This window comes from Megascapheus bottae, chromosome 2, assembly GCF_031878675.1.
Source record: "Megascapheus bottae isolate mThoBot1 chromosome 2, mThoBot2.hap1, whole genome shotgun sequence".
Taxonomy (NCBI): domain Eukaryota; kingdom Metazoa; phylum Chordata; class Mammalia; order Rodentia; family Geomyidae; genus Megascapheus; species Megascapheus bottae.
The window spans coordinates 54,850,410-54,994,588 of record NC_143510.1 but is presented as its reverse complement, the minus strand read 5'-3'; the positions used below and the strand labels follow the sequence as shown (position 1 = coordinate 54,994,588).

At 40.0% G+C, this 144,179-nt stretch overlaps 1 protein-coding gene and 1 pseudogene across 1 annotated transcript; both read left to right on the top strand.

The window, feature by feature from the left end:
* The first annotated feature begins 52,329 nt into the window (after positions 1-52,329).
* Lrig3 (leucine rich repeats and immunoglobulin like domains 3) lies at positions 52,330-102,161 on the top strand. Its single transcript, XM_090327803.1, has 19 exons — positions 52,330-52,577; positions 58,223-58,294; positions 58,447-58,521; positions 80,609-80,740; positions 81,478-81,621; positions 82,526-82,669; positions 83,033-83,176; positions 83,991-84,134; positions 85,040-85,120; positions 85,966-86,037; positions 87,384-87,455; positions 87,967-88,130; positions 91,840-92,160; positions 93,702-93,983; positions 94,598-95,050; positions 96,241-96,399; positions 99,010-99,153; positions 99,253-99,528; positions 101,597-102,161. Exons 1-19 carry the CDS (start codon positions 52,330-52,332, stop codon positions 101,839-101,841), a joined length of 3,372 nt encoding a protein of 1,123 aa, XP_090183929.1. The 3' UTR covers positions 101,842-102,161.
* Positions 102,162-129,069: 26,908 nt separating this feature from the next.
* The window catches only part of LOC150067130 (actin, cytoplasmic 2 pseudogene), a 51,659-nt pseudogene continuing 36,549 nt past the window's right edge, over positions 129,070-144,179 (top strand).

Here is a 144,179-nt window from a genome sequence, read left to right as displayed (position 1 = left end):
ATTCTGGAATTCATCCCCAGCATTGAAAAAAGTGCATTCATTAATATCACTGTGTATTCTGTGATTTAAAAGCTCTGGGTAGGGGGCCGGGAGTTTTGCCTAGTGGTTAAAGTGCTTGCTTGACCCGGGTTCGATTCCTTGGTACCACATACATAGAAAAAAGCCGGAAGTGGTGCTGAGGCTCAAGTGGTAGAGCTCTAGCCTTGAGAAAGTCCAAGGACAGTGCTCAGGCCCTGAGCTCAAGCCCAGGAGTGGCAAAACCAAACAAACAAACAAACAAAAAACACTGGGTATATGACTGCTACCACAAGTAAAAATTTTCATTCAGGTGACATACATCAGTAAAATTTGAAATTATTCTATGATGTATAACATAACATATAGATATGCCATTATATTTAATGTTAATAAATCAAAACTCCCTCTGACTTTCATGAGATTGTTTTGAGAATGGAAACCACGTTATACCAATCTATGCCTTCCTTCTTTGGAATACTAGTTTTATAATTCTGCATAGTACATGAAATATCTCCATCATTCATCCTGAATATTTCATACCTCGACATTTAAGTGATTAAATTCACATTTCTATGAATTTTATAGATGGTTCCCACCACAATTTCTTTACAGTGTGAGTATTTTCATCACACACACAAAGAAAGGTAACACTTTTGAAATATTTATGCTACTTGATTGAATATTTTATTGTGAGAAGTGATCTCATTAGAACTTGGAGCACATTTCTTTCCTGTAAAGTTCTCCTCCCACATCTGTAGTACATTTCAGGAAAGATCCCCATGTTCAAATTATTAACCGCACCCTTAGCCACAGATGGGAGATAAACTATTTTTCCAGATCTCTCTTAGAGAAATAGACTTGCCTAACTGCTCTTTTTTTACTACCAAATAAGCCATCTATTTAAATAAACACATGTGTCTAGAGACATGACCCAAAGACCAAGATGACCTGGTCAGGGTAGACTTACAGAAGTACACATTCCTCAATAGCAAATGCCACTAGACATGATCTGGCAAAGCACTTATCTCCCTGGGACACACAGGAAAGATATTTTTAGGAAATAAAATATCAAAAGGGAAGAGGTGGGACAAAAAATGTAATATGTCTTTGAAGTTTGGGCCCCCAAACAAGCCAAAACCTTTATCACCACACATGAAGTAGAGAGTGTAGACCACTAACTCTCAGATGCCTCAGTGTAAAACATGGGTAAAATCCACTGCATGTTCAATATCTCAGTCTCTCTGCTGCAGAACCTCAAGACAGACCGTCAGGAGAACTTAAAAATTAGAAACTATCCATGCAATCCTCAGATTGTAGGTGCCATTCGAGTGTCCGAATTCCTTGCATTACTCTATACTCTATGCATCCAATGCAGTCCTTTCCTAAGAAGGCTTTGGACTGAGATTGAATCAGAATTGTCATGTGCCATTCCTTAGCGCACTGTCCTTCTGAGCCTTATTGTGAAGAACTTCCTTTAAAACCTGAAGCTTGAAAAAGTTTGCCTCTCCTGAGCAATAGGCATGCCTTCTCTGATCTCAACAGATAAATTAAACAACCAAACAAGACTTTCTTTTTTCTTCAGAGCCAAATCTGAGGCTAAACAGCAGTAACCATTTGGGTTCTGATCCCCAACAGATATCGTGTCTTTCTTCCCTGTACTTGACTTTCTGCTTCTGCTTGTATTGCTCTTCATCTCTACTTATTATTTCTTTTTTGACCACTTTTTACAATATGTGCTTCCATTGTAAAAAAAATTTTTTTCAAGTCCTTCATGGATTGAGTTGGTGAATAAGTAAGATATTCAGTAAGAGCCAAATGCTCACAACTGTATCTTTAGCTATTCACGAGCCTGAAATCTGAGGATCACAGTTCAAAGCCAAATGGGGCAGGAAAATCCATGAGACTATTATCCCCGATTAGCTGCTAAAAGAAAACCAAGAAAGTAGAGCTGTGGCTCAAAGTGGTCAAGTACTAGCCTTGAGCAAAAGAACTCAAGCACAGAGCCCAAGCCCTCAGTTCAAGCCTCTCGATGAACAAAAAGAAAAGATAGTAAGGAAGTACTTATGATTTATCTCTCAGTCTCCTATAAATTTTCTTATTCTCTACCCTTTCCTAAGGCCTCCACTCCTTAGAAAATATCACGCCTATCTAGATCTCATGCCTGAAAATCTAAGAAGTCTCTGTAATTCTCTTCAACTTCTTTTGCATACAACTCCTTTGAAACTTCTGTAGGGTCTTCCTTTGAACAATATTTCTGCTTTAAATATTTTTTCCTCCCTGTATTTCTGTCATCTCTTTCCTAAGGGACAATATGCCCTCTACTTTCACTGCAAGACTTCCTTGACAGATTACCAGTATCCCATTATCCTATCAGAAATAATCTGTGTGTGTGTGTGTGTGTGTGTGTGTGTGTGTGTGTGTGTGTGTGTGTGTGTGTGAGTGTGTACTAGTATTGGGGCATGAACTCAGGGGTTTCAGCTTTCACTTGACTTTTTCACTCAAGGCTGATGCTCTACAACTTGGGCAACACCTCCATTTCTGATTTCTTTTGCTAGTTAATTGAAAATGATAGACTCACAGACTTTCTGGCCAGGTTGGCTTAGAACTATGATCCTTAGATCTCAGCCTCCTAAGTAACCAAGATTATAAGCATGAACCACCAGCACCTGGCGCTAATTACATTTAATGTGATCATCTTTCAAAATACAAAGCAGATACATCTCTCTGCTGTTTGACAACCTTTTATGGTGTTCCACTGCACTTTAAATAAATGCAAAGCCTCTTTCTATAGTCAGTTAGGTATAGGTTGAATATTATTTATCTGAATCGCTAGGAAATATTTACACATTTATTTGAGCTATCTCAGGGTTAACTCCTAAGGATAAACATTTATGTTTCATACATACCTTGCATACAGAGCCTGCAAAGTATGGCATGCAATATGTTTAATGGGCCACTGTTTCAGCTATGACCTGTCACATACATGAAATTTCTACCAGTGGAAATTTTTGAGCATTCAGAATCTTAGTGTCTTCTCCCTATGATTCATGAATCATAGGAATCTATGATACTCAGGCTGTGCTGAGCATTCCCTCTCAAATTAAATTAGTATTGATATATGATATTTCATAGCTAAAGAAAAATATACACGCACATTCGTAAAAGTGGCTTAATATGAACTTTCCAGGGAGAAAAAAACAGCCATCAGGAAAAAATTCATGGAAAGGGACAATGAACTATTCAAGAATGAATAGTTTTTCTAGCGTGAAAGAAATGATAGTGTTATTTTTGATAATGATAACATTTGTGACTATCCATTGAGGGCTGTCTATGTTTCACTTGCTGTTCTGTTTTGTAAGAGTTAGCTCACAACTGTAATAACAACAGATGAAATGACTATTACTGTCAGCTTTATTTTGTGGGTAAGGTAATTGAGGAGGAGAGTTAAGTAACTTTTCTATGGATACATAACTACGTAGCAATAGAAAACAAATATTTATTATTCCTGTAATTACTTGTACATGGGGGCATTTCTTGCTAAAAGGTGAACAATGTATTCTGATCAATTCATCTCCTTCTAATATTTTCTCTTGTTCTGCTTGCCCTTCCTAAAACTATTTCACACCTGAAGCTAAGCAACATTGACCGCATTCATGCATTTTCACAACTAGGTTATTTGAGGCTAAGGAATATAATTCTAGAGCCCATCCTCCTAAGTCATGCTTTTTCTTTAGAATACATACTGCATTTCATTAATCCCATATCTAATTAATGCTCTTTCCCCCCCCCCACACACACACACAAACATTTTTAAAGAAGACATAAAATAATCTTATTTTTGATTCCGATCTATACCACCACCCTCCAAAGTAGATGGCCCCTCAAATATTGATTGCCCATGTGCTGACAGAACAAGAGGTGCAAATTCTTTACTTTGTCCTCTGTCATGAATCATAATCACAAAAGGCTTTCATGCCACAATCAATTAGATGTGGAGTAAGATGTCCATCCCTGCAAATCACCTGCTACTTCATCTATCAATGTCATCAAAAAGCACTGGTGACCTGAAAAAGAAGCACGTTTGGGGAAAAAAAATAGGAAAATTCCAAATATTACCAATAGTTAAGTTTGAGTACCCCTCCTGACTATGACTACTAAGGCAATGTAAGAAACAAGAGAAAGGTTAAAAACAAACTATGAGTTTGGGGACGAGTGTGGAAGTAAATGCTCTAACAATCAAGAGATAAAACTAATCTTTCAGTTGGTTATAATTTATATGATTTTTTTTTTGCCAGTCCTGGGCTTGAGCTCAGGGCCTGAGCACTGTCCTTGGACTTTCTCAAGGCTAGAGCTCTACCACTTGAGCCTCAGCACCACTTCCGGCTTTTTTTTTTTCTATATGTGGTACCGAGGAATCGAACCTGGGTCTTCATGCATGCTAGGCAAGCACTTTAACCACTAGGCCAAACTCCTGGCCCTTTATATGATATTTTTAACAAAAGGTACTCTTATTTTTCTTCCAAGAAGTTATCAAAAAATGAATGAGGAAAACAGGAGTAGCATTAACTATACTTTCTAACTACTGTGGAACACACCTGGAATATAACCCAGATTTCTTAGTACAAATAATTTTAAGCCTACTCTAAATGCCATTATCTATGCTGGTTTAAATTAAAATATTGTGTAATTGTAAACCCCACAAAGGACTTGGTCCCTCCCAGTTTCCAGCTATTCCATTTCCATGCAAAATACATCCTATTTCTAATTGCCATGGACAACTGGAAGTGTTTTACTAAGAGCAAAACCAAAATGTTAAGGGAAGAGCTAGAGGTATGGCTCAGCCATAGAGTGCCTTCCTAGCAAATGTAAAGCCCTGGGTCTAAACCACAATAAGGCTAACTGTTGAGAACATAGTGACCACATTACTGAAAGCCCAGGCAAGGTACTTGTTTAGAAATCTTCTTCAAGGTCATATGGGATACAATAGCAGAACTCCTTTCACCTCCATATTCCTTGGAATTCATTTCCCAGTGCCACCTGCCCTCCCACTCCAGTTCAGGCTCAGCGAGTCTGACCCATCTCAGAGGAGGTCAGTCTATGGCATCATCTCTGAGGAGTTACAAGTTCCAACAGGCCCAATGTAGCTGGGTAACAGAAGGCCTAGGAACAAAACCAAACGCAGACCAATGCTAGCTTCCTTTCACACTAGGTTTGTGCCTATTCTCTTTTCCTGGGCTGCTGTGACACCTGCCTATTTATGAGTGTGTGTCTGTATGTCTGTGTGTGTGAGAGAGCTCTGTGGCTGGAACTCAGGGCCTTATACATTTACATGGCTTTATCATTCAAGACTGGTGCTCTACCACATAAGTCACACTTCCACCCAGTTGTTTTTCATTGTTGTTTTGTTTCTGTGTGTGTGTGTGTGTGTGTGTGTGTGTGTGTGTGTGTATGTGTGTGTTATTTTGTTTGCCTATTAAGTAGCGTTAATACTGTAAGACTTGTCTGCCAGTCCAGGCTGGCTTCAAACCATGATCCTCATGTGTCAGCATCATGAAAATCTAGGATGACAAGCATGAACTGTCGGCACCCAGCAAATAACACTTTTTAAAATCAAAAGGACATATTTTGTATGCTAGGTTCTGGTCTTGGGGGAATGGGATACTGTAGAAGTATCTAGGGTGGAAACTTTCTTTAGACAGAAGGAACTTGTGTAGATAAATATTCTCATTTAGTTCCTTTAAAATTCTAGTGAGCTGGGAGTGGGGGCTCACGCCTGTAATCCTAGCTACTCAGGAGGCTGAGACCTGAGGGTCAAGGTTCAAAGCTAGGCCCCGGCACAAAAGGACCTTATCTCCAGTTAACCTCTACAAAACAGGAAGTGGGGCTTGGCTCAAGGGTAGGACCGTATCCTTGAGCTGAAAAGCTCGGTGACAACACCCAGGCCCAGAAGTAGAGCTGTAGCCTTGAGCTGAAGAGCTCAGGGACAAAACCCAGGCCCAGAGTTCAAGCCCCATGACTGCCTCGCCCCCACACACAAAATCTAGTGAAAAATATCAGGGAGGACATTTTTGAGTTCTGGTTAGCTGAAAGAACAGATATGGAGATGTCCAAAAACTTTATTACATTTTCTAAGTAGAGTTTTTAAAACCCTGCGTAGAGAAGACAAATAAGGAAATGGAATGGTGGCTGAGCTTCTGAAGAACTTTGCTAGTGGCCTGAGCTTCTCCCTCACACAGGCAGTTGTCATCAATCCATTATCTTCTCTTTTGCCAAGGGAAGCAAATTTGGTATGAAAATGTCCTTGATTGTTGGTAAACGGCTGCCAGCTAACCACCAAGCATACCTGCCTTTCACTCAAGCACACTTGTTGAATGAAAAGTATTTCTTTTTTTTTTTTTTTTTTTTTTTTTTTTGCCAGTCCTGGGCTTGGGCTCAGGGCCTGAGCACTGTCCTTGGACTTTCTCAAGGCTTAGCACTCTACCACTTGAGCCTCAGCACCACTTCCAGCTTTTTTCTATGTATGTGGTACCGAGGAATCAAACCAGGTCTTCATGCATGCTAGACAAGCACTCTACCACTAGGCCAAACTCCCGGCCCATGAAAAGTATTTCTATAAATGCTATTAAAACTAAACACACGATGTCCTCAGGTATGTTTAGAAGCCATGGAAGCACTGTGTAGTCATATATTGACCACTGTTAAGTTTTACTTCTGAGGAAACAACGCTTATAGAAATCATGTGGAAGAATCTGTATTAGTAAACTAGTACTACTTTTCAGTACTAGTATTGTATTCTACTTATATGGGCCTTAGGATACAACTGTGCATATGAGTACGTTTGGAAATGGCCACATAGCCTCTGCGTGAATTCACTCAATGCCCAGTCTTCAAAGGAAAGCCCTAGAACAGAACTGATTTGGGGGACTCCATTCCCCCATCATTTATTGGGTAGGCCCTTAGTGTCTTGAATGTCTGGGGGCAGACTGAGATCACACAGTGAATAAATTGAAAAGCACGGTGGTACAATGAATGGAAACATTCTGCTCATAAGGAAGTTCCAAGCCTCAGCTCTGTATGTACTCTCTGTGCTGCTCTGAGAATCCCTTTAGTCTTCAAGTCAGCCACTCAGTTGGCCAGAATGTTCAGTGAAACCTGCATCCCAGGCACGTCCGTAGACCTACCTATATCCTCTTGCCTCAGAAAATGTCTGCCTTTTCCTTTCCCTCTCAGGGGAAGTCTCCCCTCTTCCTTTGATAGTAACATCAGATTTCTACAAGTCCTACTCTATTCTCAAGGTCTCCCTGTATCAAACATCTCCCCAAGTAATCCTCATGCCCTCTCTCCTGGTCCCTGAGGCAGGACCAGAATACTACAAGACACGTTCCACTGCTGTAGCCAGAGCAAAAAGAGGAGGCCCCTGAGAAAAGCTTGGCTGTAAAATGTTTGAGACTGGCAGATTGTGTTTAGGATTTAGTATTTTATCAGACTCACATTTAGAATGACTGAGAGGCTTAAAGCAGAGTTTCATATTTAAAGGGAAAAATGCCCACTGGGACACGGAGAAGCATACAGGGAGACTTCTGATGCGGTGTAATTGAAAGATACTGAAACCCTGGATTGGGAGTACAAGGTGAATATTTACTAATGGAGGGCACAGCAATTGGGTGGACTTAAGTCTTGGACTGGAAACTGATTATACAGAAAGCAGAAGGAGAGGAGAAGGAAAGAATCAATGGCATATTCAGTAGACAAGAGCACAGGTTCACATTTGCCATATAATAAACCTTTGGTACTGTTAGTTATTGTTTTTATGTTGCTTTCCTCACAACCCCATGTGTTTAGAATTTACTCTGATTTCTGTGACTCTAGAATGCTGAAAAGAACTTTTTGTTAATTTTTCTCCAGAAACTCTTAGATGAGTTGTCTCACTGAATTGGCTGTAGTTTTACAAAAATCATTTTGCAAACTCAGGAATTCCTGGGCAAGAAGAAATCAAAATCACAGGTTGCTACCAAATGTCATACAAGTTTTATGAACACTAATTTTAAAAATTAATGGACTTGGCTTAATATTGTGTTTTAACAGATATTTAATTAAACATTTATCGTGGTTGTTGTAGGGTTTTCTTCTTTGGATTTTAGAGCATTGGCATTTGTTTTTGGCACTCAAGTATTTGCAAAGAGCCTTTTCAAAGGTACTAGACTCAAACTGCCTGTCATGTCTAATTAATACATTCTATCTGAAATGAAAGAACAAAGTGAAGCCTGGTTGTAAGATATCAGATATGCAATAAAGAGATACTTGGATGAAAATAGCATGATCTGGCAGATTTTTTTCTCCGTATTTAGTAGTTTGTTCCTACGCAGTCTCATCGTGCTTTAGTAAACACTATTTATCCTCTTCATCTTATGTATGTGTAAATAAGAGCTTATATATTAGGCATTTGGGGCCTGGCTGTTTAGGAATAGAAAACTGATGTATGTTAATGATCATCCCATGAAAGTATTAAGTTTACAAAAAGTCAGCTCATGTTGCTTTCTTAACATAGCAGCGTTGACCTTGTAAGCATGTGAAGAATCCTGTAGTTGTGAAACATGAAGAATCACATAGTTGAGAAAAGGCAAAGACTCACCTAGGATCATACAGCAGCCATAATCAGCATCAAGGACATCACTTCGAGAAATATTCTGAAGTGTTGTGAGAGGTGCTGGTGGGCCAGTGATGGCGAAAGGCTCTCCACAGACTGGGGACTGGTCTCTTCTCAACTTGGGTGACATTCAGAGTGGTCATGTTCTGGTCTCATGTGTAAAAGGAAAACCTTCAGAACTCACTGAGAAGAACTTAAGCTCCTGGGGAATTCATTATATACCGCAAATTCTACTCAAAGAAACTTGAATGCTGATAAGAATTTGTTAGGATATAAGATGGTAGGAAAAATGTTCCCATTTTCTCATCTTTCCCAGGGAAAATCATTATAACTAACAGGAAAAGAAAAGAACTTTTTAAGTGGTTCACTTGATGATGAACAATGAAAGAGAAAGATGGCCCATGATTTGTATCAACAATTACTTGTCCCTTCCCTGGATAATTCTCAGCTGATATTGACACTGGGAAACATCACAAGAAAAAATGGATTCTTTATTCTCTATAGGGTGATAGTGGTTATACTGCAGTATTAGAAATGGAAATATCTCCAGTAGGATTATATAAATTTCAACTATCAGACCAGGGTGGCTCATATATATAATCCTAGCTATTTGAGAGGCAGAGATTGAGTGGACTGTGATTAGAAGCCAGCATATGCAAAAATTTTAACCAGACCTCATTTCAACAAATTAGGTGGTCAGGGTGGCATGTTCCTGTGATTCCAGCCACATGGGAGTATGTATGCAGAAAGATTGTGCCACAGAGGCCTGCCTGGGCAAAAACGTGCAGCATAATCTAAAAGATAATCACCTCAATATAAAAGGGCTGAAACCACAGCTCAAGTGGCAGAGCAAAAGCAAAAAACCCCGAGGTCAAATACCAGGAAGTTTCAATTGCTAGAATTATTTCTTTTTATTGAATACTTACTATGAACAAACTAAGATCATTTTATCATCGTAACAAGAACATACCCCTCCCCCCAAAAAACCTAAATACTGTATCACTCAAGCAGTATATTCAAAGTTACAGAAATACTAGTCTTGGGCAGGGAGTTTGGCCTAGTGGTAGAGTGCTTGCCTAGCATGCACGAAGGGCCAGGTTTGATTCCTTGGTACCACATACATAGAAAAAAGCCGGAAGTGCTGCTGAGGCTCAAATGGTAGAGCTCTAGCCTTGAGAAAGTCCCAGAACAGTGCTCAGACCCTGAGCTAAAGCCCAGGACTGGCAAAAAAAAAAAAAAAGAAATACTAGTCTTGAGTCCCCTGCCTGGAAGACAAAATGGTTAGCCTTTACCAGCTATACAAAAAAGATATCTCAGCTACAAGTTAGTGGAGGCATTTCTGAAATCATTCTTGCAGCTAGCAATCTTCTGAAGATCAAGAAGAATCTGAGGGGCTAGGAGCATAGCCCAGTGGTAGAGCGCTTGCCTAACATGCACAAAACCCTGGGTTTGATTCCTCGGTACCACATACTCAGAAACATCCAGAAGTGGTGCTGTGGCTCAAGAACAGAGTGCTAGCCTTGAGTAAAAAGTGTCCAATAACAGTACCCAGGCACTGAGTTCAAGCCCCTGGGCTGGCAAAAAGAGGAAAGAAAGAAAGAAAGAAAGAAAGAAAGAAAGAAAGAAAGAAAGAAAGAAAGAAAGAAAGAAAGAAAGAAAGAAAGAAAGAAGGAAGGAAGGAAGGAAGGAAGGAAGGAAGGAAGAAAAAGAAAGAAAAAGAAAGAAAGAAAAATAGGGAAATAATCTGAGAAAAGGTAGAAGTCTGGAGATCACAAATGTCCTGGTAGTCTTCAAAGAAGATACATTTTTTCCATATATTTTATTGTAATTAATGGAAGGGTTACATTATATTCACCAGATAGATGGTGCATTACTTAACAAATATTGATACCCTTTCTCATGTCTTGGTCCCCATTTCCCTCCCCCCACCCCGCCCCTCATCTTGTTTTCCCCCTTCCCTATCCGATGTCAAATAGCCAAATAAACTTATATACAATATAGCATTTCACTTTGTGAAATACTGTAACAATATAAGATAACCAAAGGACAGCAAAAGAGATGAGAGATAACACAGTACATTAAGGACAGTAATCACTCATTACATGGCTTTTGTTTCTATATCCTGGAGGTCCTTTCATTTAGCATCATACTACATGGTCTTATGTATCTAGGTTTTGTTCTATTGTAAATCTCTGCTAGGACAGCCCAAGGTTTCTACTGATTATGACAAATGAGGGAAATCATTGAGCCTATGTTCCTTTGAGTCTGGCTAACTTCACTTAATATGATTTTTTCTAAGTCTTTAATACTTTGTAGGGGCTGCAGGCATAGTGTAGTAGTAGAGTACTTGCCTTCCATACATGAGGCCCTGGGTTCAATTCCTCAGTACCACCTAAACAAAAGCTGGAAATGGCACTGTGGCTGAAGTGTAGAGTGTTAGCCTTGAGCAAAAAGAACCTTAGGGACAGTGCCCAAGCCCTGAGTTCAAGCCCCAGGACTGGCAAAAAAAAAATCCTTTGTGGTTTAAATTTCAAAGCACCTCATTTTATTAAGACACTACTACCCACCTAGGCTAGGCAGAGTTGTAGGTGCTGGGAATGCCTTTGTGAAGGAAAAAGACAGAAAGAACTCTATTTGATTCGGGCAGGGGGAATGGGAAGGAACAGATAGTATGCTAAAGGATGGTGTGGGCAGACATGGTGCTATGGGGAAATACAGAGGAAGGGGAGGAATTAGAGAGGAACAGGCTTGCCAAGCAGCTGCTCTTCAAAAGGCCTGTGTCAGCTCCACCATGCAGCATTATCATCTTTGGCAGTAATTTATTCTCACTTATTATGTTATTATTTTTATACCTTTATTGCAAGTTTTAATTTGAAATCAATTATCTCCTTTTACTATGCATCCTTAACTCAGGGGTACAGTATTCCTTTGTGTGTTACTAAGTATGTTCAAGCATAATAGGTGCTAGGTATGTGCTTGTCAAATGTCTCTTCCATGCGTGCATGCACTCGCATGCTCACACAGACACAATTGTGCCCACTCTTCACATACTAAGCTATGTCCGATAGCTTGTATAACCATGTACAAGAGAGATTAATAAATCTTTCCTGGGTCGTATGTTTTAAATGAATAGTATTCTTTAAATATATTCATATCAATGAATTCAGAGAAAATTCGAGTCTCTTAAATTGCATCATGACTTGAACAATTTTTATTTATTCAGTAAATAAGTTTTGAGCTCTAAGCAGTAGGGGAGAGGCCTCTCTTGTATATTGGAGAACATTTCTGGAGATTTTTATAAACTGTAGCCTGCAAAATAGCCATGTGCATATGATCATATAAAATGATGTTTATCAAAATGAACTCCAAAATGCAGAAACAAGAGGTGTATTATTGTGCTGTTTGCAGTTCTCTTCTCCCTCCTTTTGTTGCTGTATTTGATTCCTAGACCTTTTGTCTTGTATGCAAGCTTATCTGATTTGAGGATGGGAAAGGGAAGCACAGAAACAGTGGGAAAAATGGTGAACTAATTCAGCAGTAATACTCACTAGACACTACTTTGGAAATGAACAATACAATGTAGCGGGAGGGGAGTCCTGAGAGGAAAACTGGAAGAAAATGGGGAAGGGGGTGACACTGTTCCAAAAGAAATGTACTCATTACTTGACTTGTGAAACTGTAACCCCTCTGTACATGACCTGTACAATTAAGATTTAAAAATAAATAAATAAATAACCTGTAGCCAGTTTATATAATCTATCATGATGTAAGGATATGCAAGCTTATGGCATTTATTCTATTCCAGAAGCAGCCCTAATAATTAACCACAGGCAAGATCATGCACCAGAATATAGACAAGGGAGCCTTGTCACAGCACTACTTCCATGTCGAAAGGAGCCTTGGTGAATGTGGTTTAAATGTGTTTCTAAGATGAATAGTGCCAACCAAGGAGAGGTTTACAAATTTACCAAGCATTCACGGTTGGGGTCAGCATCAGTTATTTATCTTTCGGTCTGACTTAATCTCCCATCATCTCATCTTTCCCACTTCAAAAATAGTACAGAAGTTGGTTAGAAAAAAATTAAGCAACAATAAAGATAGCTGGCCACTAGTGGCTCGTGCCTATAATCCTGTACTCATTAAGAGGATGAGATCTGAGGACTGTGGTTCAAGCCAGTTAAGAAAGTCCAAGAGAATGTATCTTCAATTACCTACCAAGAAAACCAGAAGTGGAGTTGTGGCTCAAGTGGTAGAGCTGAGCTAAATGAAAGCTCCGTTATAGTACCTAGGCTCTGATTAAAGCCCCAGTACCAACACAAAATACTTACAATAACAATAATAATAAATAAACATGATGTCAAAGCCATGCACAGAAGAAACCAATAACATCACCACCAACAAAAAACCTTAGAATTAAAAAGAGGATGAGAGAATGTGCTTCATGTTCATTTATTTCCTGAAAAACCTTAGAGGAAACATCATCTCCTGGCTAATTGAACACAGAAAGGCAAAATATATTTGGGCTAACTATTTAGAGGGCTGAGATCTGAGAATTAACATTCAAAGCCAGAGCAGGCAGATAAACATGACATTCACTTCCAATTAACCAGCAATAAAATAATAACAATAATAATAATAATAATAATAATAATAATAATAAAGCCAGAAGTGAAGATATGACTCAAAGTGGTAGAATTCTAGCCTTCCTCTCTCTGTGTCTCTTTCTCTCTCTCTCTCTTTCACACACACACACAGAAATGCAAAGAATGCACTTCACTGTTTTAGTTTGTGTACTGACAACAATTTTAACTAAGGACCATTGCAAAAAATAGTTCCATATTTTCAAAGATCAAAAACAAATTCCATTGCATCTTCCCTCTCTCCTTCTCCTCTGTTCTTCCAACTTTCATTGTTGTTTCTCTAAGTCTGAAAAACAATCAGACTGCCCTGGGCCTTGTTCATTTCAGTAATGGCCTTTCTATATTTTCCTTTGTTTTTTGTAAGTAAGAGAAAACATGTGACTAAGTTGTGTTTCCTTCATGGTATAGCCAAATGACTACTGCCACAGTTCAGGGACACCACCAGAATTAAAGCTCACCAGGGACTGCCAACATCCCTGAAATACCAATACAGTAAACTAGCAGGCTTCAAAGGAATTCCTAAATCACACCAATACAGTTTTATTACCCATAAAGTAGAAAACCCACACAGAAGAGACGCTGTCCTGGCTTTGCCATTTATTGGCCAGGTGGAACTGGTTAAGAATGTGAGAATCTGTGGTCTCCATAATGGCAGGCTTCTTGTGTTCAACACAAGAAAAAGTTTCATGTAACCCAACAAGAGCAGGGCATCCATCCTCAACAAATGCAGATTCACAGCTATGTATACACAGAACCGAGCTAGACAGCCTGGCTCAGAATAAATAATATTAACAGGTAAGTGTCAAAGACAGGAAAAAATTATTTTCAGAAACCATGAAGTGTAGCAGATTAGGAGCTCTTCATGAATGGCTATAAAGATGACTTCATGTGAATTCAGCAAAGACTATGTTAAGATGGCTAGCTCATAACTAAGCTGGTCTGGTTTCATTTGATGTCTCCCTGAGGAAGAGGCCTTAGTGGTAATCTGTGCAGGAGATGTTTCTCTTCCGTAGGCTGCTTTACTACATGTTTAAGGAGGAAAGGACATTCCTAAAGAACAGCATGCTAAACAAGTTTCTCCAGGGAGAGTAGCATTTTATCTCTAATCCTCATTTAGAGGAAAATACTTTCCTTGCAAATACCTCTGTTTATAATCCTAAAGTAGAGGAATCCAAAAAGATATAGATGACGAGGGTTCATAATAAGAATATTCTCTTCTTTGCAAAAAGACATTGATCTGCCGTTATTTGAATGTGTTCCTCTTACATTTTTACAGTTTTACCCTAAAATTAATCTACCTTTAAATGTCAATGAGTACCTATTGTAAAAATCAAGAAGCAATGTGGGAAGATTATGCCAAAAATCGACAGCTTTATCAAAGCAACAATGATGACAATTTTTAAAATTAATTTAAGAGAAAACATCACAATAAAACTCTGAAAGAACTTGGCAGTTTTTCATGAAATAGTAAAGAAATTAATAAAGAAGACAATTTGGGCCTATAGAATTAGGCAAAAGTTTGCTTTTAATTAAAGCATTCATCCTATATCAAATTAAGAACTCTTGCCAAGAAATTTTGCAACATACAATTTTCAAAACTACTAATCTCAAATGCTATTCCAATTGAAACATTAGAACTTACTTCATTAATTAGAAATTATTATTGAAACGTATTTTCCCAACATATATGAAATATAATTTAGTAAGTAAAAGCAGTTATTAAGAATGATGTTGGGCCAGGAGGTTAGCCTAGTAGTGGAGTGCTTGCCTAGCATGCATGAAGAACCGGATTTGATCCTTGGTATCACATACATAGAAAAATTTGTAAGTGGTGCTGTGGCTCAAGTAGTAGAGCTCTAGCCTTGAGAACGCTCAAGGACAGTACTCAGGCCCTTAGTTCAAGCCCCAGGACTGGCAGAAAAAAAAAGAGTAGTGTTAAAAAAAATCGCACTAAAATATTTAAAGAAAAATATGAGTACATCATATGTGTAGGCAAATTATACAATTTTATAAATCATATAAGTTAAAAGTAAATAAAAGAAAGCAAGTAAAAATTAGAAAATAATTACATTTTTACAGTGTATATAATTTTTCTTTTGTTTCAAAGCAGAATAAAAATGTAATTGTATCCAAGTCTATGTAAATTATTCTTCCATAGTACATTTCATAATCCCTTAGAGTATAGTAATTATTTGCAATTCTGGTATCAAAGAATATCAAAAGCTAGCGGGGCATGGTGGCTCATGCCTCTAAAACTCCTAGCTACCCAGAAGGTTGAGTCCATGGAACACAGTATAAAACCAGCCTAGGCATGAAAGTTTATGAGACTCCAATTAACCACCAAAAAGCCAAAAATAAAAGTGTGCATCTAGTAGTGGAACAGCTCCCACCTTAGGAGAAAAAAAGCCAAGCAAGAGTGTGAGGTCCTGAGTTCAATTCTCAGTCCTGGCATTATGAAGCTAGTAAGCAAAGCAGAATGCTTAGAGCATTTTACTCCATTTAGAGTTGAATTTCCAAACATCCAAATACTGTTCCATTTGAAGACAGCTTAATGATCATTTTCAACTTGAAAGACTAGGTTTTCCTGGAATGAGGTGTCCTTGTATTATTGCTTTACGATCGTCATATACAGAATGAAGTGTGAAGCCATTCAACAGCTGTCTGCTCACACACATGCTCTGGTCCTGAGAAAACACACCACCCACCCCAGTGTGGTGGTGAATCTGCTCTGGACTAAAGGTGTCAAGATAGGGAGAAGGATCACATAGTAAAGAGCTGTAACATACCTACACTTGAGAATGGTGTTGGAGTGAGAAAAACTTGAAAAGGATTCACTATTACATAGACTTCTACCTCAGTAAACATTTTCATTCTGATCTGTATTTTAAATAATATTCTATCGTGAATATCTTGATGTCATATGGGACATCTCAGTGGAGTACATTCTCAGCACCCTCAAAGCCTGTGGTCAGTCCCCAGCACCCCAAAAATAATCTCTCAGAGATATGCGATAATGTGTATTTATCTGAGAAACCCAAACAAATTCGTAAACCATCTCAGATACCCGGAGGGGGCAGGGAGGGGGGTGCCATGAGCCAGGACAATGAAATAGGAAGCAAAGACTTTCCTGGGTAAACAGAATTATGTTTGCTGAGTCAAAGTCTAAAATGATCTCAAGGCCAAACATGGGCAAGAACAAAGAGAGACACGCAACTAGGAGGTTGGAAGAACATTCAGCAAGTTCTAATGCCTACTGCTATGTCTCCAGTGAGGACACTGCTCCTTCCTGCTTGCCTGCCAATGAACCATGATCTTTTGAAGGTCTATGGTTAGCAAGGCCCTGACAGCCACCAGCTTTCATATGTGTGTTGTAGATCCACAACGCATTTCCAAACCACCTTGCCATGTATTCTCAATGGAGGAAGGAGCTCAGCAGCAAAAAGCTCTCCCTCCATCCAATGGCTGGAGACAATTTACCTTCATTGTGTGAGCTTCAGTTTATTCCTTTCAAGGTGATCTTACAAATTCCAAATGCTATCATTTTTTTTCTCTGCTGCTGGAAAACGTGCAAAGCTTCTCCAAATTATGTATTTTTCTACCCTATATATTCCATCATTGCCCCATTATATTGTCTCGAATGTCTTGGACATTATCATGTATTCCCTTGTCACAATATTGATGATCATGTATCATTAACATTCATATTATACTTCATTTCCACTTGCCACTGCTAGATTCAGTGCTAGAGCACAAATTTCTAGCAGATGGTAAAGTACTCAGAATTAGTTATTGACTGAATAAGTGAGACAAATATATCAGTCTGCGCTACTAATGCTCGGTTCTGTCATGTGGAAGTTATATTTTGGAAGGGAAATATTTGTCCTGAAAATTAAAGAGCAATACTTTGAAGATGACTTTTCCACAAGTATATGTAGCATAAATAACATATCCTATTCTGTGTAAGCATATTCATACACCGGGACTGGTAGGGCTTTTGCCATTGGAACATATATAGGAAACCAGAAGCTTTCCCCTGCTGCTATCATGGTCGTGAACTTGGCATCATAATGTAACCTTGATGAGGTATTACATGGACAATGAAACTGCTGCGATTTCCACAAATTGCCCCTGGTGGTATAAGTTCACCTCAGTGAGGTTTCAACACTAGTAAGAAAACTTTAAAAAAAAGAAAGAAAGAAACTAAGTATAGCAGCACAAACACCCTCATCTAGAACATTCTTTAGAATAGTTCAAAAATCGCAAACGCTGAATTGAGGCAGATGCAAATGGCTACATTTGGTCAGCTTTGTAGTTTGGCTTTCCTGTTCCTACTCACAATTAAAACCTGAATTTATTTTTATTTGCCTTCTCATTCACATCTCCTCTTTTTATAAATCAATTTCCTTATAGTGCCTGTAGCCAGGCACTATAATCTTCAACTTCCCAGAGCAATCTGAGCTCTCCTGATTGGTACAAACTACATCTAGTAAACTGCCTTCTCTTGACCTTTCACTTCTTCCTGCTGTCTGAACTGGCATTACTTACAAATGAAGCAAGGCTGCATGCACTTGGATGTTAGGATGGCAGGGACTCACTCAGGAGCAGAACTGGGTATCTGTGCTTTCCTGTCAGAAAGACCAAAAGAAAATCTGGGGACCCTATAGTTAAAATGTAGTTTTTTTCTTAGAAAAGGAGAAAAATGCTGTTTTAGTAAATGTATTTCAGTTTAGAAAATTAACTCACAGGCACCTACAGGTACAGAAAATGAAGTTCAGGGTTTTTTTTAAATAAAACCTATTTTTTTAAGAACTCAAGACATCAATTAAACAAACTTTGAAAAAGTCACTAATTTGTGTAAATCATTGCACTGAGTACTGTGGAGTGAATGTAAAATAAATTAAACATAGTTAATGCTCTTTTGAAGATTAGAGTCCAATAGTGAGGACAAATGAAGCCATTAAAATATTAAACTCTACTAAACAAAATTATCTTTTATATAGAGCACTATTGTACACTGCTGCACACACATGCACACACACACACAGTGCATGCATGAGTACAATGGGTAAAATTGTAATTATTATAAAGTCATTGAAGTACACAGATTATTATTAAACAAGGAGGTTAAGACATGTGTCAAAGCCACAAACAAGTAAACTAATCAGTGGCAGGATAGCTAGGCTTTGAAGTTCAATCTCAATGTCAAAGTTCAGGCTCTTCCCTCATAATTTCCAGTCATTAGCCAAACACAAGGGGAATGAAGAAAAAGACAAGTCAGACAAGAGCAAGTGACTATCAACGTAACTATGAGGGAGTAATTGATGTTTATAATAAAGTAAAACAAAAGAAAATCTTATAAGAGGAAAGAGAGAGGCTATTCTTTCTTCTGCATTTCAGCTTACCCTCAGCATAGCTCTTCCTCCTGATTTAAAAATAAAATGTTAGCCAGGCGCTGGTGGCTCATGGCTATAATCCTAGCTACTCAGGAGGCTCAACTCTGGGAATCACTAATTCAAAGCCAGCCAGGGAAGGAAAGTCTGTGAGACTGTTATTTCCAATAAACTACTCAAAAACCCAAAAGTGGTGCTGTGGCTCAAGTGGTAGAGTGCTCACCTTGAGCAAAAAGAAGCTCAGGGACAACACATAAACCCAGAGCTCAAGCAAAAAGAAAAAGAATGCAACACCAATCAGACATCACATTTTTTATTTACATGTGATCCACTTCTGGAATTAATGTTGCATCCTACTGATATCTTTGTCTAACCTCACACTATTTTCATAACTATTGACTTAATCCTCTGTGTTTTGGTGTACAGTAGGCTACTTCTTTTATTCTATACCAAAAAAAAACATGTTTCTTCTTGGATATTTTCTTTTATATCTGATGGGCTTGTCGATTTGAATAAAAGTGATTTGTAATTGTCATGGGAATAGAATCCAAGGGCATTGAGAGAAAAGTTTGTGCAGAAACGAAAAAATAAGAAGCAATACAGAATTTCCAGCAATCCAGCTGAAGACATGCTATGTGCACACAACACCTGAGATGGCAAATAGTGAATATCATGTGGTCAGAGTCAAGAGGAAAGGCTGGGTCAACCCCGCCCAGGGTAGGCTTGGCCAATACTCATATTTTAACCATACTTGACTATTTGCTGGCTCACATTTAAACCTAAAATATCATCATTAGAATAAAAGCACCAGGAAAATACATTACAGATGTGCTTTCAAATATATTCACTGGGTAGAATTGTGTTCTGGGTTAAAAAAATCCATCTTAAAAAGACTAAACATAGATCTCCCCTACCACCCAGCAATTCCACTACTTGGCATTTACTCAATTGTCCAGAAACAAGAACATACTAAATCCACTAGCACAACAATGTTCATTGCAGCACTGTTTACCATATTGAAGATATGGAACCAACCCAGGTGCCCCTCAGTAGACGACTGGATCAACAAGATATGGTATTTATACACAATGGAATTCTATGCTGCCACCAGAAAGAACGACATCGCCCCATTTGTAAGGAAATGGAAAGACTTGGAAAAAATCATATTAAATGAAGTAAACCAGACTCAAAGGAACATAGGCTCAATGGTTTCCCTCATTTGTAATAATTAGACAAACTTTGGACTCTCCTAGAAGAGGATTACAATAGATCAAAACCTAGATACATAAGGCCATATAGGATGAAGCTAAATGAAAGAACCTCCAGGATATGGAAACGAGACTTTATATTGTATGACTGTTATTCTCAATGTACTATATTATGCCTCTTCTCTTTTGTTGTCCCTTGTTTATTTTCATATTGTTACAGTACCTTACCTTATTATCTGGTATCTTGTATATTCCTTTATTTGTTTAATTGAAATAGGAAAAGGAAGGGGGGAAACAAGATGAGGGGAGGGAGGGAAATGGGAATAAAAACATAAGAAGGGGTATCAATGTGTGTGAAGTAATACACCTTCTGTCTGGTGAATATAACTGTAACCCTTCTATTAATTACAATGAAAAAAATTTTAAAAATGAAATCCATCCTAAGTAGGATGTGTCAAGTGAATAAGTGAGTATTGTCCCAGAATAGAGAATGAACCAAGACATATGGGTTATAGAAATGCTATTGGTTGTAGAATTGGGAAACTCAATATGGAATGTTCACAAAGAAATATTATCCTGAGTAACAAAGATCTTTGTTTCCTGTTTTGTTGTTGTCAATATCGGAGTCTGAACTCAGGGCCTGTCTAGCACTTACTCAGCATTCTTGTTCAGGGCTGGTGCTCTACCATCTGTACCATTCTCCCAGCTCAGGCTTTTTGCTGTTTATTTCAGAGATGGAATTGAGCAAGCTTTTCTTGCTCAGACTGTCATGGAACTCTGATCCTCCAGATCTCAGCCTCCTGAGTAGCTAATGATTTTTTAAGGCTAAGACCAAGGAATAGAGGAAGGACAGATTTTTTTTTAGAATAATTGAAGTATTCCAGTATTTTTGTTTGTTTTTCTTACTTCCTTCACCCCTCAGGAGAAAATGACTTTCTTCTCATCTAGGTCCGTCTTCTCCTTCCTCCAGCTGCTGCTTGTTCTGAAAACCCGGAGCTGAATAGCAGTTAAAATAATCATAAAGCATTTTATTCAGGACTATTCCTCTATTGCAACAGAGGAAAAGATAACTTGGTGTAAACTATCTTCAAGTCCAATGTGGCAGAGACAAGGTGAAGGGAGAGGAGGGGTTATAGCCAAGAGGAAAGATAAGAAATGCCAGAAGGAAGGGAGTGTCTAACTGAACCCCATTAACGGGAGCTTTTCTGTTTGAGATAGCATCTTGCCTTGTAGTGCAGGCTGACCCCAAGCTCAACACCCTCCTGCTACAGCCTCTCAAGTAGGACATTACAGATAGGCACCTATAGAACTCTTGTGGGAAAACAGACCAAGATCATCAGACAGACCTGAGGATGGTGGATGGGGAGGCACCAGGCTTGGTGATCCGATTTGGAGGCTGGGGGATCCTCATTAATCCAACTTTTGAGGACTCTTGTGACAAGGGATGCAGAGGTGAACTTGGAAAAGCTGCCTCTGAATGTGGAACTAAAGACCAGTCAGTCAAAGACTTCCTTCACGTCTCCCCGTTGCAGTAGACCCTTGGCTCCAGCTGTGCGCCAGGCTCCAAGTCTATGGTCAAGTCAGTGAATGAAATGGGCCCAGAGTGGAGGATTCCTTATCACTGCTGCTACCTCTTTTTTTTTTTTTTTTTGGTTGTGGGCTTGAACTCTGGCCTTCAGCTTAATGTTACCGCCCTACCCCTTGAGCCACTTGCAGTTTTCTGGTGGTTAACTGGAGATAACACTCTCGCGTTCTTTAGTGCCCGGGCTGGCTTTGAACCTTGATCCTCAGATCTCATCCTCCAGAGTAGCTAGGATGAGCCACCGCGCCGGACTTCGCAGCTGCTGTCTCTTGAGGACCATTGTACCTCATCTCTGATCAGTGTGAAATCTTGAGGACCTCAGACGCAGTCTAAGTCAGGGACGCTGGTGAGCCTTTTCTGTAATCAAAATGAAGCCCAAAAGCAGGGTGGCCCTAATAGGAAGGTTTGAGAAGGAGTATTATCAAGAGGAAAAGTAAAGAGGCAGAAACATAAGACAGACATTGCCCTGCCTAATGGAGGACATCTGGTATCTTGCCCTAATGCAAGCAGTACATTAGACAAGTCCAAAGTACAGCGGGCTGCTGGCCAAGCAAACGTTGCCATAGGAGGCTTAACCGTGGAATTTCCTGTATTTGTATTACAATTAGAATTCATTTTCAGAGTTTAGTCTTCTCATTCTTCCTGAAAAGAGCTGGAGAGGGGGCACAGAGCAAAAGGGGGGAAAGGAAAGGAGAAGGAGGAGGGTAAAGAAAATGGGGGGGGGGGATGTCCAAAAGATGTCAAATGCTCCTGTCATGAAGGTGGAGGATGGGTAAAGGCAAGGTGATGGATTCTGTCACTGAACCTATGTTAATGTCTACCTATGTGTGTATTAAAACACCACATCCTGTAACTTAAATATATCCAATAAAATCTATTTTAAATAATTTGCAGTGCTGCCACTTAAATGGTGGATCACTCTCGCCCAAAATGAGGAAAGGAAAATCCTTAGCCTAAGGGAATGGTATTTTTAAATAGACATTTAAGAAATACTAACCTGACAAAGCCCTATTTGCAGTTTGCTTCTAGCAAACACAGCACAAAACAGAAGACCACAGTCAAAGATTTTTTATCTCATGCCAGAATTGTGGTTCTCCCTGCTCTCCACTATGCACATAACAAGTAAGGATAGACTAAGAGCCCAAAACTGAGAAGAGATCTGTTCCAGAAGAGAGAAAGACAGACAGACAGTCAGACAGACAGACAGACAGAGACTGAGCAAGACAGAAATAGAAAAGCAGAGATGGAAGTCCCACTGCAAAGACAGGAACAAAGTCCTAATTCTCTCTGTTTTTCTTCCAAGTTATAAGAAGCTGAACTGGGTAAGCTCTCCAGGCTATCTCCATTCAAAAATTAAGTAACAATACATTCACTCTTCACTGTGGTTTCTTTCTGCTTTATATTGCGGGACAGTTCATGTACAGTTTCTAATTTCATTCAGTGGAGTCCTTCACCTATGTAATTTGGGATGAATAATTACACAATTCATAAGCATCCAGTTTTGTAAAATGAACAGTGGGTTTAAGCTTTATCAAAAAGGATTTAGAAGTCGATTTTAATCTACTTTCCTACAGAAGTTATTCTTAGCAACATTCAGCCATAAAAAAGTGTAGGGTATGTCTGAAATTGCAGATCTAGTCTTGACTGACCGAGGGAAGCAGGCATTTTTCTGTCTGCTCCTGGCTCTGTGGTTTTGAATTGTCACATGTAACGAGTGTAATCAGTGCAGTGGAGTTGCCTGGCACTGGCTCCTGGGAGCTGCCCCTACACATTTGACCCCATTTCATGTGCAGGAACCACAGAAGCTTGAAATTAGCCATGGTGGAAGTATTTACACCAGAAACCTGGACAGACCTTACACATAGCAGAGTTTTAGCCCTCTAACAATTAGTCCTTAAACAATTCATGTTTAGGGCTTGCTGCTAAACATCAAACAATAGAGTATAAAGTAGTACGATGGCTACATCCACAGTGAGCTAGGTTTCAGAAGGATTATTGAAAAGCATATGATTCCATTTTTACTTTTAATCAAGCAATCCATGTAGTTATTTGAATATCATTTATAATAAACCATTAAAAAGGAGCTAGACCATTGCAGATATATAAAGCTCAGTGCTCTGTGAGTCTTAAAGAAGATTTAGCTGTAAATGAGACTGATTTCATTGAACCCGTAGTGATGTGTGCTTGCTGATGACACTTCTGGCTCATCAAAAAGCTCCCTTTATCCCTTGGTATTTGGAAGAAGGTACCTTTGCCTCAAGGGTTTGCTAGAAGGCACAGAAAGAAGAAGTTTGTAGAATGGAGTTTGAAGTTTGATTGGGTAAGGCATTCTTTCTTCGACTGGCAAGGAAAGTAGAATGAACTAGATCCTAGCAAGCAGATACTGCTTTTGTTCAAAACTAAACAATAGCTATTTCTTTAATGATCAGGGCAAATCTGTCAACAGGCCTCCCAAAAAGAACTGTGCACTTGGAAAACCACAAATCATATACTTGAGCCTGTTTCTATTAAGAAATTCTTTCCCAGACATTATGTCACTTGATTTTTCTTTTAATGCAGTTTATGAATAGGTCTGCCACTACAGGAAATGTGTTGATTATGCTTATCACGATGAAACTTTTTTTCAATATTTTATAACCTTCATGCTAATAAGACATCTTAGAACATCTTGGGCAGATAGACAATTTAATCATCTAATTGCATAACATTCATCTATGACATCAGTTTCTATTACAAATGTTACCAGATTCCACAACTCAGCCATTCTCTCTGCTGGAACTGAAGCAGTGATTTTTATCCAAATAAGAAATAAATAAGACAAAAGTTGGCAATTTTCAGAGAAATAATTAAATACAACATAAGACTTAAATACATCAAAAGTTTCCCTTTAAAACAGGAGAAAAAGCCCAATATTTTCTCCATTGTCAAGGGAATTATCAAAAGAATGTATTTACAAATAGTAAATTAGTCATATGGAATCAATGATTTGACTCGATGGAGTTTCAAAAAGTAAAATGAAAGAACTATAAAATTTAGAAAACAGAGTCTTAGAAATCATGATTGGTTTGCTAGTGTAACAAATAAAGAAGACAAAGAATGATATTAAATGACTTGAGGCTGAAACTCAGGAAAGAAAAGAGTCATCCTGCTCTCTAGAAGAATTTCTTATGACATCTTGGGTTCCCAAGATAGGTGGAGAGCACTCCAATGCAGCATTTACAGAATAATTGTGGCGCTTCCATTGCTCCAGAGATACTTGGCCACATTTCCAATGAACTCACTTGTCAGATGTCATCTTTTTCACCATTTATATATGACAGCAAAGCACTTTTACAATGTGACCAGTACACTGAAATCCAGAATTGGCTCTTCTAGTCTAACCTGCTTACATTAGATTTTGCCCATGAAAAGCGTTATAGTTCTAGAGATACCTCTTGATTCCAGTGGTAAGTCAATATGATTATGATTCACAGTTACAGAAATTAAAGCCAACATTAAGATTACTTAATATATCCAAACCACAATCATAGAGTCAGGTCATTACTTTCTTTCAGATTAGATTGCTTTCCAGTTAATTGCACATCAATTTAATTTTTAGTAACAGAGAAAAACCACACGAGCACCCAATGACTTCCATTCCCTACCACAAACACTCGCTCAAGGCCTCTTCAGTAATTACATAAGGAGATTCCATACTGAGGGAAGTTCTCAGCATTGTAGTGATATCACAGTCCGAATGTAGTTTCCATCAGAAAAGCCCGAGTACTCAATAAGATGAGCATCATTCTTTGAGGAAGTTGGTTACCTCAAAATTCTGACCTCTACCATATCTATGCACATGTCAGATGTGACTCCTGTTCACGATGTTCACTTGTTAGCTTTGAGAGTGGAACGATGTCTTGAAGATCTCACCATGTGCAGGAATCCCTGCAGCACTGCAGAGTCATCATCCGTGGCCATTCACTTCAATAAAGGTGTTCATTTTCAATGACAGAATGCACATCCCTTTTGGTCAAAAATCTATCAAATGCCCCTCCGGAATGCAACCAGGAGGAGGATATAACACCTCCACCGTGTGTCCCCAACATTCAGACAATGTGTCACAGACCAAAAGAAGAGCATGTCACAAAATGCTTGGCAAATTCATTTTCTTTTAAGAAGGTGAGGCTGGAAGAATAAGCAATAGTAGAATGCTTGCCTAGCATGGGTGAAGTCCTGGGTTTGTTCCTCACATCATCAAAAGGAAACAGAAGAGAAAGGAAAGAGGAGACAGAAGAAGAGGAGGAAGAAACAAGAAAGGAAGCAAGCAAAAGTCAGAGGGAAAAAGACTGACTGACCAACAGACAGACATAAAAATGGCCAACAGGTTTATGGTCTAAAAAGTATAAAGGGGGCCGGGAGTTTGGCCTAGTGGTTAAAGTGCTTGCCTAGCATGCATGAAGACCCAGGTTCGATTCCTCGGTACCACATACATAGAAAAAAGCCGGAAGTGGTGCTGAGGCTCAAGTGGTAGAGCTCTAGCCTTGAGAAAATCGAAGGACAGTGCTCAAGCCCTGAACTCAAGCCCAGGACTGGCAAAAAAAAAATAAAATAATAAATAAATAAATAAATAAAATAAAAATAAAAAGTATAAAGGTTTAACTCTCCAATTAAATAGCATAGACTGTCTAGTTGGATCAAAAAGCAAGATCCATTGATCTGCTGTTTTCAAGAGACACAGCTTGCCCAAAAAAACAAACATTTTTGAAAGTGAGAGGTTGAAATAAAAGTTATCAAGCTAACGGCCCCCATAAACATGCTGTAGTTGCCATCCTCATATCAGATGAAACAGACTTCAAATTAAAATTAGTGAGAAGAGACAAAGAAGGTTATTACATACTAATAAAGGGATCTCTCCTCCAGGAGGACATAACCATCCTAAATATCTACACACCTAATCCCGGAGCTCCAAACTTCATCAAGCAAACCTTACTTTCACTAAAACGGCACATAGATCAAAACACAATGATTGTTGGTGACTTTAACACAACAATCTCACCCATGGACAGATAAACCAGGCAAAAACTCAACAGAGAAACCTTAGAATTGAACAACTGTACAGACCAACTAGATCTAACAGACATCTGCAGATTATTCCACCCAGCAACAACACAATATACGTTTTTATCAGCAACACATGGAACATTTTCTAAAATAGACTACATTTTAGGGCATAAAACAAACCTGGGCAGATAAATAAACACCCAAATAAACAAAATCACAGATGAGAATGGTAATATCACAACAGAAATTACCAAGATCCAGAGCATCATGAGGGAATACTTCTGAAAACCTAGATACATAAGGCCATATAGGATGATGCTAAATGAAAGGACCTCCAGGATATAGAAACAAAAGCCATATAATGAGTAATTGTTGTCCTGTATTATCTCTCATCTCTTTTGCTGTCTCTTGGTTTTCTCATATTGTTATAGTATTTCACCTGGTTATTTGATATATTGGATATAGGCGTATTTGGTTATTTGAAATTGGTTAGGGAAGAGGAGAAAACAAGATGAGGGGTGGGGCTGGGAGGAGCAAACTGGGGACCAAGACATGAGAAAGGGTATCAATGTTTGTGAATTAATGTGCCTTCTATCTGGTGGATATAATGTAACCCTTCTATTAATTACAATAAAAAATATATGGGAAAAAAGTGTAAAGTTTATAAAATCTAGAGAAAGTGTCACAGATTCCAGGAGATAATGACTATAAGCAAATGTATTATCTTTGACTAAATACTGGAACAGAATGAATATCGGTCTCCTGATATTCATATGATGAAATCTCATGCACAATGCAAGAGTGTTCGGTGGAGGGCCTTTTACGAGATAATAAGTCCCTGAGGATACTTTCCTCCTGAACTGTGTTTGTGCCTTTCTGAAGCAAGTTTGAGGGACTCCCTTTGGCCCTTGCATGCTATGAGACATAGAGAAGATACTTTCTGTGGACCTTGCCACACACTGAACCTACCCAGGCCTGGAATCGGACTTCCCAGCCTGCCAAATTGTCACCAATACACTTGGGTTCTTTATAAATTATCTACTGTAAGGCACTTTGTTGGAGCAACAACACTGAACAAATTGAGACAGTCGAAATTCTAGGCAAATCCCAAAGTTCGTTTCTTCCTTTTGATACATATGCTGTGGTGACCTCGAAATTCCCATATTTATGACCACTGCTATTTTGGAACTGAATTTGATTTTGTACCCTTCTATTTTTGTGTCACAAAGCAGTCTGTAAGAATTGCGAATGAAAACAACATTTCATGGTTTTCCTTTCTTCATTTTCATAATGATGCGATGGTGACATAAAATGCTTGTACCTGAGGGTACATTACATAAGATGTTAACATTAGAGACAGCCTGGCTTAGGATTTATAGAAACTCTGTTGGCTTTGCAGCTCTCTTAAGGTTAAAGGTATTTTAAAAATAAAGTTTGGTATAAAGATACAAATATATAACCTCCACTTTAAGGACAATAAATTGACTAAGACACAAGTGTTGAAGAGTAACATGTACTTTTTCTTATGATTTTTACTGGTTGACCCTTTGGGGTTATTACTGGTGGTGCTAGGGATCACACTCAGGGATTTGCACACATTAGGCAAGGGTTTCATCATGGAGCTACAGCCCCTGCCTGAATTTTTCACCTTGTCTGTCCCTTTCCTTCTTGGTGCCTGAATCAGCATCTTTGTGGAAAGGCTTGCATAAACTTGCATAAACTCTTGCTTGCAATTCTGTTTCTGAGGCTCACAAACCTTGACTACTCGGTTCACAGTTTCTTGGGTACAGCACGTCACGGTAGGTGACACAATGTCCAGGCATGAGAACGATTCATCACCTACTGAATTTCTTTGAAAGCAGCCGAAACTAACGTAGCCAGTGCCCATGCAGGCACTTTAACAGCAGCCCACAACCCTGGCTGAGCATCAAAATCAATTGAAGAGCTTTGGAGACATAAATCCCCAACCCCATAGAAATTTTTTTAATATATAAATCTCCCTAGGGGATTCAGATGTGCCGCCAACTTTGGGAGACCACAGTTGCTCGGTATTTACAGACTCACCAAGGGAGAGTTCTTTCTACAGTGTTCTTTGAAAGTCAAGAATTTAAACCTTAGCCTCTGAATAAAGAACCAATAGATCCTTTATAATAGGTAACATTATACATGGTTTTACCTCAGGGAGCATTGGAAAGGGGGCATTTGAATGTGATTTAAGAGAAAGGTAGGACTGCAGAAACTTAATCTGCTAGACAATCCTAAATGCGTGTCTATATTTATATATTTTACTGCAATCAGTTTTTTTGAGTCCCCAGCTTTCTTTTTGCAGCTTTTGAGAGCCAAGGATATGCCCTTTTTTTAGCTTGAGTTTGCTCATTTGATTACTTAGCTATCATTTTTATTTTACCTTATTTTATTTTTTATTGGTTGTGGGGCTTGAACTCAGGGCGTAGGCACTATCTTTGAGCTTTTTTGTTTTTGTTTTTGTTTTTGTTCAAAGCTAGCACTATTCTACTTAGAGCCACAGTGGCACTTCTTGTTAATTGGATATAAGAGTCTCATGGACTTTACTGCCTGGGCTGACTTCAAACCACAATCCTCAGATCTCAGCCTCCTGAAAAGCTAGGATTAACAGACATACAGGCATTAGCCACCAGTGCCTGGCTTTTTTTTTTCTTTTCCCAGAAAACAGTCATGACAAATTTAGATACAAGTAAGAAAAACCTCTTCAGGGTAAAAGGTAGCACAAACAAATAAAGGTGACAAGAAATAACAAGAAGATATTGGATAGGGATTCAGTTCAATGATTCAGATGATTTACATTTTCAGCCAGGAGGCAGGCCCTGTGGATTAATGAAGACCATGCATTTATTATATGCATATGAGACTCTTGGACTCTTGGAGCTCTAGAAACTAGAGAACACAGTAGAAACTATAAGAAAGCCTACCAGAAGGTGAGAAGACAGTGTAATGGTGTTAAAATTGGAGTTTGATAGCCCTAAGCAGGAGGCCAGTGACAGCAACTCCTTACTACAAGAAGCAGAACCCACTCAGCTTTGCTACAACCACCACGGTTGCTTAGATCCATTCCCACTACCAGTACCGCCTTCTGCTTTGAGAATGGGGACATTTGTGGAGGTCTTCACTTGCTTTTATTTTGTAACGTATCTTGAAATCCTCTTATTTATGATCACTGCTACATGGGAACAGAATTTCATTTTGAATCCTTCTATTTTTGTGTCACAAAGAAGCCTGTGAGAACTGAGAAAGCAAACAACACTTCACGTTGTGCTTTTGAAGAGTCTGTGTGTGTTTTGCAATCTTTGGCCTAATTTGTCTCCTAGCTGTGTTCCTCCTGCAACTACTGCTCTGAGAACGCAGCTTAGTCACAGTCAATGGGCACAGAGCTATGGATTCACTCCAGGAGTTTCATCTAAAGATGAGGCAGTGGCCTACTGAAGGAGCAAAGGTCAGACGTGTGTTAAAGAATTGCTTTGCTGTGGCTTAGCCTACTGAATTTTCTCAACACCTTATAAAAGCCTCCAACGTTACGGGTCCTCCCATTAACCCACTTTGGAAGAAGATTCCAAACTTGGGCATAAATGTATTTGATTTCAAGCAAAATCATATGTTCAAGCTATGTCATCATGCTGAAGCAGTAATTTTATTTCTAGAAATCGATCCCAAGAAAATGATCAGATATGCTACCACTGAGGTAAAACTTGTGTTCATCAGAGTATTATTAGAATATCACAAACCCTGCAAGGAATCTAAACGCCTGCTATAAAGGGGCTAGGTATCTATAATGGGCTTACATCTATAGGCTACAACCCAGTAAGGAAAAAAAAACAGGAGCATTTAGCGGGGCAAAGTAGCTCACAACTGTAATCTTAGCTACTCAGGAGGCTGAGATCTGAGGACCAAGCCCAGGCATAAAGGACCTGAGATTCTTTTTTTTTTTTTTGGCTAGTCCTGGGCCTTGAACTCAGGGCCTGAGCACTGTCCTTGGGCTTTCTCAAGGCTAGAGCTCTACCACTTGAGCCTCAGCACTATTTCTGACTTTTTCTATGTATATGTGGTACCGAGGAATTGAACCAGGGCTTTCGTGCATGCTAAGCAAGTATTCTACCACTAAGCCAAACTCCCGGCCCCAGGACCTGAGATTCTTATCTCCAATTAACCATTACAAAAGTACAGGTAGAGCTGTGGCTCCAGGGTTAGGGCAGTAGCCTTGAGCTGAAGAGCTCAAGGACAGGGTTCAAGCTCCCTAACAACAACAACAAAAAGAACCATTTAAATTGTGCTTATTTTAAAAGTTCTTCATGTAGGAAATTCTTAGATGTTTGTAAATGGACCGCTATACTTTTTCTAAAATATGATTTAAAGTCTGATTTAAATATTAATCTGCATATATATGAGGCAGTAGAAGGTACCTAAAATTTACATTGAAATAATGTCCCACTTAAACCTTTCTGTGTCTTAGTCATCTAGAATTTAAGAAGAGCAATGCTACCTCCTCTACAATATGTTCTGTTGAGAATCAGATGAAGACATTTATATAAGGCACAAACAGTAGTAATTCATAGTTCTCCATAACTATTAGTTACTATTATAATTGTTGTTGTTTTATTGTTAGTATTATATCATTAATATTTTGGTTATCATTTCTATTGTCAACATGGATGTTCTTTACAATCTAGGAAGAGAGGCTGGAGGCATGGCTCAAGTAGAAGAATGTTTGCCAATGAAGCATAAAGTCCTGAGTTCAATTTCCAGTACCACCAAAAGAAAATAAAATTTTTTAATAAAAAAAAGGAACAAAAACTCAAATGTCTACAATGCTTACTTCTAGGTAGTGAGTTCAATATATGAATGATAGTTTCTAGCTATTACTTTTCTGTTGTATTTATGTAAATTTGAGTCTAGATGCATGCATGGCTTTTTTTTCAAGGAAGTAAAAATACAAATCACCCAATGCAGACATAAAATAAATACCTCTGTGACAATTTCAAGCCTTAAAATGTCAGTGCATGCACATTGTAGTGATGCCCACAACAAGTAAGTGTCACATGTCACACACCAAACTTCTAACACAGTGGTGCTACTTCTAAGTGATTGACTTCAGCTTCTTAGAACAAGAAGGATTTCCCTAACCGCTGAGCTATAATTTAAGCCTGCTCCTGAACACATAATTGTTAAGGTCAGAGGAACCCATTCCTATTTGATACACTTCATTTATATCTACTCTTTGAAGGAATCGACATATAACATAGTCAAGCCATGAGTAATGGCTTATTTCTTTGCTGTTATGGTTGGGCTCTGTGACGATCATTCACAAAATATCATTGAATTGAAAGACAAAATGAAAAAGACCCAAGGTGTTAAGGAGAACTTGCAATTCTGAGGCAAAATCTCAACAGCCTGTGCTGAATCAGTAGGATAATTAACATGGAAGAGAATTGGGAAAGTCTCATGGGAGTTAGACACCAACAGAGACATATCTCAATTTGTTTTACAAACTGCCACCCTCACGATTGTAAATACAACTTGATAAGACCTTTGTGCTTTCCAAATCTGATTTATTTGTCCCCTCTCTTTCCAACTACCTCACACTCTGAAGGGCTCCAATTTCTACCCTGGGAATCTCATGTCATGTTTAATTCAATTGACATATACACAACTTCTTCTTCTAAGGAAAGCTTCAAGGCTCAGTTTCAAAAGAATCTTTTCATTCATGTGTTTTATATTTAAATCTATAAAACTTCAACTACTCAACTTCTGGGACAAATAATCTACCAGTTCTAAGATAGTTTTGTCATGAAGTTGATTTTGATTCTTTATTACTTCAGCATTATTTAGGACATGGTATATTGTAGCATGTGAATGTTCAGGCTGGAGAAGTCCTTCGAACTAAATTCTCTTGACAAAGGAGATAATTGCAAAATAAACCAGTTATATTGGTTTGCAAGATCACAGATGAGGCAGGCGGAAACAGTAGTTCATTTATTTGGTAGCCAGAGCCTATCACATTTATAGGCAGGAGAACTTTCGAACAAACCCATATTAGATTATCCAGTCAGGAGAGGATGACTCTTTTGTCTGAGAGCAGAACAACAAACTGTCTGTATACCTTAAAAAGAAAAGAAAACTTTAAAACAGTGGGCACTGTTCAGCCACATGCTTGCTGTCCATTGACTGCCATTATGCCATGTCATGCTTGAGTCTGCCGTGCGAGAAGCATAGTTCCCTTCCGTTGTGCTTAGCCAATCCTATGACTGACCCTAAATTTGTTTCTTCAATCCTCTGGTCCATTTTCTTCATTAGAAAAAAAAATCAAAAGAAAGGAAGGAAGGAAGGAAAAAAGAAACAAGCAAGGAAGGAAGGAAGGAAGGAAGGAAGGAAGGAAGGAAGGAAGGAAGAAAGAAAGAAAGATTATACGGACAATCTGTGCAAAATAAGCAATATATGCTTTCAAATGACAATGAAATTAACTTTTTTGCTTTATTGTTGCCTTATGAATTAAGAAAATACAAAAAAAAAAAATCTGGGTATCAGTGGCTCAGGCCTATAATCCCTAGCTATGCAGAAAGCTGAGATCTGAGGATCACAGTTCAAAATCAGCCAGGGCAGAAAAGTCTGTGGGATTCTTATCTCCAACTAATCACCAAAAAGCCAGAAGTGGAGCTGTAGCTCAAGTGGCACAGCACCAACCTTGAGTGGAAAAGCTAAGGGAACAGTAAGCCCTCAGTTGAAGCTCAAGTACTGGTATACACACACACACACACATCTAAGTCACCTCTTCTACCACAAAACTAAACAGATAACCCCACTAAATGAATTTCTACTCTACTCTGAATATTTTGAGGTGATTTCAAATAGAAGCTTCATGGAATATTCATTTTAGAAGTCTGATGACAAAAGAAGCTCTCCAATGCCAAAGGACTGAGAGAAAGTAGACTAATTTCAAAGTCAAAAGAACAGACAATCTAAAGTCCAAGGCCTGATTAGATAAGTCCTTCCTCAGATAACTCCAATAGCTAGCTCAAGGGTGAAGAGGAGTAAGAACTTATTAATTTGAAAATTGCTAATTAGTTTTCTGGAACAATGCCAAACTAGTGGAAAAAAAAATAAAAACATCCAGAATGTGCTTACAGAGAAAGAGAAAGGGAAAGAACTATTGCTTTAATCTACAGTTGCCAGACCCTTCAATGTAATCATCTCAGAGCAATAGTGCTTGAGAAGCCCTTGCTTGTATGACTCCCCGCTCCCTAGTATGTTGGTGGGACCTATTTGGCTATTACCTCTGCTGAAGGTCCTTCCAACCATCTTTCACTGTTGGCTCCTTTTCTACATCTGAATAATAGGTCACACATCTCTTTCCCACCCTAAAGAACTTTGCACCTTTTGTCGTTCTCAGTGTTCCTAACAGAAAGTCCACATGTGTCCTTGTCACTCTCAAAGAACCTTTCATTCCTTACCAGCCCATTGCCATTCGGCTTTTAGTCCTACATATCTCCTTTCCAAAGTACTTATGGCTTTTTCTCAGGTCTTGTCTAGGGTGTCATCAGAGAAGTTGATGGTGATTGATCTATTCATCCTGGACTGTGACACCCCCCTGCATGTTTATTTGTTTTATGTTGTTATGTTGTTGTTTCCTCCCCCTCACACACAGTTCTTTACTGCTTGCTTTTACTTATAAACTTTAATCAGATCTACCTATAGACTGCCTGTTTCTTTCTAGATATAGGCACATGAGACTCAGAATCTAGACTCACGAATTTCCCTAAATATGTTTGTCTTCTTGATCCCATGAATCAATCTTGTAATCCCATCATCATCTCTGCTCCTCATCTAGAAATTATCCTCCTCTCTACCAGTACAGAATCATAACAACTCCACTGACTTTTAGGATAAGGTACATCCCAGCAAACCCATTCAGAGGTTGACTCTTGTCTATATGACACTCAAGAACTGGAAGGAAGGAAGGAAGGAAGGAAGGAAGGAAGGAAGGAAGGAAGGAAGGAAGGAAGGAAGGAAGGAAGGGAGAAAAGAGAAAAAAGCACCTATGTGGCACTTTAATCGTGAGTGTTAAATAAGAGGCAATAAGAAATTGACTCATTATTACAAGATTGCTCTTTTTTTTAATTCCTAAGAAAATGGACTTCTGCTTCTCTATGACTATAGTTTCTGTTGCCACTTATTTTCTTCCAGTTTTAAAGCAAGTCATAAAAATATTATCATGAGATTTTTCTAGTGAATGAATTCTTACTTGCCATGTATATACATGGTGTTTTCTTCTCATTATGTATTGATTGACATATAAATAAATACCTATCCAGGAAGAAGAAGGGAATGAAAAGTTATAATTAAAAAAAAAAGACGGAGCTACTCTTCCCACAAAGAAAAAAAAACAAAAACCTGGAAAAAACTACCTATACCCTTAGAAACACCTAACTTTTCGTGCTTTATAAAACAGCAAATCACTAACAACTATAGCACATGTTAATTTGGGGATTCATGATTTACTATTAAAAGATTACAATTATAGCATTTTAGTTGATCACCTGCTTGATAAGTTGGAGAAAATAACAAGAGCTTTCTCAAGCTTTTACACAGAAGCAAACTTTCCATTTTCTAGCCGGCAGTTTGGCCTAGTGGTAGAGTGCTTGCCTAGCATGCACGAAGACCCAGGTTCGATTCCTTGGTATCCATACATATTAAAAAACTGGAAGTGGTGCTGAAGCTCAAGTGGTAGAGCTCTAGCCTTGAGAAAGTGCAAGGACAGTGCTCAGGCCCTGAGCTCAAGCCCAGGACTGGCAAAAAAAAAAAAAAGTTTCCATCTTATTTCCTTAAATTTCCTTTTAAAATATTTCTGAAGTTAATTTCTTATAGTAGCACTCTACAGCCCCAAGCTATAAGCCATCTAATTCCAAAGTCAAGTAAAATTGAAATAGTAGCACCATAAAATATAATTAATAATTTAAAGGCAATATCTCAAGTCTCACCTTGAAGACTATAATATGTGATTTTCTTCTAAGGCAATGCATATTTTTTTTTTTTGGGCCCCTTTCTCTTTCCGGCCCCGCTCGCTCCGGCCCTGCTCGCTCCGGCCCGGCTAGGCCCTCTTTCTAGCTCAGGCCCCGCTCGCTCCGGCCCGCTGGCCCAGCTTGCTTCCGCCCGGCTCGCTCCAGCTTGCTCTTGGCCCCGCTCGCTCCGGCCCAGCCCCGCTCGCTCCGGCCCGGGTCGCTCCCGCACGCTCCTGGCCCCGCTCGCTCCGGCCCGGCCAGCTTTCGCTTGCTCCTGGCTCTGCTCGCTCCGGCCCCTTCTCGCTCTGGCCCCGCTCGCTCCGGCCTCGCTGGCTCTGGCTCGGCTCGCTCCCGCACGCTCCGCACGCTCCGACCCCGCTCGCTCCGGCCACCACTCGGTTGGGCTCTGTTCACTTCAGCTCAGCTCGCTTCTTTCCCTCTCTGTTGCCGTCGCAGTCTTGTCTCTGCCACTTTTCCGGTTTTTTGGTTGTGTCTCGTCTCTGCCACTTCCGGCTTGGTTGTGTATGTGGGATACCGAGGAATCGAACCCGGGTCTTTGTGTATGCTAGTCAAGCACTTTAACCGCTAGGCCAAACTCCCGGGCCCTCAATGCATATTTTTTAAATCCTAAAAAGTCCTCATTCATACAGGTAAGATATGACTTTATCGTTCTTACTAGGGAATAGGGGGAAAAACGTTTTGACCCATTGAAGGTTGAATGTACTCCACAAAAGGTAATCCAGGAAATCTAACTATTCTCAACTCAATCTGAGCTTGGAGCTGCCAAGGCAGTTGATTTTAAATTATTCACTCCAAACAGAGACACATTTCCTTCTTTTATAAGGGCTTTCAATTTCTTTCTACTGGTTCACTATTTTCTTTTTGTTCCAAGTTTCCCACAAGAAAAAAGAAGCCCAGGAGTTAACATTAAGATACACATAGATTCTCCTCCTCTCTATATTGCATATAGCTACTTGTAAGGGGTATGAGTTCAATTATTATTTTTTCTAAAGATACGTCCCAAATCATGGAAGTAGGGGTTTTTAAAGATCATAATTAACGTTACTGAGTGACTTGGCCAAAAGTAGTAAAGTGGGAAAGAAATCTATAGAAGCATAAGCCAAACAATCAAATAAACTAATAGATCCAACGTATTATTCATTCCTTTGAAGTAACAAGAGAGACAGCAATATCAGCAAAGTAAAACAGGAAGGTCTACAATTCTAAGATATGTCAAAACATTACAAATGGATCAAGGGAATATTCAAGTTGGGGGAGGGAACAAGCAAAACAAAACAGCTTAAATCAGGCTTCAGTAGCTCACAATCTGTAACACCACTTATTCACGAACTGTTATTTTATATACAGATATATATTTTTTTAAATGCTGCTCAACTTGCCTTGGGAATTTCTCCCACATAATTTTGTTTTGTTTCTTCTAATTGTGTCTGTTTAAGTAAACATACACAGAGTGTAAAGCTTTGGATTCTGCAAAACTGAGATGAGCCTATTTTCAATGAAATGCACAGATTCCCTGAGCCCAGAGAATTGGGCTGTGAAATACAAGATATTCCACTTTTTAGTCTCTTTATTTTGTTAAGGCAAAGAAATGGAGAATTAGTAAAACAATACAAATAAAAATCAATTCAAAAGTGTTTTACAGGGAGGCAAGACACATTTTAGAAAATCAGAAAATATCGATAAAGCTGGAAGGGAAGGGGAGGAGGAATCTTCAAAACACAATCAAGCTCTCTCTGCTCATTGATTGGTGTCCATCTTGGATAGTTGTATGTTTTTAAATCACTTTTTTTTCATAGTTATTGAAATTAAGCATAAGGAGGTCAATACACATATGTGATGTTGAAGATTTGGGACAATAAAATCATACTATGAAATAATACTTAAGATTTCCTTAGAAGGTTAGAATAAACTGAAGAAAAAAATTGTCACTGAGGAGGAAGAAGTAGGGAGAGACAAAGGGAAAGGAAGGGGGGAGGAGGAGAAACAGAAGAAAGAAAAGGAGGAGGAGAAACACTGGCAGAGGAAGCTCAAAGTCCAGGCCTAACAAAAGCAAACTAAAAGATATGAGGTGTGTCTCAAGTGGTAGAGTGATTTCCTAACAAGGGCAAGGCCTTAAGTCCAATCTCCAGTACCACCAGGAAGGAGGAGAAGGAGGAAGAAGAAGAGGAAGAGGAGGAGGTAGAGGAGGAGGAGAATTGTAGTTTTGTATATGTTCAGCACTTTGCCTTGAGTAAATATGTGTCGAAAATAAAAGCCAAAATAAGTCACGCTGTTGGAAGGCAAATCTTCGTTCCCACCATTATTAATGTAAGGCATTGTTCTAAGTTATTACTCAAGTACAGCTTAAAGTCATTGAGCCTTAGGCTCTTTAATGCTATCATAAATCTCAGCTGTGTGAAAAAAAAAAAGAAATCTGCCTACTTCTGCAACATCTTGACAAGTCCTTGGAAGGTGAGTGAGTTATCAAAGGTCTGTTCATTTACATGTCATCAAATTAAGTTGTGGCCATGGTTTCACTGAATTAACCAGTTGTTTAAGTATTGCATAAATCTAGCCTTAGCTGTAAAATTAAGAACTGGCAGCATTTCTGCTGAAGACTGCCAAGTCTGGAACTATGAAGTGTTGTCCCATCCCACAAACTTTCCACTTGTAGCTGTCAAAGATCTTTTCTTTTCTTTTTTTTTTTCCTTAATTAAACCAAAATAACTTGATGTCTGAGCCACTTCCTGGTAGTAAAGTATGTGTCTTTGGAAGCTGTTCTGTGTCATTCAGACCTAGAGTTCTTGGGACTTCTGTATCGTTTAGTAGGGCAAGCACAAGGCAACACAGTAGGACCTGCAAGGAAAAAGTATGCAGATCACTGAGTTCTTGAGCTAGACTTACTGTGGGAGGAAATGTGCCCATTCTGGATTGTGGCTGTCTGTCATAATTTTATAAGCTGTCAGGCCAACTTGGCTTCTAGGCTCTGTAGACAATGCCCAGCATCCCAGCAGATTTCATTGTCTTAGGTCTAAACATTCACGCTCATCTCATCTGCCCTGTTTTAACAGCCTAGTTCTCTGTGTCTGTGTCTGGAAATGCCCACATAGCACTTGTGGGGTCTGGGGGGTTGGGGGTTTGCTAATACTGAGACATGAACACAAAGCCTGGGTGCGACATCTTAGTTTCTCCCTCTCGAGACTGATTCTCTACTACTTGAGCCACAACTCCACTTTTGGCTTTTTGCTGATTAATCAGAGGTAAGAGTCACTGATTTCCCTGGCCTGACTGTCTTCAAACCTTGTGCCTCACCATGTCAGCCTCTTTTTTTTTTTTTTTTTTTGCCAGTCCTGGGCTTGAGCTCAGGGCCTGAGCACTGTCCTTGGACTTTCTCAAGGCTAGAGCTCTACCACTTGAGCCTCAGCACCACTTCCAGCTTTTTTCTATGTATGTGGTACTGAGGAATCGAACCCGGGTCTTCATGCATGCTAGGCAAGCACTTTAACCACTAGGCCAAACTCTCGGCCGATGTCAGCCTCTTGAACAACTAGATTATAGACATGAGCCATCTGAGCCTAGTCAGCACACTACTTTGTAGATTTGATATTCAGCTTCCTGTTCATTTTCTCAAAGTTTCTTCCCTCCTTTTGTGTTTATTTCAAAACACATGAAGGAACACATAGCTCTGAAGCCTGGAGAACGTGCCAAGCTAAAGGCATTTGTTTGAGAAATGATGGTGACAATTAAGTTAGAAATAATTTGCCCATTCTGAAAGTTTCTATAGCAGGGAATACATAACCAAGGCTTTGTCCACTCTTACTCTCTAGCCTGTGGATAACCATTTTACCTACAGGCTGAGAGCCATTTTAACTTGTATTGCCAAGGGCCATTTGCATTTTTATAACATTATTCACAGCCATACAAAATTATCAATGGCCTCAGGCAGCCAATGAGAAGCATCTGAGACCATTATAAATCTGCTCTATCATGTATGAGACAAATGGATGTGATGGCTGTTCTCCACTTCTGTCAGCCTCAGTCCAGGAGTCTGTTGGAATAGTTCTATCAAACACCCTTCCTGATAAACAGGACCCAGACAGATGTAGTCTTGGGCAAAGACTACAATGTGAGTTATTAGTCACATCACATCGGATGTTTGAGAAGCGGTCCAGAATCCAAGACAGGATTTCACTTTACACCAAATACAGCTGCTTGGCTTTAGGTGCCAATTGTTAATGCTTTCCCTGGGAAGCATTTCTCTCTTCAGTGAAAATTCAGTGGTGACTCATGGAGACCCCACAAGCAGAGAACTGTGCTCTGTGGGGGGGAACACCTGTGGAGAGAGAGGCCACCACAGTGTTTCTCCCCCCCCCCCCCCACGGAGCAGCTCTGCTGGGCCCCCTGCCAAACCCCCCACCAGGCCAGCTCTGACCGGGTTACTCCAAAGCTAATGATTCACTTTAATCCAACCAAAATAAGGCCAGGCAATCTTAAAGCTTTGAAGGAAAAAAATCCAGTCTTACCCTGACCCAGGCTACTTTTCTTCAAATATTTTAGACTCAAACACACCACGAGCTTATACTCTCATCTCAAACCAGATAATCACTCCTATGTTGTCCGATCACATTTTCAGTTAATTTGCAGACTTGTCTGTCTTTCTATTATCTACCAATCATCTTTCTTCACCTATCATCTATTAATTGTTTGTCATTTATCATCTACTTATCTATCATCTACAATCGACGTCACCTGATGTATAATGAGTTTAATATATACATATATATCAAGTTAATTTCTGCTTCTTAACTAGGAAATACATAAAATACTGACCTCGCAGGGGACTACCTTTTGCATCTATTTTCTATATTATTAGAAGAGGGCTAGGGATTTGCCTGAGTGAGATTAAGACAGGGCTCCTGGCAGAATCATGCCAGTCTTTAGGAAACACATTGGGCACAGATGTGCGGCAATAGCCCTTGCTGAAAATCACAGCACTGCATATTCCACGTCAATGACCTCATTGTTATAGTCTAACTCAAACTCACATATGGGAAGCACTTGTCTGCAATTGAAACTTCCCCCCAACTGATTCCCTGGGGAGTGCAGAAAGAGTAACATAAAACAAAGACACAGTTTGGTGTCTGTGGTTCACACTGTAATACTGGCTACTCAGGAGGATGAGATCTGAGGATTATAGTTCCAAGCCAACCTGAGCAAAAAAAGTCCATGAGACTCTTATCTACAATTAACCACCAAAAGCTGGAAATGGAGCTGTGGCCCATATACTGGGACACTAGCCTTGAGCATGAAAGCTCAGAGATAATGCCTAAGACTTGAGTTCAAGTCCTAGGACTGGCACCAAAATAACTCACAATTGCTTGGTGTCATCCACAATCCTCATTTTTCTCACTTTCTAAAATATCTTGGATAATAATATGTTATATTTCCCTCCTGGAGCAGATGATATTTTAAGGTATTTTTAAGATATATATATATATGTGTGTGTGTGTGTGTGTGTGTGTGTGTGTGTGTGTGTGTATGTATATATATATATATATATATTATTTTTTTTTTGCCAGTCCTGGGCTTGAGCTCAGGGCCTGAGCACTGTCCTTGGACTTTCACAAGGCTAGAGATCTACCACTTGATCTTTAGCACCACATCCGGCTTTTTTCTATGTATGTGGTACTGAGGAATCGAACCCAGGTCTTCGTGCATACTAGGCAAGCACTCTACCACTAGGCCAAACTCCCGGCTCTTAAGATATTTTTAGAGATTAATAACTCATCTTTCCATGAGACCAAAATACATTCTTTAGCTTTTCAATTATACCAGGTTTTGTTCTGTACATACTTTCCCTTTTCTTTTTGAATATTTTTATCATCTTTAAGGAGTTATCATTCACTGAATCAGCTGGTGAATATAATGCATCTTGATCAATGCGGTGACACAGATCAAGATACATTGTGTACAAAACTGCTTTGCTTGTTAAATGGGAAAAAGAAAAATTGATATGTAACCTAAAATTAAGTAAGGGAAGGGGTGGGTTGGGAGGAATGGGAGATCATTTTGAAAGGGGCAGTGTTGATCAAGCGTTGTAAGCAATTTCTGTTAGCTATGCTCGTGGTGGTGTACTCTGTAATCCCGTCACTCGGGAGGTACAGGCAAGAGGATCTGGAATTCAAGACCAATTTGGGCTACATATGGAAACCCTGAACAACCAAATTAACCAAAAAAGTCTTTCAGATATGTGACAGGGAGAGACAGTGGCTAAACATTAAGCCATGTCTTCTGAGAATCGGAAGAAATTATAATGAGAAAACTGTGAAAGCAAGCAAATTATTTTAAAATATTCTGTTCTCACTCTCATAGAGGCAGATGGAAAATGGAAACAGATGGGAAATGCCCATTAAATCTACCCTTCTGCTGTTTTATCTCCTGTTCTGACTCTTTCTTTCTTTCTTTCTTTCTTTCTTTCTTTCTTTCTTTCTTTCTTTCTTTCTTAATATATCTATTTATTTGTATCCATATTGATCTTGATCTCAGGAACTGGACACTGTCCTTTAGCTTTTTCTGCTCAGTGCCGGTACTCCACTACTTGAGCAAAAGTTCTACTACTGGCTTTTTGCTGGTTAGTTGGAGGTAAGAGTGTCACAGATTTTTCAGCTCAGGTTGGCTTCAGACTTCCATCCTCACATCTCAGCCTCCTGATTAACTAGGATTACAGGCACCTGCTTGACTTTTTCAAGATAATCTGAATGCTGCTGTATATTCTTTGGGCTAAAATTAGTTTTCTGCTTATTGTGCAGGAAAAAAATAAAGCCCAAATGCCTTTCCCGTTAGTACAAACTAGATCGTTCTTGACGTCCTTTGTTCAAGCGGGAAGTTATAAAAAAAAGAAAATCTGTTCCTGCCCAGGGGAGCAGAAATGAGGACTAGGCAGGCCCCCTCTCTCTGTGAAGCACACACAAAGTGGGGGAGTGGGGAAGGAGGAGTCCCAACCAGAGAGACAGCATTTCCCCGTTCACTGCTCTAGATATTCTGTGCAGATTCACAGAACTTTGTGTGGGGGATGTGAGGACTCAACACAGAGCCCCACTGATAAGTAATGCTGAGTTTGTTCTATATGGGGTTTGGGGAGTAGGCAGGACCAAAGGCCCACCTTGTGGAGTCCAGACTGCTGAAGAACACACAAACACAGAACACCCATATGTGCGCGCACGCGCGCGTGCACACACACACACACACACACACACACAATTTTGTTACTGATGTATACACAGGAATTTCCTCACCTCCAGATTTTTCCAGCATCTATTTCTGTGCTTTTCTTTCGGCTAGTCCTATGGACCACTAACTAGTCTGCTTTAGTGGGATGCTTGATGTGTCCATGTTGGCTGACTGTCAGAATTTTAGACTGCACAGCATTCGGTTCTTGCTAGTTACTTACCCCATATCTATGACCTCATTCCATGGAAGGTATTCTTGTTCACTTAAACATGTGGACAACATATTTCCTAAATTTCTACACTGGTCTCACAGGCTGCCACGCTCAGTCAAGATAGAATCGATGAATGTGTGTTACATATTCTTTGAGGGTGTTGAGTGGTTTTCAAAAATTTAGGCTAGCACCTTTTAGGTTCTCAGACTTTGGAGAGTTAAAATTCAGTCTCCACCTCCAGTCCCTGCCCCCCCTTCCAAACCCACACTGGAGAAAGAGACAATGAATTCCTCCATGTCATGTCTGATGCCCAAGTCACACTGCCCATGCAGCCAGCATTTTACTGGTTAATTGGAGAAATGTCTTTTGAATGTTACACCCTAGGCTGGCTTTGAACCTTGATATTCAGAATCTGACTCTTCTGAGTAGCAAGGATTACAGGCTTGAGCCCCCAGTACCTTTATTCTGTGCCTTCTAAGCTTTAGAGGAATCACGTTTTTGTATAAAGGTTTGTAACAAAGCATGATGAAAGATGAAAGATATTTCAAAGCTTCTCTGACTAAACCTCCCTTAATTCTCCTAAATATTGGAGTTTTAAGGAGCTTTCTTTCACCCTGTGCAAGATGCATCTGAAAGATGTAATTCTAGTTACCAAATATGGTTTGCCTTAGGATACTGAAGCTATTTGTAATAGCAGCAAACAGGCTACGTTTGAATGATTTTGTAAAAGCTGATATTAAAAAAATAGTGCCCCAGGAAAACCTTTTAAAAAGAGCTTTTGTGGCTATAATCAGTTTATTCAAAGTATGCATGATTAGGCTTCCTCCATTCTCTTGGTGGATCCTAAGAAGTCAAGGATGATTGCTAACAAGAGAGAACATCACTTGTCACCTTGAGATATGAACCACATACTCTCCTTAACAATGTAAGAAAGACCCAAACCTCAGGCAAATGGTATACAGTGTATTTCAGTGTTTGCAACCCAGCCTCTATGAATAAGCACAAACTTCAGGAAACGCTCATCTACTGTCAATGCTTTGAATCCACTTGAACATTAGGTAGAACTAATTACTCATGGTGCCATTCCTTTCACTAGGAGATATACATACTTTGGTGGAATTTTGTATTTAAGGTGTGCCTGGTATATTAGAAGCATTGATATTAAGACTGGGGTACCTACCACCCAGTGGGAAAGGATGTGCTTAGCCCTGAGTTCAACCCAACACAAAAATCTCCCTAAACAAACCAGTTCCAGAACTAATTACTCCAATGAGCTTCACTTTCAATAATATATTTTTTAAATATCTGGAAGCTACAATATACTTTTATATGAGTTACCTTTGTGTACAGATTCAAATCATAGATGAGAAGGTTGTTTGCTGGTTTTTTTGTTGTTGTTCTGTAATACTGTTTTTTGGTACTGGATACTGGGATTTGAACTCAGAGACATATACCTGAAGAGAAAGAGAGAGAAAGAGAGAGAGGAGAAGGAGGAGAAGGATGGAAGAGAAGGGAAGGGAAGGGAAGGGAAGGAATTTCATTTTGGCTTATGAATATTGAGTATTAGATTTTATTCAGGAACTATTTGCATTACCCTTACTATGTCAAAAGCAAAATTTCAGAACCAAGCACAGGATGGATAACGTGTAATCCTTAGCCTTTTAGGAAGCTGAGATCTAGAACATTCAGGTTCCAGGCCAGTATAGGCAAAAAAAGTCTGTGAGAAAGCACGGCTCACATGATAGAATACCAGCAGAGAAAAGCTAATCAAGTCGAAGGCCTTGCATTCAAACTCCTGCACTGGAAAAAAAAATGAAAAAGGAAAAAAGAAAAAAAAAGTTCAAAACCAAAACTGTCACACCAGTTACTCTCTATTTGAAAATATTTGTGCCAAATGATATTGTGAGCACTGTGGTTTGGTGACCTTCCTATTTAGGACTGGAAGCAGAATATTTCATGCAGGGACTTGATTCTGAGACTATTCACAACAAAGTCACCTTAATAATTTGACAGGCCTGAGTAAACATAAAATGTGCAAGAGGACAAGCCTGTAAATAACAGCAATAAATAACTCAGTTCTAAGTGCTTTCATGGTTTGGGAATGCAAATTAGTTCATAGAATAGCATATAGACCAACTGTTCATCTAAGAGGTGAGAGATAAACCTTGGGCAGCTCCCAAGAGGGACGTAAGTATTTTTAGTAAACTTGCTTAATCGTTGTTTTTGACCTGCTGGCATAAACCATAACAAACTCAGCTGTGTGTAACTACCTCAGATGATATAATAAAATACTCAAAAACAATCTAGATAAAGCTGGGTACTGGTGGCTCATGCCTATTATGCTAGTTACTCAGGAGGCTGAGAACTGAGAATCACAGATTGCAGCTCAAAGCCAGCCAAGGCAGGAAAGTCCAAAAGACTCTTATTTCCAATAAACTACCCAGAAAATGCCAGATAGTGTAGTATGCCATCAAAAGCGAACACTTATATTTAGGGTCAAATGAAGGTGATAGCATCGCTTTTCTTTTCCATTGTAAATAAATATAACTTAATAAACAAGAATTTGCTGGGTCCCAGCATCTTCGATGGTTACTCAGCCCATCAGGAAGTGGCATTGTTTAACTTACCAGATCTCCCTGAACAACAAAAAAGAAGAGCCATTCAGAAGATGAGGGATTAAATACAAGACTCCCTGTGAGACTCTCTAGGTAAAACTTTTGCTGTGCAGTTATGGGTTGTGGACCCATTTTCCACATGAGGAAAGCAGAGGGAAGAATTGTTAAATGAACCAGTATTTACAGTCCTTTGCCTTCTGATCACCTTGTTTCTTCTGGAGCCTGTGTGACTGACAAGAGTGGGTGATTTGACCAGGGTTGCGATTTCAGTCAGTCCTAAGATGGAGAAGTGAAAGTACTGGAAGGCCTTCACACACAGGAGAGACTAGAACTCAATTAATGGATCCATCAGTTGCTAGGGAAAGACCTTAGACACTGAGCACAGCCTGCTGGGGGATTTCACAACCTCCCCCAGCCTCATCCTCATATTCTAGCAGGTTCTGGCTACTGAGCTCTCTGAAAGATATCCAGCTTTGTCCATGGTATGAATTTTCCTTGAAGCATACGTCACTCTTACTCCTTCCTCAAGTGACCCTCTAGGAGTGAAAATTATGCATATACATTATATGTGTACGTATATAATTTACGTCTAAATGAATAAAATGATGTGTGTGTGTGTGTGTGTGTGTGTGTGTGTGTGTGTGTGTGTGTGTGTATACAGGCATGAGGGCTTGAATTCAGGACTTGGGTACTCATTGTCCCTTAGCTTTTACGCATAAAGCTGTTGCTTACCATTTGAGCCACATAGCTCCTCTTCCTAATTTTGGCTGGTTAATTGGAGATAAGACTCTCAGGGACTTTTCTTCTCTGCCTGGCTTCAAATTGTGATCCTCAAATCTCAGCTGCCTGGGTAGCTAGGATTACAGGTATGAATCACCAGTCAGTTGATAACTACTTTTTCAAATAACATCACACATATAACATGACTTGAAAGAAGCAGATGGGCAGCTGGTTTTGGTTTTCTAAATGTTTTCTAAGGTGTTGCACGTTGGTAGCAGGCATTCTGCAATGGAAGCTTGTGTTCTTGTTCTGGCCTCCTGGAACTTGGTGCTCTGTGTGTTTTCTGTGTGCAGGGAAAGGGGTTATCTGCACCTTTGAAAATACCCTCAGGAATGGGAAAAGATCCACTTAGGTTTCCGCAGAGCAGGGACCTTTGCTTGTAGGGGCTTTCCTTCCTCCTTTACCTTATCTGGTTCCTCTTTTCACAGTTCACGGGGCCATTCATTGTGATGATAAAGCAAGGTCTGAGTAGTGGAGCTTTCATTCCCCTCCTTCCGTGTTAAAACTGACAGCTTAGCGCCTCTATTACTTTTTATCTGTGAGTCATTGGCTTTGCCAGCACTCAAGATAAGAAAGTCTCACACTTGCCAGAAACAGTTTAAAAAAAAAAAAAAAAACGAGAAAACTGAAAAGAGCCCTGTGGCTAGCTAGCTTCCACCAGCCAAAGGACAGGGGGTAGTAGGACACTATTTTAAATCTGGATGGGGTTTGTTCTGGTCTTGGCCCTTCAAGAGGAATAATTTACAGATGAGAGCAAGCTGGTCAAATGATTTGGGTCATTTTCAATGGAAAGCCAGTTTACATTGACCAAGTTAGCCAGGTAATCTCTAAAGAGTTGAAAAAAAGAATCTCTATGTTTGTCTGTATTGAAATTAAATGGTAAAATAATCCCCCTCAAAAATGAATGTGACTACCTCCCACTAAATCTTAATTCATGAGGCATTAGCCACAGAAATTGGCTTCAACCCTGTCCGCCGTACTGTGTGTGAGCCTGCTCACCTATGAGTGTGCATGTGCAAATGTATCTGTGTATGTTATCATGTGAGTGCATGTACACGTGTCTATGTGCATGAGTGTGTGCACTTGTGCAATCTGTGTAAACCTGTTTGTGTGTATATGCATGTGTGCATGTGGGGGCACACACATTGTAAAATAACATTGTCAGGATTGGTGGCACATTAAGTCTGTTATTTCTGGGTCACAGTCATTTATTGGTAAAAATTTAGACAATGAAATGGGATTTTATATTCATTTTTTTCAATTCGTGCTGTGCTGTAGCAGAATACCTGACAGCAAATTATTTATTGAGACCAGAGATGTATCTTTTATAATTCTAGCGGCTGGGAAGCCATAGGCATCATAGCTAACAAAGGCAGACTTACACCTTTGCAATAAAAATAAAAAATCAATTAAGCATTTCACTTCTCTTCCTCCACAGGCTGTCTCCCTTGGCACTCAGCTTTCATTTTTATTTCCTATGTACTACAAACGAATGGATGTAAGGCTAGAGGGGACTTCAGGAAAACAGTCTTCTGTCATGGTTAAGTAGATGGAAGCACACCCCACTGCAACTTCTCTCTGTCCTTTAGTTCATGAAGGTTTAGATTGCCTGTGAAAATGTTGCCTGGATTTTTTTGCCAGTCCTGGGCTTGGGCTCAGGGCCTGGGCACTGTCCTTGGGTTTTCTCAAGGCTAACACTCTACCTGGCTTTTTTCTATGTATGTAGTACCAAGGAATCGAACCCAGGTCTTCATGCACGCTAGGCAAGCACTCTACCATTAGACCAAACTCCCGGCCCCTGTTGCCTAGATTTTTATGTAGAAGGTCCCTCTTTGTGCTGAATGCAGGGTTAAAGACATCTCTTTTGTGTGTATGCATGTGTGTGTGTGTGTGTGTGTGTGTGTGTGTGTGTGTACATGCGTGTGCCAATACTGGGACTTAAACTCATGGCCTTGAGCTCTTTGTTCAAAGTGAGTGCTCTACCACTTGTCCCACACCTCCACTTCCAGCTTTTTGCTGGTTAACTAGAGATAAGAACTTAAAGACTTTCTTGCCCAGGCTGGCTTCCAACAATCCTCAGAGCTCAACCTCCCAAGTACTTAGGACTACAAGTGTGAGTTACAGGTACCTGGTGCCCAGGGCCATCAGAGAATAGAGGAAACCCAGGAAGCTGGCAATTGGAAGTCAGATAGATATTTTTATTATACTCCCAACTGACTGATGGAGAAACTGGACCCAGTGCATACTGGTTTCACTGGAAGAACATTAGAATGATAATTAGGCAGGGATTAAGGAAGTCTTTGCTGAAGGAAGAGTAGATGCTAAGGGGAACACTCACATCCAGCAGGCAGAAGAGGGACAGAGAGATCAGAATAGCAAAGGGCCAACCAGTAAGAGAGAGCAACTAGAAGAGATCCCAGAAGAGAACCACAAATAGTTCCAAGGGTAAAACAGTGAGGATGAAGTAGAATGAGCTGAAGGGATAAGTAGAGGCCCAAAACACAAAAAAAGTAAAGCTGTATAGATCACTCTAACAAATGTGAACTTTACTCCCGAGACAATGGCAAATTGGGAAAGGAATTAGGTAGCTGACTCATGGGCTCAGGTTTGGCCTGTATGGATCTCACTTGAATGCTTTGTGGAGGAAGCGTTGGAATGCTAGATAGAAACCCAAGCAAGAGCCCACTGGGTGTAGATGTGCACATCTAAGAAGATAGAGGGAAAGAAGCATGAAGGCATTACTTAGCTCCTGCAGGACTTGCTAACTGCAGGTGGAAGAGGTGGTGAGACCCCAGTCTTGGCAAGATTGAGTCTGTGTTGACAGAAGAAGACAACCATGGAAAGAGATATTACTCTTTTAGACTAGGCATTCAAGAGGAGAAAGAGCTAACTTAATTCTACACACATTCAAATATTCAATCTGAGATGATCTATGGCTGAGTGTGTGTGTGTGTGTGTGTGTGTGTGTGTGTGTGTGTGTGTGTGTGCTATTTAGGAGAAATATAAATGTACATAAATGTAAATTTAATTTGTGGAAAAAGGTGAAGTAATAAAAGGTGACTGGAGAAAAGGAAAAGAGATTGTGAGATGATTATGGTGATTACTATTACTATTATTGTCAGTTGTGGGGCTTGAACTCTGGGCCTGGGTGCTGTCCCTGAGATCTTCAGCTTTAAACTAGCACTCTACCACTTGAGCCACAGTGCCACTTCCAGTTTTCTGGTGGTTAATTGAAGATAAGAGTCTCATGGACTTTCTGCCTGGGCTGGCTTTGAACTATGATCCTCAGATCTCAGCCTCCTGAGTAGCTAGGATTACAGGTGTGAGCTGTCAGCAGCCGGTTTGTGAGATTATTTTATTGTTATTTTTGAAAGAACTGGAGATGGTTTGAACTCAGGACCTTTCTCTCTCTCTTGCAGGCTATTTACCATTTGATCCACACACCCAACACTTTCTTTTTACATTGGTTGTTTTCAAGGTGGAGGCTCACTTTATGCCACAGCCTCACTGGGCTGTGACCCTTTCTCTGTTGCTGGGGGTGGCAAAAGGACATCGCCGCATTTGATCATTGTGCTTTCCCAGGAACCTGAGAGAATAGATGTGAACCATGTATGCCCAGGCTGGCCTGCAATCAAAAGATCCCAATCTTTAGCTCCTAAGTATCTAGGATTACAGGCTTGAGTCATCATGCCCAGGCTAAATTTCGTGTTATTTCTGTCCTGTGGGATGATATACTTCAGAAGTAAGCCACCATCCTCATGTCACTATTCTCACACATAATGCTATGTACAACAAATAGCATCTCTCTCTCTCTCTCTCTCTCTCTCTCTCTCTCTCTCTCTCTCTCTCTCTCTCTCTCTCTCTCTCTCTCTCTCTCTCTCTCTTTGCCAGTCCTGGGCTTGAGCTCAGGGCCTGAGCACTGTCCTTGGACTTTCTCAAGGCTAGAGCTCTACCACTTGAGCCTCAGCACCACTTCCAGCTTTTTTCTATGTATGTGGTACCAAGGAATTGAACCCAGGTCTTCGTGCATGCTAGGCAAGCACTCTACCACTTGGCCAAACTCCTGGCCCCACATCTTTCTTCTTTAGCACTCTACCACTAGGCCAAACTCCTGGCCCCACATCTTTCTTCTTTAAAACTCCAAGGTACTAAGCTTGGTTGGCCTTATGAAACAGATGGGTGATCCTGAGCTGGAAAATTCTTAGTATGACCAGTAAATGTTTTCCACCCCTAAGCAGACAAAATCTTGCTTTGAAACTGAAACACCCTATCCATCAATATCTCTCATATCTACCTCATGGAAAAAAACCAATCATAGTGGGTTGGTGTGATAGGCAGTAGAAAAGAGGATGGACTATCTTATCTAAAGCAGGGTGTGCGCACTTCAAAGTGAGTTCTTTTCCTTTCTCAGTGACTGGCTATATTTTACCAGTAATTTGCTACAGTGGAAATCAGGGGGTGTTAAGAGTTGGGGTTAAAGTCTCAACTCCACAAACTATCACACTCCTTAATGGTCATAGAAGGCCTAGGCAGACAATGCTTGGGTAGACAGCATCTAATACACAATCCATATATGAAGATGCTTCAAATAAGCTTCTCACTCTGGTCCTCGCCTCCTCCAAACAAGTTACAACTCCCCCCCCCCCATACACACCCCAGGGTCTATTACTTTGTCTTGAAAAGGAGTTAGGTAGATAATCTCTGGGTTCTCCCTCAGTTTCAGTGTCCTGTGACTCCAATCACACGTGGTACCCCACCAGACAGAAGTCAGTAGGCAGTCCTGACGGCTGAACCCAACCTCACTCCCTAAAGACAGGCAAGAACTTCTAGTTTCCATTAAGATTTGTCATCACTAGGGTACACATCTCAAGTTTTCCCTCCAAGGTCCTCGTGCATTTTACTGTGATTGCTTTTGAATGATTGCTGGCTGTTTCCTGGAATCTTAGTAGAAGACCATTTGCCATCAATTTCCCCCTTCCACCCCCGCCCGCTGTACAGGTAGGCTGTTCTCACACCATTTCCAAAGCCCTGATTGATTTCTGGACATTCTTATTTTTATGGTGGGTGCTGATTTGTAAGGGAGAGAGGGGAAAACCAAGAAACATCAAGTTTAGAATAACTTTCCATAGAAATCGTCGTTTCCTGTGCGGACAGTTAAGATAAGGAAATACATTGCTGCCACTTGGGATTGAAAGGTTTCCTGATAACAGAACTAATTTTACATTACTCCCATAACATTCCCTCCCTGCTCCCCTCAAATATCCCCAAGTTTTGAGCTTAAGCCTTCACTACTAAGCTCACTCCCTTCTGCCCTTCAACTCCAACTGATATACGGTTTCCAGGACGCAGTGGAGACTTCTGGCTAGAGAGGCTGGAAAATGTGAACTCTGAATTTCCTACAATCTCAGCTCCCACTTTCTCCCGTGCGCCCGCCAGGGGAAGGGAGGGGGGAGAAGAAGGGGGACTCCAGCCTTGTTATTGTCACGTGGTCGCGGAGTAGCTTAGGGGGAGCCTGGCTGGCCAATAGGCGCGCGCCCTCCCCGCCCTCTCCACCCGCGGCGCCCCGCCCCGCCCTCCTGCCCCTCCCCGCCTCGCTGTTCCACCGCGCGCGGACTTTGCGCACAGCCCCCGGGACCCAGGCGGAAAAAGTTTCTTTGCTGGCAAGCTTTCGGGACGTTGTTCAGGCTGCAGCTCGGCCGCCTAGGGCCGTTCTTTTGGGTTGCGTTTTTTGCTGTTCGAGGGGGAAGGCTATGAAAAGGTTTCGTTGCTGAGACTTAAAGAGGACTTTTACCCGAGAGTTCGTGAGAGGAGCACGCGGCCGGAGTCCGGGCGTCCACCATCGGCAGGAAAGTTTGTGCCCAGCCCCAGTGCGCGCGGGTGGAGGAGCTCCGGGCAGAGAGAGAGAGACAGAGACAGAGGGAGAGGCCGCCGGGACCGCGATGCGCGCGCCGAGGCTCCGTGCGCCCGCAGCGGCGCTCGGGCTGCTGCTATGCGCCGTGCTGGGGCGCGCGGGCCCGGCCGCTGGCAGCCGCCGTGGCGGCCGCGGTGTCCCCGATCCGCTCTCGGGAGGGACGTCCTCCGCGCGCCCCTGCCCAGCTCCCTGCCGCTGCCTCGGGGATCTGCTGGACTGCAGTCGCCAGCGCCTCACGCACCTTCCGGAGCCTCTCCCAGCCTGGATCTCTCGGCTGTAAGTAATGCTGGCAGGGGGTCTCTTAGGATTTGGAGGTGGGGGCCCGGATTCGGGGGAATCTGAGTCGGCGAGGGCCTGTTGGCTGTGGGCGCGCCGTGCAGCGCCTTCTTCCTTGGTCCAGGCCGCAATCCGCTCCCTGTGGGAGTGGAAAAGGACTGTGTGTTGGGTGTGTGTGTGGTGGGAGGGAGGGCAGAGCCTTCTTCCTGCCTCGTTGCTCAGGTGGGCGCTGGGCACGCCTCACCTGGCTGCGGAGGGACGGAAGGAGGGGGACACCGGGCCATTGCGAAAGGTCCGGCTCCTTGGCGCGCTGCAGAGGCCCGGCGGCACCGCTGGGAACCTGCGGGAGACTCCGACTTTCCCGTGTCTCCCTGGAATTCAAGCCGGGGAGGGACCCTGACTTCGTTGACCCGGCTCTCCGACCGTGAGTCCCAGTCCGGACTTGCACGCTCGCCTCGCACGTGCGAAGCCCCCCCCCCCCATCTCCCCCACGTAGCCCTTTACTTTTCTGCTAGAGGATTTTTTTTTTCCTTTTAAACACTAACCCCCTCCCCACCTCCTACCCGAGGAGGTTATTGGTGCAGTTTAGCTTCTCTGCTATGGAAGGGGCCCCGTGAGGCTCCATGGCTGTTACGCAACGTTTTTGATTTTTATTTAATCCGTGAAGTCTGATAGCAAACGCCCGCCGTGGTCACGGAAGAAACGAGGGAGAAAAAGGTCCCTGGTTTGGAAACGGCGCGTCTTTATCACATGTCACCCACTTCTCTTTTTGGTCTCTCCCAACCCTTAACTTTAGTGATAATGGGAGGAAAGCAGTAAGACACAAACCAAACAGCAGAAGATACTTCTATGGTGTTTTTTGTTTCCCTAAAAGAGTTACAACTTTGAAGAACTCAAACTTCACTCCACACTTGTGGATTTGGGCCTAGCGGAATTGCAGAGGGAATCCTCAATTCTTAAAACAATCGCAGTGGGCAGACTCGAATGTGAAAGTTCACAATAAGTGGCTGAAGCTTTGGTCAGATAGATCAATCCGTCCATTGTGTTTTTCGGTCACTCTGCTGATCTCAGCCCATTTATAGGTGAATTGTTAGAATTGGTCATCCATAGCCTGTTGTATGCGCTGCTAAGAAGCTAGGTTAATAAAGGAGCAGCATAGAGGAGAAATGTCTGGCATTTATTGCTGAGCGTGGCTCCTCTTCTTGAGTAGTTTTCTTTATTATTACTATTATTATTATTACAAGTGAAGAAGGAGATAAGGGCTTTAAAACCTAAAGCAGGAAGAGTTTCAATTAGTTGTGGCTAATTCCATTCAATTACCTCTTGTGGGGGTCCTGCTGTTGCTTTCATGAGACTTTGAATGGCTCTATTGTTAACATCTGGAACTGAACATTTGAATGACTGGAGGTGGACACCTAGGAATAATAGACGGATGGGAAAGAAAAAGGAGACCAGGGCATCCCCAGAGTGGGTTTAGAAAGGCTTAGATGATTCACCTAATCTAACTTCATTCAATAGTTTCTCAATGACAGGGGGGCCGTTGGAATCCTGCCAGTGTGCAGTATGTATATATATATATATATATATATATATATATATATATATATATATATATATATATATATATATTCAGTTTAGCTGTCTGAAAAAGAAAATAACCCTGCTGCTCTTGATTAGAAGTTGAGTTAAGCCCAAAAGGATTCGATACCTATTTAAACATTGTCTTAAAAAGTAGCTGACCTAATTAGGATTTTGTTTTGCAGATAATTTGGTGGCACACTAAAAACAAATTACAGTTTATTTGGTTAGCACAGTCTTTAATTACATTTCCGCCAGCAGTAAATTGTCTCAATACAAGTCCACATTCCTTAAATGTATGTGAAAATAAGTTCCACTTGTATAAATAGGCACTCTGTCTGCTGTCAGAAACCCTGCTGGGATCACTCTGAGCTCAGCCTCGTCATTCTGCTGCTATTTGGTGACTGACTTCTAACCCTTTTTGTAGGTGTCACCAAGCCATGTGGCCTAACTTCTTTAATGTAAATGTTTCTTTTGTTTAGGACTGTGGCTCTGAGAGGTCTCTTCTCTGTCTTTGAAAGGTGGGGAAAAATAATGTGAGATTGAGTTTTATGTTTTGATATTTGGTATATTGGAACAGGGATGGAGAGACTTCAAGAAGCTGCTATTCAATTTTACAGAATTAGAAAAAAATTAAAGCTGATCAAAGAAACAGAAGTAGAAACATGCATTTTGTCCTCCCCTGTTTCTTACTTTTCCTTATGGAAGAGAAAGAAGAAACAGTTGTCTTGGAATCTGGTATGTGAAGTCAGAATTCAAAATTGTGAAAGCACAGGTTTTCATTTTTCATTCAGTGTGTGCGCGCGCGTGTGTGTGTGTTTTCCCACTGTTAACTCAGTTGTGACTTATTGCAATAGTAGTAGCCTCATCCGTGCAGAGTTGAATCGTGTGAGCTATAAAGCAGCACTACTGTACTCATTTCTTTCAGAATGCCACATCTAATACTTTAAGGCAAGTGGTTACAATAGCAACTTTTGAACCTTGGTTTTGGATCTTGTGCTTACAGAACTCTGACCCTCAAAAGTAGTAGTTGTTAGACTATTTTAGCCCAAAGAGAGAAAAGCTTAATGGCCAATGAGAGCCTGGAGTATTATGAGGTTCTCTCTGGAATCTCGTAATTATTTATCTTATCACATAGCACTGGATGAGCTCTCAACAGGGCTTAGGCGCGAGTATAAGCAGTAGTGTGTGCTGGTGTTGACTTTAGTATTGGCCTGTTATAAATCTTCTGACTTGGACTAGAATTGGGGGTGGTTTGGAGGGTGTATTAGTCCTTATGGTTTTCACAGCTGTTTTCCTGTATTTTCCAGACGAAGACTCGAACATAGCAGGCTGATTTATGAGTCACTTTGGATCAGTGTATTAAAACAGCGCCAGCCTGGCTTTTTTTGTTGTTGTTGTTCAACTTGCTTTCTAGATTTCTGCTGAATTAGCAGTTCCCCAAGCCCCAGTAGGACTGATTAAGAAGTTGTGCTGTATTTGCATTTTACAATTTGACTTGGAAGTCAGTTTTCCAAATGCTTGAAAAAAAAAAAGGATAGTTGGAATCAAATGCTTTCAAAGAATGGTTTTTATATACTTTCATTGTATTGATAGGAATGCAGGAAGAGAGGCTTTCCTTCATTATGGAGAGCTGTCTTCCAGATTCAGCTTTACACTTCTTTCTCACACACCATAACAACTTTAAAATAATTTTTTGGTGGGGAGATGTCCATTCATGGAATTCTTTAAAAAATGTGAAGAAACTGTGCACCCTGTTGAATGTTTTCTATTTAAGAACACATAGGCATTATATGTCTTGAATATCTCTTTAACGATGTAGCCATACATAAATACACGTAAGGAAGATTTAGGAAAATGTGACATCCTGTACCTGGAAAGTAATTATTTCTGAATTATAAATTATATTAAAATCTAAATTTAGCTACATTACAAGTTTCATGGCTTTAAGTATTTAGCAGTAAAAGTCACTGGAGGGTGATTTTTTTTTTCTTTTCTCCCACATACAATACGGTTTTTACTAATACACTATTTTATTAGTGAAATAGTTCAAGTTGCCAGTCCTGTTTCTGAATCAGGCCTGAGTGCTCCCTGCTTATGCTCCTGTCTCTCAAGAGCGTTTCTTCTTTTAATGGTCTTTTGCTAGAGGATTTCATTTTATCACGATGCCCCAGAGTAAAACACGGAATCCCATCTTCTCACAGGATTGCCCCGTGAAATGTGAAATAATCCCCACAGTGGAGTTAAGAGTGTGTGTGTGTGTGTGTGTGTGTGTGTGTGTGTGTGTGTGTGTTTTAATATAAAGGAAAAATCACCAGTAATATGTGTAAATACCAGATTGGTTTCCCTTTGCTTTGGAAAGTAGGATCAGTGAGGGAGGCAGGTACAATGTACCGGAGTCAACTGGGTCCAGACGAAGGTCTGTGTGGCTTTCAGCTACACTTCCCTGCCAACAACTCTTATTCTTGGTCATTTCTGAAGCCACATAGGAAATCTGGGAGTGTGTGGGGGTGCTCAAGGCTCACAGGTTTGTTGGAATCCTAGCTAACGTGAGTTGTTGGGCTCACAGTTTCCTTGATGAACTCCAGATGGATTTGAGCGGACGGTGAGGGGAAAGTGTCTGGCTCCAGCCGACATGGTAAGCATGCACCACGGTGCTTGTAATTGCAAGACTTTTATAGTTTCAAGACTGTGCCAGATTTTTTTTTCTTAATGTTATAACTCTACCAGAACAAATCTACTTGTGTGTTACTGTCTGGTAGGTCTTTTTAAGCAAACATATTTCAAATAAAACCATTGTAGATTTAAAAATCGTTTTTTTAGCATAAAGGTAAAATACAGAAATCCAGGTGTATTCCTGAAATGCAAACTCAAGAAAGACTCAAAGGATGTACTCGTTCACTAAAAAAGAAACAACTTCACCCCTCCTCGTGTACACTTCTGTCTGTGTTTGTTGGGTGTGTGGGAAAAGACAGCTTGTGCATGGGACAGAATTCATGCTTTGCCTCATCACTTTTCGTTATCTAAAACTTAGGTTATTTTCAAGCCTTCATTTTTAACACTGAAAGAATCACATTAAGAAGGGTTTAAGCCAATGTTTAAGGAGCTTTAAGCCAGTGTTGTTCATTAGCCTGGTTTCTTGTAGTGCCTTGGCTTTTCTGTTTTCTAACACTATCTGAAGACACATACACATGTGTGAAGCAATACGAACAAATGTATGTGCCATATTTTTTTAATCTAATGCTGAGGTAATTTCCTCACCTGGAGTATTGTATGGATTAGGAGTTTGTTCTTTTTATTAGTATTGGTGTCCTTTGGGGGTTGTTACTACATTAGATTGAGTCTTTGGGTAATTGGCTCATTTATGGTAGTAACTAAAATCTGTTCATAGGGGTCTGGACAGTCTGAGTAGCCTTGTTAGGTGGATGGTGTGGTTTAAATTATTTGTCAAGTTACTACATGTGGAAATTTGGGGAGTCAAAACAAAGGGTTTAGGTTGGCGTGTCTCCTTTTGAACATGCACACACACACACACACACACACACACACAGACTTTGAAACACACCTGTGTGCACACACAAACACACACACAATACCTTAAGCGTGGTGAGTTATTTCTGTTCTTTTTAACTGCAGTAGGACATTGAGGCTGACTTTTGTGATTAAAGAATCCTTTCTGTAGAGACTGTCATTTCAGTGACCTGCCTAATTAGCCATGTTTCATGAGCCATGATGTCATCGTATCAAGTTGAGAGCAGGGAGATGAGAGGGTAAAGCCAAGCTAGCCGTTCACAAAAGACCTGTTCACCATGTGCCAAAAACCATCTCTTAAAATGTTTGTGGGTTAAAGTATTTCAATCTGCCAGCCTGTTAAACTAATTTTGTCCTCTGAGTTTAGAGTTTGGCATTTTGGTTTCCATCTGGTTTGTGGACAGAATAGACCAATTATTTCCTCGGTTGTCATTCGTGTAGATTGAGATATTTCATTAGCCCATTGGCTTTTACATATTATGAGGCGCTATTAGTGTGTAGGAGCTACTTATCATTTTCTTCTTCTTTCCTTTCAGGGACCTAAGTCACAACAGATTATCTTTCATTACAGCAAGTTCCATGAACCACCTGCAAAGCCTTCGAGAAGTGTAAGTCTCACTTAACCATTTTTATTCACTGTATGAATATTTAAAGCATTGCACTTGGGAGATGACTTCGAATAATAATTTATAAAGTTCTCATCTCTGTGAGTGACAGATTACCTAATTAGCATCTTTTTGTTTTGTGTTTGCATTTGTAGGAAACTGAACAACAATGAATTAGAAGCCATTCCGGATCTGGGGCCAGTCTCAACAAATATTACATTTCTTTCCTTGTAAGTAAATATCAGCAGCATTTCCTGGGTATATATTTAAGAGCCTAAACTAGAAGGTATTCCACTTGCAGCAACTTAAAGATCTAATAAGCAAACTTTGAACATGTCCTCAAGAGTCTGATTTAAAGGGGATTTTTGAATTGGTTCACTGGTTTTCCAGCCTAAACTGCCATTCTTAAAACTTCAAATGTGTGTATATATACCATGTTTTGTTTCTCCTATGCTAGGGATGGGCAGGTGCTTTTCCATTGAACTGCATCCCCAGTCCCCAGGCTTCCTAAAAACAATACACTTAATTCACTTTGCTTCCATAACTGAAACTCCTCTCCAAGATTTCATCAAGCCTCTTTCACCCCATAGAGATGTCTATGGGATTATATTCTGTAGATCAAGCCTTTAATCCTGGTATTGCCTCATGAATTTATTGAGAACTTCATAATAATAATGTAGCTTCTTTTATTTTTCTTTTTTAGTGACAGTACTAGGACTAGAACGCCAGACCTATTTGATCCCCTTAACTTTCTCTGCTCAGAGCTAGTGTTCTACCATTGCACTACAACTCTACTTTAAGCTTTTTAGTGATTAATTGGAGATAAGAATCTCAGACTTTATTGCCCAAGCTAGTTTCAAACTGGGATCCTCAGAGCTCAGCCTCCTGAGCAGCTAGGATTACAGCCATGAGCTACCTGGGCCATGTGTATCACTTTATTTTTCGGAGGACAGACACCTATGGTGGAAATCAGACTCCCAAACCCATAATTTAGAGTATCAATTTGGAGAGCTAAAATTAAATCTGAAAGGCAGAAAAACCACTGCATGCTATTTTGCAAATAGGAATTTTCAAACGCAATTAAAATCACGTTAAATATTTTTAGGGTGGATTCCAGGCAACAATTTTGGCTTTGCAGCATTGAAAGATAGCATTTAAAATGCTTCTGGCTTAATTTCTCGAATTAAGCAATTTCCCCATCTTAAATAATTTTTTTTAAAAGTTAAATCTCTGAAGTTGAAAACACATTCCTCCCATAAACAACTTAAGACAAAGAACCACCATTGTAAAGGTGTTGTTGGAAGGGTTGAAATTATACAGTAAATTTCAGGAGAGCTTTTCAATTAATTAAAGTGATCACTACCCAATTGCTCACATCTGGTGATTTATAGAGGTTTGTTTTTACTGAGGGCCCAGGTCAGCCAAGTCACAGTGCAGCCTCCCTGTCTGCTTTCTTCTGTTTTAATAAGAACCAAGTGACATTTGATCCTGATGTGGTTTCTTCTCCCTACCCCCTCATCCCACCCCACTCCCCCCAAACAGAAAAAAAAAAGATCAGAAGCAGGAATGAAATTTTGTATGTGACATATAAACACTGAACTTAAAAAATACTTTATACTCAAATTGATACCTGTTCTAGATGGGGAGCACTGACTTGGGTAGTTTATAATATCCTAGATAGTTCTTGATTGACCAAAGGAGCCTTTGAGAGCCTTTTGTTCTGCTGTCCTTTTGCGGTGTTTTGACGTATCTGTCAGCGTGCTCAAGACTCTCAAGAGTCCTGGCATAAGTGATGGCTGAGGGGTCCACAAAGACTCTCAAGAGTCCCGGCATAAGTGATGGCTGAGGGGTCCACAAAGACTCTCAAGAGTCCTGGCATAAGTGATGGCTGAGGGGTCCACAACCAGGGGGTCTTGTAGTTTGGGTGGGGAAGGGGAAATGCCGACTCTTTGGCTTGGTGTCGGGTTACCAGCATGAGAGCCAGTGATGCAGTTAGGACAGTCTATTGGAAACAGAATAACAGAATATGAAGAATAAGAAAATAGTAATGATGGTGTCCTGTAAAGTTGTCACTTGCCACCAGAAAGTGAGGATGACCAGAACCCTTATAGTTGGATTCCCTTCAGATGTTGAGCCCTTCTGTGTAGTTGTCTGTATGTGGGATTTGCCTTAGGGCATGCTGTGTGTCAAAGTTAGCCTCAGGAAGGCTCCTTTCTTCTTCTGTATGGCGTGACTGCCTTGTCAGCTTGTGTGATGGCACATTTGGCTAGGCCTAGATTTCCTAGCTTGGTGCTGAGCCATGGATAGGATGTGTGTGCAATATAAAGTGGGGAATTATTTCCCTACCTGTGAAATACCTTGTCACCTTCATTTCTTTTTGTGTTTCCATCTGGAAAAGTTTGGTTTTCCCCATGTAGGCGAAATATCTTGTCACCTTCATTTCTCTTTATGTTCCATCTGGAAAAGTTTGGCTTTTCCCATGTAGGCACTTTTGAGTATTACATGTCTTCGTGATTTCTAGAGCCCTAGGTTTCTGCTTCTGCAGAGTATTCTATATTTCTGTGCATATTGAGGCTTGTGAGAATAGCCAGAGCTGAAGATGAACATTTGCATGGATTTCTGAAATTTTAATTCTTTTAGAGTCTGTTGAACTACATGGCATGATTCAGATTAAAAACTTGAAGTATGATTAAATCTCATATTTTCCAAATAGTTCTCAGGACTGTTTGATCTCTGTATTCTCAAGTTTAAAAACAATTGTTTTTGTTTACATTTTGTGGAGGCAGTTATTTTTCTGGGTTATTGACACAGGTTGAGTAATTTGAAAACTTACATAAAGGAAAAGGAAGGCTTAAAAGAAGAAGTAAATTAGCCAGAGGGTTATTTTCTTTTTCTTTCTTTCTTTTTTTTTTTTAATTCTAAGGATTAAACAAAGAGCCTCTTGCTTGTTTGGCAAGTGTCCTTCCACTCATGCTAGGCCCTCAGCACTTTTCTGTTGCACTTATTTTTTCCAGTAGGATTTTGAGTGTTGCCCAGGTTCAGCTTTAGACCTCAACCCTTCTACCTATCCTCTCTCATGTATCTGGGATTATAGACAGGACATCGTGTCGGAATTATTTGTTGAGATGAAGTCACACCAGCTTTTTGCCTGAGCTGATCCTCCTGTTATCTGCCTGCTAAGTAGCTGAGATTAATAGACATGTGGCACTGTATACAGCCTTAGTTGAAGGCTAATGCATAACAGTTAATTTCTGGGCTTTGCCCTGGATTTGCTTTGGGGTTTGGGGGTTCCCAAATGGAGCACTCAGGTACAGAAAAGATGCTACAAGATCTTCCTTTTTTTAAACTGGGTGTAAGCCACAGCAGCTAACACTGGGTTAAATGGTACCCCATGTTTAGAGACAAACAAAGTTAAGAATTTGTTCTAAAGCCTGGGAAAATACCAGATAAGCATGTTGCATACCCCTGGAAATATCAATATTAGCAAAGCTCACCTCTCACATTTTATGTGATTTTTTGCCAGTTCTGGGGCTTAAACTGAAGGCCGAGGCACTGTCTTTGAATTTTTTCAAGACTAGCACTCTACCACTTGAGCCACAGCACTACTGCTGGCTTTTTCTATGTACATGGTACTGAGGAATCAAACCTAGGGTGTCATGTATGCTAGGCAAGCACTCTACCACTAGGCCATGCTCTTGGCCGTTATGGGTCTTTTAGAATGCGAAAGACCCGAAGAGCCCACTTTTCAGTTGAACAGAAGAATCCAGAAATCACAGGTGGCTTCAGTGTGTATCATTGTATAATTTTCTCTCACAATTTCAAAGCTGAAACAGCATGATTTTTTTTTCAACAGCATGATTTTTTTTTGGTAGTCTTCGGGGCACTGTCCCTGAGCTTCTTTTGCTCAAGGCTATGACTTTATCACTTGAGTCATAGTGTCACTTCGGGCTTTTTCTGTTGATGTGATGTTGAGGAATCAAACCCAGGACTTCACCCATGCGAGGCAAGAACTCTACTAGTAGACCATATTCCCAATGCATAGCATGGAATTTTTTTTAGAGAAAGAAATGGAAAGATCTTTGGAGTGGACATATCTTATTTATGTGCAAGTTTAATCTGGATTATATTTATATTATTTAGAGCAGGATTTTCTAAAGCATCTGTCACTTTTAAAACCTGTGACCTGCACGAGGGACATTTGAGTCTTTAACCAATGTGATGTGTGTCTGGGGCTAAGGGGTCATCTATAAGCCTGTTTTACTTACCTTGTCTTCTAGGCCTACCTTGCCTTGTGTATCCAACTGTCAGTACATTTAGGAAATACTTTAGTTTGTACTTTTCTCTTCTCCTATGTTTGAAGCCTCTGTGGCTGACTCTTCATTCCAACAGCCCATCATGGAGTTGTATAGTATATAGTTAGTGCTTAATTAATGTATGATTTAAGGAATATTTATGGTTAAACACATGCACATAGCTCCCCTCATATGTACTTAGTCTCAACTCGGGGCTAAGTATTTGCACTGTTTACAGTGGAAATAGTGTAATTGGTAAAATGATAATGAATCATATCAACAGCAATAATACTAATTCAAAGAACATGGAAAAGAGCAAGAGGTAACTTAAGTAGCTCAAGGTTTCAGCATTCTGCTCAGGGTCTTCTCCCTCAAGTTAGGCCTTTGTGGAAATATCTTTACAGACTCACTCAGAGGTATACTGCATTAATCTCCTAGGTGCTTCTTAATCCAATCAGATTGACAACCAAGATTAATCATCAGTGACTTTTAATATTTTGTTTTGAAACTCTCACAGGTACAGGATGTGTTGTTTTGTTTTTGAGCCCATATATTAGATTTATTTTTTTTCTTTTTACATCATATTTCAAATGTCATGTTTAACAGACAAGTATTCAAGAAGGGATTCTCTATATAAAATCACTAGCACATAGAGTTTAGGACATAATTACAATTAAGCTGAGGGTTTGTATGTCATAGGTAAATATCAATCTATATAGTATAACATTATGTCTATAGAGTATATAGAGAATGTTAGGTTTTTAATGGCACCTGTGAAATTCCAGTGGAGGAGTCTTTTCTTCTTGAGCTGTCAACAGTCTCTTCAGCAGTCTAGTACACACCCAAGTACGTAGTAGGTATTTATGAAGAATCTAAGTGAATAAGAACTGAAGGCCCATGTGCAAAAGGAAGAACCCTGAGCTAACAAGAACACACAGACTTTTGTCTCTTCTTGTCTCATATTAATGGCCACTTTGGCCTTAGGCAGTCTTAATGAACTCTTCTCTGTTTATCTGTATAAACAATCAGTGATGTCTGCCCATCTATCTCCTATGCTTCCGGCAAAGGATGAAATGTCACTGTGAACATGAAAGAGGTAGGTAGAGTGGGAGCAGTTACAGCTGCTGCAGTTATAGTGAGTTGGGCTTAGCAGGCAACTAAGAAGGCTGCAGACAGTGGGCCAAAATAGATTTTTGAGCATAGAGGTCACAGGGAAAGGTGAAATTTAGAAACTATGCAGGCTGCCAGAGATGAGGGATGGAGTAAAATAACAGACAATCTTCTTTCTGCTTTCTTCAAATGGTTTCTTTTTTAAATTTTAATGTTATTTTATTTTGCCAGTCCTGAGCCTTGAACTCAGGGCCTAGACACTGTCCTTGGGCTTTCTCAAGGTTAGAGCTCTACCACTTGCACCACAGCACCATTTCTGGGTTTTTTGTTCTCTGTATGTGGTGCCGAGGAATCGAAGGCTGGTCTTCATACTCGCTAGGCAAGCACTCTACCACTAGGCTAAACTCCTGGCGCTTAAATGATTTCTTAAAAGAGTATACAATTACAAGGGATATCCAACCATTTGTAGCCTAAACGCTTGTGTATTTAGAATCTAGCAATAGTATATGTTATGTGCCGTCCATGTATTAAGTGCTAGAGAGCAAATCCAAGTAGAACTATAGGACTTGTCCTCAGTTCTGGAGACAGGAAGATAGATGAGCTAGGCATAGAAGTGATGCCCAGGATGGTGGAGGTATCCCAGGCAAAGGTATCCAGCACCCAAGTTTTAGGCGGTAGAAGCAGGAGTGTAAAGGAGAGTCTAGAGATGAAAGGAGAATGGGGTACTTGTGTAGATTTGTTGTTGTTGTTTTGGTTTTGGTCAGTTTGTGGGGCTTGAACTCAGAGCCTGAGCAGCATTCTTGAGCTTTCTTGCTCAAAAACTAGTGTTCTACCACTTGGAGCCACAGCACCATTTTCAGTTACCTGGTGGTTAGTGGGAGATGAGTCTCATGGACTTTGGTGCCTGGGCTGGCTTTGAATCGTGATCCTCAGATCTCAGCCTCCTGATTAGCTAGGATTGCAAGCACAAGCCACCGGCACCAGGCACATAGGGGTACATTTATCTCTTGAAGTTATGGCCATACTTAGATAGTTCGTAGTTTTGGAAGAATCGTGGAAGTCTGCTGTCCTTGTTTTAAGCAAGAGAATGAAGTGACACAGCATAGAATCTCTCTCTCTCTCTCTCTTCTTCCCTCTCTCCCTCCCTTCCTCCCTCCCTTCTTCCCTCCCTCCCTCCCTCCCTCCCTCCCTCCCTCCCTCCTTCCCTCTCTCCCTCCCCCTTATCTCTCTCTAGTCAGCCATGAAAATTTTCACTTTCAGAATCAAGTGGCACAATGTGGCTTTAGAGAAATACCAATTACTGACTCACCAAGCACTTGTCATCTCGAGATTCCTGGAGTTAGTTGTTCTGAACTCTTGATCTCTGTGGTGTGTTAGGGTTTTTCCCAAAACGGGGAAGGAAATCTGCCATGGGATGGAAGTCATACAAGCACTGCCTTCTGGGTGGGGTGGAGTTGAATGGGTAATGAAATATCAGATTGCTATATAGACCACTTTCCCTTAGCTTATGATATCTTGGCTTATGAGTCTCCAATATTTCTCCTTTATGATGGCTGGGAAGCATACCTTTCTTTTGATTCTGTTTTCCACTTTCAATGCGTTATAAAACATTACACCAGGCAGTCAGCACTTTGTGTTAGGTGATTTTGCCATTAGATAAGCTGATGTAAGTGTTCTGAGCACGTTTAAGGTAAGCTAGGCTAATCTGTGGTGTTTGGCAGGCTAGCTTTATTAGTAAATGCATTTTTACTTTGTAATATTTTCAGTTTATGATGTGTTTGCTGAAGTGTCAAAGAGAATCTCCTGTTTCTATACTGGACCCCAAACCAGGCAAAGTGGGCATTTTATTCATAAGTTTTTTTTTTTTTTTTTTTTGCCAGTCCTGGGCTTGAGCTCAGGGCCTGAGCACTGTCCTTGGACTTTCTCAAGGCTAGAGTTCTACCACTTGAGCCTCAGCACCACTTCCGGCTTTTTTCTATGTATGTGGTACTGAGGAATCGAACCCGGGTCTTCATGCATGCTAGGCAAGCACTTTAACCACTAGGCCAAACTCCTGGTCCCTATTCATAAGTTTTATCCATCTCATTCCAGAAATTAGACTTAGAAAGTCAGTTTGGGAGACACTGATTTAAGAAACTGCTACTTGGTTGTGAGGCAGGAATTGTGTTAAATCATTAAACAAACTCAACGTGCACCTTTAGAAAGAATATGATTATTTTGATATCTTTGCAGCTCAGAGATAAGGTTGCACGTGGGGAAGGCAAGCATTAGAACATCTTCAAGACATGATACATCCTGAGTAACTTTGTCACTTCGGGGGCACAACCCAAAGGCTTAGTTTAACAGAACACCCTTGCAAGTCAGTACTTGAAGTCATGAGTTTGTCATATGAAATGAGCAAGTTGGAAATCCACTTTAGCAAACCAAATTGCACCTTAGATTTCTAAAGAGAAAGCATATACCATATCTAGCCATACACACATCTGGCTGTAGCAGAGGAGGTGGGGTTGGACCATCCTCAGTGCAAAACTCACCTCCACAGTGCATGGGTCTTGGCACAGGTGAGCAGTGTAGTCTTGGCTAGCACATGTCAGCCACAGACTATTATGCGTAAGGGAAATAAGCTTATGAACTTCAAGTCTCAACAACATAAACACATAAACATTTTAATAGGCAGCTTCCTATTATGGCTCATGCCTTAATCCTAGCCACATGGTTCGAAGCCAGCTAAGAAGAAAAGTCCCCGTGAGACTCTTCTCTGCAAATAGGCACTCAGAAACTAGGAAGTAGCACTGTGGCTCAAGTGGTATAGAATTAGCTTTGAAGAGGCTCAGGGATAATGCCCAGGCCCTGAGTTCAAGCTCTACAACCAACAAAAAAATATTTTTTTAAAAAAAGTTCTTAATAGTTTCATTGAATTTTTAAGTATTTGTATATGACTTTTGCCCAAGAGTTTACTCTATGCAGAGCTGTATTTGTAACACTTTACATTTAATAATAAAAGCAGTCCATCTCCAGAATATAAACCTAAGATTTTCAATTCTCAGTTTAGAGTGACTATATTGGAAACAGCTATTTGTGATTGTTCCTGTGCCTCTTTTAGAGTCTTCAGTGTTTCCTCGAGGCCCATAGGTCAGAAGCAAAATCTTTTTAATGACTCAATGGTGGGCATCTTCTCCTCCCATTGGACTTTCTCTGGAAGCATTCCTTAGCTCAGGGATGGGCCATGTGACCCTCATCCCAGAAATCTGCATATGCTGTTCCCTGATCCACAGAATTGATTCTTGGGCCTGGGAGTTTGGCCTAGTGGTAAAGTAGCATGTATGAAAACTGGGGTTCGATTCCTCAGTGCTATATATATAGAAAAAGCTAGAAAGGGATGCTGTGGCTCATGTGGCAGAGTGTTAACCTTGAGGAAAGCCCAAGGACATCGCTCAGGCCCTGAGTTCAAGCCCCAGGACTGGCAAAAAAAAAAAAAAAAAGAATTGATACTTGCTCCAAATCAGACTTAGGTGTTGCTTTCCCATTCTTAATCTCTTTTATTTTAATAATCATTATTATCATGTAAACAATCATAGTTTAATTATGTATATGTGATTATTCGATGTCTGTTTCCCCTGCTATAAAGTTTAGAAAAGCTGAGATCATGTCTGGTTTTGTGCCTGCTGGAACTCTGACAATGTAGCACATTGTCCAACACATTGTAGCTAGATGGATAAAGAAATGAATGAGTGGATGGATGGATGGCTGACTTAGTCTTACTTAACATAGCAAGCTACCTTTCTGCCTCTTCATATGCAAAAAATTTCACTTCACTCATAAAAGTTGAGCTTTTCCAAGGTGACAACAATTTTAACAGGGAGAATACAGGTCTCTCTCAAGGGACGCCTGGTCCCTTGAACTTGAAATTCTATGACAGCTTGTCACAAGAACATTATCAGCATTTATACAGAACCTACATTCCCTTCCTCAGGTTAGTAATAAGCATTTTTGAAGTATTGCTTTGAAGTATCAGGTACAACTCCTACCAGAATACTTCTATGGCGAGTAAGGTTTGTTCTGCCAAGAAAGACAAAACGAAGTTACAGCCAGTAGCTTTTCATAATTGGGGCAGCAAGATTCAACATGCCTCTCAATTCCAGTCTAGTTACTTTTCCTTCTCCTCCTTACTTTAGTTTCTTCACTGGCTGCCACAGGGCATAAGGTTGAGGGCTCGCTCCTGTTTAGGGGTAGACTAAAACAATGAAGCCGAGTTCTAACCAATAGCATGCTTTCATTCTTTGCTTGGAAGTTATTGGTGTGCTAAATTCAAAACATGAAAGGAAAGGCAATTATAAATATAAACACCTCCTTCAGAGCACTGAACATCATCTTCCTTGCTGTCTCACTTCTTTGTACAGTTGTAGCTACCAGATAGAGAAGTCTCTAAAATAAAGGCAAGACAAGTGGGTTAGGTCATATTCATGTTGTATGTTAACATATGGGAGAGGAAAACACATATGATTAAAAAATAACACGTGATCTGTCAGTTTTTGCCGGGCATGAACAACTTTAGATTATTTTTTTTGCAACAAGACAAATATATTATGGAGTGGAGTCAAATTGGTACTTTATAATTCAATAACTGTGGGTGTGATTTCATGTCAGGGTTAGTTTAAGATAGAAGAACGTGTTCTCCAATGGCCAAAGAGTGTTTATAGCTGTGGAAGTGTTCTCTTCATTGTGTACATATCTGTCTTACAGGTCCATGTAAGTATCTAAGAAAGTGAGAGGAAGTAGAAATGGTTTTTGTATGTTATGTAATTGTTGTAAACCATTTTTTTTTGTTGTTAGTTTTGAGTATCTTTGTCCAATTCTAATAAGCTGAAATTCGAAGAGATATGTCTGACCTTTCTCCCCTTTAGCACTTCTAGGGTCACAAAGCTCCTTTTGGGGAACTAGGACTCTCCAGAGTTCTAATTGCTATAACCTCTGGCTTTGTCTTCCTGTAGCTTTTCCCTGGTGTCCCATATCTGAGATGGGGAGACAATTTGTCTTTCTGGCATCACATTACTTATAAATATTAAAATGCTAGGTTTAGCCAGGTGCTGGTGGTTCACACCTATAACCCTAGCTACTCAGGAGGTTGAGATCTGAGGATACGATTCCAGGCCAGCCCTGGAAGGAAAGTCTATGAGATACTTATCGTCAGTAATCTATCCCCCTAAAAGAAAAAGGAAAAACAGCCACAAATGGAGATGTGGCTCAAAGTGGTAGAATACTAGCTAGCCTTGAGCAAAAGAAGCTCAGTGACAATGCCCAGGCTCTGAGTTCAAGCCCCAGAACCAGCACAAAGATGATAGATAGATAGATAGATAGATAGATAGATAGATAGATAGAATGACAAGTTAGCTCCCAGCTTACTATCCTCTTGGCTCAAATTTTTCTTTTTTTCATTTTATTTTTTATTATTGAAGTAATGTATAGAGGTCACATTCGCCAGAGAGTAGGTGCATTACTTCTCACATGTTGATACCCCTTCTTATGTTTTTGTTTCCATTTCCTTCCCCCCACCCCTTCCCAATTGTCTTGTTTTCCCCTCTGCCCTTTCCTATTTCAAATAAATGTATATACAATATAGCAGGTAACAAAGTCAGATACTTGGCTCAAATTTTCATGCTTATTTCTTGCATGGCCTGGGATTTTGACCTGTCCTGTCCAGCAGTACTTTCTGCGGTGAAATAGACCTCTGTAGAATTCAATGTCAATCTCCGAATCATGTCATAGGTGTGAACACACCTGTATGTGTGACCATCACCACCACATTTTCTGTGTCTTGTTCACAAAGATGAAATCAAGAAATACAGTATCTTTGCTTTTTCCATGATTCATAAAACCATTGCAGCCAAGTCATTTTAGCCTATTGTGTTCATACAGAAGAACGAGGCAGTATTTTCTGGTTTATATTATCATTATAAGTGAAAATGCTTCCTATGGGGTAAAAAAAAACCCATACATATGAATCAAAGTGGATTGATTTTTTTTTCAGTAAGAAACAAGTAAGAGTAGATTTTTTTTTTAAACTGTATCTTTTTGTCTTTTCTTTTTTGGCACTGGTGATTGAACCCAGGATGTTGTACTTGCTAGGCAAGCGCTTTGCCACTGAGCTACATCCCAGCCCAAGTAGATTTTTTTTTTGGAAAGAAGATTTCCTTATTTGGGTTTTTAAAGAACATTTGATTAAATTGCCACTGAAGACCTCCTACTGAGTACATTCATTTCATTCTGTTCCTTCTTAACACCTTTAAAAAGAAAGTAAATAATTTTTTAAGTATATTGTACCAGTAACAAAGGGAAAGTAAAGCACACAGAGAGGGTACAGCCCAAATGGAAGATGCTGTAATTTTTTTTTCAAGTATTAGAGTAGGTAGTTGACTCAAAAGAGAGAATTTGGGTTGGGTGCCAGCGACTCACTCCTGTACTCCTAGCTACTCAGGAGGCTGAGATCTAAGGATCAGGGTGTAAAGCTAGCTTGGGCAGGAAAGTCTGTGAGACTCATTATCTCCAAATAACTACAAAAAGGCTGCAAGTAAAGCTGTGGCTTGAATGGTAGAGTGCTGGCATTGAGCAGAAAAAGTCCCAGGCCTTGAGTGCCCAGGCCTTGAGTTCAAGTCTTAGAATCAGTGCACATAAACACAAACAAAAGACGCGGAGAGAGACAGATAAAGAGATGGAGAGAGAAAGAAAGAAAATGGTATTGACTGAAAAGAAAATCCAAGCATGTGTGTGCACTTGTGTGTGCTGTGTGTGTGTGTGTGTGCGCATGCGCGCGCAAACCATCAGAGCGTCTCAGGAATTCAAAACCTCTAACAGCAGGAGTACAGAGTTGGACTGAAAACAGGGGATTAGTTCAAATTCTTTCAAAAGAAGAAATCTGACCTCCACATTCCTCCCCTCAAACCTCGTGACAGCCTTTCTCCTAAGATGAAGTCTGTGCATGTGTACTGGAGCCAAAGAACCAAAAAGCCTCTGGAATTGGTCGGATTGAGGACATTTTAGGGGAAATGAAATCCAGATCCCAGAGAGGACAACCCCCCCCCCCAGCCCGGCTCCCCAATCTTGTGTACACACACACTTATTCCCTGCTAGACTTCTCACATAACTGCCATTCTTACACCCCCTGACAGGACACAAATTTTGAGAGGGAAGACCCAGAGAAACAGACACCCCATCCTAAAGCAAGTCCTTTCTTAGCCCCGCCACCAAACAAGTACATGCCATATGTGGTCCTCACAGGGAGATGTTCTGTTTGTTTCTGTGTTGGGCAAAGGTTATCACTCTTAGCCTAGGCTGGCCTGGAACTTTCGATCTCCCTGCCTCAGGCTTGATAATGTTGGGTTTACAAGTATTCACAACCCTGCCTGGCTCTCCAGTAAACTGTCTTAGTGTGCTTTTCTTTCCTTTTGTCTTGTTTGTTTGTATTTGAGAGGGAAAGAGAGGAGAGAACACAGAAAAGGTGGAACAAAAGATAAACAAATACTACAATGGTATTCATTAGATAGACACTATGTGGAAAATGACTTGCGATTTATGGGTGGTGAAGGGAGGAAGAAACAGAGAGGGAGCGAGGGAAAGGGTGACAGGGCTCACAAAGAATTGTCCTCTGTATATCAACTTTACACTAACCATAAAAAAATGTAGAACAATACAGGCCAATCTCTGAGAGAGGCTGCAGTTTTTATATGTGGTTCAGTTATATGACGCCCTGTAGCATCTTGTTCTCTAGGGGGTTTGTTATCCAGATCTAGAATCCCAATGCAGTAAGTGTTAGGTGTGCAAGGGATCCCTCCAATCTATTTCCTGTTCAATCTCCCTCCATGTATGGGTGAGAAAGTGTGGGTCCACAAAATGTAATAGATGAAGACCTAGGGTCAATAATAGGACAAAATCTTCTCTGGGCAACTTCAGTTGGAATTGATTTATGGGTGGGATCTTCCCTTTTTGCAAGTTGTTTCATGTAAAGAACCTCAGTTTATAGTTTTCCTTTTTCTTCCTGACAGCTCTATGGGGCACACTGTTTTCTGATGTATAAATAACATTGTTCAGGTCTTTCTGGGTCCATCTCAAACTGTTCTTGGTTTTAGAGCTAGTTGAGACTGCCTAGTTGTCTTGAACTCATTCATTTAATCCTATGTTCTGGGAAAGCAAAGATGAATTAATTAGAGGTTCTCTCAGTGGTTTCACAAGGAAATCACAGGTGAGTGGTGGTTCTCATGAGTGTGGTCCGACCTGGAAAAATGTCTCTGGAAGGCTTCTGCCTCACCAGGGGGAGAAAAATGAAAAAAAAAAACCTTACATTTTGTTACATCCAGGCAGAGTTAGTTCTTATTGTACAGAAGCTAAGTTATCTCAGTATAAGCTCTCTTCTCGAAGTCTTTATCATCCTGATGTCTTCCAGAGTTTACTTTTAAATTGTTTATGCAGAAGACTACATTGGATTTCTACTTGGGGATCAAAGAAAGGTTGTTTTGTATGTAGTATGAATACGCTTTTCACGCACATTTCTTTATTTTTTTCTTTCTCATTTTTAGCATGTGTTACAACTGGCATTTGAATAGGACCCTGATTATTCTAGGACTTCTGAATTAAAATACCCATGTTATAGCCATCTTTATTCCGTTTGAGCTCCAAAAGATAATTATATTTCATGTTTATGTGGCTTTTAGCTGAAAGGAACTGAGGCTCTTCACTTCTAACACCTTGGCTCATCGGTTGCTTAGTATCATTAGGTTGTTAATCAAGACTCTGTCTCCTCTAGAAATTTCCACAGTGGTTCCAGTCTTTGATGCCCCAGCCCTAGTAGACTAGTCTAAACATGTGTGTTCTTTTAATGAAATTTCCTAATTATCTTTTTAGCAAGGAGATGAGCAGAGGCTGTTTATTTTTATCTGTATGTGAGGAGTTCTCCATTTGCCAAATATCTGTTAAAAGAAGCCTGATCTAATGGGGTCATTTTCAAAGGAAACTTAGGACAATATTTTTGGGAGGAGAGGATGATATGGTAGTAAGTTTGCACAATGCAATATTTTTTCTTTCTTTCTTTCTTTCTTTCTTTCTTTCTTTCTTTCTTTCTTTCTTTCTTTCTTTCTTGTGTGTGGTGTATGTATGTATGTATGTACACACACATAATGGTACTGGGTTTGAACTTGTATCCTGGATGCTGCCCTTTTATTTTTTTTGCTACTTCTGACACCCTGCCATTTAAACCATACCTCCACTTCTGGCTTTTTGGTGGTTAATTAGAGATGAAACTGTTGGACTTTCTTGCCCAGGCTGATTTCAAACTGGGATCCTCAGCTCTCAGCCTCTTGAGTAGCTAGGATTATAGGTATGAGCCACTGGTGCCAGTTGTAATGTTTCTGTAATAACTTGTAATTTCTTTATCAGTGGTGCTCAGCTAATTGCTTGTAAGATGTTTGTGTGTGGCAGGGGATATAAATTTGTTTAGTATTTCGCATAATGGGTTTGTAGAGTAACCAAAAACTCAGCAATTGTTGGTTGAAATTGGACCTAAGGGATATGATTAGAATGATTCTAACAAGATAGGGCACTGCAAACATATAAAAGATGGTTACGGCCAGATACCTGTGGCTCATGCATGTCATCCTAGATAGTCAGTAGACTGGAATTGAAGATTCTAGGTCAGAGCCAGCCTGGGAAAAAAAAAAAATCAGTGAGACTCTTATCTCTTAATTAGGCACCAAAAAGCCAGAAATACAGCTGTGGCTCAAATTGTAAAGCACTAGTGTTAGGTGATAAAGCTCCTCCGAAAAAAAAATTAAAAATTCAAAAATTAAATTTCAGTGTATGTAGCACCTCCTAAAGGAAAAATGTATCCTGCACATAGCTTCCTTGAATAGTCAAGTCTGCACATCTTTTTACCAAAGCAAGACTTTGCGCTTACCTGTTATCATGTGCAATACTTAAGATTTTGATGAATAGGTCTTGCTTATCAAGAATCAGGGGTCTGCTGGGCACCAGTGGCTCAGTGTAATACTCACTAACGCAGAAGGTTGAGATATGAGGATCACAGTTCAAAGCCCAGCCTGGGCAGGGAAGTCCAAAAGACTTATCTCCAATTACCAATCTGAAAATTGAAAGTGGAGCTGTGGCTCAAACTGATAGAGTGCTAACCTTGAGCCAAAAAAAAAAAAAAAAGGGGGCCGGGAGTTTGGCCTAGTGGTTAAAGTGCTTGCCTAGCATGCACGAAGACCCGGGTTCAATTCCTTGCTACCACATACATAGAAAAAAGCCGGAAGTGGTGCTGAGGCTCAAGTGGTAGAGCTCTAGCCTTGAGAAAGTCCAAGGACAGTGCTCAGGCCCTGAGCTCAAGCCCAGGACTGGCAAAAAAAAAAAAAAAAAGCTCAGAAACAGCATCTAGGCCCTGAGTTCAAGACCCATGACTGGAAAAAAATACAGAACCAAGAACCTGACTGGCTCAGAAGTTTTAATTTTAATGCGATCAAAGAAAATAAACAGAAAGCCTCTGATATTCTGGATCCCCCACTAACAAAGAATATTCCAATCTGGTTCTCTTTTTGACAGTATGTGAGGGTTTTTTGAACTTGAGATTTCTGGAGGCCCCCAGATCTCCAGATCATCCTCGTATTAAGCGGTCCTAGCCCTGACCCCATCAGTCACATTTGACTCTCGTTGATGTAGTGTTTACATGGAGAGCAGAACAAACAAGCACATGACCGATTCCTGACAAGGATGCGTTTACCCATTTGTTTCCTAGTGATTACAGTCTCTTAGAAAGCTTGTGTTGAACTGCTCTGAGAGAGAGGAAACACAGTGCACACCCCAGGCTTTAGGAGGGGTCCCCTACCCAAAACACAAATCACAAAGGAAATGAACAGCACTCATAGGAAGTTATTTCTGGAAAGTCAAACTTGTCCAAGAGGCCAGTGCTTCAGAAACCTGACTTGTGTGCAGTAGAGGAGAAAAGCTCAGGGCGACATCAGGAAGCCACACGGCAAGTCATGCCATTGGTGCCACTGTTCTATCTTGTCTGACATCAGACCAGTAGATTCCCACATGGCACATCTACTTGGTACATCTGGTTTTGCCTGCTCTTCACCCTCTCTTCTGAGACACTGCTGTTGGAATAGTATTTTTTATTGTACCCATAAGAAGTGTCATTCCACCATTCAAAACCCTCAGGTCCCTCTCTACAGTTAACTCAAAATAAAATCCAATGCCTAGCATGGTTTCCTGACCCCGTGTAACCTTCTCTCACTCCCAAGCATCATTCTTTGCCTATCTCTACCAGTGTGTGATACATACATACATTATATATATGTGTGTGTGTGTGTGTGTGTATTTATATATATACACTTGCCCTTAAGGTATTTCTGAATTCCCTAGAAGGGAATTCACTCACTTACCAGAATGTTAACCATGCCTTTGCTTCTGCTTAGCACCCTGCACCCTTTTCTCCCTTGCAAGCAGACTCCTGAAATCTTACTGTAGCCCTTCCTTCCTGTGGGGGAAGGGAGTTCGCTGACTTCTTTATTTTTCCCACTCCCCCCCATGTACCTGTCCTTTCTTTACCCTCTGTTTTCTCTTTCTTCCTTCTCAGGGAACTTGCCATCCTTTGGCCTCTCCCACTCGCCTGCTCTTCTCTCTACTAGACTGCAGGTAAGGTCAAGGATATGTCTATCTTCTTCATGGCTAGATTTCCCTGTAGCACCCTCAGAGCAAGCATCCTTAGACCCCCCCCCCCCAAAATGGTAATCCAAGCTTGCCTCTCACTTTGAAAAGATATTTGGCAAAGTCAGCTAGCTGGTGAAATTGACAAAAAAATGAAGCCATTATGGTTGGATTTATAGAGCCAAGGCTAAAATATCTAGGACTCTAAAATACCTAGCCTCTTGGAAGGCTGAACCAACCATTCACATTCCCCACCAACCAGGCCCCCAGGTCTGTTTGTCCGCAAGTGACTAATTATATTTTGCCTCGGTAGTGATTTGACCATGGAACTCCCTGTACTATCAACAAACAGAGAAGGCCAAACTATTCCTTGTAACTATAGCTAGATTTTCATGAGGGCTAGACACCTCCCAATGCTTGCATTGCATCGTGATTTCTCAACAATGGAAAAATGACATTTCTGTATAACTGAAATTACACAAGGTGTCGGCATGGCTTTTGCTGGTATAGTTGTTGTGGCTCATGTTGTTGTTACACATTCCCTCCCTTCCCCCGAATGATTAATTAGCTGCAGTGCTTTTTAATGTGTCAATCCATTTGGGAGCCTTTATCCATATTTGTAAGAAAAGGAAAGCTGCGACTGAATTGGGCCTCTGTCTTCTAGAACTTACTGTTTGTGACACACTGGATAAAATATATTTATTCTGAGAGTTTCACCTGATAGAAGAGCTTTTAAAGTCTAGTTTTTCTGTAATTGCCTCCTGTTTTGGGCCCCTCTTTCATGATATAAAGTAGATTTGATTTGATTTATTTCTTTTAAAAAACATTTTAAACTGGTACCTATCAGGTGGTTATTTGCCAGTTGGCCTGAGAGTTCCTAAGAAAGAGGCATTTGGATTTAATTCAGCTCTATTCGGACAGATTTAAGTTTGTTTATTTATTTATTTATTCAGTTTTGCGATACAGGAGCTATTATTCTGCTGGTTGTAAGGGATATTTTGTGCTGAGAGGCAAAGCTGACAAAGACTGCACTGTGCATGCCTTGTGTATAAGTGAGTGCTTTCACACAGCAATTTAGGAGGTGTGTAGTTCAGGAAATTGCTGGGTTTTGGCTGGAGCATACTTTCACTGCAGGGAAAATTTTATTCGTCACAGAGTAATTGGCAGCTTTAATACCTTGTTCATAATTACCTTATAAACAAATGCACATATAAACCAAAGATGACAAGGTGGGTTATCTCACTTGTAGCCCTAGAGGACCAATGTGACACACCTGTGTATCTCCTCCCCCCCTGCCCCATGCCCCCTCCCTCTTTGTTCCATTTATTATAAAATATATTGCTCACTGGAGTATTTTTGTTGTTGTTGTTGTTGTTAAATACTATATAAGTATAGCTATCCTGGCTTGCCTCAGACAATTGGGGACCAAAACCAGATGGAGAGTTTGGAGGGCGCTGTGGTAGGACAGGGCAGGGGCTGGAAATGCAGGCCCTTGGACACTTGTGGGTTTTCGCCGCTGTTCGTGGGAGGATATCCTGGTAATGCAAACATTGGCTTATGTATTTAAAAGAAAAATTTTGCCCCTGCAAGCGTGGTTTTGTTGAACCCACAAACCCTGACCCTAAGGCCTTGTGGCTTTGCTCTTGGATTGAATTCATCATCTCCAGGACTTAGAAATTGACTAATTGTCTTCCCTGTATCCTCTGAGCCTCACAGCTAGATCAAGGAACTGGTACGCTGGCAAATCCAGATGTGGGCAATGGCCGCCATCAAAGGTCATGGCTGACTTGATTCTAAACAAAATCTGCATGGTTTTATGGGAATCTGAGGGCGGTGATAACTTGGGATTTACTCACAGGACTGTGGTGCTAACTTTACGATTATGCAATATATGCATCTTAAGATGCATATTGTCTGTGCTTGTCACCGCCTTTTGGATTACTTTTGAAAAGGGGGCAGGGTTAGATGCTCAGACTGGGATCTCAAAGATCAGAAAAAGATAATCGTTGTACATTCCTCAAAAGTAATATACTGTGGGGATTTTTTAAAATAATAATCTTGAGAAGTATTGTTGAAATATACAATGAACTCCCTCATTCTTACCCTTTACTATTCATGCTCATAGACAAAACGGCACCAAGACTTTTGCTTATATTCAGGAAATCAACTTTGTAACTCTGGTGGGTAAGGATCCCCCAGAAGTCCTTTGGAACTGTCTTCTTCCTACCCTCCCCGCACCTACCCCCTAGAGTACTCTAATTTCTTCCTTAAGTACTGTCATGATAGTGATTTGTTGAGCTATGATGGATTTGCATCCTGAAATCAGAAGATCAACTTTCTATTGGGGGAGGGCTGAGAAGTAGCAGACTTTTCAGGACTTTTTCCAGCAAATTTTTACATATCTACTAAGAACATAGTTGCCAAAATACTGTTGCTTCTCTATTTTACATGCCATAAACCTTCAGGGATTACACTGGAATCAACTTGGACTTATTCTAGGAGGCGTTGTAGAAGAGATGGGACATAATATATGAAAAACTTTGGATTCCTAATCTTTAGCTTATCTATCACATCTAATCTAGAAAAATTACTTTGGCATAACCTATAAAAAGTGTTTAGCACAGGGCCTGGTGCCTAATTTGTAATGAGCATTATTAGATTGCATACCCATTCCAACACAGAGAGGTAAAACCATACCCCCCACTTTGAAGAAGCATGCATTATGGCACAGAAGACCAATAATGTCCATGTTATGAAAGAAAGCCATTGTAGAATTTTGTCAAAGTATACCCAACACTGGAACTTTCTGAGAGGTAGAGGGGAGACCTGTGCCTTCCAGAAATGCAAAAAGCACTTCATATCTGCACATTTGCCCACAGTGAGACCAAAACAGGATGCTCAGGAGAAGAACGCTAAGGTACAATGCCTATGTATACCTGGTCATATAAAACAGCACTTATCGAAATGGAGACAAGAGGTTTCTTTCTTGTTTTTGTTTTCTTTTCTTTTGGTCTTGTTTGTTCATTTACCTGGCTTTGGGAGGGGAAGGGGGCACAGAAATAGAGGGACAAAGGATAAACAAATGCAGCAGTGCTAATCACGGTATAGACAATTAACTAAACAACTTATAGGTGGAGAAACAGGGAGAGTGAGGAAAGGGGTGACACTGTTCAAAAGGAAATGAACTCTTTACCTGACTTATGTAACAGTAATCCCTCTGTACATCACTTTTATAATAAATAAATAAATAAATAAATTTTTCAAAAGAGGATTTGTAAACTCAAAGCACTAAAAGAAATCTAACTAGCTATTGGGGAGCGAGAGGGTGCGGGGAAAGGAAATATTTTCCAAGAGAAATACAATCATAAAATATATCTAATATTTTTGGGTAAATAAAAGACCATAGACTATAGAAACAGCAGTGTGTGCCTTGTAGAGAAGGTAAGAGTTCTGCTTAGAATATGCAGATTGTTCCTTCTCGGGAAGAGAAAACCTCACTATGATTTATAAATAGACTGTTATCTTCCTAGATTTTCTGCTTAGACAAGTTATTTTTCCGTGATTCTACAGCCTCATGGCTTTCCTCTTGGATTGAATCCAAGACCTAGAAATGGGCTAATTATTGCCCTCATATTCCCCAATCCCCCAGCCCCATACCTCACAGTTAGACCAAGGAGTTAATACACTGAGGAATCCACACAGAGACAGTGACCAGAGTCAGAGGTCATGGCTGACTTGATGCAATGTAAGTCTGTATGACCCAGCTATCAGATTTAAATGACAATTGAGATGGCTTGTATATCAGTTTAATTACTATTTTCTAACACATTGGTCAATGAATGCTAAATTTTTCCTTAGAGCTGTTATGTTGATATCCTTTTAATTGCTTTGAAGCCCTGCTTAGTGGCTCATGCCTTTAGTTCTAGCCTCTCAGAAGACTGTGGTTCTAGGCCAGACTCAGTGACAAAAGGTTTGTGAGACCATCTCAACCAATAAAAAAAATCTCTGTGTTAATGGTGGATGCCTGTCATTTCAGCTACAGTGAAAATCGCAAAACAGGAACATGAAAGTCCAGGAGTGAAAGCAGGAGCCTATCTCCAAAATAATTGATGCGAAGAAGAGATAGAAACATGGCTCAAGTGTTAAGAGTGCTTGCCTAGCAAGTACAAGGCCCCGAGTTCAAATCACAGTACCTCACATCTCCCCCAAAGAGATTTGACTTGACCTCTCTCTCAAAATATTCTAGTTTTCCCCTATTTGAATGCTATTACCAATAGGAAATGTCCTGAAAATGTACTGTCTTGTCTACCAGGTGCATGCAGCAGTTGAGCTCTTTATCAACTTATGGAACAGAATTCAGATGTACCTATCAGATAGTTTAAAACCTAAATCTACCTATTTACCTAAGCATGTGTCATTTATCTTATCATCTAGACTGGATTTCATCCTATAGTCCGGACTGGTGGTGAACTTGAAGTCCTTCTGTCTCAGCCTCTCAAACACTGTCATTACAGATGTATACTACATCTGTAATTAATCTGTATTAAATTTACCATAATTTAAATTTAAAAGTATATATGGCTAGTGGTGGTAGTCTATTGTTTAAGACTGTTCATGTCAAACATGACCTTATCTGTATCCAGGGATTACAGTGGTGTGTTCCTAGTGTAACCCTTATGATCCTCCAAACCCTAAGATATTTCTACTGCTCCTGAAGCCCCTGGCAATACACTGAAACTTACTACAAGAACAGATCTCTTGAGGCTCTCACAGCCCCATTTCAACATGTGTTTCCAGATCACTGAAACCTGGGATACGGGTACTTTTCAAGAGAAGACATAGATTAGAAATCAATGAGGAAGGAACAGGAAATTATCACCAGTTCCTAATTTGCCCACTGGATGCTGGGCATTTCATTTTCTATTTAATAAAATGAGAACAAGTGTTCAGAAAAATAGCCTAAAGGAAAGTCAAGCAGTAATCTTTAAGAGTCTAGCATTCGGGCAGTCATTGCTAAAGAGGATTCCACTTTACATAGAACTGCTTTTCATATATTCTAATACCATGATTCAGGATCCAGTGAATAAGTGAGTGGCCATGATATTTCTGCTTCACTCAGAAAAGTCCTGTTTTGATCACTCAGATTTTCCATAATTTTTTTTCTTTTTTTTCCATTTGTGGAGGTCAATGAATGTCATTATCGGGACTCTCTTCTTAATTCCAGGGCTGGAAACAGGATTTCTGAGATAATTCCTGAGCATCTAGAACAGTTTCAGTCCCTTGAAACTTTGGACCTGAGTAGCAATAATATATCAGAGCTGAAAGCCACATTTCCACCCCTGCAGCTCAAGTACCTGTAAGTGGACTCTTCTTTACTAAGAATTATCATCTGTAATGAAAATATTATGTTATAATGAAAAGAAAAAAAAACTACACCTGTTATTGTTGATAGACCAAAAATGAAACTTTCTCATTGCCTTGAAATTTGTCTGAAGACTCACAATCTTCATTTTGTTTTTGCATTTTAGATTATATTAGGTTTTTTCTGGTTATCCAAAGTAAAAATCAAAGTTAGGGCTAGGGTTGTATCTCCAGTATTAGAACACTTTGTTAGCAAGTATAAGGAAAGCCCCACATCCAAATCCTAGTTCTGGAAGAAATATCAAAATTCAGTTGTTGCTGATTATTATTAATTAACAGTTGCACAGAAAGTGGAAACGTATCCACCACAAATTTGTGTGTGCACATGTGCATACGCATACGCACATGTGCAAGCGCACACATACAAGTTACTGTGGCTTCAACTCAGAGCCTTATGTTCTTGCTCTGCCTATTTGCTCAAACCTGGTGTGCTTCCACTTGAGCCACACCTCCACAATAAACTTTTGCATCCTTCAGATATAGCATCACAGTGACTCTCCTTCTAATCCATGTGTGTGAATTAACAACTTTCCCATCAAGACCTAAACAATAATTATTTGAAAGTGTTCACGGATAGTTAGCTTCTCTGGAGAATCTTGGTAATGTGGAGATTGAAGGCACATAACTTGTTTCTGAAAGCGGAAAAGCAGTTCTTCTTCAACCTCTCCACAGGTATATCAACAGCAACCGAATCGCATCTGTGGAAGCTGGGTATTTTGACAACTTGGCCACGACACTTCTGGTGTTGAAACTGAATAGGAACCGGCTCTCATCCATCCCACCCAAGATGTTTAAACTGTCACAGCTGCAGCAGCTGTAAGTCAATATCGTGTCCCATCTCTGCCAAAACCTAACCTGTAACACGGAGGAAGCAGAGATATAGGATCTGAATTAGGAAGAACCTGACTGTCACTGAATGCCAGTGACTGCCCAACAAGACACATTAGCTTGTTACTGAGTGCCCCTTTTACAAAGGTACCATTGTGGTCCTGCAAAAATCCTGGAGGCTGGCCGCAGCTGTGGTTCATGATTATAATGCCCACAACTCCAGGAGGCTTTGATAGCCTAAGTGGCTATAAAGAACTGTCTTGTTAATAATGTTATACCCATCTGTGAGTAGGTTCCTGCAGTAGTGGCTTTCAAACTTGACTGCACATTATAGAGACTTGGGAGTATTAAAAAAAAAATCACAGCTTCAAGGCCACACCCCAAACCAATTATATTAAAACCTCTGGGGGTAAAATCCAGGCCTCAGTAATTTTTACAACTTCCCAAGTGGTTACAGTGTACAGCCAAGGTTGGGAACTATTGCCTACAAGAAAGCATTCAACCTGAAAAGAATCAGGGGAGAGAGGGTGAGAGATGCCCTGGATGCCTTTGGTCCTGAAAATACCTTACATATTAGTGTAATGTTTCATTTCCTTATTCCGGATCATTTAAAACAAATAACAATTTATAGGCTGCTATTAATTGATGGTTCGCTACTGAGTAGATGACTGCTTAGAAATTAAAGGGTAGTCTAGTGTCGGGTGTCTTTTGTGAGAACCACTCTCAGCTACTCAAGGGAAGTTTTTCTTCGTGAAAAGCTTTAGACATGTAAAGCATTCTACGTAATTTTAACACTGACCTGAATGAACGATATTGTAGTAAGGACATGTTTTATTACTAGTTCCAGAATGTGCCATACAAACTAACTGTCCCAATGTACTCTCCAACACAGTGAGCTGAACAGAAACAAGATTAGAAATGTCGATGGCCTCACCTTCCAAGGCCTTGGTGCTCTGAAGTCTCTGAGGATGCAAAGAAATGGAGTCACGAGGCTTATGGACGGCGCATTCTGGGGGCTGAGCAACATGGAAGTGTTGTAAGTAACCAACAACAGTGACTGGCGGCCAACTCCCTTCCCATTGTAGACTGCAAGGTCATTGAAAGCTCAGGGAACCTGCAGTGGCCCTTATGTTAGAGCCCATGTCCAAAGTCTCCTAACAAACACTCTCATTTATATTATAGTATTCAGCTTTTCCGCTTTGCTGCGGATAATCTGGAATTTATGAGTATATCCACTTACAAGGAAGACTCTGTACTATCTTTTGCCTGATGTCCAACAGAACGAAAGCTAAATCTCTAGCAACAATAGCACTGAGAGCTAGGCGGCAGTCATCTGTGCCCTTTGAAAAGACCAGATAATGAACTGTCTCCCTGCCTTGGATTCTTGCCCTGAATGCAGGCAGCTGGACCATAACAACCTGACGGAGATTACCAAAGGCTGGCTTTACGGCTTGCTGATGCTGCAGGAGCTCCATCTCAGCCAGAATGCCATCCACAGGATTAGCCCTGATGCCTGGGAGTTCTGCCAGAAACTCAGCGAGCTGTGAGTCACCTTTTATTCTCCTCGGGTTCAAGACCAGGGATCATCTCAGAGTACGAGCTTCTTACCACTGATATGTGAAATTTTCCTAACAGTGTTTCCAAGGTGACAGGTTTGGGTTTTTTCTTTTCTCCTCACATGTCACCTTGTCACCTTTTGTGGTAAGTTGAAGCTACCTTGACTGCTCTTATTTCCCTGACCCATAGTCAAAAGCAATCATGCTTTCATAATTATTATTTTTTAAGTTTTATTGTTATGTAGTTGTACAAAGAGGTTCAGTTCCATAAGTTGGGGTTCAAGTTTGCAATGCATCTTGATCAACATCACCCCTTCTGACATTCTCTCCCATTTTCCCTATGCAAGTTAATGTAGTTCAATTTTTATGTAATGTACATTGAATAGAATGACTGACTTTTTGCTCAGCCTTTGTCCTTCCCTTCAAAAAAAATTACTGAGGGGCTGGGAGTTTGGCCTAGTGGTTAAAGTGCTTGCCTAGCATGCATGAAGACCCGGGTCCGATTCCTCGGTACCACATACATAGAAAAAAGCCGGAAGTGGTGCTGAGGCTCAAGTGGTAGAGCTCTAGCCTTGAGAAAGTCCAAGGACAGTGCTCAGGCCCTGAGCTCAAGCCCAAGACTGGTACAAAAAAAAAAAATTACTGAGATTAAAAATAATGTTTTCCTGAGTATTGTTAAGTCAGAACTGAAAAATAAGGACTGTGCAGTTATATTTATTACCTGCCTTGTAGAAAAACAAATCATTGTGTTGAATGGGAAAAAAAGCTATTTTTTTATACATCTTTTTTTTTTCCTTACAGAGATCTAACTTTCAACCATTTGTCGAGGTTAGACGATTCAAGCTTCCTTGGTCTAAGTTTACTAAATACTTTATCCATTGGAAACAACAAAGTCAGCTACATTGCTGATTGTGCCTTCCGGGGGCTTTCCAGTTTAAAGACTTTGTAAGTTACACGTTTTTCTCTCCATTCACAGAATCTAATTGGTTCCTAAATGTGCCCACTTTTTTCCCAGCAGATTTCCTTTGTTGTTAAGGAAATGTGTACAACCTCAAAAAGAGGGTCTTAATCTTTCCCAGAACAATTTGATTAAAATGGATCCATTTCATCCATATGTGTTTCTTCTGGGGATTAAAAGGGCTGGCAATCAGATTGTGGAGTGACTATAGTTACCCTTCTCAGGATATCTGGGATGTTCCTAACTTCTTAAGAGATAAATAACTTTAAATCCATTGCATGTGTCTTTATAAAGTACAGATTAAACATAACTGAGCAAAAAGATGCTTAGGACAGTGAGAGAAGATGTATGCTTATTATGTGAGGTCTATACACAGCCTGATCTTTGCCCTATGAGAAAACAAAACAAATCGAGAGAGTTGAATTAATTGACCTTTGAAGACACTCTCCAATGTGAACTGAACCTTGCTCAACGGGCTTCTGATTTTTTTTCCCTGTCAGAAATTTGTGCTATTTCCTGTTGGGGACGTGAACAGAATTGAAAAACACCATGTATGCTTTGGGGGAACTACTGCTTGTGTGACTGGAACAGTGGTTTCAGATTCAATGCATTTTTTTTTCCTTTTCCCAAACAAGTCCAAGTCTTTTGAATTTAGTGACTTAGATTGAGGAGGACCTCACAGTTGTCTTGATTTGGAGTAAAACCTTAAAAATGTTATTGAGAAAAGAGTACAGAGTAAGAGCCATCTGTTGGAAAATGAAGTGCATAATTTGGGAAGGGGGTGTAGGTAGCTCAGGGATTAGGAGGAATTTGTTACAGATGACATGCCACCTGAATGGTGACCTTGGTTCTCTGAAGCATTATCTCTGATGAGAATGCTTGTCTCCATTAGAGATCTGAAGAACAATGAGATTTCATGGACTATTGAAGACATGAATGGCGCCTTCTCTGGGCTTGACAAACTGAGACGGCTGTGAGTATAATTTATCTCATAGTGGGGCTGCACTTTGAAGTTTTGGGGGTTTTTTGGTAATTGAAGTCACTTCTGTAGCATCACATTGTAAGAGATGAGAAGTAGATATGGCATCTAGTTGTGGCCTCTTCTCATTTCTTCCTATTGAGTGCTGGTGGAGGGCGGGGAGGTCACAAGATGTGTGCAGGACAATTAACTTCTCTTCCTTGGATAGGAGGGAAATGCAAGAGGTTAGTTTGTGTCACTTGTTTCAGTATCTGAGTATAAACTTTAAATGGTTTAGAGTGTTTGGAGCTTGAGATTATTATATGCAAAAGTGAAGGTCCATACAAACTTGAACTCTTTCACACACACACACACACACACACTGTACCCCAGATTGAACCTTATTCACTGGAAATTGTCCAGTGACAATTGATAATGAGCAAGCATTCACTGATAATGCCACCAAGACTAAGAATACAGGATGAAGCATCTTATGTTTAGCCATAAAATAGTGTTGCAGGTGACAAGATTATATTTCAAGCTGACAATGAAGATACCCAAAGAGAAGAGAAATATTTCAGCATTCTTTGCTTTATCTGTAATCATTTCCTTGAAATAAAATTTCTTCCTATTCTTAGAAAAAGTTGTAAGGAGAATAAAGTTATTAAATACTTAATATGCTGGGTTTTCTAAATACAGATAGCAGGGACACTTTTATAAGATACATTGTTAATTGAAGGAAATAGAGTTGTTCACAAATGATTTGAAACGCAGTTCTGAGAGCTCTCCCTCTAAAATAACTTTTCAGAATTTATGTTTCAATGTAATGTTTCTGCCTTTCTTATTCCTTTTCTCCCCAGAATACTCCAGGGAAACCGGATTCGATCTATTACTAAAAAAGCCTTCACTGGTCTGGATGCATTAGAACATCTGTGAGTATCAGAAATTTAGTTACCCTAAAGTTCAGTTAGAGTATTTGTTCATCATGAAAGAAGACAAATGAGAATATAATATTGCTGTACTTTCTGAAAACAGATTTCTGGATTAAAAAATAATTGGGTGGATTCTTGCTTTCCCCTGTCATGCCGAGCAACTTGGTCGTACCATCTTCTTTTGAGTCATTCCAGGAATAAATACAGTGAACAATAAATTCCATCAGTCACTTAAGGGAGTGTGTGTGTGTGTGTGAGTGAGAGAGAGAGAGAGAGAGAGAGAGAGAGAGAGAGAGAGAGAGAGAGAGAGAGAGAGAAAGAGAAATTAGTCTGAAAATAAGGTAAAGCCAGGATGAACTGGTAGAAGTACTTTATATACACATAAGAAAATAGAACAGTGAAATCTGTTGAAATTTAGTGAGTCTGAGACTTGAACTCAGGGCCTCGCACTCAGTTTGCTTGCTCTGCTGGCACTGTATCACCTGAGCATGCCTCTAACTTGGCCTTTTGAGGCTATTTTGGAGGAAGAATCATGCTGACTTTGCTGCTCAAGCAAAGTCTTGGACTTTGATCCTACAGATCACAGCTGCCTGACTAGCTATAATTACAAGAATTAGCACCAGCACCAGCTTTGAAATTGTGTTAAGATGGAGAGGGAGGGGTCAGGCATGCTGGCTCACACCTATAATCCTAGATACTCAGGAGGCTGAGATCTGAGGATCGAGGTTCAAAGCCAGCCTGGGCACTAAAAAGTCTGTGAGACTCTAATCTCCAATTAATCACCAGAAAACCAGAAGTGGTGCTGTGGCTCAAGGGATAGGGTGGAGCCTGGAGCTGAAGAGTTCAGGCCAGAGTACACAAGAAAAAGAAATAAATAAAAGATGGTGAAGAGAGGGGGGAGGAAGGGAGCAAGTTTGACAATATATGGAAATATCACTACATGCAACCACTATATGCTAATAAGTTTTTTTAATAATGTGTTTCAAATGTGTAGTTGTGATGAATTGTCTTTGTATATTTAAAAGTTAATGAATAATTAACTAATTTGAATAAGAAAGACAATAAAGCAATAGAATAGAGCGACTGGGACTCTTGGGGATGAAATAATGTGGTGACAGGAAATGACAAAGTGTCTCTAACAGAATATGTTTTTGATAACAAGAATCCACCTTCTTCTACTCAAGATGCCTAATAGATTCTGCAGGAAAGCCTACACTCCTGCATGTGAACACACCGACTGTTTGCTTAGTGTGCAGGTGGGCTAGCTAGTAGGTAGGTCCAAACTTAGTCCCAAGACCCAAAGTGACTGTAGTTTACCTGTCTATGTGTGATTGACTGTTTTTCAGAGACTTGAGCGACAATGCCATCATGTCTTTACAAGGCAATGCATTTTCCCAAATGAAGAAACTTCAACAACTGTAAGCTTTCCTTTTTGTTGCTTGACTTTCAGATAAAGCACGCAAGAGAAAACTGTCATAGGGTATCATCCTAAACTGTGCGTCTATAAAAAGTATCTGGTATATTCTTCACAATAATTTTTCTACTAGAAAAACCCAAGGAATTGGTTATTTGTTCCTTTTGTTACCCAAGAGGAGCTTTCTTTATCTTTCTGTTTTGAATTTTGCCACTTCACTTGTCTGGGACCAAATACAGTCTGGTGCCTAAATATAGTAATGATACTTTAGTTATAAGGAATTTTGATGCCTAATTTTGGCCTTCTTGTAGAAGGACAATAAGAGAAAAGACAACAGAAATCAAAGCCAGGAAGGAATGTCTCTTTGCATTTTAAGATGGAGTAGGGGATATAGCTTAGGATGTGTGTGTTTGGCTTCCATATTCATTTGCTTGGTTAATATTTACTTAAGTTTAGTTTACTTGTAGAAATCTGCATTTCATACAAAACAAATTGAATGTAATTACTCTCCTCAGGCATTTAAATACATCAAGCCTTTTGTGTGATTGCCAGCTGAAATGGCTGCCACAGTGGGTGGCAGAGAATAACTTTCAGAGCTTTGTCAATGCCATTTGTGCCCATCCTCAACTGCTAAAAGGAAGGAGTATTTTCACTGTCAGCCCAGATGGCTTTGTGTGTGGTAAGTATAAGTATCACCCACCCCTGGTTTTTATTTATTCCTCTCATTTGCCCTAAATAATGGTTTTGACCAGATTTCCATTCCCTTAATAAAGTCTTTATTTCTGCTGAGGTAGATGGAATTGGATCTATAGTGTGCTGATCATTCTAATTTTTACAAATCAGAGCAGAGGGTTTTCTAAAAAAAATAAAAATAAAAAGTCATCTTTGTTTTAGCCTCATGGTGGAAAGAGAATGAAATTGGATCTAGAAAGAACTGGAGGAGAGTCTCAGGCTCTGTTTCACTTTATTAAATTCCCCAGATCTTAGTCTCTTTATCCAGGATGTGGAGGTTCCTCCCCCAGTGCTGCTTTTTGTTTTATTCTGTGTGTTTGCTGTTATATTTGTTTTTATTAGCTCACATTAGTTATACAAAGGAGGATTCCATTGTTATATAGCCACACTTGTTTATACTGTATGGCAATCAGTCTTTCCCCTCTGTCACTCTCCTGCCACTCTTTCTTGCCCTTTCCAAAAAAAATTTCAACAGGTTTCTTCTTCAGTTTTCATAGGTGCACATTTTCAACCATTTTCATCCTCTTTCTCTGTGGCTGCTTTTGAATGTTGGTTCTGGTTGTATGTTAGTTTGGAGTATTAATAGCTGTCTTTGGTGCTGCTGATTATTGTGATTAATGTTTGTTTTCTTAATCTTACTGCTGCTTATTTTCGGAGAACATGGAGAAAATTGCAGTTCCTAATAGTGACATCCAAAGATGCAGTACATGAAGTTTTCTTAGCAGTTCTGTTCTTTTTCTGGGTCTTGTTGAGAGGCTTGTAGTGAAGGAAATGAAAAAGTTAAGGATTTATGGGCTGCTGAGAAATTAACTATTGGCAGCTGAGAAATTAACTATTGGCAGGCGGGTAAAGCATGACAGATTATAGAACGTTTGAATTTATGGCGAATAATTTTTGTGTGTGTGTGTGTGTGTGTGTTTGTTCATGTGTATGCCAGTACTGGGGCTTGAACTCAAGTGTCATGCTCTTGCTTAGCTATTCTACTCAAAGCTGGTGTTCTACCACTTTAACCATACCTTCACTTGTGATTTTTTTTTGTGATTGATTATAAATTAGAGTCCCATGGACTTTTTTTTGCCTGGGTTGACTTTGAACCTCAGATCTCAGCCTCCAGAGTGTCTAGGATTACAGGCATGAGACCTCAGAGCTTGGCTTATTACAAATAGTTTTAAGATCCATTGATGTAGCACCTAAGAAACTTAGTAGTAGCAACAGCTTACCTAGAATTCATACTATTTAATATCTTATCTTGATTTTAATAATAACAATAATGTTGTCATTTCTGATGTAGCTGTCTGCTGCCACATTGCTGCTCGTCATTAGCTATCAGAGAAAAAAATTTTTTTGCCAGTCCTGGGGCTTGAACTCAGGGCCTGTGCACTACTGTCCTTGGGCTTTCTCAAGGCTAGCACTCTTCCACTTGAGCCACAGCACCACCTCCAGCTTTCTATATATATGTGGGGAATCGAACCTGCGTCCTCGTGCATGCTAGGCAAGCACTCTACCACTAGACCAAACTCCCAGCCCCAACCAGAGAAAATAAAAGTAAATATGCATGTGACTTCTGAAATCAAAATTTACATAAATGTAAGCACTGAGCGAAGAGAGGGCAGTCATTTTTTACACTGGCATTTAAGAATTTACTGAACATTGCCTTGCCTACAACATATTTTTTTAAAGGTTGCAGTTTCTAAAGAATGCCAGCAGTTTCTGGAAATAAAACCTCCAGTGTAGCTCTTGGATCCAGATAAGCTTTTGGCATTCATCAACAAGGGCCAGAGTGAGCTTTTGCTTTCCCATGATCCTTGTTTCTCAGCTCCCAAATCCCAAGATAGAAACTCCTTAGTAGCCTAAGACAATTGTATATGTGCTTATGCTTCCATGGTGAATCTGGATGCAGAGAAACAGTTCTAAAGATCTTCCAGGAGAAGCTGTCATATTTACCACACACGGGCAGGCCTATCCTGGAATGTAAGCATCCCCCAACCTTATTCACACTCATAACAAAAGGTCAGTGTGTGTGTGTGTGTGTGTGTGTGTGTGTGTGTGTGTGTGTGTGTGTATGCGCGTGCCTGAGTGAACTAGAGCCTGTCCCTTACCCCTTTTGCTCAAGACAGGCATTTTACCACTTGAGCCACAATTCCACTTTCTACTGGCTAATTAGAGATTTCAAAAAAAGAAAAAATCCCATAGACTTTTCAGCCCGGGGCGAGCTTCAAACTCTGATCCTCACATCTCAACCTCCTGAGTAGCTAGGATTACAGGCATAAACCACTGGCACCTGGCAAAAGGTCATCTTTTTAAACTACCCAAATAACATAACCTGAGATGCTTCTTTTGGAGAAAGCTGAAGTTCAAAAAAGGTAACTTTTCCAAAAAGTATGAGAGAACTAAAAATAAGTGTTTAGAATGAAAGAGTTGCTCAACTCTAATTATAATGTAGCTCGGACAGAGAGGCACACAGTGTGATTGCCTGGCTGCCTCACTGCAGCCCAGGGCCAGCACCACACACGCAGGCTCCAGATGCTTTTTCATTTAAGTGACAGTTTTTTCTTTTTTTCTTCTGGCCCTACCCAAAATACTGCTTTTAAAAATATTGCTTCTGTTTGAGGTCAATGGAATACTTGTTATCGTTAGTGCTATTAATGATTGCTTATTTCTTTATTTGCTTTCTTAATGGACAAAATTGCAGTTCCAGAATAGAATTCGAAGAGAGTGCATGAGCCTTTGAAGCTTCTTAACTCTCTGATTCCTTCTTGTGCAGGTACTGGGGGCTTGAACTCAGGGCCTCATGCTCTTGCTTAGCTTATTTAAATGCTCAAGGGTGGCTCTCTACTCTTGAGCTACACCTCCACCCCTGTTTTTTCCTTCCTTAGTTTTTCTTTGTCAGTACCAGAGTTTGAACTTGGAGCCTTGTGCTTGCTCAGCTCACTTGTTTGGCTAGCGCTCTGCCATTTGATCCATGCCTCCAGCCTGGCTGCTGATTATTTAGGACAGAAGAGTCTCCAAGACTTTTCTACCTAGGGTGACTTCAAACCATTGTTCTCCAAATCTGAGCCTACTGAGTGGTTAGGATTACAAGCAGGAGCCACCAAATTCTGACTAATATTCTCATCAAATAATTGTATATATGTGTTGGTACAGTGTGACATTTCAGCATATAAATGTGTGCAATGATATCAAAGTAACTAGCCTATTCTTCACCTCAAACATACACCAGTTCCTGTTCTATGAATGTTGAAAGTCCTGTCTTGGCACTTGCGAAATAATCACTTAATTGCTGTCAAACATAGTTGGATAACTGGGCATTCCCGCTTTGTAAATATTGTCTGATTTCCCTTGTGACTTATCTGCTCTCTTCCATTTATGTGAAGCATAAGGCCTTCGGTATAAATAATATGCTTTCTGATAGATTCAAGGTAACAACCTTCTCTCAGTAATAATGATGGATAGATGGGCCTGTTGTCGATGTGTGATGTTCAGAATTCTCTGGGTACCACTTCAGCATTTGAGACTGCTAGTGTGTCTGTCTGTAAGACAGAGAGGGTCAGACCTCAGCTACTGTTCATTTTGCATTTGTTGGTGTTCAGATTTGCACAGCTCTTGGACTCTCGAGCCTTCACATTGTTTGCTTTCCTCCTCTCCATTTTGAACAGATGATTTTCCCAAACCCCAGATTACAGTTCAGCCAGAAACACAGTCGGCAATCAAAGGTTCCAATTTGAGTTTTGTCTGCTCGGCTGCCAGCAGCAGTGATTCCCCAATGACTTTTGCTTGGAAAAAAGACAATGAGTTATTACATGATGCTGAAATGGAGAATTATGCACACCTCCGGGCCCAAGGTGGAGAGTTGATGGAATATACCACCATTCTGCGGCTACGCAATGTGGAATTTGCCAGCGAAGGCAAATATCAGTGTGTCATCTCCAATCACTTTGGCTCATCCTACTCTGTCAAAGCCAAGCTTACAGTAAACAGTACGTGATCAATTTGCTTTTTGCACTTAAGGACGGCTTTTAGTTGCAGAAAACACTGGTTCTGATATTCTTGTGCTCTCTCCCTCTCTCTTGCTGTCTTCCTGTCTGTCTCTATCCTTCTTCCTCTCTTTCTCTTTCCTTTCTCTTATCTCTGCTTCTTTCCTTTTCTCTCTTTCTATTCCTCTCTCTTTTCCTTTTTATTTCTCTCTTTCTTTTCTTCCTTTCTCTCCCTCTTTGTCTTTTGGTCTCTCTCCTTCAACTCCACTTCGCTTTTGTCTCTGTCTTCTTCTCCACCTCTCCTTTCTCTGTCTCTCTGTATCTATCACTCTCCATCTCGCTCCCGTTTCTAACCCTGATTCCTTTCTTCTCATGCTTTTCATTTAGCTCTTCCTTTTACCGCCCCTTACTCTACAAACCTCAGGATGTTTTATTTAGATCACATCCAGCGATTTTTGCGTTGAGCTCACTGCAGTCAATGTGTTGGGGTGAAGGGGACATCTTTTGTTTTGTGGGAGTTCACAATCCACCGTGTTGCTGTAGGAGGCCACAAAGTACATTGCTAAAGCAGCACTCTGCCTTTTAAGTCAGAGACCTGGATGTAAATACCACCACTCCTGCTTAAAGTGGTGTTGCTCAAGGCCGGTGCATTCACCTCTCTGGCCTCAGTTTCTACACCATCCAAATAGAAATAATAGTCCCTATCCTCATGGAGGTATTCTAGTCAGGAGGTAAAATTCTGTGCATGAAGAGTCTCGCAGAATGCCTTGGCATTTAGGTAGTGCTTAGAAGACACAGTCAATCTTAGCCATGGTTAATAAGCAGCACCAGCAGCTATCATCATCTGCTTTATGAGACACACATTCTCTCTCCACTTTGTCCCTTCTAATCATGTGTATCATTGCGTGGGGTGGATTTGAGAACTGACAGCTGTGATGGCTGAGGTGGCTCATGACCATTTTGAGCTTACAGTTGAAGCCAGAATACCTGTGTAAAGGTAGAAAACTGGTAGGTCCTCCTTCAGAGGGGAACTGAAAAGAAAAAGATGAAGTGAACGGGCAGAGTACAAAGGGATGGATTGAGCTGCCCAGGATCTCACAGTTAATTATGGAGGAAACTAAAAACATGGCTGGCGGGAGGATGGGAGGTTTGTACTTTATCCTGAGCCCTTCCTTTGTGCAGGGTGAACCTGACTCATTGCTTATTGCTTACTTAACTTACTTCCTACTTATCTGGCCTTCTGTGGCCTGTCGCTGTAATCGAAATAACCCTTTGTCACAAAACTTATAAATCTTTCCTTGAAGTGTGTGTGTGTGTGGATAGGTGTTGTAAGTATGTCTATATATATGAAGGGGTATGTGCATTTGTTGGTGCGTGGGTGTGTTAGGGGTGTATTGTAGGGTGTGTGTTGTTTTGGGGTATGTGTGTGTAGGTGAGGTGTGTGTAGCGTGTGCGTGTGTGCACATGTGTGTCACAGGCGTGGGGAGGATCCGAGCGAACCCTCCCCCCCTGACGCCCCCGCCCACCCACCTTCTGAATTGCAGTGCTGCCATTCTTCACCAAGACCCCCATGGACCTGACCGTCCGCGCGGGCGCCATGGCGCGCCTGGAGTGCGCGGCGCTGGGCCACCCGGGCCCGCAGATTGCCTGGCAGAAGGATGGCGGCACGGACTTCCCCGCGGCCCGGGAGCGGCGCATGCATGTGATGCCCGAGGACGACGTGTTCTTCATCGTGGACGTGAAGGCGGAGGACATCGGCGTGTACAGCTGCACGGCGCAGAACAGCGCGGGCAGCATCTCCGCCAACGCCACCTTGACTGTGCTGGGTAAGGGCGCTGCACCCAGGGAAGGCAGCATGCGCGCCCATGCGCGCCGGGCCCCAGCAGCCTGGCACACCCCTCGACCCCTGGTGCCAGCGGGGGGGCGGGGGAGGGCTCTGAAAGGTGAATCTGCTGCAGGGACGGGGTTTGAAAAGCAAAAGCTTCGGGCACTTTCCCTGCTCCTCCGTGCTCGCATGCTCTTCCATCGAGCACCTGGAAGACGATACATACCCGAGGGCCGCGAACCCCAGCGCGCGGGGAAACGGTAGCGTCTGTATTTTCTCAGCCGCTCCTTTTGACCTAAACAAATGCCTATTAAAACTGGATGCTGGGCCAGGAGTCTGGCCTGGTGGTAGAGTGCTCGCCTAGCCTGCACTAAAACCCGGGTTCGATTCCTCGGTACCACAGACATAGCAAAGTGGTGCTGTGGCTCAAGTGGTAGAGCTCTAGCCTTGAGAAAAGCCCTGCTAAGGAGTCCATGAGTGCAGAAAACGATCCTGAGGCATGCCCAGTGAGTTGAGAGAGCCTGACATTGTAGGCCTCACCCGGAATGAGTTCACGGGCTGGGTGTGGAAAGCAGATCTCCCTCAGGGCAGTAAAAAGGCCCCTTGTCGTTACAGAGACGCCCTCATTTTTGCGGCCTCTGCTGGACCGGACCGTGACGAAGGGGGAGACGGCCGTCCTGCAGTGCATCGCCGGGGGCAGCCCTCCCCCGAGGCTCAACTGGACCAAAGACGACAGCCCCTTGGTGGTGACCGAAAGGCATTTCTTCGCGGCGGGCAATCAGCTGCTGATCATCGTGGACTCGGATGTCAGCGACGCCGGGAAATACACGTGTGCCATGTCCAACACCCTGGGCACGGAGAGGGGCAACGTGCGCCTCAGCGTGATCCCCAGCCCCACCTGCGACTCCCCGCAGCTGGCCGCCCCGTCCTTAGACGACGACGGCTGGGCCACCGTGGGCGTGGTGATCATCGCGGTGGTGTGCTGCGTGGTGGGCACGTCGCTCGTGTGGGTGGTCATCATTTACCATACCCGGCGGAGGAGCGAGGACTGCAGCATCACCAACACAGGTGTGCGCCGGGCAGCCTGGCCCTCCCCCGCCTGGCTCCGCCCCGTCCCACCTCACCTCCTTCACCTCACCTCACCCACCCCACCTCACCTCACCTCATCTCATGTGGATTTGTGGGTGATGCTGTCACTTTTTCTTTATTTTCTTTCTTTTTTTTTTTTGCCCGTCCCAGGGCTTGAACTCAAGGCCTGAGCACTGTCTTGGTGCCTTTTCAAGGCTATAGCTCTACCACTTGAGCCTCAGCAACACTTCCAGCTTTTTCTACATATATGGTACCGAGGAATCAAACCTAGGTCTTCCTGCATGCTAGGCAAGCACTCTACCTCTAAGCCAAACTCCCAGCCTGCTGTCACTTTTTCTAGAATGTAGATCTGCAGAGGTGTAAGCCCATCTCCTAAAGGTTGACTCATTTGGCTCACGGTGAAAAGAAGGTTAATTGGAAAGATTGATCCTTCATGTTCAGACCTCATCAGATTATCTGATTGGCTTCGAGATAAACTTCTGAATTAGTGAAAAAATCGTAACTCCTTCACAAGATGGAGGAAAACAGGGAGCAGCCCCTGAGTTCGGAGGTCTGCCTGCTGCCTAATTGTGTGCCTTGGTATGTACATTTTCCTAGTTTAGTTAACTAGAATGTGCATGCTCTTGATACCAGTGAACCCAAGTTTGATTCTAGGGCTAAGCTACTATCTAATGAAAATTCTTGAGTGTTGCATTTGTTTTTTGTGCCAGTACTTGGGCTTAAACTCAGGGCCTTGTGCTCCCACATAGATTTATTCACTCAAGGCTGGCATTCTGCTACTTGAGCCACAGCTGCACTTTTGGCTTTTTGTTGCTTGCTTTGGAGATAAGAGTCACATAGGCTTTCCTTCTTGCACTGGTTTTAAACCCAAAATTCTCAAATGTCAGCCTCTTGAGTAGCTGGGGTGACAAGGTGTCAGCCTCTGGTGCCTGGATAGAGTTCTTATTACATTTTTTTAAACATTTGTTATTACATTTTTTTTTTTAGTAGGGAGTGATAAATCAGAAACTCAGCTCGTACTTCTCAGGGTTCAAAGGCTTCCCTTACCTCTCTGGAATACTGCACTCAAGACGGTCTTGTCAGAGTGGTTCTTTACTTATTTTACTTATCTATCATGAACGTTTCCTGTTGATCCATGGTGACTTTTCTTTGCTATTACTTGCTTACAGATGAGACGAACCTGCCTGCAGATATCCCGAGTTACCTCTCTTCCCAGGGAACCTTAGCCGACCGACAGGATGGGTACATGTCCTCCGAAAGTGGGAGCCACCACCAGTTCCTTACCTCTTCAGGAGGTGGATTTTTCCTGCCACAACACGACAATCCCGGTAAGTGTTTACTATGGACATGCATGCCAAGCTAAGTGGCTAACTGCTCTTGTCCTACCTGTTTAGAAGGTAATTAGGAAACTTGCAAGGCCAGCCCAGGCCAAAGATGGTAGAAGACCTGATTTCAACCAATAGCTGGGCTATGGTGGCTCCGGCCTGCCATCCCAGCCATCTGGGAGGATAAAGATCAGAGTATTGTAATCTAAGGTTAGCTACAGGCAGAAAGTAAAATCCCACTTGAAAAATAACTAAAGAAAGGGAGGCTGGGTGCTGGCGCCTCACACCTGTACTCCTAGCTCGTCAAGAGGCTGAGATCTGGGGATCACAGTTCAAAACCAGCCTAGGCACTAAAGTCCATGAGACTCTTATCTCCACTTAACCACCAGAAAAAATGGAAGTGGCACTGTGGCTCAAGTGGTAGAATGCTAGCCTTGAGCTGAAGAGTTCAGGGACAGTGCCCAGGCCCAGAGTTCAAGTGTGTGTATTTGGGGAGGGGCCCTAGGAGCCTGGCTTAAGTACTAAAGCACCTGCCTAGCACATGTGAGTATCTGAGTTAAGAACCCCAGTACTGTCCATAAATAGGACATGAAATGACATGACTAAGGCTGGTAATTGTTCTGAAATGATACAGGGAAATAGATGTAATACTATTACAAGATATTGATGCACTAGCAAGAGCTGACACAAGATCACTAGTAAAGTTGAAATTCTATAATTTTCAGGTCTTTTTCTCAAATACTAGGGTAAAAAATCAAGAAGTCTTCATTTCTGGCAATAAAAGAAAACTAATAGGTCAAGTGGAGTTGAATCCCTCTGGGCCACTTCCTTTATATGTCTTCAGTGAATGTTTCTTTGGTGAATATTCATTCACCAAAGGGAAATGGTTTGAAATCACCCCATTAGAGAACTCTTAATTCTGAGCCTACAAGGGTGAGACTTTTTTTTCTTTTTTCTTTTTTTTTCTGTCAAGGGCCATTTTGAATCTTTTAACATCATCTAAAGGGCCATACAAAATGCTCAATATAGGCAGATGGTCTTAGGCAACCAACGTGGAGCATAGGAAAAATAAATATCTCTGACTTGTTACAAATCAAATGATGTAGGCCTTAAATGGTAAAGGCCTTATACAACCAGACTGGAGTAAGGATGCAAAGATTGCCACCCCTGCTTTAGATGGTGTGTAGATTTGAGGGTAGTAAGGAAGGCTGCCTGAATGGCTGGGTCCTAGCCCTATAGACATTGGACAGTGGCAGTCTTTCCTGGCTAAATATTTATAAAAAATAAATGGAAGCCAGGCATCACACCTATAATCCTAGCTACTCTGGAAGCTGAGGTCCCAGGCTCGTGGTTCAGAGTCAATTTAGGTAAGCAAACCCAAACCAGAATTAGTGGTGTGACTCAAGTGATATAGAGTATTGGCTTTTTATTAGCAAGGGAGCTGGAGTGAAAACCTGAGGTCCTGAATTCAAACCCCCAGTACCAGCACAGAAAGAAAAAAAAAAGAATGGAAAATTGAAAAGTACACAGTGTGTGGCACCCATTGAGTGATCCACAAGTGGAAATTATTGGTGTTAATTTTCTCACACAGTTAATCATCTTTTACCTCAAGTATTTATTGAGTATTAGCTGTGTGCCAGGCTTCCTGGTTGGGGGTGGGGCAGGTGTACTTGTCTTCAGCTTCACAGTGTAGTCAGCAATGAAATAAACAACCCCTTCTTCAGCAAAACAGGGAAAGGGGCTATGCCGAGATAGATGAGAACTAAACATAAAGGTGCACGTCTGCTTCAACAAAAGTGGTGGCAGACAGCAGAGACTTTTCCCCATTCAGGGGTGGGTCTTGCTTCTGAGTGACAATGTTTCCAGTCCGTGGATGGCAGCATCCAAGTCTAATAAGCATAACACCTTTCACATTTAATTGAACCATTCATGGGATGTTGTGAGGGGAAGGATTTGGGTATTTTTGTTTATTTTTTATGTGTGTGTGTGTGTGTGTGTGTGTGTGTGTGTGTGTGTGTGTATGTGTGTAGACTCAAAGCCTGGACACTATCAATTCCTTAGCTTTTTCTCTCAAGGATAGTGCTCTACCACTTGAGCCAAAGCTTCATTTGTGGGGTTTTGGTGGTTAATCAGGATATAAGACTCACAGACTTTCCTGCCCAGGCTGGCTTTGAACCATGTTCCTCAAACCTCAGCTTCCTAAGTAGCTAGGACTAGGAGCTTGAACCACCATCACTTAGAGATAGTTGTTGTTGACTACGCCTGTCTTTGAATGAGCTGACGGCTCATTGGTCACATGGCAGTTCCTGGTTGTGGTCACCTGTGACATCTTGTAGGGAGGAGCCAGAGCTGACAGATGGAATTCAGACAGTGGCTGCTTTGGCTGTTGGGGACCACACACAGAGCCAGTTTCCCTTAGAGACAGGAAGGAGCCAGCAGGAAGGTGGCCACCTCGCCCAGCAGCTCATCAGCTCCCACATTCACCCACTTAGGAAGTCAAAGGCTTCCATACGCTGGAAAGAAATCCATCCCTGTAAACAATTTTGATATCAGGTTCTACCCCAAACCACTTTCCAAGACAGAAAATGTGTGACTCCAACGTGTGTTTTAAAGGGACCTGCCACATGGATACCAGCAGTGAGGCTGATGTGGAAGCCACCACGGACTCATTCCTGTGCCCTTTTCTGAGCTCCTCCAGCCCTGTGTATTTGAAGGCGAATGTGTATGGCCCTGATCTCTTCGAAGCCTATCATCCAGGTAAGGTGGTTTTTCTTGCCAGGAACTCATCTGAGTCCCAGGGAGACTATTGCAAGTACTAACTGTGTCTCCTTCTCATGTGGATCCTAACTTGCAAAGGTTGCAGTCCTGATGCAAGGACTGCTTTGATGGAGCACTGTGAGCCTGGTCTCCAGAAGAGGAAGGACTGCTGTCCATGTCCACCTCCTGTGGAAGAGTCCTGCGAACGGAGCTATAGTAATGGAGCCTGGCCTTCCCACGGGAAGAAGCTGATGAACCCCACTTACGCCCAAAACGAAGGTCCTGCACTGAGAAGTCTGCCTCTTAACAAGTCCTCTCTAGATTTCAGTACGAGTCTAGAACCAGCATCTGTTGCTTCCAGTAATTCTTTCATGGGTAAGTCTGTGAAATCAATTAGGTTTGTGTTCTGTGTCAGTTCTGGGGCTTGCCAGTAATTAGGGCTTGGGTACTGTTCCTTCGCTGCTTTTTTTTGTTTTGTTTTGTTTTGTTTTACTCAAGGTTGCTGCTCTGTCACTTGAGCCACAGCTCCACTTCCAGCATTTTGCTGGTCTTGCAGATTGTCTGGCTCTGAACTACAGTCCTCAGATCTCAGCCTCCAGAGTATACTAGGGTTATGAGCGCTAGTCACTGCCACCCAACAAATGATTACATTTCTTATTCTGGCCCCATCTCCCAACTCTGAACATTGGAATACCAAACCTGTGAAAGTGAATTTTCCCTTAACAGCATCTTCATAATAACCTCTTCGTATGGCTGTTTCTAAATAAATGCCAAGACGGGGGATTTTTACTTGATGATGGATTTAATCTGTAGCCAAGCCTTGGGCACTTTCTGGGTAACACAGTGGGTGGCATTTGGGAAGCAGGAGTTTGGGGAATGACTTCGGAGCAGAGCTTGTCAGCCATGTGGAAAAAGTGGTTTGAGGCCCCAGCGGCCTTTGGGGTGGAGTTGCGTGTGTTGCATGACTGTGGTTTGGTGTGTCTGGTGGCTTCTAACTGAACCCGTGGTGGGAGGGTAGAAAAGAGCATCTTACCTAGCAACAGCTGCTCAGGCAGACAGGCTGGGCAACCTGCAGCCAGGGGCAGGGAGGCCTCCAGAGGCTTCCAGCCCAGTGCTGGTGAGAGACGCTGGCTCACAGCACCCAGATTCCATCCTGTTTTTTTTGTTTTTTGTTTTTTCCTTGGTCTTTCCATGGGAACAATGAGAATGAATGGAGCCACACGAGAAAAAAGAGCCACAGCTTGCCATGGTGTTTTCTTTCCCTTTTGAAATTTCTTTTTTTTTTCCTTTTCCATAGAATTTTAAATCATTTTGTCTAGCTTTTTAAGAACTTTTCATGTCTTATCGTGTGATTAGTTATATTTCTTCTTGAAACAACTTGAATGTATATTACAAGGCTATGGTGGTAAGCTCATGCCTGTGATCCTTGTTTTACTCAGGAGGCAAAAGCAGGAAAACTGCAAGTTCAAAGCCAGCCTAGGGCAGAAGCAGGGAAGACCCTGCCTCAAAAGTGGAAGTATGTAAAATGAAATCTCCAGTGGTTGATGGTTGGTTCCAGGACTACCAAACAGACAAACAGATAAATAAAAGACTAAAAGAAAAAGATAGAGAAGCAAAGGAGAAGGAGGAGGATTATTTTGAAATAAAGAATGTTTGCTTTTGCTTTTGGGTGGTACTGAAGTTCTTAGGCAGTTCCTCATGCCTGCTCTTCAGCCAACTAGCTCTTCATTCCTTTACCGCTTTATGTTTTCACATAGAGTTTTGTGGGTTTTGCCCAGGGCTGGCCTTGAATCATAATCCTTATGATCTCTGCCTCCTAAGTAGCTGGGATTCTTTTATAGACATGTATCATCATTCCTAGCCCTTGAAACTTGTTATATCCTCTATTCAATTAAACCCTCATATAAGGTTATTATCTAACCCTTAGGCTGTCAAACCTAAAGCAAGGAATTGGCCAACTTCAAAAATGCATGGTGTCATGATTAATATTACAGTTGGTCACAGAACATGAAAAAGAAGGGATGTATTTATTCAGCAGACAAAAAAAATACATCCTATAATCGATGTATCCAATAGCATAAATGCACCTCCACTGGAGGTCCATCTTAGGCTCTTTTTTTTTTTTTTTTTTTTTTTTTTTTTTTTTTTGCCAGTCCTGGGCTTGAGCTCAGGGCCTGAGCACTGGTCTTGGACTTTCTCAAGGCTAGAGCTCTACCACTTGAGCCTCAGCACCACTTCCGGCTTTTTTCTATGTATGTGTTACCGATTCGTGCATGCTAGGCAAGCACTCTACCACTAGGCCAAACTCCCGGCCCTGTGTTAGGCTCTTGTAGGAAACTCTTGTGCACACCTGTGTGGTAAGGTGCTTCATCCTTTGCAGGGTTTTGTTGTATTACCATGTTGGTAAAAGGACCCAGGTGCTCATGAGCTCTTGTTCTTCCAGGTACATTTGGGAAGCCTCTACAGAGACCATATCTCCACAGCCCTTCCAGCTTTGTTCAACCCTTGGATTGTCAGCCCAGAGCACTGCCCTTGAAAACTCCCTCCTCCCCCAACTTGGACTTACGGTCAGAGGGAAGTGAGAAAGAAAATACAGATTTTCAGGAAGAAAATCACACACATACCTATAAACAGAGCCTAGAAAACTACAGGACTCCAAATTTTCAGTCTTATGACTCGGACACATAGACTGAATGGGACGAAAGGACAATTTCAACATACTACCTCACACGGACCTTTATTTAAAAGAGACAGAATCTTATGTTTTTAAATGGAGTTATGAATTTTAAAAGGGATAAATTGCTTTATTTATACAGATGAATCCAAATTACAAAAAGTTATAAAAAAATTTTATACTGGGAGTAACTTTCCTACAAGAAATACCTTTAAAAGTATTGTATAACTTTTTTATGCAAGAAAAAAAGTATCTTATGTAAATTAATGGTATAAATCCATGACTATTTTATGTATTTTTATAATGCCAGATTTCTTTTTATTGAAACATGAATACTAAAGCCTTTGAAATAGTACTCACTGCCTTGTAATTTTTTTGAATAGATGTCCCTTCATTTTAATTTTTTTGCACATTACATTTAATAAAACATATCATTTTGGTGCCAAGCCCAATTCATCCAAAAATAATTTTGATCATTTTCAGCACATTTTTAGACTGAATTAGTTCATTCATATTATTCTGTCTTTGAAATATATTTTGAGATCAAAATATATTTAGTTCATTAAAATACAAGCAAAAAAAAAGCCAAGCTAATGGCTCACACCTGTAATCCTAGCTACTCAGGAGGCCGAGATCTGAGGATCATGGCTCAAAGCCAGCCTCGGCAGCCAAGTGGAAAGACTATTATCCCCAATTAACTACACAAAAGCTAGAAGTGGAAGTGTGTCTCAAGTGGTAGAATGCTAACCTTGAGGGGAAAAGCTAAGCAAGATTTGCAGATATGCATGAGGCTCTGAGTTCGAGCCCCAATACTGGCACATATGCACATAAACATATATACATACATGTGCACACATGTGCATAACACAAAAACAAGTAAAAGTGACCATATGTATCCAAGTGTACACATTCTCCAAGCATGTTGTTATGTATAAATGCACTCTATATAAGAAACTATAGACATGAGATACATTCATTTTTAGGTCTACAGACAAGATTTGCTCTTCCTGTTTGGGGCAAAAGAATACAAGTGGTTTCAGCTCATGCTCCTTAGTCACAATGACACCCTTGCTTACCTGGTTTCCATTCCTGGTTCCTGTGTTGAAGCAGTAAGTTGGCTTAGCTCGAGTTCCTACAGCTGACCTACCTCTAATGGGTAAATTTTGACCCAGCCACTGCTCAGGTTGCAGTGGGTAGAATTCTTTTCTGATTTTACTGATTTTTCTGTTGCATGAATGTGTATGAGTGGCTCTTTTAAGTCATCATTATACAACATTGTTCAACAATTAACAAGACATTTCCCTAATTTGTTCATCATTTTCCATAGTAACTAAGAATTGAATCTGTTACTTGGCCACTCAAACCACTCAAAACATTTTTATTTTTTGGTATGTGGCTGGGGGACGAGGCTCTGTTCCTTTGCTTTTTCTGCTCAAGGTTTGTGCTTTTCCACTTGAACCGTAACTCTACTTCTGACTCCTTTTTTTTTGCTGCTTAAGTAGAGATAAAAGTTTCATGGCTCTTCTGCCTGAACTGGCTTCAAATTGCAAATCCTCAGATCTCAGCTTCCTCCAGAGCTAGAATTACAGGCATGAGCCATGGCTCCCCTGAAAACATTTGTTTTTAAACAAGGTTAGGTAGACGTGTTTATACACAACCAAGGAAGATGGGCTTACTCCTATTTTTAAAATGATGACATAGTTTTCATAAATGCCATAAGCTTACTAAACTTGGTAATGCACGATAAGACTCGCCTTTTTCCCTCAGGAATTTCTTGTGCATACATGTAGCTTGAAGAAAGCCCCTATTGCTTAAGATGAATTGTCCTGAAAGGAATTAAATAAAAATGAAAATAAATTCAATAAAAATTAATTAAAAATGAAATGAGAATAATCTGTGCCTTCACGAGTTGAAGGTGCAGGTTTATGCCATTGTTCTTGGCACTGAATTGAAAATGGCTCCCTGCAAAGCTTTCCTGCTTAGTGTGTTCAGGCAGTGCTGTATGCAAGTCAGAAGCCTGAACCCAGCCTACTGTGAGCTTTTTCCCCTTTCACTAAGATGCCATGGGCCAAGGCAAGAAATGGATCCACCCATTCTCTTCCAGCGATGAGGACAAAGTAGTTTCCTATGCTTTGCTTTATCAGATGGTCACATTTCCAACATTTTATTGTTCATGTGTGCCAGATGTGTTTTGAACAATAAACTTTTCTTAAAGGATTCCGTGTTTCCAGACAGAAGCACAAAACTTTAAATCACAGCCTGAAATGGGAGAACAGGACTTGTCAGGTTGATTCTAACCGTCTACTCCAAGTATGCGTTGAAACTTCAAGGTTAGATGCCATCTGAATCACTGGCATTGAACCTGATTTCTCTTTGATGCTTAGAGGAAGAGAACACATCCTGAGACTTCAGATTATTTAACTGTGAGCTAGTAGGTGGGTATTAAGAAACACTAAAATAACTGAAGTGGAAAGCCAAGTGTAGTTCTTCATTGATTTACTTATTTTTTAAATGGTTCTAGGAATTGAATTCAGGACCTGTACATGCTAGGTAATTGCTCTAACCATTGACATACACTTCAAGCCTTGTAATCCTTTTGTTTTATGTATGAGGAAGAATGCTTGAAACTAAATGTGCCATTCTATTAGATCACACTCCATGGACCTCATACCATCACTGATCTTCACAAAACATGGGAAATAGTTCATATATATACATATATATATATGACATCATGTATAGTTTTGATCATATTTTTGGTGTTTGAACTCAAGGTTTCCTGTATCCTGACACTCTACTACTTGTGTCAAGCCTTGGGCCCTTTTTATAACTTTTTTTTTGCCAGTCCTGGGGCTTGAACTCAGGGCCTGAGCACTTGTCCTTGGACTTTCTCAAGGCTAGAGCTCTACCACTTGAGCCTCAGCACCACTTCCAGCTTTTTTTTATGTATATAGTACTGAGGAATCGAACCCGGGTCTTTGTGCATGCTAGGCAAGCACTCTACTACTAGGCCAAACTCCCAGCCCCAAAAGTTTATTTTTTGATGGTATTATTTGCATGATATAAAATCCACTCTTTTAAAGTATATAATTCACTGATGTGTGTTTGTACACAATGAAGGATTTTAATCCTTTTGACAACATGGTCAAAATTTATAACCAATAATATAATAAATGTGCTGCCTAGTATTTTCAAAGGGAACAAAATCAAATATTATTGTCAAATGTTTTATCTGGATTTCCCATTCCCAGGAATTATAGTGATTGAACTTGTCTAATAGGATAATTTAGAGCTATTTTTCCATATATTTTTATTGTAATTAATAGAAGGGTTATATTCACCAGATAGAAGATGCATTACTTCACAAACATTGATACCCTTTCTCATGTCTTGGTCCCCATTTCCCTCCCCCACCCCACCCCTCATATTGTTTTCCCCCCTTCCCTATTCTATTTCAATATTAGAGCTATTTTTTAAAGACATCCTTCCATTAACACTATGATTTTATTCACTCTTACTATCATTAAATAACCTGATTTTATATCCACCAGTAAAAAAAAGTCAGATGATCTGTTATGGAACAATAAGACCTACTGCTTTACGTCCTTATCTCGTTCTGTGGTGTCACATTTATGATCATCTTTAGGATCATGCTTTGGAAGACAAAGATTTGGGAACTCATCCAACTTTAAAACTACAATCTGAATGTCTCTGGAAATTATTTCTTGTTTTCTCACTTGTCAAACATGGATAATAGTTTTTTTTTTAAACACGAAATGACTTAAACCATGAAATACACTTTTTATCCCAGGCATATTGAGGAGACCAAGGGGAAATAATATAAACATGGTGAGGTGCAGACTCCCATGAAGGCTGATGAGATCCCAGGGGTGAAACTAGACCCTCCATTTATCTATTATGATAGAGTTGCCTTCCTCATAAAATGACTCTGAAGTATTCTCAGAATCAGAATAGATGTCAGTGATAAAAGACTCCACATATCTCTTGATGTTTGTGAGGATTTGTCTATCATCTAAGTGTGTGTGTGTGTGTGTGTGTGTGTCCAAATTGCCCACTGCAACATTCTGAGGCACAATTTCTTCTTTACTGTGCTGAGTAACTCTGACTTTTTTTGCCATGAAGAAAAAATTTACTTATCAAGAGGAAAGGTTTCTGTTGGCTCATGGTTACCAATCTCCGTTCACAATCAAAAGCTCCATTGCTTCTGGGGCTGTGGCCAGGCAGTGCCTCAATGGCAGGGAGTAGAGGGGATGGGGGAGCAGAGCTGCTCACCTCCTTGTGGTTGAGAAGCAAATTGGGGAAGTGCCAGTACCCCTTCCATGACTTAACTGCTTCCTTTGCCTGGGGTGGGGAACACAGCTGGGGATTCAATTCAGGGCCTTGTTCTTGTTAAGCAGGTGTTACACCACATGAGCCACACCTCTGCCCTGTTTTGGCAATAGTTATTTTTGAGGTAGATTCTTACTTCCTGCTACGATGGCCTGGAATGGAATTCTCCAACTGGGCCTTCCCCATGTCTCTGGGGATGACAGGCATGAAGCACCATTTCCTGTCATTGGCTGAGATGGCCTCACACAAACCTCTTTCTGCCTCTGCCAAGAGGCTAGATCTCTACCTCTAGTTTCTAGGATTCCGGGCTTGAGTGACTGCACTGGGCATAGGCCCCAGGTCTTAAAACTTTCCACCATTTTCCAATAGTGCCACAATGTAGGGGATGAAATCTTAAACACAAAAGCTGTTAGGAGACATGTAAGATCTAAGCAATCACGTATGAATACTAATCATTTCAAGTGCCTGTGATACCCTCGTCCCTCTCCCACAACAGCAGCATAACTACAATATTTTCTGATTACTTTGTACCACAAGTCACATTGTGCCCAGGGCATCCTGAGACCCAGATAAGCCAAGATCTGAGCACACAGTGACCCCAACTGTACTGGGTCAGTACATAGTAGCCAGAGACATGGTGACCATCAGGCATGATGCAAATAAAGCATCCTGGCTACTCTGTAACCCAACCACAAGGCACGTGAGGGCTGCAACAGCCCAAACCTGCTACTCTTCACCCACAAAAATACCAGATGTGAGAAAGTCAGAACACTTGCAGCTAAGGCACACCATGGCCATTTACACTGAGTGAGCAAGGCTTTGTGCCATGACCAATACATGTATAACTGTGGGAATCTAGAACCAGGATTCGGGCAGCTAGGCACCAAGGAGCACCACGGCCCACTGTGGTTTGATCAAGGTGCACTCAGACGAAGATAGGCCAAGACCAAGCTGCTGTAATAGGCAAGTTTTGACCAAAGTACCTATCTCCCCAGGAAGGACACAGGAATGCTCTGAACCAAGAGCAGCACTGTGAGCCAGACGCAGGGGTCAATGCAGAACATTGCATTGCGCCTCAGCCTGCCTGACAGAACAGTTCTTTGTTGGGCAGGTCGATTTTGCCAGCGTTAATGCCACTGGTGGAGGTTGCCTTTCCACCAGAGGGCCAGCTACAGCCATGTGCTTCCTTTCTTCTTACAGCTCCATAGTCTCCAAACTCAGACTACCCCCATCTCCAGTGTCACAGAGCCCACCCCCTGTGGAATGCTTCGGGGTGGCAATGGGAAACGCCTTGAGCACCCACATAGCTGGAGAGGCCCCCAGCTGATCATCTAAATGTGTTCACAGGGTCAGATATGACATTGACGGGATTAGTAAGGACCATGGATGCCCCTAAGTATAACCACACTGGTGAGGGCACACTGGGAACTCCCTACTAGCTTGCGTAAGAGTGGAATGTCTTGAGCTCTTCCCCCCCCCTCCTTTGGTCCTGGGTGTTTGCTTGAGCTGGACCACTTTGAGCCACAGTACCACTTCCAGTTTTTTGGTGATGGTCAGTTGGAGATAAGAGTCTGACAGACTTTTCTTTCTGGGGTTGGCTTTGAACCATGGTCCTCAGCTCCCAGTCTTCTAAGAAAGATTACGGTCATGAGGTGCCAGCATCTGGCTATCCTGAACATTTTTACCAGGATCTTCTTTCATCAGTTTCTTCAGGTTCTCTCAACTTGGACCTAACCTCAGACTTATTGCTAAATAAGTAATCAATGCGTTTTCTAATCTAAGGGAAGGAGGGTCTAAGTATAACTACAAGCTATTCAACCTAACTCTCAGGAGTTTTGCTGTTTTGTAAATGTAGGCTTTCAGAAGGGTAAACTTTGAAGGAAATTCTTGGTTTTATTACCTCCATCGCTGCTTCACCTTTTTTTTCTTTTTTGATATTGGGGATTGAACCCAGGATGTTATACTTGCTAGGCAAGTGCTTTGCCATTGAGCTACATCCAGCACAAAGCTTACCTTTTGGAGTCAGGTTCATTAGAGCTAAGAAGGCAAAGATAAGCTCCTTATCCTTTTCAGAAATAATGGAAGTGTATACTGGCTTTGTTAACATGTGTAATTTTAAAATATTGCATAAAAACAAATCAAAATGGATTTGGAAAACATAAACTTCCTCCCATGATTCTGTTTGCGAATCCCATTGGGCTTACCTGGTCTCTGAGAAGCTCTGCGATTGGATAGTGAGAAGGAGGCCCAGGCTCACCTCTGCCCTCACCCCCACCTTGCTACCTACAGATGCTAATATAAATCAATTAGAGGCTGGCACAACAATTGGCTGCCCTGACAAATGCTCCATAATAATGCAGCTAAGGAAAATGTGGAATTTCTGAGGTGATGGTTATAACGCTTTCAGTATAGCTGTAAATTCCATACCATGTCAGTGCAGGTGGAAAGCTGGAGTCGTAAATAAAATGGTTCACCAATTCCTAAAGAGCTCCCTGGATGATTGACCAAAGCAAAGTATGATTTAATTCAAGCACTTAAAAAAATCTAAGGGTGGAAAAACCAGACCTTCATCAAATTTAAACCCCCAAAGAGGTAAGGGGCTGGGCGTTTGGGGAGCGTATGTGTACCGAATGGGAGAATGAGGGAAAGGAAGTAAAAGAAAGAATACTGGCAGCCAAGTGTTTGAATGAGTATGAGCTACTCCAGCTGAAGCAATTAGAGTCCTCATTATTTGGAAAATAGTAAAAGAAAAGGCCATGGCTAGACATGTGCTCAGTTCCATGGGAATAATTAAAAAAGGCATACCGCTTCCCATCCCTTCAGTGGACCATAGCCTGTCGGGCAGGCACTGACTTTAATTTTCCACTATATTTTAATAGCTAATGATGGAAGCATTTATGATTCAGGTTGTTCTCCCAGACCCCTTCTTCCATTTAAGAAGTCTACTGGACCTCAGCCAATTACCTTCTGTGCATGGGGAATGGAGGGAGAAATACAGTTTTCACAAGTTTGCTCTGGGACCCTCCCAAGAGTAGATACTATGTTTTGTGTGTGTTCTCCATAGCTTTTAGCAGAATGAGGAGGGCAGCAGTCATGCAGATATTTTAGACTGAAGAATGAACAAAATTATTGGTGGGTCCTTGAGATGCAATTTAAGACACTCAAGATAGACACAACAGGATTAATAAGTTTAGATGAATGCCTACAATTGGAGTATTTCCCATGTGGATTTTAAAAAATAGATATCGTAACTCAATCAAATCTGTTTGTAATTCCCTATAGTTTTAGATGACATTATGTCCACCTGTATGTTCATTATGCACGAGAAGGCTAAACACCTACAGATATAAGTATTAAAACATTACTGTCTGAATTTTCAGAGATGCCTATATAGATTGAGAGAACTTATGCTGTCAAAATAGTAATTGGTTTTATTATGATTTTTGCATTTTGCCTTGTACATAGCCTCCATGAAAAAGTTATGAGTATCCATGCATGTGCATGGTTGTGTTTGTAGAATTCTAAGTGTGCTCTTAGGATACTTCTTTAAAGATACTAAATATTCTGTGTGTTCCATTAAATTCCCTTTTGATGTGATAGCTCGAAAGCCATAGCAGAGAAGCTAAAGGCAAGGCAGTCTATTACCAACTAAATTATAAATACCCATCCTATTTGTGCACATACTTGAATTGCATGTTTTCTGCTCTGTTCATTGAGCTACTTGTAACTTTCTGTTCTGTTTGTTTTGGGGTTCTGTTTGTTGGTTGGTTGGTTTGTTGGTTTCAGTAACTGGGTCTTGAACTAAGGGCCTGGGCACTGTCTTTTTGCTTTTATTTTTTTTCTTTGCTTACGCTGGGACTCTACCATTTGAGCCACACTGCCTCTTAACTGTGACTTTGATTAGGGACATCAGTAATTTCTCATGTATCTGAGTTTCACAGTATTTATAAGAGTTTGATTGAGACTATCTTTTATGCACATATGAACATGTCTAAATGAAATCTCCTTGTACGATCAATATATATTTTCCCCTCTTTCTTTGTACTTCCATAACCCTAGCTCATCAGATATTTAGAAGATCCATGTTATAAGACAAGTTGAAACTTGTACCGGATGAACAAGAATTTAAAACAATAATCTATTTGGTAATATATGTTTGCAGTACATACATGTGTGAATACCTCCTGTTTACCTGAACCTTTTTATCGATGAGACACTTGGAACGTACAAATGGTTGGACATTTTTTTTCTCTCTCCTCCGCCCCAAGGCAGACTGTTAGGGAACATCCTATTTCTCTACTATAATATCTCAGAAGATGTCCCACACAATAGAGCAGTTTGTCAGAAAGCTACAATTAGATCAGCACCATTCTCTAGTGTCTGCTGTCCTCTCTTTCTTTCTCTTTTCCTTCTTTCTTTCTTTCTTTTTTCTTTCCTTCTTTCTTCCTCCTCCTCTTCCTCTTCCCCCCCCTTCCCCTCCCCTCCCCTTCCCCTTCCCCTTCCCCTTCCCCTTCCCCTTCTTCTTCTTCCCTTCTTCTTCTTCTTCTTCTTCTTCTTCTTCTTCTTCTTCTTCTTCTTCTTCTTCTTCTTCTTCTTCTTCTTCTTCTTCTTCTTCTTCCTCTTCTGGCTTGAGCTCAGGGCCTGAGCACTGTCCTTGGGCTTTCTCAAGGCTAGATCTCTACCACTTGAGTCACAGTACCACTTCTGGGTTTTTCTATGTATGTAGTACCAAGGAATAAAACCAAGGTCTTTGGGCATGCTAGGTAAGCACTCTACCACTAGGCCAAACTCCTAGCCCTGCTGCCCTTTCTTTGCGCAGTATGTCCTTTATCATTCTTGCTGCTTCCCTGGGATTCTTGCTTCCAAAGCACACAAGGCCTTGTTTTTCCTGAGACCTCCCCCCACTAGCTATCTTTGGCCTGTGTACATTGTCCTCACTCTATTCAGCAATCATCTCTCTCTCTCCTGCATCCATGTTTTCTCTATATTCTGTTTTTCCCTTATAAGGATACAACCAATTGTTATTTTTCTCATATTAAAAATAAAAATGTGAATGCCATCTGGACACCATTTCTTTCTCCATCTGTTCCATGTTTCTCTCCTCCCCCCTTTTTTTCTTCTGCATTTTACAAACGCCAAAACTCTTGGAAGAGTTATTCACCCCCTAGGATGCTCATGAACCTACCCGAGGCATATGTACCATCTCTTCTATAAAACTGCCTCTGGCGTGCTCATCCATGCCTTCTGTGTGTTTACATCTAGTTGGTTGCTTAGTCATACCTCTTCCCAGCCTACCTACAGCACTGGAGGGTCATCCACCTACCTCTGTGAAACCATTTCACTTCTTACAAATAGGATAATTTCCTAGTTTCATTCCTACCTCAAGCACTCCTTTTTTCTCTTCTTTAGAGGGGTCAATCTCAAATTCCCAGTCTCATAGCATTCTCTGGGACCTTTTTTCTGTAAGTATATACAATATAACTATATCTACTCTTTAAAAATATTGTCTTGTACCATCACTTTTAGCAGCATCTGAATGCTGAATGCTACATCACAATCTAATCTCTCATCTGTATTCCTTCTTCCCTCTGTCTAGATACCCTGTTTACATACCCTTCAGAAATTGTGAATCTCACTTATAAAGCATTTAACTCCGGACCCTCCCTTTTCCCTCATTTCATGTAATGGAAACTCAGATTTTCCTCAATCATATTTTAAAATTATTAGACACCTTTACATTTTTTATCTTCCTGTGATACATATGTTCAATTCATTAGTAAATTCTGTTGGTTCTGCTCTCAAAGTGTATATAGATCCCAGACATTTCTCACCTCATCTTTTCTGTCCACCTATTCCTTCTCAGTCCCTTGATTACTTCAACATGCTTACTATGGGTATTTTTTTTTTACCTATCATTGCAATTCAACTTACTCTCATGGTTCACTCCCTTCTCTCCCTCCAGTCTTTCACCAAACACTCTCAGCTTCACTTTCCTCACCCACTTTCTACCTCCCCATCCTTTAACTTTCTAAACTGAAAGTATTTATCTCCTTTCCCCACCCCCTAGAACTTACCACTATTTAACTTAACTTGCATTTTATTTTAATTCATTTTTCCTCTTTCCTCACTCAGTGTAAACTCCAGTAGGGCAGGGGTTTGGGCTGGTAAGGATGATGACAATACTGCTAGCATGTATGGGTACACAGAACAGAGTAGGCACTTAGCCAATATCTAGTGATATCGAGCATGCACTTGGCTCATTATGCCACTGGCCATACTGCATAATGCCACTCTCCTCACCTGAGTGATTGCTTAGTCAGGGCAGGAGCATCACTTCTATTCCTTCCTCTCCTATGGCTGGGGTATAACATGGTGCTGACAAGGGATTGGATGCTCAACACACAGTTGACAGAAGACTGACTGCAATTTTTCTTTTGTATTTTCTTTTCTTTTCTTTTGCCAGTCCTGCGCTTAAGCTCAGGGCCTGAGCACCGTCCTTGGACTTTCTCAAGGCTAGAGCTCTACCACTTGAGCCTCAGCACCACTTCCGGCTTTTTTCTATGTATGTGATATGGAGGAAACGATCCCAGGTCTTTGTGCATGCTAGGCAAGCACTCTACCACTAGGCCAAACTCCCAGCCCCATATTTTTTTTCTTTTATCTGCCTACAATACTCATTCATATGCACGTATACTGGGGAGATTTCCTAAGATTTTAATCATGTCAATAGGTATATCAAGAAGTTGGCTTTTGACTTAATTCAGTCCCTGCATGATCTTTGTCTGGCTGTGAGACCCATTCACAGCTGAGCATCAGAGGCTCATGTCTAGAAATCCTAACAACTCAGGAGGCTGACATCTGAAAATGGTAGTCCTGGATAGGAAAGTTTGTGTGGGTTTTTTTATCTCTAATTAGCTATCAAAATTTGGAGGTGGATGGAGCAGTGATTCAAGTGATAGAGTACTAGCCTTAAACAAAACTAGCTCAGGAGTGGCACCAGGTCCTGAATTCAAGGCCCTAGTAACACACACACACACACACACACACACACACACACACACACACACACACACACAACGTTCACTACAGGTGGCTCAAAATAGGAAGTTTCAGATAGCATTCATCACTTAGATAATACTCAGTGCTAGAGTTAATGCTCCCTGTTAAGATGCAAAACCAAATGGAATTCTATGCTGCTGTCAGAAAGAATGACATCACCCCATTTATAAAGAAGTGGAAAGACTTGGAAAAAATCATATTAACTGAAGTAAGCCAACTCAAAGGAACATAGGCTCAATGGTTTCCCTCATTTGTTATAATTAGTATAAACCTTGGACTCTTCCTAGCAGAGGATTACAATAGGACAAAAGCTAGATACATAAGACCATATAGGATAAAGCTGAATGAAAGCACCTCCAGGAAACAAGGGCTATATAATGTGTGATTTTTGTTCTTTCACATCTGTTTTGTTGTCCCTTGGTTATTCTCGTAGTGTTACAGTATCTTACCTTGTTATCTGGTATATTGTATGTATGTTTATCTGTATATTTGAAATAGGATAAGGAAGGGGAAAACAAGATGAGGGGAGTGGATGGGGGGAATGGGGACAAAAACATGAGAAAGAGTATAAATGTTTGTGAAGTAATGCACCTTCTATCTGGCAAATATAATGTAACCCTTCTATTAATTACAACAAAAAATAAAAAAGATGCAAAACCATATAAACACCCAAACCAAGCCCACTAAAAGCCCGCTGTAATATTTCTTCATGCCCCATTCCTTCTTTATCATTTAAAACTTTAATTTAATTTTTGCTTTTATTTTAAAGAAGATTTACAGGGGGGTTAGAATTACATAAGCCAGGTTTTGAGTACATTTCTTTTCAAACAGTGTCACCTCTCCCTCATTCTCTTTCAGTTCTTTCCCCCTCAACCCCTTCTCCCCACCAAGTCATATAGTTCCTTTCCAATGTAGCGTCTAGTGGGTTTCACTGCTTTATTACTTTGCCCTTTGTCTCACCATTTCTGTGATTCTCCTTCTTCTCTCCAAATCAGATAAGTATATATTCAAGGCAAAAGTACAGAAATGTTTTAAAAAGCAATAAAAGAAAACAGGGACAACAACAACACATTTTTCTTCTGGTTGTTTCCATGATAAAAACACTCACTTGTGAAGCTTTGGAGACTAAAGTTAAGAAAGTAAAGATCCTTTGCCAACGTTTTGTTCAATGATAACTTATATATGTATTTTGCTTACAGTAAAATCTGAACACACTTTTCTACATTTTATTTCCATGAAAATTCCATGCATACAAATATAAATAGTAGTAAATATACTATATGTGTATATCACATGTATGAAACATATTACACATGTTAAGAAAACAACATGCAGAGGAGTATATAGCAGATAAAACAATCAAAATTTGAATAAAAACATGTATGTAGTACTTTAACTATTTTTATATTGTTACACTATTAAGTTGCATACTTTTTCTGTGGTGAAAATAACAGTGATAAATGAATATTTGCTCAGAAACTTGAAGAGGCAATGTCAGATCAAAGCCTATATATTTTTACAACACTCTGGAATGTAAAAAGTAGAGTCTTATTGTTATTTTATGTTACCTAAACTTCTTCAACTAACTTATGATAGCTCTTTCTGATTGTGCAAGGAACCTCCGGAAAGGGCCTCAAACCTAAGGACTAATGCCATTTTAGGCACTATGACAAAACCAATTAGGACATATGGTACTTATGGTCTCACCCTAGATGCAAATTCTCTCTTATTCGGAACCATATCTCATATACAATCTCTCTCACACAGGTTAAGAATGTGCTGCCTTACATTTGTGTTATCTATTTCCTAGGCCTCTATGTACCCAGAATAAGCTCTTTAAGGCACTTTTTTTTTTTTTTTTTTTTTTTTTTTTTTTTGCCAATCCTGGGCTTGAGCTCAGGGCCTGATCACTGTCCTTGGGCTATTCTCAAGGCTAGAGCTCTACCACTTGAGCCTCAGCACCACTTCCGGCTTTTTTCTATGTATGTGGTACTGAGGAATCGAACCCAGGTCTTCGTACATGCTAGGCAAGCACTCTGCCACTGGGCTAAACTCCCGGCCCCTCTTTAAGGCACTTTTACCTAATGTCTTTCATATGGTAGTCACCTAATTCATGTGATTACTTGCAATAAAATCCAGCACAAGAAGAAGGTTATTGAAAAATGTAAGAAAATACATCCCAACATCTACTAAGAAAAGTAAGCAGGTGCCAGTGGCTCACACCTATAATCCTAGCTATCAGAAGGCTGAGATCTGAGAATCACAGTTCTATAGGTAGGATAAGTACTGGTAGCTCCTGTCTATAATCTTAGCTACTCAGGGGGCTGAAATATGAGAATCACAGTTCAAAGCAGGCTGAGGCAGACAAATTCAAGAGAATTTTATCTCCAATTAACCAGCAAAAGCTGGAAGTAAAAGTTTGGCTCAAAAAACACCAGCCTTGAGTAAAAAAGCTAAAAGACAGTACCCAGGCCCTGAGTTCAAGTCCCAGTGTCATCACAAACAAACCAACAGAAAAGAATAGTAAAATATAGTAGTATAATTACAATTTAGTCTTGAAAAATACCTCATAGAAAAATACATTTATTATTATTCAACATTTCCCAATCCTAGCCCATAAAGCATCTTTAACCTGACAAGCAGAAGTATAAAGAATTTATCTTAGACTGCTGTAAGCCTTATTCTATAGGCCTCACTCACTCTTGCATGTACCAGATGTTGCTCACTTTAAATCTCCATCTAGTTTCATCCACTTCCCAGCGAATGCCATTATTCTATCTTGTCTGTTGGCTATGTAGAATTCCATGTTATATATGTACCACACTTTTGTATCTGTTCACCTGTAGTGGAGCATCTGCGTTGTTTCCATCATTTGGCTATTGTGAATAGTGCAGAGATGAACATGGCTGAGCAGGTGTCCTTATCATATCCTGGGTTGTGATGGTCAGGGTAGATGGCCAGGAGTGGTAGGGAGGGATCATAGGCCTATTTTTAGTTTTTTGAGAAACCTCCAAACTGCCTTCCAGAGTGGCTGTACTAGTTTACATTCCCACCCGCAGTGCAGTAGGGTTCCTCTTTCTCCATATCCTCACCAGCATTTGTTATTGTCTGAATTCAGAATATTGGCCATTCTGATTGGGGTAAGATGGTATCTTAGGGTTGTTTTTATTTGCATTTCCTTTATGACCATGGGTGATGAGCATTTTCTCATATGTTTCGTTGTCATTTTAACCTCTTCTTTTGATAAGTCTTGCTTTAGTTCCTTTGCCCATTTATGATTGGTTTGTTGGGTTTGGGGGGATTAGTTTCTTGCGTTCCCTGTAGATATTGAATATTAAGCATTTGTTTGATGTATTATTGGTAAATATCTTTTTCCAGTTAGTTGCCTTTGTCTATCCAGAAACTTTTCATTTTTAGGTAGTCCCATTTGTCAAAAATCTCTCCAATCTGTTGTAACCCTGGGACTCTGTTCAAGAAGTTTTTGCTTGTACCTATGAGTTCCAGTGTCTCTCCTACTCTGTCAGGTAGCAGTTTCGGGATTTCAGGTCTGATATTGAGGTCTTCAATCCATTTTGAGTTAATGTTTGTGCCTGGTGACAGGCTGGGATCAATTTTTAGTTTTCTGCATGTGGCTGCCCAGTTTTTCCAGCACCAATAATTGAATAGGCTATGTTTGTTCCACTGTATATCTCTGGCTCCTTTGTCAAATATAAGTTGACTATCGATATGTGGTTTTATTTCTGGATCTTCTATTCTGTTCCATTGATTTTCTGGTCTATTTTTGTGCCAATACCATGCTGTTTTTGTTATTATGGCTCTGTAGTAGAGTTTGAAGTCTGGTATTGCTTTCTTTGCCTAGAATTGTTTTGGCTATTCTAGGACTTTTGTTGTTCCATATGAACCTTTGGATTAACAAATGAATTTCTTAAAGAATTAATTTGAGATACTTTCCCCTGCTCTTCCCATCCATAGATGTTACAGCTTTCTTTACTTGTTTGAACCTTATTTATTGGCTGATATTGTTGACAACTTCCTATATGTTTGGGCTCTGTGTGCATAGCTAGGACCATTAGTTCTTTGAAGGGCTATGTTGCATCTGTGCCTTTAAAAATAATCTTTGCAAACATTGTCACTGCATCAGTTAATTCAAAATGGATAATTACTTCATTAAGTGTCCTTCCAAGTAACCTAAGTATGTCTGAGGGTCTTGATAGGCAGCTTAAAACCTCCAGAACCTGCCCTTCATTTTGTCATTCAGTTCTCCTTTCTCTTCTTCTGTTGTACCCAGGGGCTGATCAACAAATGTTAATGGCCATGATCTTTTCAATCAGCAATTTGTAAAGTGGGTGGTTATTGTCTATAAGCAACGAGGGAGATACTATTTTCTATTTTTTGCTAATAAAATACTTGATTTTGGAAGACAATCTCTATAAACCATGCATGATAAAACTAAACGTCTCCCCTCCTCCTAACAATTGGGGGTACTTTGTAGCACAGGATATTGGACACCTGTCTGAGCATTTAGTTGTCAAGTACATTGTTGGTACTTACATACAGCAGTTGTATTGTTATTTTTGTCCATTGAAAGAGCAAATCATAGCTAGGCAGTAGTGTTTCATACCTGTAAAGCTAGGTATTCAGGAGGCTGAAATCTGAAGATGCTTAGTTCAAAGCCAGCCTAGACAGATAAAAAGCTTAGTGAGAATATGAGGTTTAGCTTCAGTATCTGTATGTACACACACACACACACACACACACACACACACACACACACACACAGTAAAATCCATTTATTCAAGATGAGAGAAGCAGTATATAAAAGCACAACTAAACACTCTTTGTAAATGGAATTATCAAGGGAAAAGTTCTCTTGATGGTGAAATGTAACTTCCTTATTAAAATTATAGCCCTGTAATTTCAAGGAAAAAATGAAAACTTTAATTTTTATGTTAATATGACCTATATAAAAATCACTTCTCCTAAAAGGTCATTGTTAATAGCCAAGAGGATATTGACTTGGATGTGGTCAATCTGTATTTAAAAAAAAAACACGGAGAATGATCTGCCATCTAGCTTCAGCATCTCAGGTGGAAGCTATTTCCTTACATTTTAAGGCAGATGAAGCCATATAACACGGCAGTGTCTGAGCTTTTTGGTAAACAGATCAGATGGTAAGATATATATGAAATCATTCTGAATGCATTACTGCTTTCACATTGAGCACCATTCCTCATCAGAATTCCAAAAGTAATGGTTAATCTGAATAACTTGTAGAAGCTGCCTGTAAGCATTGCCAGGGTATATATTGAGAAATCTACAGGGGGTTTGACATTTCTTAAGTAAGTAATCTTTGAAGATGCTAAGATAGGGCTTCCTCAAAGACAATTTCAACATCCATAAAATGAATTATCATCAGCACTGTAACTACTTCAGTTTATATATATTTTATAAATTATGCAGTTATATTATTCACACTACCATCTACTAGTTTATCTTCTACTGGTTTACCATATACTAGGTCTGTAACCTCAATAGGGTCTTAAAATTAGCTGATTTTAAAACAATGTAGGATGAGCAAATTGGAGAAGACAAAATAAATTATTTAGCTTTAAGTTGTAAAAAATGAAAAAAAAACCCAGCTGGGTCCCACTAGCTTATGCCTGTAATCCTAGCTACTCATGAGGCTGAGACCTAAGGATTACAGTTAGAAGTTAGCCCAGTCAGGAACAACCATGAGACTTTCATCTTCAACAAACTACTCAGAAAATGCTGAAAGTGACACTGTGGCTCAAGTGGTAGAGCTACAGCTTTAAGCAAAAGCAGCTCAGGGACAGCACCCAGGTCCTGAATTCAAGCCCCAGGACTGGCAAAAAAAAAAATCCAAGAGAAATTTTTAAAGAGAACATTTATGTGTCCATCAGTTGAAAATGGTGTACACATGAAAAAGAGGCAGAAAATAGATCCTATTCAAAGAAACAGTATGAGCCAAAGCCCAAACAAAGAATAACTTATTATATAAGGACTGGCTAACAAGGGAGACAGAGCAGAAGCTGATGTGATGGCCAATGAATACTTTTGTTTTGCTTGACCAAATCAAAAGGCACAAAGGGGAAAATACTTTATGCACAAAAGTGAGGCTGGAATGGTGCAACCAGTTGAGTTTTGTTAGAAGAGGGTAAAGGGTAAAAGACCGATAGTGGTGTTTTATATTCTTATATGGACATTCAAAATGAAATTCATTTGTGCAACTAAATAATGTTAACAAGAAATGGGGGGAAATAAAGACTCAGAGGAAGGGACCAGTCAAAACCAAACAGTATACAAAATGGAGATAGTATTCAAAGGAGATGGAGGAGAGGAGAGTGGATGGAAGGTGATCAAGTTGAGATGGAGCTAAGTCATGAATACAGAAGGGCCATTTCACCTTCTAAGTCTTAGCTAGGTAGGGAAAAAACTTGATGAATAAATTCATGGCAAGACAAAAATCCAAGAAAGTATCTATCTGGCCTCGTCTTAAGGCTATTCATCCATTACATTTACTTTCTGTTAACTTCAGTGAGGTATACTCTACCTATGATCGAATTCAACAGCTGTATGAATATATAATTTGAAGTGTCTTTCCAAGTGCTTACCATTTAATGACCATGTTAGTCATAGAACATTTTTCATTCACCTCCAATATTTCCATCACATCTTTTTTTTCATATTTTTTTCTTTATTAACGTTGATTTTTACATCATGTTTTAAATGACACGTTTAACAAATGAGTGTTCAAGAAGGGAATCTCTATTTACAATCACTGGGACTTAGTATTTAGAACTTAATCAAAATTAGGCTAAGGGTTTGTATGTCATAGAAACATATTAATTTTAGAAAATAAAACATTATGTCTATAGAGTCATAGGTTTTTATATTTATATAGTTATGTTTATATTTCCATTACTATGTCCATAGCATTGGGTATGCAGATATTGAGTCCTTGCTCTTGTACTCTTTGGATTTAATAGCCACATATTAAGGATACCATGCGCCTTTTGTTCCTTAGGTCTTGACTTGTCTTACTCAACATGATTCGCTCTAGAAAAGGTGGTGTTTTTTTTCCTTTTTTTTTTTTTTGCCAGTCCTGGGCTTGAGCTCAGGGCCTGAGCACTGTCCTTGGATTTTTCTCAAGGCTAGAACTCTACCACTTGAGCCTCAGCACCACTTCTGGCTTTTTCTAAGTATGTGGTACCAAGGAATCAAACCTGGGTCTTCGTGCATGCTAGACAAGCACTCTACCACTAGGCCAAATTCCCGGTCCTCCATCACATTTTTTTATACCCAATTCTTTCTCTCTACGTCCTGACCAGGAAGCAACTAATCTGCTTCCTAGTTCTATAACATTGCTTTTCTTTCTAATATTTCTTAGAAGTAGAATGATTCTGCAATAGCATTTTTGGGTGCCATTTTTTACCTGGGATTAGTTACCCTCATTGCACATTTCAGTAGTTCATCCATTTTTATTACTAAGTAGTATTTTTTATTCATCATTTAAGAAGCATTTGAATGCTTTCAAGTTCAGGGTTGTATAAGTAAGGTTTCAAATACAAATATTTTGACTGACATAGTTTTGGTGCTGTTTGGGCAAAAATCATGCAATGGAATGGTCGGATCATGGTAGGCATTATGTATCAGTTTCTTCAAAACTTCCAGAGGGTTCCAGAATGTTTAATAGCAATGGGCAAGAAATCTGTTGCTCATCACTCACCTCTGATATCATCAGTTTTTATAATTTGAGAATTCTAGCAGGTGTGTAAGTAGTACCTCATTAAGGTATTTTCATTCATATTTCTCTAATGAGAAACAAACATAAATTTACAAAGTTTCTTTATATCTTCTGATCATTTTATATTGTATCTATTGCGGATTTTGGAATTACATCTTATTTTTATATATTGTGGATATGTGTCATTTTTCTGATTGCAATGTGTAAATACTTTATGAAGTTTGTAGCTAATTCTTTTTGGAGGGTAGTGCTTTTTGGGCAGTACTGTGCTTGTTCAGGGGGCATTCTACCACTTGTGCCATTCTTTTCTTTAGTATTTTTTGAATAGCTTCTTCTCACAGGCTGTCCTAGACCTCTAGCCAACCATTTCCCATGTAGCTTGGATAATCAGGCACCAGCACGTGTAAATTTTTTTGATTGTCATGGGGCTTGAACTCAGGGCCTGGGCACTATCCCTGAGCTATTCTGCTTAAGGCTAATGCTCTGTCACTTTAAACCACAGCACCACTTCCAGTTTTCTGGTATAATTGGATTCATTCTTTTTCTTTTACTTTTTCCCTTATGATTTATCCTGTTGTTGCTGTATCTGACTTTTTGGTACCTGGTGTATTGTATATACATTTGTTTGTTTATTTGAATCAGCGAAGGGAAGGGGGAAAACAAGATGTGAGACAAAGGACAAAGGACAAACCAGTGTAGGAGCAATATTCACTAAACGATATGTTGGAAATGACCTTTATAACTTGGGAGGGGTGGGTGGATGGAAAGTGGGAGAAAAATGATGGGAATGGGTAACGATATTCAAGAAGCATTGGCTGGGTGTGGTGGCTTACAACTGTAATCTTAGCTACTCAGGAGGCTGAGATCTGAGGATCACAGTTCGAAGCCGCCTCAGCATGAAAGTCTGTGAGACACTTATCTCCAATTAACCACCAGAAAACAGGAAATGGCACTGCTGCTCAAGGGGTAGGGTGGTATCCCTGAGCTCTTCAGCTCAGGGACAGCGCCCAGGCCTAGAGTTCAAGCCCTATCATGACTGACAAAAAAAAAAAAAATGAACTCACCTTACCAATGTAACTGTAACCCTCTATACATCACCCTGATAATATTTTTTTAAGTGTCTCAACAGTCTTTTCTGCCTGGGATGACTTTGAACCATTATCCTCAGATTTCAGCCTCCTGAGTAGCTAGGATTGCAGGTTTGAGCCACCATGTCTGGCTCAAACCTGTCTATCAAATAAGCAGAAGTTTTAGATTCTGATAAAATCCAAGTTCAGAGTTTTTCTTACATGGCCCCATGCATTTGGTGTTAGAGGTTAAAATATTTAGTAAATTGTCATTGGGGTCTCTTATGTTCTTTCCTAGAAATTTGAAAGTTTTACATTTTACTTTAAATCTATGAAAAATGGTTATTTTTGAGTGTGGTGATATAAAAATAAAATGTATGTGGTATAAAGATCAAGATCTTATTTGTTATTTTGAATGTGGCTTTCCAATAATTCTACCACTACTTACTAAAGTATCACATTTATTAGAGTAACATGCAATCACAAGGACAGAGCCCCCAGACTAATGTGTCAGTGCAGGTGCAATGAGTGTTCCTTCGCACCAGAACAAATTGGTTAAGAAAATGAGTTGGGATCCCTTCTCCTTTCTCTCACTCTACATATGCTCGGTCTTCCACCAGGGATTTAATACAGTATGGCCCTTTGTTTGATATAGGCCTCTGGATATTAGAAGTTCCAGACCCCAAGAATTATAAGAAATAAACCTTCATTCTTTATAAATCATCCCAGCCTCAAGTATTTTGTTAGATCATAAAAAAGACAGACTAAACATTCCTGAAATTCTTCTTTTAGCTTTAGGTGCCTTTTAATTATTTTTTTCTCCTACGTATGTACTGGTAAGTATTCAACTGAATATTCAGAGGGGAAACGCTCACTGATTTCTAGCACTCTCTGGACAGTTCTCTTTTCCCAGTATTCTGCCCTAGGAGATACTTATCCTTACACTGCAGAAATCTAGATCCATTTCCTTAACTCAGAGAGACCATCGACCTCTACTGATATTTTCCTTTCCATACTGCTCTCTAGAGATATCCAGGCAGTAACTGAGATTATGGTAAGGGCCTACCTTGCTGAGTTTCATCTCCCATGATTTACTTTCCATAGTTACCTGAGATTGAATATAATGAAAATCATATACTTCAAACATTTTTTCTAGTTCTCCCATTGTTTCAGTTGAAAGGGGCAAATCTGGTCTCAGTTACTTTTGTCTGGATATTAAAATGAACTGAATACTTCATTATATTTAATTTTAATTAATTTAACTGTTAAGTAGTCACATGTGGCAATATTGAATGGAACAGAAGGTGCTGATTAGAGAGGTATTCACATTGTGAAACTTCACTGAACTGTGAGCTTAGAACTTATTCACTTTTGCACATGGGTAACAGTTGAAGAAAAAGGATATTCAAGGAACTAAACCCATTTTCTAAAACTTATCAAAAGCATCACCTTTTGCTGATCACTAATTAGAAAAAAAGCTGAGAAAGTTACATGTATGTGTATGTGTGTATCTTAATCATAACGTTTTAGCAAGGATGCAGTAAACAAATAATGTCCTCACTCCCCTCCCCTCCCCCAGGAAGGATGAAAGGCTGAGCATTAGACTAAGCATGTTCCTTTAAACTGCATGCACACTTATACATGATCAGATTAAGAAGCAGTTAGCCAGCCAGGTGGCAATGGCTCACACCTATAATCTTAGCTATTGAGGAAGCTAAGATATTGGAGGATTGTGGTTTGAAGCTGGCCCAGAGATAAAAGTCTGTGAGATTCCATCTCCAAAATAAGCAACACAAAGCTGGTCTGGAAATACAGCTCAAGTGATAGAACTCCATTCTAACAAGTAAGATGAGTGAGGGCAAGTCCCTGAGTTGACACTCTACTAGCACAAATAAACAAATGAACAGGCAAAAAGGTACTATATTTAAAGTCCCATGAAGTGAAATCCTACCTGTGTGGTGAATAGAAATTAGGAAACCAGGGGAATTTATTGAATGTATAAGAAGAAACAGACCAGGTACAACTAACGTTTACAAACACACAATCAGAAAACAGACCTGAGATTTATTTTTTCCCCAGTCCCGGGCTTGGGCTCAAGGCCTGAACACTGTCCTTGGACATTCTCAAGGCTAGAGCTCTACCACTTGAGCCACAGCACTACTCCTGGCTTTTTTTTTTTGCCAGTCCTGGGCTTGAGCTCAGGGCCTGAGCACTGTCCTTGGACTTTCTCAAGGCTAGAGCTCTACCACTTGAGCCTCAGCACCACTTCCAGCTTTTTTCTATGTATGTGGTACTGAGGAATTGAACCTGGGTCTTCGTGCATGCTAGGCAAGCACTCTACCACTAGGCCAAACTCCCAGCCCCTCCTGGCTTTTTTTCTATGTATGTGGTACCGAGGAATCGAACCTGGGTCTTCATGCTAGGCAAGCACTGTACCACTAGGCCAAACTCCCAGCTCAGACAGACCTGTGATTTTTGAGGAGCTTGATTAATGTCAACCTAAAGTAAAGGAGTGGCTTGTGGACAGTTTAAACAAAGGCATAAAGCAAATGACATATCCCTCTTGCATCCTCCTGGTAACTTTGGCCATGATTGTAAGAGAAATGGTAGGGAGGAGGGATCAGTTTTATGCTGCAAGAGGGGGAAATTCAGGCTTAGGTATTAAAAGGATCACATTAGATGTACCATGAAGAGTAGATTATGGTTAGACACCATTGACTCACACCCACATCCTAGCTACTCAGGAGGTAGAGATTTGAAAATTGCAGTGTGAAGCCAGCCCAAGCAGAAAAGTCCCTGTGAAACTCCTCCAATTAACTACTCAAAACAGGTCATGAAGCTGTAGGTAGAATGGTAGCCTTGAGCAAAAGAACTCAGGGACAGCACTCAAGCCCTGAGTTCAAGCTCCATGACTGCCAAAAAAGGAGTAGATTCGGAAAGATAGATCCATAAAAATATGTTGTGGTCCCAAGTAACGAGGGTCACACAGAATCTAAATGAAGACATCTATCCAAGGTCATATGCATATGTCTTGATCTATGTTTATATTTTTAGATCAATGTTCCACATACTAGAGAAACCATTTGTCCTTTGCCTCTTCTAAGCCTGACTAATTTTCTAATACAAATTCTTTGAAATATTTCAGGTTATGGAAATTTTAGGGCACTCTGGGAAAACCAGCACTGGTGTGTGCACGTGTATACAAATATATGTGTATGAATGTGTGTGTGTTTATGCACATTTGCACCCAAAGGCATTTCAATTTGAAGTTGTTTTTTACAGGCCAAAATTTAAGTCATCTGAACAACATACCTGGCAGAAACAACTTGAGGATTGAAGGACTTATTTTTGGCCAATGACTTCAAAGGTTTCTTTCCATTTTCATGGCAGGGAGGAAGTGATGAACAAAATAGCTCATATCATGGTATCTGAGAAACAGAGACAAGTTAGCTCTCTCTCTTTTCTCCTCTTTTATTCTATCTGGCCAACAGTGAGTTTTTCAGTGCTGACTGCCAAGGCCAGGTAGCCTTCTTCTTGTTCTTCTTGTTCTTGTTCTTCTTGTTCTTGTTCTTCTTGTTCTTGTTCTTGTTCTTCTTCTTCTTCTCCTTCTTCTTCTGGTTCTTCTTCTTCTTCTTCTTCTTCTTCTTCTTCTTCTTCTTCTTCTTCTTCCTCTTCTTTTTCTTTTTTCGGGTTATGCCTCTGAAAACAATCTCGAGGCATGGTTTATAGTCTTCTCAATTTGATCAGGTTGGTAATCATCATTACAGGTATATAGGGCAATTTTCTAATTCTGTTTTTGTATATTTTGTTTTATTTCCTGTTTTGTTACTGTTCCAGAAACAAAGAGCTCAAAACTGCTCTTGATGGGAAAAAAAACTTTGACTAGTTTGAGTTTTATGAAGAAGGAGGTTAATCCATTTTGATGCCCTGTGTAAATAGGTGTCATAGTTCACTGCTGTTTTTCTTTTTAATTAGACAAATGAGAGGGTTTGTGGAGAACTAGTAGCAAATTCTGCCTAGAGACTCACTTATCTAACATTTTATAGACATGTTTATGACAAAATTATTGCTTACAATAATTCTTACTAACTCAACAGGGTTTTATTTTATCATTTTTTTCTTTTGTGGTTGTTTAATTCGAATGCCTTAGCAATATTGTAGGGTAAGTGTTTGGTCAGAGAGATCCAATCATACAAGATAACTCATTTCCTGTGGCCTTCATTGCCTGAGATAATTTTCTCTAAAAGCCTTGACTCCCCACACGATAAAAGGTAATACTCATAATATAATTAACTTATTATCATGTAGAAGTCATGTGTTTACTTTCTGGAATTCATGTACTTGTGTTACCCCTCAACCTGAGGAACAGATAAAATTGCTGCATAAATATAATGAATTTTTGTGTGTGTGTTTGCCAATACTGGAATTTGAATCAGGGCCTTGCACTCTTTTTTCATATATTTTTTATTGTAATTAATAGAAGGGTTACATTATATTCACCAGATAGAAGGTGCATTATTTCACAAACATGTCTTGGTCCCCATTTCCCTCCCCCACCCCCACCCCTCATCTTGTTTTCCCCCCTTCCCTATCCAATTTCAAATAACCAAATAAACATATATACAATATATCAGATAAAAAGGTAAAATACTGTAACCATATGAGATAACCAAGGGACAGCAAAAGAGATGAGAGATAACATAATACATTAAGGACAACAATCACTCATTATATGGCATTTGCTTCTATAGCCTGGAGGTCCTTTCATTTAGTATCGTACTATATAGCTTTATGTATCTAGGATTTGTTCTACTGTAAATTACTTCTAGTAGAGCCCAAGCTTTCTACTGATTATGACAAATGAGGGAAACCATTGAGCCTATGTTTCTTTGAGTCTGGCTTACTCCACTTAAAATGATTTTTTCAAAGTCTTTCCATTTCCTTACAAATGGGGCGATGTTGTTCTTTCTGATGGCAGCATAGAATTCCATTGTGTATAAATACCACATCTTGTTGATCAACTGAGGGACATCTGGTTTGGTTCCATATCTTTGCTATGGTAAACAGTGCTGCAATGAACATCGTTGTGTTAGTGGATTTAGTATGTCCTTGTTTCTGGACAAGTGGGTAAATGCCAAGTAGTGGAATTGCTGGGTCATGGAGGAGCTCTATATTTAGTCTTCTGAGGAACTGCCATACTGCTTTCCATAGTGGTTGAATGAGTTTGCCCTCCCACCAGCAGTGTAGTAGTGATCCCTCCTGGCCATATCCCCTCTAGCATCTGTTGTTATTAGATTTCTGGATCCTGGCCATTCTAACTGGAGTGAGGTAGAATCTTAGAGTTGTTTTGATTTCCATTTCTTTTATGAGAGCCTTGCACCCTTGCCTGGCTTTTTTGCTTGAGACTGGTGCCCTACCACTTGCACTCCACCTCCAGTACCAACTTTTCTGTGGTTAATTGTTGGGAGCCAGAGTGGAATCAAACTGTACCTTGATTTGCATCAGACAATTGCTTTATTGTCTTATTGTTTTCTGGCCTTATTCTGTTTAAATGACCTGAGATTTACCATATGAATGTAACACCCGGAAGTTCCCTGGTTTCAAGGAGGAATATAAACCTGGAGTTGAGAATAAAAGGGGCTGCAGTTTTTACCTGGGCTGCAGACCTCCCGGACCCGATGTGTTTGTCTCTCTTCTATTTTTTCCAGTCCCTGCCCCCTATTTCAGGAACCCCAATTTGCTGCCGGTAGGCCCCGGCAGTTAATTGGATATAACTATCTCATTGGCTTTTCTGCCTGGACTGGTTTTGAACCATGATTCTCACGTCTTAGTCTCCTGTAATCCTAGGATAACAGGCATGAGCCACCATCAGCAGGCAAGCAAATATTTTAATAAAAGAAAACATTTTTTTCATGTAGCAATATAACATTTCTAAAAATGCACATTAACTTGCATTTATTTCATACTTCAAAATCCCCTCTTAAAAGTTTGTCACTGTCTGATTTTTACCCAGAAGCAAAAAGGAAACTTTATTAAAGATTAGACAAAACACAGTGGTATAAATTATAAGATATAAGTTTTTTTCTGTGTGTATTGGGAATTCAACCTTTATTTTATGATTTTTGCATCTAGTAGCAGCAACAATTTTCCCCTAACAAAATTAAAAGTGCCTTCAGGACTATCACAATTACATACGAGAACAGAATTTGCCAGTAAGAATTTTATTATGAAATAGGTTTGCATTGCAGAAATACTTGTTTCAACTTCAAATAAGAAAATAGCTTCAATTAGTTCTCAGAGGAACCTTGATTTATGTAGATTAGATGGTAAATCAAAGGAGCTTAAGTTACTGGATTTACTAAATTCAATTTAAGGTACTACTTTGGGATATCATATAAAATGCTTCACTCAGTAAGTATTTATTAGTAAGACAAAATGAAATAATCACTTTATGTTTCTAGAAACTGCAGTGATTTTTATGCCATCAATTGGAGAAAAGTATAAAATATTCAAAGCTGTTATATGCATAATATGAATTGAAGTCTATAACTATATTAAGTTTATAGATACTACAAAGCCTGATATATTTGATGTTATCATTTAAATGTTATATACAGCATTCATATGCATATAGCATTTATATAAGTGAATATATATATATATATAAATTCTCAAAGAAATCAATGTACAGATTCCTTAAAGTATCCAGACAAACAGATTTCCTTTCCTTTCACGGTTCAGAAAGAATTAATTTTAGTATTATTAGGATAAAGTAGAGAAGAAATGTGGAAAACGGGGAGAAACCTGTCCTGTTGCCCTGGACTTTTACTTTCTTCTAAAGTGGTTTTCTTCTATGTCACAAATATTCTAGAAGCTTCCACTGAATAAAAGGACCCCAGGAGAAACTGCAGTAGACATGAACTTGCAGTACTAAGGAGAATTTGACATGATATATATGACAGGGACAACATACTCCTCAGGACAGCATGTGTGAGGGAGGAATGGGTACAGAGGCCTCCTTCTCCTCACCCTTCCACAGAACTTGGTGTCAGACTTGGTATCAGAGGCCGGTGACATCACACTTAGGAGACTTGCATGTAAGAGAAACTCAATTCAAATGATTTCAAACACAAGTAACATTTATTATACAATCATACAAGAATCCTTGAGAAAAGGCATTTCCTAAATAGAATAAGTTGTTTTTTTTTCTTTCTGGTGGTACTGGGATTTTTTTCCTTGCTAAATGGGTACTCCATCACTTGAGTCTCTCCATCTGTCCCTTTTGTATTGGTTATTTTAAAGATAGTGTCTTCCAATTGGCCCTTCCTTTGTTGCAGGCATGACAGGTGCATGCCACTACACCAGATATTTTGCTTTTCTCTTAGCTTGGGGTGACAGGTACATACCACAGTGCTCAGCTATTGATGGAGGTGGACTCATGAACTTTTCTGCCCAGGCTGGCCTTGAACTAAGAGGATTAAAGGCTTGAGCCACTGCTCCAGTAAATAGAATAATTTAATTGTTTAGAACATCAACCAGAATCCAAGCCTTCCCAGCTATCATCTTTCAGACACAAAACTCAGCAGGGGAAAATATTAATATTTCTTTAAATATATGTATATATAATATATGATATATAAAGTGCTACAACATATATAATATGCTACCTTAAGAGAGCAGGAAACTTTCCCCAAAGCCTCACACTATCTTCTTTTACATCTCACTGGCAATTTTGATCATATGTCCATCTCTAAACCATCAGTGGCAAGAAGAGTGCCATTATTGTCTCTGAGAGGGCAATCTTTTCTCAATGAAGAGATCAGTAGTAGATACATTAGGCCTCATGAGCCTCTAAGTCAGTGGCAACTACTTATCTTTCATATGTAATGTCAAGGCAGCTGTACTGAATGCATACAAAAAATGGATACAGTGGTGTTTCAGCAAAACTTCGTCCATCAACAAAAGAATGAAGGTACACATTTGACTCTCAGGTAATGCCTCTAAGATCTTTCAGTTTTATTTTTTGCTAAGCATGTTTTTATAGCTGACTGTAACAGGGCCTGATCATGAGAAATTTACAGAATCACATCCAATTAGCAAGGGCTACTTTAGACTCCAGGGCTGTAAGTTCATTTTTTTGAAAACTTACTTTTCACAAGTTCCTTCCTTCTTAACTCTTTTTGGACTTTATGTTCAGGATAGAAATTACCCTTTCGGGGAAGTTTTGCCAAGCTAGGTATAAATCTACCATATCTAGGCAATAAAACAACCCCAGAGGGATAATTTTGTGTAACCATTTCAATCTTGATACCAATTAAATTGGTATAATCTGTCTCCCTACCATCACAAGAAATAGAATTCTGTACTGTCTCCTCACCTCTTGCTGGAAGAAAACCATCAGATTTATTTGGCTCTGTTCAGATGTAAGATCATATATCTTTGCTCAGAACTTTATGGCTTCTAATACCAACTTAAAGTACTGAAACAAGCCTATTTTCGTGGCTGCCTTTCAATCAATATGTAACACACTTTCCATTTTGTCTTCCCCAGAAATAAATGGTCCTCTAAATCTTGGCCCTCCTTACATAGATCAAATATGTGGGATATGATATCATCTCCTAAATGGAAACTTCTTGAGATGGCAGTTGTTAGGAGGACTTAGGAATGGTATTTTGCAAGACTGTAACATAATTCGAGAACAGGTTTTATTGCCTTAGAAGATACCAGCATCCTTCCTGAGAGGAAGAAATTGCTGTAATTGCTACATGAAAGAGTGGGCAGAGAGATAGTTTTTGCTGATAAACTTTCAGATGCTTTAGAAAAGCAGGACTGGGTAACCTTAAATCTACCATCCTTTTCCTTCACTCCTAATTACCCAAGTCTTGGACCCTCTCACCTTCAAGCTGCACTCTCAGCGCCTTAGAAGTTCTTTTGATGTAATTTCATGTGGTTGAGTCACATGGAACACTACCTTCTGCCTTCACAAGGACACAAGCATGGTAACCAGCTTGTGTACTATTCGGTAAGACCACGGGGCTTTGTGAGTTAACTTCTGGACACAGAAGAAATATGCCTTGTGGCTATAATTTATGCTAGACCGTTAAATTCGCACTTTACACTTATGTTTAATTAATTGCCTTTATCAGGTAGGCTCACTGGCAGCATTCTCCCTCTTGTTAATAGCTACCATTCCCATCATTCTCTCCAGCACTCTCTGAATTTTACTGTTCTTACATGACAGATGGACCTGGCTTTACAAAAGAGCAAATAAGTCATCAACACCCATGTATGCAAAGCATTCCTGCTGGAAAATAAATAAATAAATGTTTAAAAACTCAGGTGAGGACACAAGAGCATTCTGGCTTTTGAGGAAATCCTTAGCTTGGGAAGTTGAAACAAAAACATGCAGAAACAAAGATTAGCATGGTTTCTCTCATTACTCAGGAGTGGTAGGTAGAATGTGCTTTTAAATCTATAAGTAAATACTCTAGGTGGTATGCAAGCAGTTTCAAATGAATTAACTCAATTATAATAGATAATATGGAAACTTAAATAGTACAGTTTAAGAAAGAAAGACTAAGTTACCAACAAAATAAGACATGGGTACTTTAGTTAGAAAGGCCATTATCAAGAAAACTAACAATAGCAGTTGCTGCAAGAAAATGCTACTACATTGTTGATAGGAATGTAAACTCATTCAACTACTCTATAGCAGTATGGGGGTTCCTTAAAACACTAAACATTAAGCTTCCCTATGACCCAGTAATTCCATTTCTGAGCATTTACCCAATACAATAGAACACAAATAAGGCCACACTGAAGCTACCAGCACAACCATGGTTTAATGCTGAACCATATTCAACATTATTTACCAAAGCCAAGATGAGGAATCAGTCCAGATGCTCTTAAGTGGACAAATGGATTGAGAAAATGTGGTATATATACACAATAGAATTCTATTCATCCATCAGCAAGAACGATATTGTACCATTTGTAAGGAAAGACTTGGAAAATTTATATTAAGCAATGTAACCCATGCCCAAAGAAACATAGATTGTATGATTTCCCTCAGTTGTCCTAACTAGAATGTACCTAAAAATCTATTAGTAAACACACTGGATGGTAAAAGATAAAAAGTACTCTTGGACATGAAAAATTATACAGGCCTCTCACTCATCCAGTGAGACCAAAGAAGTATATTCTTAAGAAATGATCACATAGGCACAATTGCTATGTGTATCTGACCATATAAAATAATATTAATTGAAATGGATAATAAAAGACAAAAAATAGTTACAGTATCTCACTTTGTTATCTGATATATCAGATATATTTGTATTTGGTTATTTGAAATTGGATAGGGAAGGGGGGAAAACAAGAGGAGGGGTGGGGGTGGGGGGGAGGGAAATGGGGACCAAGACAGGTGGAAGGGTATCAATGTATGTGAATGAATGCACCTTCTATCTGGCAAATATCATGTAACCCTTCTATTAATTACAATAAAAAATATATAAAAAAGAAAAAAGACAAAAAATACACTTGGATATGATAAATTAAACAGGACTCTAAACATTCTTGCAGTAAGACCAAAGGAGGAGAAAAATCACAAGGTCTCAGTAGCCATGTGCATAGGTGTACTTAAAATGATGCTTATTGAAATGAACTCCAAGAAATGGAAACAAGAGGTTTTTTATTATACTGTTTTCTTCTATTTTTTCTTTCTGTAACTGCTTTTGATTTCTGTATCCTTTGTCTCATAGGTAAGCTTATATTATTTAGGAAAGAGAAGCATAGAAACAGTGGAACAAAGTATGAACTGATTCAACAGTGATACTTGCTAGATATTAGGCTGGAAACTATAGACCATAAGGAGAAGGAGGAGAGAGAGGGAAAAACTGGAAGAAAATGAGCAAGAGGTGACACTGTTCAAAAAGAAACTCATTACTTGACTTATGTAACTGCAATTTTTCTGTACATAACCTTACAATGAAAATTTAAAAATTAAGAAAATTTAATAAGGATAGTTTTAAACATTAAAAAATGAAACAGGTACTTGGAAAGGAAATGGCAAAGGGGAGGAGAGGGAAGAGAAAGCAGTCAAGAATTTGTTGTATGTGGGCCGGGAGTTTGGCCTAGTGCTAGAGTGCTTGCCTAGCATGCACGAAGACCTACGTTCGATTCCTTGGTACCACATACAAAAAAAAAAAGTCGGGAGTGGTGCTGTGGCTCAAGTGATAGAGCTCTAGCCTTGAGAAAGCCCAAGGACAGTACTCAGGCCCTGAGTTCAAGCACCAGGACTGACCAAAAAAAAAAAAAAAAAAAGAACTTCCATGAAAGAACATTCCATGAAAGTGAGAAATGGAAGGAGTGGGTAAAGGGGGAACACATTTTTTAAAGGGGATGACACAGATCAAGATGCATTGTATTCATACACTACTTCATCAAATGAAGCCTCCCTTGGACAATTACTTAAAATAGCAATGATAATCATATGTAACAAATACACACTCTCAGAAGAGTGGCTTTTTATTAGAATTATTTGTGGGGTGTGGTGGCATGATGATGTGGCTTTAGATGGAAGGTTCTAGAACAAAAGACTTGGTGATGACCTTCCCAGGTAGGAGATGATGACTGGAGGTGGCAGGTGGAGTAGAGTAGTAGGGATGTGGAGGGAAAGGAAAGAGGGAGCAGAGGTCACCAGACACAGATCTATGATGCTCTTATTTCTGTCTTTGCTGGACTTAGCAACTCCTTTTTGAGAACTGATCAAAACTCATTTGCCATATTGCCCAAATATGTCCCATGGCCTAGACCCCAAGTCAAACCATATCTCTTTATTTTTTGAAAGGAAATCTGGTGGTGTCCGTGTCACTATGCCAAGTGTCATTATAAATTGGTTGCTGTCCTTAATAGATCTCTGTGGATTTGTGAGCATGCTTGCATGTATTCCTTCATGGAGAAAAAAAATAGTTGAGGTATTCTGTGTGCTTGACCTACTTAAAGTATTCAAATCCAGTGGGTTTGTAAAGTATTTTCAAAGTAAAGCCAGCTTCACCACCTAAATTTTACAATAATTTTCATCATTCCCTAACCTCTAAACTTACCAGCCACTCCCTTGTCAGCTTACATACACTTTAAAAGGGAGTCATATAAAGCAGAGGAAAATGACTTGTTAGTAATTAATTACAGAAGATTGAAGGGAAAGCTGGAACCCTGACTTGTGTAGACATTCAATAAGTCTTTTTAGTTTTAATTTGCATTTACCTTTATGTCCAGGGATGTCATGCATTTTTTTTTCTGTATTTGTACTTCTAGTAAGTGTCCTTTCAGTAGCTTTGCCCTTTTATTAATTGGGTGATTAAGTTATTGATTTTTGGGTCTTTATCTTTCAATTTAATTTTATTTATTCAGCTTTTGCCGAAGGCAGGGCTTTGCTTACACAGGGTCTTGACCTCTTGCTGAGTTTACTGACTCACAGGTGGTGCTCTACCATTTGAGCCACTCCTCTAGTCAGGTCTTTTTGCTGGTTGATTGGAGATAAAGTCTCATGCTTCTTTTTTTTTCTTCTTCTTTTTTTCTTTTTTTTCTTTTAATCCTAGGCAGGCTTTGAACCATGATTTTCTGGATTTCAGCTTGTAGTTAGGATTTCAGGTATCCACCAATGCAAAACAGTTCTGCAGAAAGGCATCACTGGCCTTCAACATACCTGTAGAAGTTCCTAAAGAGCATTGAAACAGCCTGGCTGGAGAAGCAGAGGTAACGCTGTCCACCTGATAAACCAGGCCTCTCCTTGCCAAACAATGCAGAATGGAGTTCTTCTAATCTGAGGAAAAGGGAAAGCACTTCCTCAAGTTCAGCCAAATACATTGACACTTGTCTTCTTGGAAATCAAGTTTTATTTATTTATACATATATACATATATACACAATATGTATACACTATATATATGTATATAGTGGAAAAAAGATGCAAGCATTCTATTCCTATTCCTTAAAAACTTCTTGATGACACCTTATTTTTCATGGAGGTGATAACTTCATAGTCATAGACAAGCATAGTTCTAGATAATTAGTTTTAAAACCATCAATGAATTCTGGTGCGTTCGTAGCAGTTAATTTAGCAGATATTTATGAAGTACATTGTGTGTGCTCTCTATTACACATGAGATAAGGAAATAGGAATCATCATTAATGAGCCATAAAGATGTATAGAGCTCATATTCTACCAAACATAAATAAGTCATACTACCAGTCATTCCAAATGCTCTGCCCAAACAGATTGTCCCCTGAATTTCCTTCCTTTTTAATAACTCAAAGACATTCATTCATGTTTCCTGATGAATAGATGACATAGAACTGTATTTCTAAAAGCATCCAAATTTACTTATTTAACCTAAATACTGAGCACCCCTCTGTAGATGCAGCAGAGAACAAGAGATCCAGTCCTTCATGTTCTGGAAAGCTGTGAAGAGAGCAAGCTATGAAATACACACACATGGAGACATCAGTAATTCCATCTAATATATGCTAAAGGAAAATGGCACATTTGCCAATTCCTCTAAAACCTACTTCAAACTCTTAAGTGAAATATTAGCAATTCTGGAGTAGATGATGGAGACAGAGGCATTAACCACAAACCAAGCCACAAACCTCTCCTATTTCCAAAGCATGGATTTCTTGAAGTCTCTCCAGATGGCTTTCTATCTTCTATTTGGCAAAGCAATAATTTTTTGAAAAATATGCTTGCAGAAAATTTCAGTTCTGAATGTGGAATGAGAATTATCTATCACATCTCTTCTAAAAACTCTTCTTTCCTCCAAAAATGCCTTTGAATGGGAACATCACCCCATCTGATATTCACAATGCTTAAATTATGGGGACAACCATCTTTTTTTTTTATTTTCATTTGGCTTTATTACTTGCATTCCATTAGAAAAGTATCACATACACTTGACAGGAGTTGCTATTGACTTAGAAAGAACATTTAGTGCTAATTATAGTTAGAACTATTCTCCATGATAATACAGAGATTTTTTTCTTTTTTATTGTATTTTGTTGTTGGGATAATGTATAGAGCGGTTACAGTTACATTCGTCAAGTAATGGGTACATTACTTCTTGAACTTTGATACCCCTTCTCATGGTTTGTCCTCCTTTCCCTCCCTCACCCCCTCCTAATCATCTTGTTTTCCACCTTCCTTTCCCTAGTTCAAATAAACACATATACAATATACCAGGTAACAAAGTCAGATACAGTAACAACATGAGATTAACCATAAGGGAGGACAAAGAGAAAAGTAATAACTTCACATAGTACAGTAAGAACAACAATCACAAAGATAAACCTCTGTTTCCATATTGTAGAGTTCATTTCGTTTAGTCTCGTCCTGTATGAGCATATGTACACAGCTACTGTAATCCTCTAGGAGGAGAGTCCTAGATGTGTAATTATTATTACAAATGAGGAAACCATGGAGCCTATGCTCCTTTGGTCTGGCTTACTTCATGTAATATGATTTTTTTTCTAAGTGCACCCCAGATGCCCCTCAGTAGATGAATGGATCAAGAAAATGTGGTACACATTGTGGTATACAATGGAATTCCATGCTGCCATCAGAAAGAATGGCTTCACCCATTCGTAAGGAAATGGAAAGAGAGATGATTTTTGAGATAATAGTATTTCTTTTCTTAACATGTTATATTTGTGTGATAGCTGGCTAATGAGTTCATCTTGTTATAAGAGCCATGAAGAATAAACTAAAAAAAAAATAATGTTGTCCATTAAAGAAATGGATGACTCTATCTTTTTTTTTTCCTTTTAAGTTGTGGGGCTTGAACTGTGGGTCTGGGTGCTGTCCTTGAGCTTTTCAGCTTAAGTCTAGTGCTACTTCCAGTTTTCTGGTGGTTAATTGGAGATAAAAATTGCACAGTCTTTTGTGGCCCTTCTGACTTTGACCCATGATCCTCAGATCACAGCCCTTGAATTAGCTAGGATTACAGGTTTGAGCCACCCCTGCCTGGATTCTGTAGGTAGAAATTGAAAGACTTAAAAATAGGATCTAATATTATTGGTCTATGATAGTATTATTTCCACAAGTGTGTTTTCCTTCTATCAATTGCTAACATTCATCCAAGGTAATAATGTTTTGCCAAGACAAGTTTTCTTTCTAGATTTAGAAAAAAATACTAACCTGAGTTTTCTGTGGGAATTTTTTTTTTTTGCCAGTCCTGGGCTTGAGCTCAGGGCCTGAGCACTGTCCTTGGACTTTCTCAAGGCTAGAGCTCTACCACTTGAGCCTCAGCACCACTTCTGGCTATTTTCTATATGTGGTACCGAGGAATCGAACCCGGGTTTTCGTGCATGGTAGGCAAACACTTTAACCACTAGGCCAAACTCCTGGCCCCGATTCTGTAGGAATTTTTATTCCACTTGTCATTAAGCTTGTGCAGTTTTATATTTTAGAGAAATCAAAACATTAAAGAACAATAATAAAACAAAAGATCCATAGCCAAGACTTTCTAAGTAGTGGGGCAACCATCTTTTTTTAAAAAATAAAGTGTGTTTTATTGTCAGGGTGCTACAACTATCTTATTTATTTCTGTTAAGAAAGGGGTATCCCAGTTACTGAGTGCACAGGACAATATGTAATGAAGTAGATCAGCATGAACTCCAAGAAGTAGAAGCAAGAGGTTCATATTATGTCTTGTATGTAATTATTACCTTTTCCTCTCTCCTTTTTTCTGTTTTAATTTCCGGTACCCTCTGTCTTGTATATGTGTACCCAATCTGTGGAAGGGAAAGGAAAACACAGAAACAGCAGGACAAAGGATGAACTAATGCCACATTGATACTTCCTTGACACTTCTATGTTGGAAATGAACTTTACAAAATTTTTGGCAGGGGAGAGGTGAGGAAAGGGTAAGCAGGAGAAAATGAAGAATGGGGTAGCAGTGTTTGAAAACCAATGTACTGATTACTTTAGTTCTGTAACTGGAACCGCCTTCTTATCGCCTTTTCAATAAAGATAAAAAAAATTTTAAAAAAGAAAGAGGTATCAGAATCCTCTGATAAAGGCTTGTTTTATTAGGTTTACAAATACAAACCAGTTTCTGTTTTCACTCTGATTAAAATCATATCGTGATTTTGCCAGATAAAAATCAACTCTTGAGCGGTATAATAGCTTAGTTTTGTTGTTGTTGTTGTTGTTGTTTCTGGACGTTTGGGTAAATGCCAAGTAGTGGAATTGTTGGGTCATAGGGGAGCTCTATGTTTAGTCTCTTGAGGAATCACCATACTGCTTTCCAGAGTGGTTGAATAGTTTTATAGCTTAGTTTTATCATTGCAGCTACAGAAGAAATAGAGAACACTAAATCACATTTCTTTCATTGGATGTTTGAAAACAGAGTTCTCTCAAAATAAACCCAATTGATGAATATTTTACACAGTTATACCCTAGAAAACTCATCAAGGCCAGGCTCAATTACAAAAACTGCTAAGAAATGAACAACCAAGATTATTGAACCTTCTATGGAGAAATCTTCCAAATTCTCAAACTCTAATGTAGTTATTGAAGAACACTTGTCATAAGAAGCTCAATTAACTAAGGAATTCTTTCATAAAAAAAGAGAATTGACAAGTAGATACCTAAAACATTCATTCACTTTCTAATTTACTATTAAGATATGCTCTGAATCAGGAAACTTTAAAAAAATTCTTTCAACCAAATATTAGTTTTATTATCATTATGCTGCTTTTTCTTCTCCACCATTGATTATTGATTACATGCTATAAGCAATCATGTGAAGCAGAGGAGATGGATAGAACATACTATGTGGTGCTTGGAATCCATCCACAGAAAAACCTTTTCCTGGGCATTACTTCACAACATAGGGCAAGTACACTATGAAATGGCATAGTACCGTGGGAATTATGCGCATGAGAAAACATCTAATGATGTACCAGGAGACCAGGGATGGGCAGTTTATTTCCATGAAGCTTTTACCAGGCAATTCTGAAACCCTTCCAAAACTATGCAGTACCTCTTCCGACCACTAGTGGCAGTGGACACAGCTGTGTTTTCAGTGCATACGCCAATCTCTGGCTCTGTTCATCAGCAGTAGATACACACCTACCCCATGGTAAATCAGTAAAATCCCAGCCTAGGAATTTGGAGCTGGGATTAAAGAGAGATCAGATTTATTCTTCAGTGCTGAATTCATTTATATTGCGAAATAATTATGAAGCTTAAGGTCCATAATTTGTACCATGATATAGATCATAAATCAAAGTGTTGAAAGATAATCTGCTGAAGAATTCAATAAAATTGAGTAGGAATTCATTCAATAAGAAAAGATCAGTATCTCACTTTGTTATCTGATATATCGGACATATTTGGTTATTTGAAATTGGATAGGGAAGGGGGGAAAACAAGATGAGGAGTGGGGGTGGGGGGGAGGGAAATGGGGACCAAGATATGTGAAAGGGTATCAATGTATGCGAATTAATGCACCTTCTATCTGGCAAATATCATGTAACCCTTCTATTAATTATAATAAAACATATATGAAAAAAAGAAAAGATCGAGTTTAGTTAATATTTCATATCACTTGTTTCACTTTAATTCTAGGGTCCAGCTAAATTCTTACATTTAAGTCTTGCCCTATGTCTCCATGATTTTATCTTGGGTATATAGTCTACTTGAAATTAAATGTCTGATGGTTGTCCAATGACAGAAGTGTTACTCTACAACATTTCTCAAATTCATCTTTCTTCTCCTGAATCCCACATGGTCTAAGACCCATTGGAATCATGTTTGTGTGGGCTTTGTATTTCTTTCAAAAAGACCAAGATATGAGAAAGGGTATCAATGTTTATGAAGTAATACATCTTCTATCTGGTGACTATAATGTAATCCTTCAATTAATTACAATAAAAATATATGAAAAAAGAAAAGACAATTACTATTCAGAAGTATGCCCTATAACCTTTAACAGTGGATCTGTAAGTGTTCAGTATACCATGTATTTTATTTGACATTTTAAAATTCATATCATCCCCCAAATGAGTAATCTGTAATTAGATATTTATAGTAATTATTTATATGATACATTTTCCTAATGTTTATTAAACAAAAATGATTATAGGCACCATAATATGGCAACCAGAATAAGCATATGCCACTTAATTGTCCACAGTACTGGCTCAAGCCATTCTCCAATTGCCTTAGTATGTACTTTAATAATCCAATCTCATTAATTAGACAAAAACATTTGTCCACAGGATTATTTTCAATGTAATACAAACAAAAGAAAAAGAAAACTTCTTTAGAATAACCCCGAACTTTATCCTTCCATCTCATTAGAGTATATTTTTCTTTCATTACTCAAGCATTCATTTTAAATACCAATTATTTTCCAGCCCCCAAATGACTTGCCATTTTAAGATAGAAAAAGAACAGGCTCCTACTGATGTGGAATATTACTGAGAACTGAAGTCCAAGGGACAGAGGAAAGAGTTTAATCTCAGTCACAGTTTCACTTCCCAAGTGTCACACAAACTTACAGGGGACCTCTACAACATCCAGGTGTTGGCTTGCATGCCTCTCTAGGCTATATATTTGCTTTACCAAATTCCCAAGTTTCATCTTTAAATGCATAGCTTTTTCCCTGTACCAGCAGCTCACTCTGGCAATCCTAGATACTCAAGAAGCTGAGATCTGAGGATAATGGCTCAAAGCCAGTCTAGGCAGGAAAGTTGGAGAAATCCTTGTCTCTAATTAATCACCAAAAAACTAGAATTGGAGTTGTGGCTCAAGGGGTAGAGAGCTAGCCTCAAGCAATAAAGCTAAATGATTGTGCATACACCATTAGTTTTAGCACCAGCACTAGCACAATAGGTAGGTAGATAGATGAACAAACAGATAGATAGCTAGATACATACGTACATGCATGCATGCATACATGCATGTGTATACATATATGCATGCATACATACATATATGCATACATGCATGTGTATTCGTATATGCATGCATACATATATACATACATGCATGCATACATGGATACTTACATAGGTACATAGCTTCTCTTCTTGTTCTAGACTATTGGAGGAGAGCAGGGAAGAGCAACTCTAGTTCTTCATGTATCATTCCATTTACCTCTGGTTTCATTAAGGCCAGCGCCTGACATTTCTGCCTTCCTTTTCCAAAGTTAATTTACGTTCAACCTAAAACATAGTAAATATTTACTGAACATTAATGCCAACACACTAGTGGAAGTGAAGTGAAACCATTGCCATTTGTTTGTTTGTTTTTGGTGCTAGTACTGGGGCTTGATCAGAGTCTCCTGCTGTTGCACAACTCTTTCACTCATGGCTAGCGCTCTATCACCTGAACCACACCTCTTGGGATTTTCCCCTGATTAGAAATGAGAACTAGGGAATGGGAAGGAGGAAAAAAAGAAATGAGAACTGAACTAAAGATTTTTCTCTTTAAGATGGTTCCAAACCTTAATCCTCAGATCTCAGCCTCCTGAGTAGCCAGGATTAGAAGCATGAGCTACTAGAGCTCAGCAATCTCTGCTTTCCTCTTCTTTTAAAAGTACACCAAGTTTATGGTACATGATGCAAGGAAAAACATTCCCAGGTTTATTGCTTTAAACTCAAGAGCAATCCAGCTAATAGTGTTCTGGGTAGCAAGCGTTTACCTACTGATTTTTCCTAAAACAAAAACTAAGCAGTTCTTATGAATTATTCCAAGCACATGGAAAACAGGCATCAAAAGGGAAGCACAGGAATAGTAGAAAACAATAATGCAAGCAGGTACCTCTCTTTTATATAAGGAATATTTCCAATTACTCTAAAATGTCTCAGAACTAGTATTCATCCTCTCTGCCGTTCTTGCCAGCCAATATTTAATTTCTCCTTGTAATCGCCTCTGTGCTTATGAAAAGTTAAGGAGAAAAAGATAATCCTTATCTTCACACGCAATTTCTGACACATCTGCACACAACAAAACTGTGTATTCTATCTCTGAAACATGTATTTTGTGTTTATGCATTTTAACTTTGGCCTGATTTTGAGATATTGAGAATATGAATCATTGTAAAGTGGGGGGAAAATGCTGTTCTCATGTTACAAAGGAAAAAAGAAAAGTCCATGGCAACACACAGCAGTTTCTTTGGCCAGGTTTCTAAGCTCCAGATGAGCAGAATATGAGACAGTGATCTAATATATTCAAGACCACACAGTTTCTCCATCTTCAAAAAATTAGGCTGAGCTACTTACTTTCTTTTTGCTGCAAATGGGAAACTCAGATTTACATCAACCAGCAGCGCCGGCCTTAGAAATCACTTAGGACCCACACACTGTACATTACAGTGTTGTCAGAAGATGCAACATGACATAGAACCTTGGGTCCAGCAGATGTGATTGGCTTTCTCCATCAACTTCCTGTAGTGTGAGGTCAGTAAGGGTCACTGCAGGATCTTAAAACACAAACCTCTTGCAAGCAATACCAGAGAGGATGAGGTTGATGGCAGCAGAAAGTTATCAGCAAGTTTTTCTCTATGTTGAAAAATGCCTTCGCGTTTTCCATCTTCACGGTTTTATTTCACAGAAGAGCAGTAAACGCTAGTACTTCTTGCTATTAGGAATGGACCTGTATCACTACATTGCTTTTTTGCACCATTTTAGACTCTATGGGGAGAAGAAATAATAGAAAATACTTTAAAAAGACTAAGGCAAAGCCCAACAAAATAAGTATCAGGAAATGGATATTTACCAGAGGGTGGGGCCAAGGACAAAAGGTAGAGGGATGAAGGGGGAAGTGGGGAGAAGGCAGGCAAGAATGCATGCATTGTATATACCAAGAATTCAGAAGTATAAGGGAAGGGGTGGGTCAACAGGAGGTGAAAAATGCATGGTGTACAAAACTGCTCATTTAAATGGCAAAAACAAAATGGATATGTAATCTAAAATTAAGACAAGTAGGGAAGGGGTAGGTTGGGGGGTGGGTGAGGATGTTAAAGGGGTGGCACTGATGAAGCTGCAGCCTATTCATAAACTGTTTTGGTGAATAGCAACTCCTTTGTACAAATACTTCCATTAAGTTTTTTTTAAAAAAAACAACCAGGGAAATAAATATTTGTTTTGCATCAATAGATCTTTGCAGCAACTCTTGAAAACAACTCACACAAAGAAGCAGCAGTCACTCAAACTACAGTCACCAGGCAGATAAAGAGAGAAGTTAGGCAGCTGTAGAACTCACAAAATTTTTAAAAAAGACAGATTTTTGACTCAAGTGTTTGCCAGAGGAGCAGATGTAGATTCCTAGATGTATCCTGAGGCTTTCTGCTGCCAGGAATGTTTTCTGGGTGGTCACAGAGCTCATTAATCACTTCTGTGTGTTCACTAGCCTGGTGGCAGGTTGATGTGCAGAAATCTAAAGGAGCCAGTAAACCTGGCAAAGCTGGTAAAATGACCTTGTCATTTTATTGGCTGCCTAAATCCCTTCCAAGCCCAAACTCTTTTGCATGGCACAGGAGGCATTTCCTGATCTCACCCAAACCCTTCCACTATATCAGCTCTGATTAATCCTTTCGCCTTCCCCTAATGCAGGCTTGCTGGGCCCTGTGTCTCCACTTTTCTAAATTCTCCATGGTTGATACACTTTCTTCCTCTAGTCAACTGGTGAACTATCCAGCTTTTTGACTTGTGCTCAAGCAGCAGCCATTTTGTTGAGATTCCCTTGCTGTATTTTAGCAGGGGTTTTGCGACTTTGGTTTCTTATTGTAACCATCCTTTAATGCTGCAACCTCTCCTTACTATAAATATTATTTACTATTTTAACTGTTCTGCGAGGGCAGGAAGTAACTCAGTCATGGTCTTAGCTCAGAACAATGCCTGACAAGTGTTTAATAAAAATTGATGAATAAAACATCCAAGAAAAGGATGTCTGAAAGGAAGAGCCAGTTATAGAGCATCAAGCCATCCATCACCTTCCTTGGTGTCATTCCCAAGTGACCAAAGTTTGGCCTTGGAAATAAAGTCAAGAAACAATGAATAATTTTTTTAAAGAAGCAATGAATATCTAGACAAATCCAAAAGGAAA

Excerpts from the sequence above, each read along its gene's own strand:
- Lrig3 (XM_090327803.1), top strand. The coding sequence starts at position 52,330 with ATGCGCGCGCCGAGGCTCCGTGCGCCCGCAGCGGCGCTCGGGCTGCTG. Across the intron at positions 58,295-58,446 it reads CTGCAAAGCCTTCGAGAAGT|GAAACTGAACAACAATGAAT; the intron begins GTAAGTCTCACT and ends TTGCATTTGTAG. Across the intron at positions 82,670-83,032 it reads CTGAGCAACATGGAAGTGTT|GCAGCTGGACCATAACAACC; the intron begins GTAAGTAACCAA and ends CCCTGAATGCAG.